Here is a 144179-nt window from a genome sequence, read left to right as displayed (position 1 = left end):
TAGGGTCTAATCGTATTAACAAGAAAATGTCGGATGACATCTAGGAGAGCGGTTAGCTGACTTTCTACTTCAAGTTCGCAGACTATAACTGCATGATGTACTCAAGACCAGAGCAACCTGCAAGAATGTGATGTCACAATAATTGGATTGCTGTAAATAATTATTAATTAGAGATGAGCGAACATACTCGCTAAGGGCAATTGCTCGAGCGAGCATTGCCCTTAGCGAGTACCTGCCCGCTCGAGAGAAAAGGTTTGGCTGCCGGCGCGGGTGGCAGGTGAGTTGCGGCAGTGAGGGGGGGGGGGGGGCGGAGGGGGAGAGAGAGGGAGAGAGAGATCTCCCCTCCGTTGCTCCCCACTCTCCCCCGCCGCCGGTAGCCGAACCTTTTCTCTCAAGCGGGCAGGTACTCGCTAAGGGCAATGCTCGCTCAAGCACTTGCCCTTAGCGAGTATGCCCGCTCATCACTATTACTAATGTTTGTATTTATAGGGGATGTTGATGATGTTACATGACATTGTAGTTGTAGCACCCATGGGATAGGTGGGGGCACCAAGAGGTCTTGGGATCGGTTAGCGGTATATGCACAGAAGTCGCCAGTATTATACCAGTCATATAAGTCTATGTTAAGTGCTAAAGGAAGCATAAATGACCACATGCTCATAGAACCAGAACAGTCACTTTACTCATATTTTCAGGTGGCATAACTTAACAGGTTGGCAGAACCAACTCAAGGAAAGACTAGGAGCAATGAGATGAAACTGAAAGGGAGGAGACACAAATTAGATATTAGGAAGAACTTTCTGACAGTGAAGGGGATCAATGAGTGGAACAGGTTGCCACGGGAGGTGGTGAGTTCTCCTTCAATGTAAGTGTTCATGCAAAGGCTGGACAAACATCTGTATGGGATGATTTAGTGATCCTGCACTGAGCAGGGGGTTGGACACGATGACCCTGGAGGTCCCTTCCAACTCTATCATTCTGGGATAACTCCCAGGCTCACTTGGTGTAGGAGCTGGACTTTCTCTCCAATTCTGCAGTAGTGCATCTTTGTCTATCTCCTTCCCAGACACAATTCCTCTGGGCAATCTGCAGATGACCTCCTTGATTCTGCTGGCACATGCGCAGAGCTATCACTGCTATACACAGCTCCAAACTCATATATATACATACACACACACAGACACACTTTTTATCAATAGGGCACAGGTATACTCACAGATTAATAATTAACCTATATTTTAATTATTCAGTGCCGTAACTAATTGAGTTTTAGGTATAACTGCGAAAAGTCCAATTCATGGTGCCAGGAACAGCCATCTACTCAAGGTCGCCATAAGGATGAATTGGAGCCAGAGACGGGTCATCGTGTGTCATCAACTCTTACAACCAATGATTGTTTACTTTCACTTTGGTTGGAACATCTTTGTGTCAGTGTTATAGATATGAGTGCTTATGGATAGTAAAGTCAGACTACTTCAAACCACATTCAATGCTGTGTGATTTGTAAGCCTCCTCGAGTTCCAGCATTATCTCTTTGAATTCGGCCTCCTAAAAACATACCAACTAGCAAATCTTGCGCTAACAACGTCACCAGCTCGTTCACTTGTGCAAACGAGAACTATGCAGTTCTCATTAAGGGCGCCCACCCACTGGCGATTTTTTTTTTCTTTGCGTTTTGCGTTTTTTCTCAAGAGCAATTAGAATTGAATGTACTCCTGTCCACTGGCGTTTTTTTTTTGCGTTGCGTTGCGTTTTTTAACATAGGAACTGTCAGTTGCATATGTGTCCTTATTTTTCTCCTAATGCACCCATGAAAGTCAATGGAAATTAATGGAAAAGCCGCGAAAACGCGGCGAAAAACGCGCGAAAACGCGGCGTTTTTCACGCACGCAAATCGCAAACGCCAGTGGGTGAGCGCCCTTAGTGTAAAAGCAGCATTACCCAGAAGCCTCTAGCTCTTTCTCAGGCCCATGGCTGAACAGCAATTGTGAATGGCACACTCACACCTATTACCAGAAACTTTAATTAGCTGAGGCACTACCACAGAGCCCTCTAGAGGCCATTTCTTGAACTGTCTCATTACCAACACACTAACACCATGACCTCTAGTGGTGATATACAGTACTTTTACACCAGTTTTATTATATACTGTACATATTTCCATTTCTATGCTGCCACCTAGTAGTCAAACTACGTTATTGACTGTTATTGCATTGTAGTACATGCAGCAGGACCTGTGGTCATGTGGCCATTCTTTGCCGATGAATACGTTTGGCAGCCGAATACGTTTAGCGGCTAGCGCTGCTAAACTTATGTCAGCTGGCTCTATTGAGCCAGTAGAAGTATTGTTGAAGATTTCTCCCGACCCGAGGAATGACACTCTGCGGCGTATATATGCTGCACCCGGCCGTGTGGATAGACATGAGAACCCTTTTTTAGGGATTTTTTTTTCCCTAAATCGCTGCATTTATAGTTCTATAACTTTTTCAATTTTCCGTGGATGGAGCTCTGTGAGGGCTTTTTTGTGTGTGATGAGCTGTAGTTTTTATGGGTACTATTTTGGGTTACATACGGCTTTTTTGATCACTTTTATTGCGTTTTCTGGGAGGCAAAATGAAAAAATAAGAATTTTGCCTCAGTTTTTTAGGGGTTTTTTACGATTTTTGCCATGCAGGATAAAAAGTCTGTTGAATTTGTTGTACGAGTCTATACGCATACGATGATACCAAATATGTGGGATTTTTATTTTTTTTATACTAATAGGGGGAAAGCAGAAATAGAGGGGGGATTTCTAACATAGCTGCTATGATCGCTATGATAAAGCATTGCAGGACTTGTATTAGCGATCATAAGCAATTGCAAAGCAGGACACCTGTAGCTGGAATCCTGTTGCCATGGCAACCAATCGGCCCACCATGATTGCATCACGGGTGTCCAATGATGTCACAGAGGGAGCGCTCCCTCTGTGAGCTCTTTAGATGCCGTGATCTACATAGATCGCGGCATGCAAGGGTCAACAGTGCCGGTCGCTGTCCTGATGCACCCCCGCTGTTGCAGTGGGAGGCCGGCTATCTGTAACAGCTGGCTGATCTTGCGCTATCCACCGGGCGTAAGTGTACGTCCTGTTGCATTAAGTACCCCGCAGCCAGGATATACACTTATGCCCTGCGGTGTTAAGGGATTAAAGAATTCTGGTTACCAGGTCATGCAACCACAGCCATGGGCATCATGAATCCTGGACAGGAATGCCTGTTGCCCCAATGAGTGTTTTATCTAAAACGCTGCGGCATATCAGAGTAAATGCACTTTGAAGTTTGCTATGTAATGGATGTGGACCATACTGGCTTACCCCCACCCGCTGCATGCAGTGATAACTCCCCTCCTTATACACAAGCAGGAACAACGGCTGTCAGTCTTCACGTTGCCGGTGGGGAAAAGTACGGTACGGCCCGCCCTTGTGACTCCAAGCTTAACTCCAAGTCAGACTTCAAAGTGTATTTACTCTGACACGCCACAGCATCTCAGAATAAAACACCCACGAGGCAACAGGCATCCCATTCTAGGGGTCTATGCTGCCCATGGTTTGGGCAAAATGAATTTAATCACAGAATCCCTTCAAGTAATAAACGATCCTCACTCCATGTTCTGCTATTTAGTCTACCTATCAACTTACTATTGTTATTTCAGTCCCAGGACTAAATATTACAGCGGCCGCGTCCTAGTAAAATAAAACCACTTATATCCCATCTAGTAAAGGACGTCTCGTCCAGCCAACCAGAATCCTACTGGACACTGATGAGGGGCAAAGCAACTGTACATACATAAATAGTCTGGTTTCTGGTATGGACTCATAAGGTAGCTACCTTTTAATAGGTGGCACTGTGGAAAATAATTCCATCACTTATTAGCATAGCTTTTCTCCAGGAAGCATTGCATGGTCTATGAAAGGGTGCTTTTCCACGGGTCAATAAATCATTCAGTGTAAATACATGCTCCAACTGAATGATGAATGAGTATTTGTTCGCTTCTTGTTCAGTTTATGCATGCAGAAGGCTAATCGGATTGAAATGTGTAATCTGATAGTCGTTCACTTATGAACGACAGCCTGTCTATTGTGAATGGAGGCGAGAGGGCCGGGACGATCTCTGGCCCACTCCGCCTCCATTCACTAGCGATGACTGTTCCTGTGTAAAAGCACCAGAAAGATTATCACTGGGATGATCTGTCGGCATCTTCATCCAACAAGCATGCACAACTGAATAGAGTCATTGTGTAGTCCCCTGTACAACCGGGTGGTCCATAAGGCTGCGATGCAGGATCACTAAATCATCTCAGACAGATGTCTGTCCAGCCTTTGTTTGAAGGCTTCCATTGAAGGAAAACTCACCACCTCCTGTGGCAACCGGTTCCACTCATTGATCACCCTCCTTTTGCAATTGAGAATAGGGCTGATCCCTCTGCACTTCTGTGACAGCCTTTAAAATATTTGTAGACAGCTATTAAGTCTCCTCTCAGCCTTTTTTTCTTGCAAGCTAAACAGTCTCAGATCCTTTAACCGTTCCTCATAGGACATGATTTGTAGATTAAGTTTGCTCTCCTCGCAGCCTTATGGTCCAGTTGGTTGTACAGGAAACTACACAATTCCTCTATTCAGTTGTGCAGTAAACAAAGTTCTAAATTAGAAGAAAATGAAATTTTTTGAGTAACTCAAAAAGCATAAAATACTTATTTCATAATTTCAGTGAGAACATGGATAAAACCCAGCAAAGATGTTTAGCACCTACATATTTCAAGCAAGAGCTCTCAGTCAAGATTATCACTGGGATGTTCTGTCGGGCATCTTCGTCCAACAAGTCGTCTGATGTAAAAGGGCCCTATGACTCCCCACACCCTTGTGATGCTCTCCACAAAGAGTAACATTACCTCCCCCCACCCAAACTATGGAACTACTAAGTGAGTGACCCTAAAATAATGAAGTTTTATTAAAATCATATATTTTCAACACTGCAAAAGTTCTCCAGTTATTCACCAAAGCGAAATAAATATATTATACGCGAAAGATAAAGTCAAGCTGCAGGGAATTGAAGTTAAGAAATAAAGTTTATGTAAAGAACTGTCACCCTTGTCAAGGTTTTATGCAAGTCAATTGAAACTCAGCAAATGGGTATCAAATGGTAATACACAGCAAATAAATAGATGGAGATGTGGATCTCCGCAAGATACAGGGAGGTATCATTCTCCAGAGGTCACATGTGAAGCAGACGTAATATAACTTGAAAGATATATTTAACAAGATGTTATGTGTTCATAAATAAAGATGAATGGCAATATTAAAATTGGAATCTTATAAACAGAAAGGAGACATTCATTCACAGTGTAATGCTCAAAAGAATATATAGAGATATTGAACTTGGTCTTATGTCTACATCTATAGAGATCTTGAAAGATAGAATCATTAAAACCTTATTTGTCCTGCGGATAACAGAAAATATGGAGAAGCAAAAATCCAATAGAAAGCGAGTAACAAACGAAAATCTTTAGAATAATGAATATAGACAATGGAAGTTTGAAAAGGGTCTGTTTGGGAAGTAATGAGATGCGGAGACGAAAAAAACAAACTTCTATGTTTCACAGACTTTTTGGCAACTTAGTCTAAACAATGTTTTTCACTTCGATTATTTTTCCAAGAATTGGACATAAAATCCATACAAATCTAGGTGTCGTTAGACTTCTGAATACTCCTTTCAGCTGCAGTTTCCTTTAAAGGGCTTATTCAAGGAGGAAAAACATCCAGCGATAGTGGAACCTTTATATGTAAACAACTCATCAACGAAAGCCGTCAGAGAAGAATGTCAAAAATTGTTTTGATAAATAGGTGGTGCACAGTTAAGGAAATTGCAGCTGAATACAACGTCGGTGCTTCAACTAACTGTCTGAATGCACAATTTGTCATTCATTAGCATGGATGGGCTAAAACAACAGATGACCAGTTCCAAAAAAGCAGGTTTCATCACCAACACAGAAGGGGGTTCTTTACTGTAAGAGCAGTGAGACTGTGGAACTCTCAGCCTGAGGATGTGGTGATGGCAAAGTCCATTGAGGATTTTAAGAGGGGACTAGACATCTTTCTTGAGCGGAAGGATATTACAAGACATAGACATTAGGTGACCAGCGGGTTTGTAGTTCTGGGTCTTGCAGTCAGGTAGGAACTATCAAAGATTGATCCAGGCATTATTCTGATTGCCATTTTGGAGTCGGGAAGGAATTTTCCCCCAAATGGGCTAATTGGGTTCTACCTCTTGGGGTTTTTGCCTTCCTCTGGATCAACTAGGAAGTTGAAATAGGCTGAACTAAATGGACATTGACTTCATTCAGCCTAACATACTATATTACTATGTATCTACTTCCAGTGTCATTGTTGTCTAAGACTCCAACGGGCCAAAGAGAGCAAAAATTGGATCACTGAAAACTGGAAAAGACATCACCTGGTCGGATGAATCCAGATTTCTGCTCCACCATACTGATGGGAGATCTGAATTTGGCACAAACAGCATGAATTGATAAAACCTTCCTGTCTGCTGTTCAGACCGTGTCCGTGCTGCGAGCAGGAGTTTGGTGGGAGTAGCTCGTGTGAGTGCGCTAACTCTGGCCATGTCATGGTGGTGGCTACTCTGCCCTAGTGGATAGTTTGTGCTGCAGGTGGGATTGCAAAGGGGTTTTTGCTCAATGAAATTGGAGTTACTTTTTCGTGACGCCAGTGCCTTAGGAAAAATGAGTTCTTTGGTGAAATAAAGAAACCAATTCAATGATGCAACAGTAAAATTGAAGGCACACAGTTGTCTTAAACTTGAGGACTGAGTACAATGTTCATACTCTTATTATAGCAAACAGTAAAGTCACCAGCAACTTCTTCAACATGTTGAATGACAAACACTGATTCCTTTACACTCTCCTTAAGAATGAGATGAGGCTGCCAGGCTAAGGAAAATGGTTGCTGGACTATGACATTATTTTTGTAGCCATGTGGGGAACAGTGCAGGCTTCTCTGCGTGTACCCTGAGTCCTAACTGAGCAAGTCACAGATGCGGTGTCCGGTCTAGTTCCGGTTGAAATAAGGATTTTCCCTGGCTCAGGTGCCTCCTGGCAGGTGTGAATGGGTGCTGGGCATTGTCCTCTTCTAGCCCTGGGCTCCTGCACTCCTCCACATGAGCATCTTCCTGTACTCTCTTCTCTGCTCTCTCTGCGGAATCACTGCCCATCCCCCACCAGCTCCAACTCCCAGGCTTTCTTGGCTTTTCCCATTTCAATCACTGGGGCTCTCATAATCTCTGCTTTACCCGATCACATGGCCAGTTTCACCCAGTAGCCTAATTCCTATCAAGAAAGGAGGCTGACTAACCAGTAATTCAGCTGCAGACAGCCAATCACAAGGGGCACTGTTGCTATAAACCTAATAAACAGGAAAAAGCAGGGTTTTTCTCCTGGGAGGTGCCTCCTATGTCCTCTGAAGGGCTCATAGCGAGGTCCCTGTGACTTATTAACCAGAAGCCTGCCCTGTAGGACCCTCCCTCATTCTGATTTGCTGCAACTACAAGAAGCTTCCTGCAGAACGATTTTAACATGTAGTGGAATCTAAGCCATGACAAATTGCTACAGTTCTGAAGGCCAAAGGAGGTTCAATATGCTACAAGATGAGAGTCTTTTAACAAAGTGGCCATTCAGTGTAGGTAGTCTTAAAGGGCTGGTCCGGCTCTTAAAAAAATCATGACTTATCCACAGGATTAGTCATTAATTTTTCAGGATCTCAGTTGATTACCTGTTCTCCAGGTCACTATCACCATATAAGGAGAAGATAGACGATAGCTCCATACATGGTGCAGTGGCCCTGCATGGTAATGCAGTCGCTGCTCCCTTTGTGTGCTGAGATCACTGTATGGAACTATGTTCTGTACAGGATGATAGCTGCACCATTCTGAAGGCAAGGTCAGATTTTTTAACAAGCAGCATGAGTCTATGAACCCTTCCTGTCAGCTGCAAGAAGCTATTCTATGTGAATGGGCCAAAATTACTGCAGAACAGGTTCAACGCCTAGTGGAATTTAGGCTGCGACAAATTGCTGCGGTTCTGAGGGCCAAAGGAGGTGCAAGACGTTATTAGGCTGAGGTCCCTAATGAAGAGGCCAATCAGTGTAAATCTCAAGTATGGAAATGTAGCGATTGGTATTGTAGTATATATACATGCGTTCATTCTTGTATTTCACGGTTGTACTCGCTTATGAAAGACAAGATGTCAGTGTGTGATCTAGAGGAAACGCTTTACGCAGTATGCTGCAACATAAAGGTGAGATCATAATGTGCCGGGCTTTTAAGAAAATTATATTTAGCACACAGCACAAGTATGAGATGAACTCGGCTTACTGTGAAAGCCAAGTGCCACACAGCCAGCAGCACAAATGACATGACCGAAGTTTCCTGCAGCTTACAAGCACAATCATATTTAAAGATGTTTTTTTTTCTAGGAAAGCGCTGACTTCTTTATTTTACATAATAATAGCATTAAGATAATCTCTTTCATATCCAGTAAACTGGAAAGCATTATCTCTGTATTTTACTTGTTGGTGCGGAAACTTCAGTTTCTTGTAATTCTTTCCCTTTTGTCAGTCTTTATTGCTGCATAATTTCTGGGAAGATGTTACCTTATTATTTCACTTGTGATCACTGCAGATTCTCTCTGGCATATCACTATCTAGTGCTGCCTACTGTAAACAGATGTGGCATACGCCTACACTATTTGTGCAGTAAGTCATCCGTGTAGAGATCGCAGCATGGCAGTGATCAAGTTGGTGCACGCTACATCTGTATGTAGAGCTTCTTCAGGCATAAACTGCACCCTCTTATGCAGAATGGGTGGTGGTGACTTTGCTAATATTGGGCTTCAGTGTCTTCAGTGCAGTAACTGGGACAAGTAGTTATGTTACATGGTGCACCATTCGCCCGGATGTGAAATAACAATGTTTTATTGACATTTGCTATGATATCTAAACAAATAACTGCTGGTTACATTATGTTGTTGTGTATGATTACAGCCGGGTCGGATTCCGCAGCAGAATCCAACCTTGTGCCCAGCTGGCATCCACGCGTACCTCACATTCTTCTTCTTTTTCTGCACTTTTTCTTCATTCTTCTTCTTTTTCTGGTCCACACGATCGCAGAAGGGCCGCCGGCCAGACAGCTTTTATTTACTTAAATAGAGCTTGCTGTGATGTTTTCCCCCACGAGTGGAAATGCTATGGGCGGTATTCGCTGCAGAATCTGGAGGCAGATGCCCGCTCTGGATTCCGCAGCGCAAATCCAGCCGTGTGTAGCTGGCCTACAGGTTCTGGCCATGGGATGCAAATGCTGGAGCGCTGAGCTGCGCGGCTTTTTTAAACTCTTAAGGAGCAGCCTTTTTTTTTTCTTTTTTTTCCTCCCTGCTTTTAAAAACAATAACTATTTTATTTATCCATCAACGTCGCTGTATGAGGCCTTCTTTTTTGCTGGATGAGGTGTATTTTTCAATGGTACTGTTTAATATACCATATAGTGTACTGAAAAACGTTTAAAAAATTCTAAGTGGAGTGAAATGGAGAAAACAATGAAATTCCACCATTTTTGGTAGGGTCTTGATTCTACGGCAAAAATGACATGATCATTTTATTCTGTGGATCAGTACGATTACTGCTATACCAAATTTATATATATATATATATATATATATATATATATATATATATATATATATACGTATATATATATATATATATATATATATATATAAATTTATATATTTTGTTTCTGCTGTACTACTTTTCTCTTTTTCCAAAGATATTTTATTTTTTCAAAATATTTTCTGCCGCAATCTTCTGACAGCCATAACTTATTTATTATTCTGTCAATATAGGCAGAAGGCCCCCAGCTGCCATGGCAACCGCACGGCATGATATCTTTGTAGGGTGCTGTTCAGGAGGACCCCCGAACATTGACCTATACATTTAAATGCCGCTGTCAGAATTCATTGTGGCATTTAAAGAGTAAACAGCTGTGATTAGCGGCGCTGCTGATCAGAGCTGCTGCGGGGAGGTGTCGGCTGTAAGAAACAACTGACACCCACATTGTATGGAGCGGGATTGACCCTTCCATCCCTCTCCATACAAACCCATATTATTGGAAAGTTTTCAATGTGTTTTGCAGTAAGCAGTTTGGATTTAAGACGGTGTCAGTACTAGCGGGATTCACTTGTGAGGTGCAGGACAGCCCATGGGCTTTATCGTATGGGCATCATTAATAGGCTGATAGCCTGCATGGTGCACCACACATATCAATGGGACTGTCACCCTTTGTATGCTTTATTTATCTGCAAGTATAGTACTAAGCAGCCGCCCACTCCAATATGTGGTAGGTGTGTGAATGGCTGTTCATCAGTAAGTTTTGCAAGCTCCTCAAATTTGGCTGTGTACATGCCGTTGGGATGGGGTGTTTATATCTGCCCTTGTATTTTTGTATCATTATACCAGTAAGTATGGCTGCTGGCAGTGATTTTTTTACTGACTTGTCTATTTTCTGTGATTTGGTTATAAGTTTGTCAGAAGTATTTGTGTATAAATATGCATGCATCTTTTCATTTAAGCCTGAAGCAGAACCCTGCGCAGGGTCAGAAGCTCGCATTAACATAATTAATTTTTTTAGCCATTAAAAGGTGTCATATCTACAAGATGTTTTTTACATCACATTTTGCTCTATTGGCTAACAGAGTACCAAACCTTTTCCATTGTTTATCCATAGAATGGTAGAGTTGGAAAAGACCTCCAGGGTCATCTGGTCCAACCCTCTGCTCAGTGCAGGATCACTAAATCATCCCAGACAGATATTTGTCCAGCCTTTGTTTGAACACTTTAATTGAAGGAGAACTCATCACCTCCTGTGGCAACCTGTTCCACTCATTGATCACCCTCCTTTTGCAATTGAGAATAGGGCTGATCACTCTGCACTGTGACAGCCCTTCAGATATTTGTAGACCGCTATTAAGTCTCCTCTCAGCCTTATTTTCTTACAAGCTAAACATTCCCAGATCCTTTAACCGTTCCTCATAGGACATGATTTGCAAACTATTATGGTTTCCTCTCCTCGCAGCCTTATGGACCACTGGGTTGTACAGAGAACTACACAATTCTTCTATTCAGTTGCGCAGTAAACAAAGTGCTGAACTAGAAGAAAATGACATTTCTAAACAACTCAAAAAGCATAAAATACTTATTTATTTCATCATTTCAGTAAGAACATGGATAAGACCCACCATAGATGTTTAACACCTACATATTTCAAGCAGGAGTTCTCAGTCATGGCATAAGTGCTCCTGCTCAAAACATGTAGGCATTTAAACCTCTGTGATGGGTTTTTATCCATGTTCTTCCTGAAATAACAAAGTATTTTATGCTGTTTGAATTGCTGAAAAACTTTCATTTTCTTCTATATTTACCAGCAATGACTCTCTGCTTCCGTGCGCTCGGTGGGGTAGAACAGCTAAGATGTCTCCAGTTCATTAAAGTACTAAACTAGTTCACTCCCTTAATTCTCGAGGCTGGTAGGGGTCCCAGAGTTTGAGTCCCTATTTATCATAAAGAGATGGCATATCCTAGAAATATGCTATCAATTTATAAAAAGGGAATATTCCTCTTAGTTGACACAACTCATTTCTTGTTGGGTTAGTTCAGTGCAAGACAAAGTCAAGAAAGTGTTCTACTAAGATCTGTAAATAAAGACAATTATTAGATGCCCAATTTTATTTTTAAGTTTTTTTTAAATTTAAGATTGTATGAAGGGTTAGAGTGAGGGGGGGGGGGGTTAGGATATAGATGTTTTATTTAACATAGTATTAATGATTAGGGTTTGTATGGTCTGTATATCTGTTCAAGATGTTACAGAGCATTATAAGAAAGAGTTATGTAAACAGCTGGTGGAATAGAAAGTGTCATTACTCTTTCAAGACCTCCTGCAGGACTACCACTTTAACACTATGTATGGCATCTGCGATTCACTTGTCAGACATGAAGAAGTGAAATAAGTGTTGGTGCAGGCCGTGGAATTACTGCTGCAAACGTGTCTAGTAAATGATGGAGCACAGTTAGAATAGCAAATGTTGCTCTGAACTGATGGTGTTACATCACTGGGACTCGGTTCTTCACTGACTTGAGATGTAGGATTGGAGGAACTTCAGTTCTTCAGAAATGTCTATAACGTTCTCTTGTAACATCTCTATTTGCCCCAGCACTGCAGGATATGTCTCTGGGGTCTCCTCTTTAGAAAGAGCCATATGCGGAGTTATGTTATCAGTATTAATAACAATCCTCTCCTATTCTTCTGAGGAATTGCCCTTCACCATGGTGGCACAGTGTTCTCTGGAGAATTCTTCTTGCTTCTGTTCAGAGATTTCTGTCAGTTTCCACACTGCAAAGTTTATTTCAGATGCCTCATCTTTTACAAGAAGTTCAGGTATCTTCATGCCATTGTATTTGTCAGTCCTGTCCTGTTCTGGTGTGAGACCGGTCTCCATCACGAAGATAGGATTCTCAATGGCATCTTCCTGCAATGGTCCAGAGATGTCCATCTGCTTCAGCTCTGCTAGACGTATTTCAGGAACCTCTTGAAAATATGAGTCTATTGTGATGGGGTTCTCATTAGGAAAAGTCCTATCTTGAGCTACTAAGGATCCAATCTCATATATACAAGGATCAACATCTGTCCTCTCTTGAGCGACTATGGGTCCGATCAAAATAACCTGTTGGAACATTCTGGCTGCACTATTTCTGTTGCTTTTTTCTGAATGGCATCATTCACGGTACGGTAAAAATGACCTGCTAACTTTATTCTGTGAGTAAGTACAATTATAATGATACCAAATGTATATATTTTTCATGCTATACTACTTAAAAAAATAGAAAATATTAGTTAAAAATTGTCCAGTTACTTTGTAGAAATATTACTAAGTGGTTATTAGACTTCTTCCATGCCAAGACATACAGTTACAAAAATAGAAGTTTTGGTTCATCTGAAGTACTTGACAGACCCCAGGTTCCCAGCATTCAGACTCTCAACTGCTTGCGTTTCCATTGTTCTAAGACAATAGACCAACATAGTGCAGTACAGGCAAAAAGGAATCGGGATCTTCAAAACATTCCTTTAATATACTCAAAAAGATAAATGGTATAGAAGCATATCAGGAAATACTGCAAGATGAAATTTTATGGCAAATAAAGAAAATGAAGATCTACTTGAGTTTCGCCATGATGACTTCTTCCGATGCATACTATACTCATTGTAAAAAAAAAAAGGTGCCTTGAAGGAGTTGTCAGAATCAAATGAAATTTTTTTGTGTATTGTAACATTGATATAAGTAAGTGATTACAATGTCAGAGCAAAAGAATAATTTATTGAGGAAAACTGAACACTTGAAGGGAGGCTCTAGTTCCCTGTTGTACCACCTCTAGCTTGGATACAAGATGTGATACAGGCAGGCATGGAGGCTCTAGTACCCGGTTGTACCACCCCTAGCTTGGATAGAAGATGTGATACAGGCATGGAGGCTCTAGTATGCTGTTGTACCACCTCTAGCTTGGATATGAGATGTGATCAGGGCAGGCATGCAAGCTCTATTACCCTGTTGTACTGCCTCTAGCTTACATACAAGATGTGATGCGGACGGGCATGAAGGCTCTAGTACCCTGTTGTACCGCCTCTAGCTTGGAGACAAGATGTAATATAGGCGTGGAGACATTCAGGTTCCATATGGTATATTGTGTCATATTGGTCCATATTTACTGTAACTGAGCCTCTAGATTGTGCAAATCCATCAGCCGTTGAAGATGGTTCCATACATGTTCTATTGGTAATAAATATGATGACTGAGCAGGGCACAGAAGTGTGACAATGTTGTGGGGGCATTCCTGGGACCCCCTTGTGTGTGCAGCCGAACATTATCCTGCTGGAAAATGCCTCTTGGAAGCCGCCATGACAGGAACACACGTGGCTGCAGGATGTCCTGAACATATCACTGAGCTGTCATTGTCCGTCGTACCACTACTAGAGGGGACCAACTGACCCCAAGACCATCACACCAGCAGGCGGCAGTGCGCCGCTCCACAGCAAAGACAGAATTGAGGCACTCGCCCCTAGGTCTCCGGACACGAGCATGGCCATCATACAAAATTAAACTAAATCTGGATACGTTGCTGAAGACAACCGATACCTCTCCATAGCATTTCAGTTTGGTCATTTACAACACCCCTGCAAACAAAAGCAACAGTGAGTAGATTTCAAAGGCAGTATACATAGGGCAAGAGAGAGAAATACTCAAGTGCAAACTTCATGAACAGGCACGAGAGAGCAAGAATCACTCAAGTGGCAACTGAAAAGGTGGATAGGAAGAGAGAATTGCTCGAATGGCAACCTTGGAGGTAGACAAGAGAGAGAAGTAAGTGCTTTAATATTTCTGTAGAGGAACTGAACATTTTCCTACTGTTTTCAGTACCTGTTGCTGATGAATACCTGCTGTATCTAATTGTTTCTTTTGTGTACTTTTTGTGTATTGCAGCATATGGTAAAAGGGTTTGAAAAAAAAAAAAGTTTTGAAAAAAATGTTTGAAAAAAAATGTTTTGAAAAAAATGAAACACCATAAAAAAATGTATATAAATAAAACTACAAAACAAAAACAAAAAACACATGAAAGGCATGGCCTTTCAAGTCTCAAAAACACAACAAAAATATTCTGTGGGAAGGAAGCCAAAAACTGACAACAAAAACTTATTTTATTGGCCTATTGAGTTATTGAATAGAAATAAATAAAAGCTGGACTTGTATTATTGTAAGATGCTGAAATGGAGAGAGGTTCAGAAAAGGGGCAATGTGTTGATCATTATCTGAACAAAGCAGATCCTCCATATTAAAGCTTCCTGTAATGTAACATAATTATATGGTTGGGTAGGCCTGCTTTATTATTGCACAATTATTGTAAAGAGATAACTAGTCATTTTACATTATGGCACCAGGCTTCTCCAGCAAGATTTTGGTTAGAAATATGTTGTTGCAGAGTATTCATATTATAAAAGGAGATGTATACATACATTGTAAATGAATATGCACATGGAAGAAGGATAGGAAATGCTGTGAAATGAAATTCTTTAAGCACAATTGTTAATAATCCTTAGAAGAAGGAAGAATGGGAAGCATTTAAAGAGACCAAGATGGGTGAACACAGAACTTGCATACATGTTAAAAAGGAAGAAAGAAATGTTTACCAAATGGAAAGAGGGGGAAATATCTAAAGAAGAATATAATGTGGTCTGCAGAAACTGTAGGGCAAGTGTCAGAAAAGCTAAAGCTAATAATGAATTGAGGCTTGTAACAGAGGCCAAAAGCAATAAAAAAGGATTTATGGGGTATGTCAAAAGCAAAATAGAAGTCAAAGATGCTATTGGAGGCTTACAAGATGAAAATGGTAAATTGTTCAAAAATGATATAGAGAAGGCCGAACTTTTACATTTTGTATCTTCTTTCTCTTGAAAAGTAGATGTAACATCAACTGATCTTCCCTGTGCAATTGGGGGAATAAAAGAATGCAGGCTATGTATAAACAGAGAGATGGTGAGGGAACACTTAGCTAACTTGGTGCTCTATACCTTTCAATGTGGGTTTATTTGAATTCCAAAAGAGCAGTTATCATACAATGTCTCCATAGTACAGAATGTCATTTAAGAAACACATAACATGGCCATGCTATACATTACACTTCGTAACTTCATGCTGAAAAAAAGAATTACATCTACATATCTAATTGTAGATGACAGAATTGTGAATAAGGGGTCTGCGGTATACTAAGCTGTCAGTTATTTCATCTAAGCTCTTGGCTATCACATCTGTGTATAAATGCCTGTTCCCTGGAGATACTCCATTTCACACCTCCATTGAAAGGCCTCTCTACTAAAATAAATGCTGACATACAGCAATGTATTAAGTCTAGTAGTGTAATCACTGAAAAATAAGGTACTTGTAGTGAGTCTACCAGGAAAAAGGACAACAAGGCAAAACTGATAGAAAATAATAATGTATGGGGTAGCTGAAACTTTAGAAAATCTATCTTGTATTGACATTAGTTTTCAGCAAATCAAAACAGTCAAAACCTGTTTCAGATCGAAGTTTGCTAAAAGTTTGGTTCCGTACGAACCCGAACTTTGGGCAGTTTGTCTTGGTAGAACTCACTAAAAATGTTTTTCTCCTTCTCCATAAATGCAGAAACTTTATAAATTAAGGTGATTATTATAAAGAAAAATACCATTACCAACACAGGGAGGACATGCGAACTCCATGTATATATTGTCCTTGATCAGATTTGTACCTAGGACCCCAGCACTGCAAGTCAACAATGCTAACCCCTGAGGTACCATGCTTCTTCTTCCTGCTACTTCTTGTCCTGAGGAAGATGAGGAAGAAGAAGGAGTAGGTGGTAGATGAAGAAGCATGATGGCTCAGTGGTTAGCACTGTTGCCTTGGGGCCCTGGTTCAAATCTGACCAAGGACAATATGTTTATGGAGTTCTCTCCGTGTTCTTCAAAATCACAATCACCTTTATTTACAAAGCAGGTCCATTTATTGCAGAGGAAGAGGAAAGAGAAGAAGGAGCAGAAGGAGGAGGATGAGGAGGAAAAAGCACGGGGTCCTAAGTTCAAATTTGATCAAGGACAAGATCTACATGTTTTGCTTGTGTGTTTCATAATAATAATCACTTTAATTGAGGAGGAGGAGACACACAGGTTCAGCCACTTAAGTAAACGGGAACAGTATCTGCAAAACCATTTCAGGCCACTGTAATGTCTACAGAGCTGTGCATTTCCAGCAACACTTCAGCTGCACAAACTAGCACAGTGGCTCGGTAATTGGCTGATTGGTGGAGGTCCCGAGAAGTAGTCCCCCACCATAAACTATTGTTAATCTGACCTAAGGATAGGTAATCAATAGCTCACCGTCCAGGAAAACCCTTTTAAACATTTACTGATAACGGAAGATAATAATAATACATAAAAACTATTATAAATATTATTACTATTATTATAGTATAAGTAGTAGTAGTGCTATTTATCATCCAGTAAAAAATATGGGGTTTTTTGCATTTTATTGACCAAACATCTTTCAATTTTTCATTTTTTAACCCTTGCTTTTGAAAAGCCATAACTTTTTTTTTCTGTTGACATAGCCATATATGGCTTGTGAATTGCAGGAGAAGTTCTATTTTTAATTGTATCAATCAATGCACCATATTATGTATAACAACTGTAACAAATTTTAAAGTAGGGTGAAATGGAGAAAAACACAATTGTGGCATTGTTTTCGGGATTTGTTTCGTTTTTATGATTTACTGCATTTAAAAAATAAAAATGTTTTGTGTCGCCATATTCTGCAACTCGTAACTTTCATGACATTTTGTTTTTCTGTGGATGGGATGGTCTGAGGGCTGTTTTTGCAGAATGAGATGAAGTTGTTATATTTTTGGGTACATATGACATTTTGATCACATTTTCTTCAATTTTTCAGACTAGCATTCAAGTTGAAGTATTTACTCTGTGATTAAGTTCTGATCTGGAAAAATAATAAGATCCTCAATATTATCTGCCAATACTTCTCTTATTTATACCAATACATCCAAAATACTAAGTGAAGAGGCACCTTTCGGAGTGTGGCCCCCTGTCCACGGGCGTTGCAGTATCCCGCGGCAGGTCTCCGCCCGGGAGCAGGAATCGGCAGACGTATCTCCATGGTCAAGCCTATCTGACAGATTGGCATGCTGTGAATTGCCGGCCGCAAGCGGAGAATCGCAATGATTCTCTGCTCATTGACTCGGGAACGGAACTTTCCAGAGCGAAATTACGGCCGTGGACAGGGGGCCTTAGTCTGCCGAACACATAAAATATGTGACTGATAAGGATACAATTAGAGTTGAGCGAACATACTCTGGCGAGCCTGATGCTCGTTCAAGTATTAGCGTACTCGATGGTGCTCGTTACTCGAACGAGCATCAAATCGCGTTCGAACCGGCCCCAGCTTTTGGCTCCTCCCCGCTGTGACGTGTCTGTTTTGGCCCCTCCCTGCCACGACGCAGCGCACGTTATTTGAGAATTTTTGGTCTGGCAGGGAGGGGAGAGAGAGAGAGAGAGAGAGAGAGAGAAACACGAACCAGGGAAAAAAAAGCTCGGCACCCAACGTCCCACATACAAAAATGCTCGAGTCTCCCATTGTAGTCAATGGGGTTTATTACTCGGGTAGAGCTCTCGAATTTTACGAAAAGCTTGACTCGAATAACGCGGACCGAGCATTTGGGTGCTCGCTCATCTCTAGATACAGTGTATGTATTTATATCATTAATATGTATTCACTATTAATATATAATATAGGAACTTATCACACTGAATCAAACCTTAATAATTATTACATCCCCACTATCCAAACTCTTCACTGCTGTAAGGCATAAAATACCTCAGTCAATTATTGAGTAAAAAGTGCTTCACTTCATTTAATTATGATATAAAAGTTTACACTATGCGTTTGACTTTTCAATTATGAAGTGTATTTTAAATGATGAACCAGACACCAAATACCTATTCATTAAGAGTTATCTTGACTGTACATCTTATGTCAAGTGCATACTAATAAATCTATCCAGTTCAGTTCATAGCTTTCATTTGAGAATTGTGAAAATGACCTGAAATATCAACTTGATTTAGAAACTGTCATAAATCAGTAAACTGGTCAACAACATTTTTAATTATGCGCAGAGATTTTATTAACCCATTAAGGATCTCGCCCCTTAATTCTATTTTGGTAAGTCTATCTCATTTTCAAAAAATCATAGTTGTCAATTTTCCATTGGTGTAGCTGTCGGAGGGCCTGTTTTTTGTGTGCAATGAGTTGTATTCTTCAGTGGTACTATTTAATGCACCATATAAAGTACTGAAAAATGTTCAAAATTGTTAAGTGGAGTAAAATGGAAGCAAAAAATGGTGGCATCTATTTTTGGGGGGAGGGAAAGGGGGTCTTCTTTTTACAGTATACACACTGCAGTAAAAATGACATAATACACTCATTGTAAAAAAAAATTAAGTACCAAGGAGTTGTCGGAATCGAATGAAACTTTCTCTGTGTGATTGTAATGTTAATATAGGTAAGTGATTACAATATCAGAGCAAATTGATCATTTAATGCAGAAGATTGACCACCTGGGCGACTATAGTGGCATACAGGTTCTGTTTGGTATCCTTCCGCATATTGGTCCACATTTGCTGTAACTGAGCCTCTATATTGTGCAAACTCATAGTCTGTCAAAGTTCGTATCCCAGATGGTCCCATACACATTTTATCAGCGATAAACCTGGTGCCCAGGCAGGAAATGGAAGTGTGACTATGCTGTGGGGACATTCCTGTGACCCCTTGTGTGTGCGGCTGAGCATTATCCTGCTGAAAAATACCTCTCGGAAGCCACCATGAGAGGAACAAATGTGTCTACTGGATGTCCTGATCATATCGCTGAGCTGTTATTGTCTGTTGTACCAATTGTGACCAATAGTCATATGCAATGGCCCCCCCCAGACTATCGCACCAGCAGTGGGGGGGCAGTGTGCCACTCTTCAGCAAAGGCAGGATTGAGGGGCTTACCTCTAGGTCTCCAGACACAAGCACGGCCATCATCAGTGCCCAAGCTAAACCTGGATTCATCACTGGAGACAACCTGGTTCCACTCCATAGAAGTCCAATTTTGTTGTTCATGACACCACTGCAAATAGAGGTGATGGTGGGTGAGTGTCAAAGGCAGTACATGTAATAATCCCGTGAGACCAAATGTCATTTGGCCAAGCACCTGTAAATGGTTCAGACAGACACAGGAGCCTTTAAGATGGTGCCATCTGTCTCTGGATGGCAGAAAAGAAAGCAGTTGGATCTGCTCATGCTTGACAGACGATAAGACAATCCTCTCTACTTGTAGTCTGTTGAGGGCATCCTGAGCCTGGTTGCTTTCTGTGCCCTCACACATCTACTGGTCCCAACATCTCCTAACAGCCTGGTTAGAACGACCCAGGTGCCAGCAATTTGTTGATACAACCATCCAGTACATCTTTGCTGTACTACTTAAAAAAAAAAAAAAAATTGGTGTTGTGTATTATTTTCTGGAAACATTCACTGTACCTACTAGATTAAACTTTTATGGACGAAGCAACACCATTTTCTTTGTATACATATGAGAAGTTTTTTTTTTGCATAATCTTTTATTCACTTATTTTTACTCCTTCTTTAAGTTCTGATAGTAAACTTGAACTTGTGTTCGCTTGATCGCTCATACCATGTACTGCAATTCTTCAATATTGCAGTGTATATGGTATTTCTGCAGGCATTGTATTAAGACAGGCCTCAGCCAGAATAGAAAGAAAGACATGGCAGCCCTGGGAGCCTTCAGAAGGGCCTCCCCCCCCCCCCCCCCCCCCCACTGCCATAAAACCCATACGGCACCTTGCAATCACATCGGTAAGGGGGAAACTGACCTTTGGGAACCCCCAAAACCCAATCAGTGCATTTCAACACTGCTGTCAGAATTGACAGTGGTATTTCAAGGATTAACAGCCGCAATTGGCATGAATTTTGATCGCTGCTGTTGACAAAGACAGCTTGGATTGGTCATATATGGAGCAGAATCAGCTACCATTCATACTTCATACAAACCCTGCACACCCAGGATGTACATATATGTCCTGGGGCACTAAAGGGTTAAAAGGGTATTCCTATCATAAGAAATATTGGCACATGGCAAGGACGATTGCTGGGATCTGACTTCTAGAATGCTGTAGACGTGCATCTTCATTTCAGTGTGGAGAGGGAAAACAGTTTCTGCATGACTCCTTGATCATGAGCAAGAGTAACAATTACCAAGAATTCTCCACCATTTAGGGGTCTCAAACATTCCACCCCCAACATGTGTGATCAAGTATAAGTCTTTGCAACCGCAATTCATCATAAACTTACCATAGAACAGCAGCTAGGGGATTACTTAGGCACCCTATACTACTTTTGCTTGGACACTGAATGACACTCATGTTTTAACAGGGTGTAAGGTTTGGGGTAACAACCTGTCCGATTGAGGAATGGGCCTTCAGGAAGCCTTCATTGGGTCCTTACCTTCCTCTCTCTCACAGAGCAGCTTCCACACCTGGTTGACTAGAGGAGTCATCCGACTTGTGGCCGGTGCTGGAGTGACCCGAGGCCGGGCTCATCCTGCTGGAACATCTGGACTGTCTATATGCCCAGAAAAAAATCACAATTGCAGGTGAATGGAAATTGACTTATTGGTGCAGAATTATAATCATGTCACTACCATATATTGTGCTTCAAAACATCTTTATTCATGACAGAACTATGGTGCAACTCACACAGGTAATGCTTAGTGCGGGTGGATCATGAGTATGACCTTGACCTTGAGTAAGACCTTGAGCCTCACCAATACCCCCATAAATTCATCAATTTATTTTTCCAGTATGCGGCTGTAGCTCTTGACTGCCTCTTCCTGCCTCCTTCACTCTTACTCCTTACAGTGGCCCAGGTTGGTAGTGCAGGAACAGCTCACATTCACGACAAAGGATGCTGTGCCTGTAATACCACACTGGACCACAGCACAATGTATGGAGCTATCTATTTCTTTCTCTGTACAGGGTGACAGTGACCTGGCAATTGGCTGGAGTTCTGAAAAATTAATGACCAAACCTGTGGACAAGTCATAAGAGCTGAAAACCCTTTAAGACTCCAATCTCCACTGAATGGCCACTTAATTAAAAGACTCCAATCTAGTAGAGCATTAGCCCTCTTCTGGCCACCAGAACCACAGCAATAGATGCTGCAAGGTGTTAAAAATCATTCTGCAGGAATATTGTCTCATGTGGACAGAAAGCTTCTTGTAGTTGTTGTAGATTGAATGGAGGTATGGACATGCTAAGAGGAATGGACCTTCGATTCTTGTTGCTTGTGCCAAATGGTGACCTCCGATCAGCACAGTGCGACAAAAACCTAAATTCATCTTACCAGGACCTGTTTTTTCATTGTTCAGTTTTGGGCTATTTTTGCTCACTGGAGTCTCGCCTATCTGATTCTATTAGCAATGGCACGGAAACTAATCATTTTCTGTTAAAGCCCATCCATGCTAAGGAGTGTTGAGTTGTGCATTTGGACACGTTAGTTGTAGCATAAGCGTTGTATTTGACTGCAATTTGTTTCACTTTTTGCTAGAACAGTTCTTGCCATCCTCCTTTGAACCCTTTCTTCAATTAATTGTTTACGTCCAAAGGATGCCCTTCGCTGGATGTTTTTTCACAATCACACCATTCTTGGTATACTCTCCACACCGTTATTTAAGAGAACCCCACAAGGTTGGCAGTGTATGAAATCCTGTCCCCAGCTAGTCTAGCACCAATGACCATGCTTGGTTAGAAGTTGCTCAATCGCTTGATTTTTTTCCCCATTCTAGTGTGGATTCACACTGAGGCCTTAGTCAGACGGGCGTTTTTTCGCCGGATTTGCGCATGCGTCCGGCGATTTTTTAAAACCATTTGCAATGGTATCGGACACATGAGCGCTTTTTATGCGCTCGTCCGATAAATTATAGAACAGAAATCGCAGATCGCACCTATCTGCGATTCCTGTTCTCTTCTCTATATGCGCTCAATGGGGCCGGCGGCAGCAGCGCCGACCCCATTGAGAACATATAGAAGACAAATCATTCTTCTCTTCCACAGCTGTAACAGCTGTGGCAGAGAAGAACGATGTTTGCCCATTGAATTCAATGGAGCCGGCAATACAGCCGGCTCCATTGAAAGCAATGGGCTTCCGGTGATCGCGGGATGAATTGTCGGGAAGGGCTTAAATATATAAGCCCTTTCCTGCAATTCATCCAGAAATGTGTAAAAATGAAAAAAATATATATACTCACCTTGTCCCGGCAGACGGAGTTCAGCGTGGCCGGCCTGCAGTGGGTGTGAAGGGGGTGTGAGTGAGAGCTGCCTCTGATTGGCTCAGCTTTGAGCCAATCAGGGGCAGGCCTGACTCACACCCCCTTCACACCCACTGCAGGCCGGCCGTGCTGAACTCTGGCTGCCGGGACAAGGTGAGTATATATATTTTTTTTATTTTAACACATTTCTGGATGAATTGCAGGGAAGGGCTTATATATTTAAGCCCTTCCCGACAATTCATCCCACACTCGTCCGCAGCGCATTGCTTTCACTGGAGCCGGCTGTATTGCCGGCTCCATTGAATGCAATGCGCTGGACAGCTCCGGCCCATTTCTAATGAAACGCGGCTAGGAGCAGATTTTCAGGCCCCGGTCACGCGATTTGCGGATGCGCATCCGTCATGCGATCCGCAAATCGCGCGAAAAAATGCCCGTCTAACTAAGGCCTGAAACTGATCCATGACAAACTTGTCACATGATTTTATGCTCTTCCCCCAGAGTGTTTGATCAACTAGGCAAATTGAGCCTCCTGTATTGGGTGGCACCCTGTGGAAGGAGGGGGGAACAACACAGGAGAAGAGAAGATCTGCAATGTAATGGAGAAGAGAATAAAGACACTGGATGAAGTCACAAGGGGGTGGCAGTGCAACTAGGATGTTTGCTGCTGGCAGTGAAGTTGAAGGACGGATGATAATATGACAAGGGGGTGGAGCTCTATTTTTTTTTATTGAACTCCTGCTCTCCCGCTCTTAAATGAAGGGTGAAATCTATGTCAAAATCTATGCTAAAAGCTGCATGTTCTACACATGGGTATAATTTTCATCAGTATTTTGTAAACTAAAACCGGGAGTGGAAAGAAAGTCTATTGGAAAGATTTGCATTTGTTCCGTATTTTGAAACCACTCCTGGTTTTGGCTCTCAAAATATTGATGAAAAATACATCTGTCGGGGCTTGTCCATTGCGACAGCATCGTAGCATGGTGGCCTCGAGGCAGGTCAAGACCTGTCGCCTGGTTAAGCGGGTCAAGGCTTAATGCACTATGTGCAGAGACTGCTGGTTGCAGTCTTGCTATGCTGCATGGTGCATGCTGACTATTGATAATTCCTGGGAGAAGGTTGTGGGTGTGGTTCTCTAATTGCTGTGCCAGTCCTCAGGTGTGGAGAGCTTTATATTCCCTTTGCTCAATGCTGCTTATTCAGTTCTATAGATGAGTTGTTGGAGTGTGGTTTTCCTCTGTACTGGGTGTCTTGTTACTTATCCAAATAAGTTCTGCGGTTTCCTTTTCAGTTGTATTTCTGCTTTTCATTTGTATTGATTGCTGTGTTGGTTCATCTCTACAGAGGCTCCTATAGGGATAATCAGAGCCCAGGAAGAAAACAGTGGAGCCACCTTTATCGAGGCGATGACTCTACTTTTAAGCAGGGACCCTCCACCTCCATGCTAAGATAGAGCCAGGCTCCCTCCCTCCTGGAGTGGTGCTACTGATCAGCACAGCATGGCGTTTTCAGATTTCTGGTGCGGTGTGCACTGTTTCACAGTGCATGGTGTTACAACTGCAGTAGTGTGAACGTCACTCTGCATCCGTGCTGAGTGTGGTGCTCATGTGCCACACAGACATGACAACAGCCATGTGAAGCAGTTCTCATAGAGGTTGTTCAATACTTTAACCCCTTAATGACGTGGCTCTTTTTTTTCAGTTTTATTTTTTCTCCCCATTTTCAAAAAATTATGACTTCTTTATTTTTCTGTTGACGGAGCTGCCTGAGGGCTTGTTTATTTTTTCTTAGGACGACTTGTAATTTTCAATGCTACTATTTAAAGTACCATAAAATGTACTGCAAAACGTTGGCAGGGGCATAGACCTAGTTTCCGTATATGGAGGCTCCAATCATGAAAGCACTTTCTTATTATACTAACAGTGTATATTCAGTGTACAATGCAACTATACAGATATATAATAAAATAAATACTTGTCACATAATATATGGTTATTAGATATTTGGATTTTATTTATTTCGCCATAGTAAGATAACCACAATGCTGTACTAGTCTTCATCTCTTGCCCAGGTAGATCTCTCGGATATCTTAGACATATGTAATGTTGTAGATACTGCAGTAAGGATCACATTCACCCATGTTTAATAATGAACAATAAATAATGAAAGTAGTCCTGAAGGTGAATACAAATTCTGCGAGAGCTTTGGTATTGAAAATGTAAAAATCCTGCATTGAGATTTCATTAAAAAAAATCCTACATTGTGCAAGATGTCATAAATCACCGTAGAGCGCTGGAGAAAGGATTCCGCTAAACTCTTACAGAGAAATTAAAAGTGATGCTCTTAGCTCTCAGATCTCCCTTGTTATCCTACCTGCGGGCAGCATAGAAGGGATGATGCTGACTTCTGGGATATAAACTGTAGTTTCTATGATTTGATTTAGTATTCTTATGTCAAAAGCTGTTTAACCTCTTTAGGATGCGGCCATTTTTTTTTTCTTTACCCCTTCAAAAAATCATAACTCTTTTATTTATCCATTGATTTAGCTTTCTGAGGGCTTGTTTTTTTGCAGGGCGAGTTTTATTCAACAGTACTATATAATGTACTAAAACTTTTTTTTCTAATTTTAACCGTTTCCAATTCAATTTTTGATTCAGGGTTTCCTACAAGGCTTTCTCTTTTTGCTGTTATACAACAGTGCAATCTGCTGGCCGTGTACGCCAGAGAGGCCCTGACAGCAGAGTGGCTGGCAATAGACGGTAAGAGTACCCTGTCGGACGTCTTTTGACATTGGAGCTGTACAAGCTTCAATCAGAATGTAGGAAGATGTCAGACAGTGGATTGGAAAGGGTTAAGGCAGTTTTTTACTCGCCCAATAAAATCATGCGAGATTTGTGGTCATACACGTGAGTGATGCATAAAACCCTCCCAGAATGTGGAGTGAACAACGAATCACCCTGGGTTGTGATCTTGGCATTCCCTGCGTCAACAGTAGTTCAAATGTAGACAACCCCTTTAAGCCTTTAACTGCTAGAAAATGTGGCTGGTGTACCTGTTCATATAGCCAAAAAAAGTTTTTTTTCTTTCCTACAGTCATAGTTATAACAGCCATAGCTTTTTTATTTTTTAACTTAGAGCAAAGTATGAGGTTTTTGTTATTTTTTAGTAATTTTATTTAAAAAAAGCTTTTATTTTTTACTTTTTTTTCTACCTATTGTGTTGGTTACAGAGATGTGTTCGTACAGACTGTTACATTATGCCTGAGAAGAAAGATATTATTGAGAAATCTTTTCCTAGACCAGAGAGCATCCTTTGGTTCACTGTTAGAATTATAGAATCTCTTGTATTACCCTACAGTCCAGAAACAGAACTACAGGTCAGAGAAGTGGAAATCTAAAATTCAAAATAACATTTCTGAGGAAAACCAAGTAATCCTGTAGATATGATACCTTTTAATGGCTAACAAAAAGACATGATGTTTTAGCGAGATTGCGAACCTCTCAGGGTTCTTCCTCAGGCATAATGCTTATTATTTTTGTAATCACTTATTTAGTAAATTATTATTAATTTGCTCCTACCAGAACTCTCAATGGGTTTTCCCATTACTTCACATTGCTTCACAACTAGGCTGTCCTTCTTTGTTGTTACTAAGCAGGACATGTGACTGATAGAGCCAATAAGTGGCTATAGAAGGTCACTGTTGTGACCAGTGATTGGCTGCTGTCGTCACATGCCCTGCTCAGCAACAAATAGGAAGAACAGACTGGTTGTGAAGTAATTTTAAGTTGTGATAAAACCCCTTTAAGATTATTTAAGAACTATAACTAAACTGTTTGGAGGAGGCTACTGAACAGGATGTCTCCGGAGAAATAGCATTTTTAGCAAATAAAGAGGTAACTAAATAATATCCGCTGGACACCAGATGGCAGAGCTTCACTTAACCTACCGCAGTCACCTTTTCTGGCTATTAACAAGGTCTCCTGGACTTACAGTAGAATTGTGTACTAACTGGACAGTTAAATAAACAAATATATAAGGCATGTATCAATTACAATAGGAAACACAAGTGCAAAATTTTGAATTGCTCCGCCCCTGATCACATGATGGTGATGTCAGCAAAGGTCCTTCATTGCCAGTGAGGAAGTTACATGCTCTGCCCCTTATCACATGACAGTCATGTTATCAAAGGTCCTGCATCCTTGTGCAGATTACAGGCGGACTACAAACCCCCTATGGCCTCAGTTGCTATGGAATACTAATGAAAACCTAGCCTGAAAGTAGCCATGTGCATACAAGACCTGTGATGATGTCACTGTCATGTGAACAGGGGCGGAGCATGTAAGTCACTCACAAACCCACCCACTCATGCATGGATGGGCAAGTCATCGTTAGTTGTTTGATAACAACAAACTAAAAACAACTGACCCTAATTCTACCTTTCCACAAGTCTTCCCATACTCTATTACTAATGCTGACCCTAACACCAGGTACTACTGTCCCTGAATATACCTAAAGACATCCAAAAATATTCCTAATGAAACCCAACCTGAAACACTGACCTTGACAAACAATAAGACAAGACAACAAAACTGAGCAGACCTGAACTATGAAACGAGACAAGGCAGATATAAACAAGGAAAGAGCAGACAAAAACCACAGGGGTATGAAATTACAGGCTGGCAATTCTTACTTCTATTGTGGGTAAAATCTTTGAAGGGTTTTTTAAGGAATGCTGTCCTGGAGGACCTCAAGGAAAATAGCTGTATAACTACATACTAGCATGGGTTTCTAAGAGATCGCTTCTGTCAAACCAACCTGATCAGCTTCTACTGGGATGTAAGCTCTAGACTGGACCGCGGAGAGTCACTGGATCTAGTATATCTGGACTTTCCAAAACGTTTGATACTGTGCTGCATCAAAGGTTGGTATATAAAATGAGAATGCTTGGTCTGGTGAGAATGTGTGTAAGTAGGTAAGTAACTGGTCAGTGATAGAAAACAGAGGGGGGTTGTAAATGGTATATAAACTGTTTGGGTCATCCTTACTAGTGGGGTACCACAGGGGTCGGTTTGGGGTCATTTTTTTTTTTTTTATATATATTTATTAATGACCCTATAGGATTGTGTAGTAAATTAGCAATATTTGCAGATGACAGAAAACTATGTAAAGATATTAACACAAGAGAGGATGCAAGGAGATTCCAAGAGGATCTGGAGAAGTTTAAGGCTTGGGCAGAAAAGTGGAAAATGAGGTATGCCACTGATAAATGTAAGGTTATGCACATGGGCAGGGAAATGCATGCCACCATTATACACTAAATGGGAAACCACTGGGAAAAACTGACATGGAAAAGAACTTGAGAATTTTAGTTACCTGTAAGCTTAACTGTAGCAGCCAGTGTCAGGCAGCTGCTGCCAAGGCAAATAGGATCAAGGAGTTCATCAAAAGAGATCTAAGGGCACATGACGAGAACATTGTTCTTCCTCTTTACAAGTCACTGCTCAGACCACACATGGAATATTGTGGACAGTTTTGGGCATCGGTACTCATGAAGGACATATTGGAGCTTGAGTAGGTACAAAGGTGGGCAACTAAAGTAATAAATGGAATGGGCGGTCTACAATGCCCAGAGAGGTTATCAAAATTCATGTTTTTCACTTTAGAAAAAATATGGCTGAAGGGCGACCTAATAACTATGTATAAATATATCAGGGAACAATACAGAGATCTCTCCCATCATCTATTAATACCCTGGACTGTGACAGTAGTGGTGATGGAAAAATAAAAGAGTTCAAGTGTTTTTTGATAAAAGAGTACAAGATGGGCCTGGAGAGAAAACACGAATGCAGGAAGAAAAAAAAAAAAAAGCTCGTCAACCTGTGGGTCCCATACAAAAATGCTCGAGTCTCCCATTGAAGTCAATGGGGTTCGTTACTCAAATAGAGCTCTTGAATTTTACGATAAGCTCGACTCGAATAACGAGGACCCGAGCATTTTGGTGCTCGCTCATCTCTAGTTACAATCATTAACAACTTCTAAAAGGTTTGTTAACCCGGGGATTCTTGTGATTGCCAGATTGAAGTCAGGAAGGAAAGTTTTTCCTTTAAATGGGGCAAATTGGCTTCTACCTCATTGTTTTTTTTTGCCCTTTTAATATGGGCCCCTTCTCTTCTATACCATTGAATGTGACTCCAAGACGTGTTCATTGGCCAATTTTCAGTATACGAAAAACTGCAATATGACAACTAAAATAAAGTTGTGCAACACTTGGCCCTGCCAGTCCTCTGGAAAATAAAGGTTAACAATATTTATAGCTGTGATGGGATATATGACGTTTGGCTATTAATTCTTCTGTCAAATTGTAGGCTCTCCAGCTCAGGAAGGCTGAACATATGTCATTTATGTTTGCTTTAACCTTTTCCATGTACAAAATGACAATCCGAAACACAACAGAATTCCAGAGTGTATTTCTCCCAGTCAGGTCATGCAAGGTGAAAGGGTTTAATAAATATCAAAGGTGAATCAGACATTTTTATAAAGTTCCCACTGGGCTGATGCATGATTAAAGTGTCTGGAAAGAAACCTCACTGCAGATGCTCATATTAACCTTAGCACAATATCTTCATCCTCTAGTGAATGTAGACCCAATACAGCAAATATATAAAGTCAGCATGACAATAAACAAACAAGGTCCTCTACATCGAGATCAAATTAAAGGGGTTGCCCAGTTTAGAAAAACTATTTTCCAATACCAGTTACATGGAGCTGTTACCATGAGCATCTCTCAGACTGGAGGATCTGTCCTGCATTACAAAGACAAGCCATTAGTATGAATGAGCACTGTATAATGCTTAATTTTCCCTGTGGTGGCGCTGCAGTAAAAGTGAACACTTACTGCCAGGTTAACCCACAGATTATAGTTGATTACTGGGGATCCTAGCAGGGGGACACTTTGAGATCAACTTATTGTCAAGGGACCCTTCTAACAAAAGGCGATTGTCTAAAGTTGAGATCCTCTTTAAAGTAGTCATTATCCCTGCAATGATGGACTTATGTATCTATAGCCATCCTTTAAACATACAAATCAGGCAAAAATATTTTTTCATAGCCATAAGTGCCTTGTCTTGTCAACAGTGAGCTAGTGGTTTAGTAGCCCATTGAGTGATCCAGTAGATTATTACCTTCCTAGTGAACCAGAGTAGGATCATAAGAAGTAGTTATGAGATTCCATAACAAAACATTGCAACAGGACCCCTCTTCACCTTGACCATCTCTTGACCCTCTTTGGCATGCTGTAAGTTCAAAGCATGAAAACTTTATGATTATTTTGGTCTCTATTCTCTTTTTCGTAAGCATTTTCCACCTTTCATTTTTGTTCCGGTGATTTGCATTCAATTTTTCATCATTCCTAGTCAGCACTAACTAGACTTCATTTCTTGTTTGTCGGCAAAACTTGAAATTACACCCATGGCCCATACAACCTTTGTAATCTGAAGTATGTTGTATGTCACAATATCGTTGCAACCTACCAAGCGCATCCCTTCATTAGGTTGTACTTCGGAGGAAAACCTACTGGAATGGGAGAGGGAGGTAAGAATGCATAAATAGAGCACCAAGGTGCAAAAACTCAAAATCTAAATGTTGTTTTAAAGAAGTTGACCCAGGAACACAACCTTATTAGGTGTCAAGTCCATTTAGTTCTCTCAGGGAAGCCAATGAATAAGTTCTGAAAGAGGGGACAGGGATAGGCTGAACAATGTGTAAAACAGAGGGAGTTAGTGGGTGGATAGACATGCAGGATGTCAACTGGTGGTGCTAGAAATGGAGGAGAGGCCTAAGAACTTTTACTGATCTTCCCCAACTGGACCTGCCTATTAGGCAGAGCACCTGCCCCGAAAAGGGCGACCCTACTTCTAGTACCTCATTAGATTCCCTATATATCCTTAGAAGTAAAATAATGTTACAGGATATGATGAGGACAGCGCCTAGTAGACTGGATGGATACACGGAAAATCTCTGGTCCTCTTATATTCCACAATGTATGGAGAGCGTCATATGCAAGTGAAAAAAACAACCCCCATTATACACGATGTTGGGGTGAAAATGTGGTTAGAAGAGATCTTGCTGTGCACTTAAAGATAAGAGAACAATAATGGTAAATTGGGGTATTCACTTTGTAAGGGGAGGTTCCCCGGTGAATTGGGGTGTTGCCTCCTCCCTTAGGGTCCCAAGATGGCCTATCAATATGTAGAGGTTATCCTCCATCAAGATGATAATTTTTCACCCAGAAGTGGAAAATTCTTCTTTATTCCATGAAAACCGCGAATCAGTCAACAAATGTTATCCCTCGCAGGAGAAGGTCTAACACTAAATACACAAATGCAATGCGTTTTGGCCACTGAATAGCCCTTGTCAAGCATAAAAAATAGTAAAATAAAGGAGAGGGAGTGAAGGACAGGGCAGAAGAGAAAAGACAAAAGAACTACACAAGATCTGAGTTCAAGAACAGTCTGAACACATGCAGTTCAAAAAATAAAGCTCCAATAAGACGGCACCAAAAGAAATGCTTGGGCCGGTCTCACACGATCGGGTATGAATTGCGTCAACCACGATCGTCACCCGCTGGGATGATCCGCAGTATTCCGCACACATTCAAACAATAGAACATTCACATGTTCGCTCGCACGTGCGGACAGCGATTGCTATTCCGCTCATGGAAATAAAATCCCAGCATGTTCTATTTTAGCACAGATTTTGCACTAACAACGGTGCGGGAAAAGAAAAAGATTAAAAAAAATCTGTACTGCGCATATCCGATAGCAGCTCGCCGCGATCATCCACAATACAGATACTTAAAAGGTACACACAGACACCAGCTGGGGACAGGGCCAGATTCTGCCGTGAGCTTCCACATGCTGAATTCGACCCGTCTGTGTGTGACCGGCGTTAGAAGCACAAGGTAAAGACCCCTAATAACTTACCATGATGACCTATATACAAATGTATTACTGGCATCCTCTGCCAAGAGGAGTCAGACTAAATACCGAAATTAACTCAATGATAGGCTGGTTGAAACGAAAGACGGAATTGAAATGTTTCCTCCTTCGCATCCAGTGCCGAATGAAACTGCACATGTGCTAGCTCGGTCTGGTGCTGATATGGTGACATCACATCGGACCCGCGTATGCATCTGTACTCCATCGGCACTGTGACTTTAGCGCATATCAACATCTAAAGGGGTGTCCACCCCTTGGGATATCCTGCTTTTATTAATGCATCAGAATGGCTGCCATGTACATTTCCAGCTGATTTTTCTTGGGGGCGCTAGTGGTTAGACTGGAATACGAAAGGCTTGTCACTTTAAATGCAATTTTAATTGGTTCTCCCCAACTTTTTAATACAATGTAGTACAGTATGCACATACATAACAGGTAGTAGACTATATATTAACGCACCATATGTCTGCCATGTGTTTGCATCTTCTCTCCTGTGAGCATGACGATGTTTCCACAATTAATTTCTTGTTTTGTATGAGATTGACACAAACAATGCGGAGAATAATATCTGTTCTCCAGCTTAATGAATGCATGTCTCTGCTTTCTCCTCTCAATGGTCCGGGTTTAACTTGTTATTGTTTTACCTCTATTATATTATTCCGACCAATATATTATTAAATACTGCCACAATATATTAACTAAATGCAAAACGAAACATTGTATCTAAATGATACTGTAAATCCACTTTAGTAAATAGGTGGCCTCTGAAAAGCTTCAAGAATATGCAATCTAATTGAATCATTATTACATGGTGCCTCAAGCACATTTTAACAAATAGATTAGGCTGCATTGTAGTCTTCAGGAGAGCTTCATACTATTTTGCTGGCTTTGAATTACAATTATACACAGAGTGAGAATCTTCTTTATTTAGAGACAAAATCCCCCTCTGCTTTGATGCTAGGCAGACTTCAAAGCCGAGAAGGAAATGTTAGAATGTTAATCAGGAGCGCCCTCTGCAGGAAAGGTTTAGTTATGGTACTGTAGAAATATTGAGGTTTACTACTGATTCCTCTTGGACTGGATTTGTGAGAAAATAAATGAAAAAGACTTTGAGGTTAAAAAATGCGGTCCATTGTAAAACACTGCGGCCCGATGAGTCACGCTGCGCCGAATGCTTTTATTATAGAGCTTAGTAAATTTGTTTTATTACTATTTAGTCTGTTTTTCTTTCTCAGAAACCGCTCTTACTAAAGTGTCAAGCGATCTTACGACAGCCAAAGCGAATGGCAACCACTCTCTACTGATCCTTCTGGATCTCTCTGCGGCGATCGATACGGTAGATCTCCAAATTCCCCCGGTACATGGCCGTCATTAACCCCTGCACAACAATATCCATCTTTAACATACTTAACCCCCACATTACCAGTGTACATATCAACCCATAACAACTAGTTACAGCCCACAAAGTCTGTCAATGTAGGCCAGCCTCACACATCTAGCAGCTCTGTATTCGGATCCAGGTTGCCGTCATCTACTTCTAAACCAAGTCCTGGCGGGAAGGTAGCTTGCCTCTTCTCCCATGCAGTCTCTTGCTTTCGGCCCATCGGTCCTCCATATTTGCCCTCTGGTCATCTGGGCCATTAGCCCAGACGACCATAGGGCAAATATGGAGGACCGGTGGGCTGAAAGCAAGAGACTCTTGTGCCGTGTGGGGACTGCACACTGGGCATTGCATTTTTTGGGCGCTGCCACTCACTCTGCGGCTTCTCCTTTGCCCCCTTTGCAGTCCTGGGGCTGTTTTTCCTCTGTCAGGCAGCACGCACCGCTGCTGACATCTGCAGCTTTAAACCACACTCTGCCCTTTAGGGTGGCTTTACATGAGCCTATATGCAAAAACGCTCGCCCTTGCGCAACATTTTTGCATGTGAACGAAGCTGTTGAAGTAGCTTTTTGCATGGGTCTGCACATAATACTGTACTTTTTGCGCACCCTTTCCCAATCATTGGGTTGCATTCGCTGTCTTTTGCTCACATAGATTTTGCGTGTGCACAAATACACGTTAGTCTGAGTTAGCCCTTAATGAGTGATTTTGGTCCAAAATATGGACAAAAATAGAACATGCTGCAAGTTGTTTTTTTTTTTTTTACTAGAATCAGTCTGCGGAAAATTAACTTGCTCATCTGAATACATCAATGCAAATCAATGGCGTTATATGCCATCCGTAGAAAATATGAGTATAATTAGAACAGAAAATATTCCAGCATAGATGGTGTGCAAGGATGGGTTAACATGGGACTTAGTTGCTTAGGCAGTTGCCTAAACGGCTATTACTTCTATGCTTTCACACAAGAGCAATAGTTGTATAGTGAATGGAGCAGGGGGGGGGGGCAGTGGAGGTCTGCTCTGCCTGCCCTCCACCATTCAGGAAGTTGCTCAATGATGAATGACTGCTTGTTCATAGAGTGAGAAGTTGCTCAACAGTTGCTTTGTTTCAGTGAGCTGAAAAGAAGAGACTAGTGACTACCGAGTGAATTCTCGCTCAGTATCCGGTCTAGTCCCATGTTTATGCAGGACAACTATTGGTCAAAATCACGTTTGTGGATTGCACTTGTGGATTTGTGGATTGCATGATAAACTGTGTTCACTGACAATGATTTCTGGAAGCATTCCTGAGCCCATGCAGTGATTTGCATTACAGAATCATGCCTGTTTTTAATGCAGCGATGCTCGGGGGCTTGCAGATCCCAAGCATCCAATATTAACTGTCAGCTTCTATTATGTTAATCCCTTAAGGACGCGGCCCTTTTTCTTTCCATTTCCGTTTCGTCCTCCCCCCTTTAAAAAAATGTAACTCTTTTAATAATCCATCGATGTAGATGTCTGAAGACTTGTTTTTCGCAGGATGAGTTGTATTTATAAATGGTACTATTTAATGTACCATATAATGTACTGGAAAACTTAAAAAAATGTGGGGTGAAAAGGAAAAAAAACCCGAAATTCTGCCATCTTTGGGTGGGTCTTGTCACAAACTGTAACAAAAATGACATGATAACTTTATTCCTGTGCCACGGTTATCCCTGTCTCTTGGTACTGCACCTTAGGTGCATGTGCCCTGTCACTCAGCGTTGTTCACTGATGAGTCCCTTCTTTCTATCCCTGCAGAAGGTCCCTGAAATGTCGTCTGTCAGAAATCCCTCAGCGTATACCCTTCTATACTCTGTGGCACATGGACTGAATAGCCAGTAGGGAGGTGATTCCCCTAGCCCACCAATTAGCCATAATGGAAGTGTATGTATTCCGAGCCCGAATCATTATGGGTGCTAATTATTTTCCTAGCTGAGGTGGGCCATCCTCATTGGGGAGATTACCTTGAGTTTAGGTAGGGTCTGCCACACCACCATTTCTGTTACTATTATTCGCCCTATCTGGAGCTCCCCATATTCTGGTGATATATGTCTGTATTGGTCCTTTGCGAACATTTATTACATCTGGTTCTGACATGCTGGTATTGTCCGCCAGGGATGCTATATTCGCACCTTGCACTAATGTAACATATATGCTGTATATATATATATATATATATATTGCACTCTGACATACACAGAATCTGATATGTATGACTTTATATGCACTTTATGATTTGTCATGTAAAGTGAGTTACTTATATTTGGGTCCATGTCAAACATATTATCTACGGGTATTATCTATCACATACTGTAGGCTGATATTGGGATTCTATCATTTTTTAACACTAGCCTTATTGTAACTTAGTATTTTAACCCCTAAAGGACATGTCACACAACCTATTTTCGTGATAACAATGCAACAATTTTGGGGGAATTTTCTTCTCCACTTTTATCTCACTGGTGCAAAGGAGGACAGACGGGGAATGGGTAATGCATGAACCAGTACGATGCTATGTGGGGAGTCCTTCCGGGAGTCTTAGAGATCTCCCTCTTTTCTCCTTGTGTCTTTCTGAGAGTTTGCAATATTTAGATTGGATAGACAGACAGATAGATAGATAGATAGATAGATAGATAGATAGATAGATAGATAGATAGATAGATAGATAGATAGATAGATAGATATGAGAGAGATAGGTAGGTAGATAGATATGAGGGAGATATGAGATAGATATGAGATAGATAGATAGATAGATAGATAGATAGATAGATAGATAGATAGATAGATAGAAGATAGATAGATAGATATAGATATGAGATAGAAAGATATGAGATAGATAGATAGATATAGATATGAGAGATAGATAAATAAATAGATAGATATGAGACAGAGATAGATAGATATGAGATAGATAAATAGATAGATATGAGATAGATAGATAGATATGAGATAGATAGATAGATAGATATGAGATAGATAGATAGATAGATATGAGATAGATAGATAGATAGATGATAGATAGATATGAGATAGATAGATAATAGATAGGTGATAGATAGATAGATAGATAGATAGATAGATAGATAGATAGATAGATAGATAGATAGATAGATAGATAGATAGATAGATATTTGTATAGTAAGATAATAAAGCCCCTTTTAAAGTATCTACTATCTGTCTATTACTTACAGAATGTATCCCATTACATACATGAAACATTTGGACGTGCCTCTGGAGTTATTTACTTGCTGTGCTGAGATGAAGTGACCTGTCTGAGTGACCTCAAATAACACATTCTATTTGGGTCAACTTTTTACTGCACTAGATCAGTGCTCTTCACATTTATTCCTTAGCAACAAAAATTGAGATTGGTTTAAAATGAAAGCCGCCTAATATGTCCGGTACAGGGATGAAAATGGGAAATAGAAGGAGTGTGACAGAATAGTGACATTCACGGATATAAAAAACGTTTCAAACGACAATTTGAAAAATTATATCTAATTTTAGATATTTCCAAGTGTTATCATGAAAAAAGCAAACACATAGAGTCCCTACTGCTTGTAGCTGTAGCATGTGAGAGAGCATGAGGACACCCAGCAGAGATATTGCATGTTTTCCCAACAATCCACCTTTTATGTAGTGTCTCAGCAATAAGAACACATAACCCAGCGTTTAAGATGAAGTCGTACGTGTCTTTACTGGCAGCAGACAGTCCAACAAGATATTATGGTCTAGAGAAGATCTACATAGCAAAAGTTATGTGCAAATGTCTCACAAACACTGCAGTAACATAGAGAAAAATATTTACTTTGTGGTTCTTAGGTTTTCAATGGAAGTTATCATCATTTTTGGAAGACGTTTGGACTTATCTTTTGCTATGTTATATATATATATAACATAGTCTAGTGTCCAGTATCCCAGTACATCATCCTGGTCTCCTCCATAAATGTCATACGTGTTTGTCTTATGTTGATGCACTGTGCAAAGCTGTCTTGTCATTTCCAGTGTGGGTGTGGCACAGCTGCAGTGCTTGGGAGGTTAACCTTTAACCCTTTGTAATCCAATTTTGGATTCAGGGCTTCCTAGGGGGCTTTCTCTTTCTGCCATTATACAATGGCACCATCTGCTGGCTAAAGCCAGTACTGCGGTATGGGACATGCTGGTGAGGACCCTGACAACAGAGTGGCCCGTAATCTACAGTAAGAATACCCTGCCGGACGTCTTCCGACATCGGAGCTGTACAGCCTTCAATTAGAATGTCTTCAGACATCAGACAGTGGATTGGAAAGGGTTAATAAAATCCAAAGCCTGCATGTAAATGTATCAGTTATGTCATGGCATGTGGTATGAGAGGAGGTCATAAATGTGAGCGATTGAGAGCAGGGAGGAGTTGTAGAATCCATCTTCTAAGGCTGCTAGAGAAAACACAGAGACACATGGGGCAACTTCAGCCCTTATGTGTTGAAGATGCAGGAAAAGGAGAGATTTCCCAATCTGGATGGGAGCTGGATGTGAGACGAGTGAGCCCCAGGAGAAAGAGAGAGATCATCTGTAAGTTCTAGTGTGTGTTTTCTTCAGTGTAGAGGTACTATCTATCTCTTCTGATTTTCCTACATGGCTGTCTGAAGTCTAGATCACCATGTAGAGATACACCCTTTAATTGTCACACCCACGCGTCTCCAAGGTTGGGTGGAGGTACTACAAGATAATAATCTCTGTTTACACATGTGCATCTTTAAAGCCTGTAAGAGCCGTGTGGAGTTATTAAGTTCTGAAGTCTATTCATTCGCCTGCACTGTGAAGTCTACAATTGAACTGCCTTGTATTGTTGATTCTTTATTCAAGTAAAGTTTATACTGGGCTCTGGCCATTCCCAGAGACCCGTAGTACCTAAGAACTGTCTGTGGCTGAATTACTTATCCGCTGAGGGTCATACTAGTGTGAATGTTGGAACGGTGGCATCACACGTACAACTACCCCTCTGCTATCCAGTTTGGTGGACATTCCCTATCCTACGGGTGTCAGAGGTGGACTACAGTGCTACTCTGGCCTTGGCTGCGTGTGTCCCTCTGGGAAGGAGCATGGTAAGTGCCACCGTGGCAAGTCAGCACTCTACCCTCCCAGCTCCCCACATATGTCAGGTGTCCGGAGCTTCCCTATGGGATGCTGCAATAGCAAAAGTTTTATATATATATAATCTCCCACCAATCAGCAATTATTTGCTGATTGGTGGGAGTTCAACCGATTGGACCCCCACCAATCCTGAAAATGGGGGTCACATGCTCTTCATCTCACAGTGGGCTTATTGCACCCCTCACCCCCTGCAGTGAGAAGGAGACTGAATGGAAGCCTAGTTGTGCAAGTGCCCTGCTTCTGCTCCATTCCTTTTCAATGGTACTACCAAAGACAGCAGAGCAGCAAGCACTCTTGAAATGAATGGAGCGGTGGCTTTGCATGCTCGGCCAGTGCTCCATTTTTTCTGACATCATTGCATAGGGTGCAGTGACAGGCAGAGTGAGACACAGGACCCCCATTTCTGGGATTGTGAGGACTGAGACCCCCACTGATCAGCAAGTTATGCCCTATGCTATGTAGTACAATCTACATGAATAGGACTGTGCACAACAAGGCATCTCAGAAATATTAATGAACTATAACACATTGGCAGGAAGGAATTGTCCAAAATTCCTCCTCAACAATGTAAGAACTTTATTTGCAGTAAACATTTGTTGGAGAGAAATCTATTGCTTATTAAATTCAATGGTTCACTTACTTTCTCTTCCTGCACTATAGTCATGAACAGAATGTTTGTGTGTTATTAGTTTAGTTATATTGTGTTTGTTTATAATAGCAACTGAGGGCAAAAAGACACAAGGCATACGCTAATACCCTCGCCGCTATGGATCGTATTAGCGCATGAACTGTTTTATTTTTTTGTACTATTTAAAGATCGCGCTATTATAACGCACGAGTTTGTCCAGCCGCTACTCTGACGCCTCTGCCCTGTGCCGGTCACTGCACTGGCTGCCCGTTAAATACAGAATTCAATTTAAACTCGCCACCTTCATCCACAAAGCCCTCCACAGTGCAGCGCCCCCCTACATCGCCTCCCTCATCTCAATCCATCAACCAGCCCGGGCTCTCCGCTCTGCTAACGAAACCAGATTGAGCGCCCCTTTAATTCGAACTTCTCATTCCCGCCTCCAAGACTTCTCCAGAGCAGTACCGGTCCTCTGGAACGCACTACCAAAGGCTACCTAAGCAATCCAGGACTCGCAGAACTTCAGACGTGCTCTAAAAACGCACCTCTTCAGGGAGGCATACCGAATTCCCTAAACAAACCCCTCTGTACTCCGCCTGATAACATGCTCCCTGACCTACTGACTGCAATCCCTGCTAGCCATCATAAACCGCTCCTGCAGTCACACCGTTTCTGCCGTCACACGGCTAAATGTCTGACTATTGTCTATGTGTATAGCATCCCTCACGCACTCCCACCTCGCCATACTGTGCACATCTCCAGCCCCTTTACCTTCTGTATCACCCCATTACTCGTAGTATGTAAGCTCGTTGGAGCAGGACCCGCACCCCTATTGTTTCCATCAATTGATTACTATGTAACCGTGGTTCTGTAATGTTTGTACTTTTGTCTTTCTGTATCCCCCTGTCTATGTAAGCGCTGCGGAATATGTTGGCACTATACAAATAAAGTTTATTATTATTATTAAGTTTATTATAATAAAGAGGGATGATAGCCCCTGCCCCATCTATCAGCGTGCTACAGAGAAAGCTGCCATAGAAGTTTACGGCAGGTTTAAATACGCACGTGAAAATCATGCATGCAAAACGCGACGAAGCAAAGCCATTGATTGTAATGACATTGTTGCCACGGCCTTGCCCTATCTTTCCCGCAAATATTTTTTATAACCTTTGATGCACACAAAAATAGAGCATGTTACGTTATTTTTTGCACGTGCAAAATGCATGCGCAAAAGTGATAGTGTGCATTGAAGACAATGGGTTCTTTTCTCTGTGCAATGTATGCGCAAATGCGCTTGTGTGAATGAGTCCTTAGATAACAATCAGTGTATATTTTATTACTAATCAATGCAGGAACGCACCTAATGCCAAAGTGTTCATTTAGGCCTCATGCCCACGGTCAGTACGGAATCCCGCTGCGACCCGTGCCCCGGCATTGACCTCATACTTACCCGTCCGTTGTCTCCTCCCTCCTCTCTGCGATGTGCCAGCTTGCGGAGCCGGTGCATCAGAGGTGACGTTTCTATGAAAGCCTCTACAAGGCCCGGACAGAAATAGGACATGCCGCAATTTAAATAATGCAATCCTATGACAGCGTGTGACAGTGGAAATTCTGCGGGAAATCCCGCCGCGGAATTTCTGTCCGTAAAACCAAATGCCCACACTTTTTTCTTGCAACTGACTGAATACAGTTTGTAGATAGATATATATTTGTATAGAGCCTTGTGTGGTGCAAGGCGTTTCGGTCGCAGAAATGCAGTCCTAAGCTCTCACTCACAACCTGAAGGTTGCAAGTTCAATCTGTGCTTGGTGCAGGTAGCTGGATCAAGATTGACTTGCATCCTTCTGGGGTCAGTAAAATGAGTACCCAGCTAGGGGTGGGGTAATAAATAAATTACTTAAAAGATTAATAAAAAGATTTATTTGTATATATATATATATATATATATATATATATATATATGTATATATATATATATATATATATATACATATATAGTATATTTTCTATATAGCTGTGTGTATGTATAGGTGTGCCTCTGCATGTGCAGTATATATGTGGACAGTATATACAGCTTGCAGCCGTTGGCTACAATGAACGCCTGGGCCTGCGAGAGGCATTGTGTGAAGCTCTGACTACATTTGTTTGCAGGGTGCGGTGTTTCCAGGCAGCGCGGCTCTCAGTACACACAGCTCTGCAGTTATGTTATTTCTATTGGATTCTTCTCATCTATTCACTGAATTAAATAACTAGCGCTCCCATCGTCTTCATACAGTGAACACGAAGAGCTACCCAAGCCCCCGATACAACTAATGGTCTGTAAGAGCATTTTCCTGATTTCTGCCGTTCTTGCATTAGTTTTGTATGTGCACAGAGAATGTAGTAATAGTCTGTAATGTGTGGGATGTGGAAGCCAGCAGCACTGTCTTATCTCTGTAGCCATTACTACAGCTGCATAGTGAGAATGATATTACATGTTACCAATGTCTAATTCTGTTACATTGTATCCTATGACACTAGGATCATGACTTTATAGTTATCTGTATACCAAGGCCACATGAGAGGTAACCCACTTCTGTCCACTCCCCTCTTCCATCAAGCAGGTGTGTGATCATGCAGTAGATTTCTCATCACTTTCCTCCCATACTCAGACACAGCTTCAGGTAATTGCACTAAAGAGATACTCCTAGTAAGGAAACCTCGTTTTTATCGCTCCTCTAGGGAGATCCTTAAAATTTGTTTCTTGATTTCTGTGATATTGTAATTATGGCTTGATTGTATTTGCATCGCTTTGGTTCATAGATGTATATAAGGAAATATGGCTTGTATTGTAGGGCGGCTTCATGCTTCCATTGTGATCTTTTACATGATGACATTTTGCTTTGTGGAAAAGATCATATAAATATGAAATATCCAAGTTGTGACAATTAGCTGTTGAAATAAATCTCCATTGTTGAAGATGCTTTAAACCATATATTGGGGTACAAGGCTGCAGGAAATGTAGGGGTGCGAGTGAGGTACAGTGATGTATATAGAAGAGAGGGGTCCCACAGCAGAGATAAAATGAGTGCCCTGGGCCGCGCTCACATGATCGGGTCAGATTCTGAATTTGGGAGGCCTGCAGCGGATTCCGGTTGTGAGCCCGGCCGGTGACCCTGCTTACGGCAGTAACACGTATTGCAGATGATTGCAGGCAGGTTGGGTTTTTTTGCTTGCATTTCCAGAGCCATTGATTAGCAATGACGTGGGTACCCACAGCCTTATGTACTGTTAATTGTGTATAAGCTGCGGGTCGGACGCCTTCATTGATATCAACTGTCCTCACAGAGTCTGCAGTAAAATAGGGGAAAAGGTAAAGTGCCCTGGTGCTTGCACTGACTCCTAGGGTAATGTCCCATCATGACGTTTTCTTGGCAGGCTGTTTTTGTGGGTTGGTTTGCCATTGCCATTGCCAGTCATCTTCTATTCCCCAGCAAGCTGGGTACTCATTTTACCGAACTCAGAAGGATAAAAGGCTGAGTCAACCTTGATTCGGCTACCTGAACCCGTTGGATTGAACCCACAACCTTAAGGTCGTGAGCGAGAGCATTCTGCTGCCTTAACACTCTACGCCACATGAGGCCTTACTGAGCAACCTCTAATTGGCTAACCTGGATGGGGGGGAGTTGGTTTCATCCAAGTCCCTCCCTGTGAAGTAAGTTCCTATTTTTACCACACCATCAGGCACTTAGGTAGCGCCGGAATTTTTTCCCTCTCACTTTGTGACCACTACATTTTTTTCCTTACTTTATTCATAGTGGTGGTCCCATTGGACTTAAAGACTTTGCAATTAGGTTTAACTCTCTGTATATTACAGACAGAGGCGTATCTAGAGGCTCTTAGACCCCTATGCAAAATTTGTAACAGGGCCCCCTACCTGTGCTGTTTATAGTACTGGTGTCTTCTTATGTGGCCTTTGGTTCCCCTTATTCTCCAGGGCCCAGTAGCACCTGCTAGCCTTGCACCCTCTATAGCTACGCCCCTGCTTACAGAGGTCTCAACACAAAATTTGAATCCATGTTCCTGGGGCCCGTATGCCATGCCATTGTGTAGCACATCCATGCCTGCCTAAGTACGCTATTGTTATTTTAATGTAGGACACCAGTGTTGAGATATAGTGCTAAATCAGTATTTTTGACCCCACCCTGTAAAAAAAAACCATTCCTATGTTCCCTGTTTGCAGAAAAGAGGTAGCAGCATACACAAACAGTTATAGCCAATGTGAGAAACGGAAATAGCTGACTGAGTTCCCAGAACGGTTTCCATATCTCTGATAGACTATAATAATGTGCATTGCCACCTCTAAGCTTTAGATTTGGGGATGTCTGACCCTGAGTGTAATTTGTGGCCTCAGATATAGTCAAAGGCTAGGCTGACCAAAACGTATCTACTAAAATTATGGAAAGTGTCATTTACTCTGTCAACTGCAGCCCAGGTCACAGACTTTCAAAGGTTAAAGTGAGATTTTCTCGTACAAGAAAGTGTGTAGAAAATTTGATAAGTACAGTACTTGTAGCATGCACTTTGATTTGGTCCATATCTAAAGAATAATTTTGGAGACAATCTCCTGTAAATGCTCTTAAAATACCAGAGCTATTTTGTTTCTGTCACCCATACACAGAGCAGTCAGCAAGCAAAAATGAAAAATGTAACTTTTGCTGATATTTATAACAGTTTCAGTGGTTACATAGTGTACTGTTCTCCCTTTGACAGACGCTGATGGAAGCCGCTGTTTTTCTGATGGCTATGTGACAGAAGTGGTAATACTGATTTCATGTCACACAGACCAGCTGGCATTTTTGCCTCTTTTTGCTTTTTGACTGCATGACCGATCGTATTGCAATGCAGAAACACTTTGTATATCTGCTGATGTTCCCTTTCATAGTCTGTATAGGATATATATATATTCTGGGGTGTTTTATACTTTCTTATCTACTACTTAATTCCATATCTGTACCTTCATAGTTTTATCTCTTCAACGTAAACCTACAATGTAGAGAATAAAAAAAAGCAAGAAAAAATATCAAATGTAAAGGTGAGTCCAAATTCCAATTGGTTGGTTCTCTTTCACTTCATCTAGATACATATTGATATATATGAGAGAGATAACCAATAGAGATGAGCGAGCATACTCGTCCGAGCTTGATCTGATTGGTCCCGCTGAGCCAATGAGAGGCAGCAATCACTCACCCATTCATAAATTCATGAATGGGTGTGTGAGTGAGATCTGCCTCTGATTGGTCAGGCTGTGACCAATCAGAGGTAGCTCATTCAGCAGGCGGGGATTTTAAATCCCCGGCTGCTGAATACTACTCACAGCTGTTCAGAGCAGTTCAGGAGGACTGCCGCCGGCCGCGCTGAACTCCCTCTGCCGGGATCAGGTGAGTATATATATTTTTTTTATTTTTACACATTTCTGGATGAATTGCAGGGAAGGGCTTATATATTTAAGCCCTTCCCAACAATTCATCCCGCGATCGCCGGCAGCCCATTGCTTTCAATGGAGCCGGCTGTATTGCCGGCTCCATTGAATTCAATGGGCTAACATCATTCTTCTCTGCAACAGCTGTTACAGCTGTGGCAGAGGAGAACGATCTTTATGCTGACAGTGCGGGGGGGGGGGTCTCACTCTTGCCACTATTGTGGCTTAATAGTGGGACCTGTGAACTTGAGATGCAGCCCAACATGTAGCCCCTCGCCTGCCCTATCCGTTTCTGTGTCATTCCCATCACTTTCTTGAATTTCCCAGGTTTTCACAAATGAGTCGCTCATTGACTTCAATGGGGTTCGTTACTCGAAACGAACTCTCGAGCATCACTGAAAGTTCGACTCGAGTAGCGAGCACCCGAGCATTTTGCTGCTCGCTCATCTCTAATAACCAACCAATCGGAATTTGGACTTAACTGTACATTTGATGTTTTTTCTTGCTTTTTTTTATTCTCTACATTGTAGGTTTACGTTGAAGAGATAGAACTATGAAGGTACAGATATGGAATTAAGTAGTAAATAAGAAAGTATAAAACACCCCAGAATATGATTTATATATTATATTCTTTATAGTACCCCCCCACCCACTTGCTTTAATAAAAGCTTTGCACCCTCTTGGAATTCTTGGTCATCTTCATGAGGTAGTCCCCTGGAATGGTTTTCAGTTAACAGGTATGCCTTGTCAAGAGTTAGACCTCATGTCCACGGGCAAAATATGATTTAAAATCTGCAGCGGATCACCCGCATGCGGATCCGCATCCCATAGGGATGCAATGACCACCCGCGGGGAGATAAATACCCGCGGATGGTTAATAAAAGTGAATTTTAAAAAATGGAGCATGAAAAAAAACGTGACATGCTCCATTTTCGTGCGGGTCTCCTGCGGGGTTGGCTCCTGCAGGCTTCTATTGAAGCCTATGGACGCCGTCTGGATCCGCGGGAGACCTAAAATAAGAATAACTTACCCACAGCGGACCGGGCAGGTCTTCTCTTCTTCGCGGCCGCATCTTCTTTCTTCGGCCCGAGTACATCTGCCGGCCGAAGAAAGAAGATCCGGCCGTGAAGAAGAGAAGACCTGCCCAGTCCGCTGCAGGTAAGTTTATTCTTCTTTTCAGCGCTCATGTCCGCGGGGCAGGTGGGACCCGCTACGGATTCTCCATGGAGAATCCGTAGTGGGCCTGATTTTCCCCGTGGACATGAGGCCTTAATTTGTGGGATTTCTTGCCTTCTTAATGTGTTTTAGACCATCAGTTGTGTTGTGCAGAGGTGAGGTTGGTACACTATTCCATACAATGTTTAGCCCTATTCAACTACTGTTCTAATTCACATTATGGCAAGAACCACTCAACTAAGTAAAGAGAAACAATAGTCCATTATTACTTTAACACACAAAGGTCAGACGGTTGGGAAAAATTCAAGAACTTAGAAGGTATCCCCAAGGGCAGTCATACCAAGTATCAAAAGCTTTCATGAAACTGGCTCTCATGAGGACAGGAAAGGAAGTCCACAGAGGAGTTACCTATGCTGCAGATGATACATTCATTAGAGATACCAGCCTCAGAAGTCACAAATTATCAGCACCTCAGATTAGCACCCACATAAATACTTCACAGAGATCAAGAATCAGACATATCCCAATATCGACAGTTCAAAGGAGGCCCTTATGGTCAAATTGTTTCAAAGAAACCACTACCGAGGAACATCAACAAGAAAAAGAGAATTGCTTGGGCCAAAAAAACACAAGGACATTAGACCACTGGAAATTTCTACTTGGTCTGAGTCAAAATTTGAGATTTTTGGTTCCAACCACCATGTGAAGCGCAGAAAAAAGTGAGCGGATGGTACCTACATGTGTGGTTCCAACCATGAAGCATGGATGAGGATGTGTGATAGTGTGGGGTGTTTTGCTGGTGACACTATTGATGATTTCTTAAAAATACAAGACACACTTAACCAGCATGCCTACCAGAAGCATTCCGCAGCGGCGTGCCATCTCATCCAGGCTACGTAAGACAAATTTGGCCAAAAAGGAGAGTGATGGAGTGCTGCTACAGATGCCATGGCCTCCACAGTCACTTGACCTAAATCCAATTGATATAGTTTAGGATGAGTTGGGCAATAGAGTTAAGGAAAAGCGGCCAACAAGCGCTCAGCACCTCTGGGAACTCCTTCAAGACAGTTGGGAAGCCATTCCAGTTGACTACCTCATGAAGCTGATTGAGAGAATGCAAGCATGTGCAAAACTGTCATCAAAGCAAACGGGGGCTACTCTGAAGAATCTAAAATATAAAACCTAGTTTGTTTAACACTTTTTTTGTTTGCTACTTACGAGTGAGTGTTCCTTATGTCTTCAATAAGAATCTACAATGCAGAAAAGAAGATTAAAAAGTTGACATAGATTTCAGTGCAGAATCTGTAAAAGAAGACTCCTTGTGAGCAGGACATTAGCCTGATTTCAGACAAGTGTATTATATGTGTATTTTTGTGCCCAGCTGTAAATCCATGCTCCCCATGATGCCGAGAGTTTGGGTCATTAGATCCACAGTCAGACTTGGAGGCTGTAACATTAGTTATCCTTATTGTGATCATCTAGAAACGGCCTAATGCACAAAAATGTATGGAAGAATAATGCCTCCCAGAAGTTGTGGTTTTCAGTATCAGCACAATTCACCTACACGACTCATATCAATTTCCATTCAAGGGTTCAGTAGCACTTGGCAGGTGAACAATGAATTTCATGTTTTACTGTTGTAGACCGCAATAATGAAAAGCAATAAATGAATGTATTTATGGTATATTCAGGCTTGCTATAAGATGTCATATATACAGCAGAGCCACATGCCGCCTTATGGATTTCTTGTACATGACTCTGTCATATAAGCAACGTTCCTATAGTTCTGTACTACAGAGATATAGGCACTTCACATGCCCACTGTATGGCAGAATATTATACAGGCACAGGGAACAATACTTCTGTAATGTGGTGACTGATAAAGGATGACACGCTTCATCTTCTCTCTGATCCCATATGGATATGCAAGAAAAATCCTCCTTATACCCCTGTATGAAGTCAGAGGTACAGTATGGATCCATAGATTTTACCCGTACAATTTGGAACATATGAAGCCATAATATGCTGGAGTAAAACATAATTTATCATTCTCTAGTAGTGCTTGGATACCCTCTACCATCAAACAGGTTGTACAGGGACTTTGTATTTCAAAAGGCGGTTCAGCTTGCAGTTCTAACATAGAAAAAAACAAATTCATCTTCCATGCTGCCCCGCCGCCCAGTGCCTGCAGAGCTTCACTTTTGGTCATGTGACGGCTGCAGCTAATCACTGATTAAAGTGAGCCAGTGATTGGCTGCAGTGGTAATAGTGAGTCAGTGATTGGCCAATAGGGATCAGATTCCATTGGAATGGGAATATCAGGGGATGGGGGTTATGAGCATGTTTGTTTTTTATGTTGGCACTATCTGATAAAAAATGCCCTGCATGCCCCCCTAAAGGGATATTCCCACCTCAGCAGCTGATCTCCTGAGAACGAAGGGGCCACAGTGCTGGTGTAGAGTTGAATCCAGTTATGTGTTTTTCCTACACAATTGTTCCCCAGCCACTCGCTGCGCAGGCATCTGCAGCCAGGCTCATTCACTTTAATAGGCTAGGCTGCAGTTCCTGACACAGCAGGTGGCAAGGGTAAATGAAATGAGCTATGAGTCACCTTCATTCTCAAGATCAGTGGGGGTCCCAAAGGTCAAACACCCACTGATCATAAAGTAATGGAATATACTATCAATGGGAAAACCCCTCATGGGATAAGCAATAGAAAGTACATTAAAGATTTTTTTTTTCATGAACAGGAACTGATAATTTTCATGTTTTCATTGTAGAAATTAGACAATGGCATCAATAAAATCAAGCCGGACTTGGGCTGACATCCAGGAAAGGTAATTGATTTGATTATATAAATCTAACATAGTTGAATGGGAATTATGTAATTTCCTGTTTTTCTTTCTGGCCAAGGAATGAAAAATGCAGCATCATTTATGTCTCCGGCTGTTATAAGGTGTCCTTTTGGATCCGATCTATTGCTAAAAGTTAGTCACTTCCACTGGCTTCTGTATCACTCCTTGTTCACTGGAAACATTGTCATTAGTTATTTGGTTTATATATTGCATTAGACTTCATCCAACTGTCTGTACTATGACCAGTGTTCAGCAAAATGGACTAGTAGAACCTTGTTTCAGGTCAAACTAGGAGGAGTTTTATGGCTGTTAGGGCTCTTTCACATGAGCGTATATCGGCCGATGCATGGGCTCCTATGGGAGCCAATGACAGCGGCCGGGAAAGGGAGGTGTGAGGGAGTTCAGCAGCGTGACTACTAAACTCCCTCCCTCTTCTCTCCTCCCCTCCGACTGACTGCAAAGGGAGGGGGTGGGTGGGGGTGGAGCTAAGCTCCTGCCCCTTGTCCGTAGCCAGCAATGGGAGAAGGTGGGACTGGACAGGGTGGTGCTTAGCTCTGCCCCATCCCACCCCCTCCCATTGCAATCAGCCAGAGGGGAGGAGAGAGGAGGTGAGCCAGCGAGGGGGAGGGAAGGGGCAACGGCATGGCGGCCTAGGTGTATATGTGCTGGGGCCCATGCCGTCTGAACGGGCGCACAAATGTTAGATTTGTGTGCTCATTCACAAGTTTTTACACCTCACATCGGACCTCATTATAAACAATGGGATCCATTCCGCACTGTTCAGTTCCATCCTAAGACGGAGCCAGTCGGTAACGGGAATTTCCTTTCCTGCTCCCCAAACAGAGCAGGAAAGTGGAACCCCTAGGGCAGCTGTTAAACCACCCTTAGACAGTTTTATACACCAGTTTTAGGGGTATTGGTGAAGTTCTGGCTCAGTTCAAACTAATTTGGACCGAACCAAACTTTTTGCTGTATTTCGCTAAACCAGTTGTACTGAACTTTTCAAGAGCTTGTTTAATACTAATTATGACTACACACCATACAAGCTACACGGTGCACAAACCCATAATAATGCATGCATAGACGTCCTTTGGGTCTTAGGCCTTAGTCAGACGGGCGTTTTTAGCCGCGATTTGCGCATGCGCATGCGTCCGGCGATTTTATAAAAACATGCTTTGCAATGGTATCGGACACATGAGCGCCTTTTATGCGCTCGTCCGATAAATTATAGAACAGAAATCGCAGATCGCACCTATCTGCGATCTGCGATTCCTGTTCTCTTCTCTATATGCGCTCAATGGGGCCGGTGGCAGCAGCGCCGACCCCATTGAGAACATATAGAAGACAAATCATTCTTCTCTGCCACAGCTGTAACAGCTGTGACAGAGAAGAACGATATTTGCCCATTGAATTCAATGGAGCCGGCAATACAGCCGACTCCATTGAAAGCAATAGGCTGCCGGCGTGCGCGGGGTGAATTGTCGGGAAGGGCTTAAATATATAAGCCCTTCCCTGCAATTCATCCTAAAATGTGTTAAAATAAAAAAAAATTGTATACTCACCTTTCCGCTGCAGCCGGAGTCCAGCCGTGGCCGCTGTCAGTTCTCCTGAACTGCTTCTCGGCACTATTCAGCCGGCGGGGCTTTAAAATCCCCGCCTGCTGAATGATCTTCCTCTGATTGGTCACAGCCCTGACCAATCAGAGGCAGGTTTCACTCACACACCCATTCATGAATTCATGAATGGGTGAGTAACTGCTGCCTCTCAGCGCTGAGCCAATCAGGGGCAGGTCTGACTCACATCCATTCATGAATTCATGAATGGGTGTGAGTCAGACTTGCCTCTAATTGGCTCAGCGCTGAGCCAATCAGGGGGCAGATCTGACTCACACCCCCTTCACACCCACTGCAGGACGGCCGCGCGGAGCTCCGGCTGCCGGGAGAAGGTGAGTATATATATATATTTTATTTTTACACATTTTAGGATGAATTGCAGGGAAGGGCTTATATATTTAAGCCCTTCCCGACAATTCGTCCCGGGCTCGCCCGCAGCGCATTGCTTTAAATGGAGCCGGCTCTATTGCCGTCTCCATTGAATGCAATGCGGTGGACAGCTCCGGCCAGTTTCTAATGAAACGCGGCTAGGAGCAGATTTCCGGGCGATTTGCGGGCGACTTGCGCGCACCGGTCACGCGATTTGCGGATGCGCATCCGTCATGCGATCCGCAAATCGCGTGAAAAAACGCCTGTGTGACTAACGCCTTACTGTACTGTAGCTCCTTTTGCTGCTAATTTTGTAGATTATTTCTATGGGATTCATCCAAAATCTTTGACAGTCGTCACTTCCAACAACAGCCACGATTCAAGATGACTCCAATTGTGGCTGTTAACTACTTAAATGCTGCTGTCAAATCTGACAGTGGCATTTAAATGCCCTAATCAGGACTGAGATGTACCAAACAGACCTCACCACAATGAGATTGTGGTGTGCCATCCTAGACCCTGGCAAGCTGGGGCCTCTTAAACTCTACCAGCACTACCATGAATGTTTGCCTATTAGGACGTGCTCGTGGTATGGCTTAATAGAGTGACAAGATACAATTAATTACAACAATATAGTATTGCACTATACTATATAAGAGATGAAACGTTTGCATGTTCAAGCCTCTGTAAGGACTAAAAAGAATGCAAAAACAAATGAAATAATTTTCTTCTTACTACAAAAAAAAACTTTTACCGCTCCTTTTCCTAGTCACTGCATCAAAAAATGGGTAATGCTGCCTCCATAAAAGTCCAGTTTATTAAAATATCACTTTATGAATCTCACATGGTGAATGCCGTCAGAGGAATAAATGTTACACCAAAATTGGTCTTTCTTAGTCACTGCATCACAAATAAAAAGTCTTGTGTCCCTCAAAATGGTACAAAAGAAAACTACAGGTTGTCCCACCAAAAATGGACCCCCCCCCCCCCCCCCATACAGCTGCATTAATGTAATAATAAAAAAAAGTTCTGGGGTCCAAAGGTGATGACAGAAAGTATTATTTTAAGTTCTTTTTATTTTAAGCAGTACTACATAAAGTTGTTTTCACCTTAATTTAAGGGCAAGGGCGTAACTATAGGGGATGCAGTTGCACCCGGGCCCAGGACCCTTAGGTGGCCAATAAGGCCTATCATCTCCATATAGGGAACCTAGTAGTATGAATCAAGCATTATAGTTGGGGGGACCTGTTACAGATTTTGTATTTGGGCCCCGAATCTTCAGGTTTACACCTCTAGATATGGGTACAGATAGAGCTGAACTTTTGCACTCGGGCCCCGGAGCCCTTAGTTACGCCCCTGCCTTAATTGTACTGACCCAGAGAATAAAGATATCATGTAGCTATAGCACCAAAAGAAATGTTTAGATTTTTTGAAAGTAATGATGGAAAAAAAAAATGAAAAAGCAAACGGCTACTGCGTGAAGGGGTTAATACACTACTGCTCATTTGCTTCAATACACCACCCAAGTCATCGATTTCTCAGAAATGAACAAAGAAGCTCCTGTAGTTTGTGACAAATATAGATTTCTTCAGGCAACTAAACATGCTTTGTACTCATACAGATTGTTTACAAATGAATGCCGCCTTCGCCCCCTTACATCTTTCTGTCATCAAAGTATCCACCCGCAAAGACGGGGCATTCTATCAGTCAACTTGTCTACAGCTGCAGCTCCAACTGCAGTCCATGTCTCGTGTAGCAACTCCCAAAGGTGATCTTAGCTTGCAACTTGCACTTCTCAAACATACCTGTCCAGATGATCCCGAAGGAATTCAGTTGGATAGCAGTCAGGTCAAACCATCCTCAGCACCTGTTGTCATTTCCTTGACAGAACATACTTCTTGCAAAGACAGGAGGTCTGTTTTGGGTTGTTATCTTACTATATCGCGAAACCTCGACCAATGCGATGGTTGTTGGAAGGGATGGATGGCACACTAGGATGTTGGGGTAGCACTTGGAGTCCGTGCTTCCTTTAATTTTAAGAAGTCACCAACTGAATCATTTCTAAAACATTTCTAGACCATAATGGAGCTTCCTTCATTCTTGACTGTGGGTTGAATGCAAGCAGGAATCCTGCGCTCATCTGTCGCACAACGAATGAACTTTTGCTTTTTGGACCCAAACACCTCAAACTTTGACACGTCACTGACAAGAACCTTCTTCCACTGACTACTGATCGAGATTCTATGCTATTAGCCAACAATAGCCTCTTCTTGTTACTATTGGAACTAAGCAATGGTGCTCAGGTTACAACGCATCCCTTCAAGCCACTGGCTATAAGGTGGCATTTGACAGTCGCGAATAATATGGTTTACCTGGATCTGATAAGCAGTTTTGAAACTGTCCTGTTTGGAACACACTTTGATAAATTTGTTCTCCTGTTTTGTGGTCACTCGATGTTGTCCAAGTCATGCTCAATCACATGAACACTTGTCTTCGGCATATCTTTTAAGAGTACACTGCAGGCTACCAATGGAAACCTTCTCTGGATGAGAGATTTCATATAAACTATGCCCTGCATTTCTCAAAGTGACTATGGCAGATTGATTTTTAATTAGACAGACATAACCACATGCATATTTGCGCACGCAAGTGAATAGAATCCACTCAATTGGCTCATTCACATGAGCATATCTTGCATGCGCATTTTCGTCCATGCAAAAAAAAATAGAACTTGCTGAATATTTCTGAGCGCTTGTGAACCATCGGTCCCCATAGAAGTCAATGGGAGGTGCAAATGTGAACGAAATGTGCAAGGAGATGCGTGAAACACTGTATAATTCCCCTGGGGAATACCTCCATTTCCCCTGCAGGAGAACCCCTCCAGCCACACGGTTGGGGAATGCCTTCATCTCCCCTGCAGAGGAACCCCTCCACCCATGCAGCTGGGAAATACCTTCATCTCTACTGCAGGGCAACCCATCCAGCCATGCGGCTGAGGAATTCCTCCATATCCCCTGCAGGGGAACCCTTCCAGCTGCACTGTTGGGAAATCTCTTCCTCTCCCCTGAAGGGGAATCCCTCCAGCTGTGCTGCAGGGGAACCCCTCTAGCCAAGCAGCTGGGGAATCCCTCCATCTACCTGCAGAAGAACCCTTTCAGTAGCACTTAGATGAAGGGAGTCCCCAGTTATGAAGGGAACCACGGGAAGATAAAGCTGTGATTTTTTTGAGCAGCTTTTAGCTTCACGATTTTCATGCCCATGTGAATGAGCCCTTCAAAGCCATTTACAAAACCACTTTACACATTTCACAAGATTACACAGCATTACAATACCAGGTAAACACCGGAGTTCTTGCACTGTGTACAGTGGTGACTTAGAAGGCTGTGCAAAAGCGAAACTGTTTAGGGGGAAACCTATCACAGCACAGCTTTCATTTCATATTCTGATCTTGAAAAATGAAAGATGCGCTGTGATTGGCTGCTAGGGGCTACAAAGCCAGTTTCTCTCTTTCACAGGTCTCGCTGCCTCGTTTCTTCAAAAACTGCAGTTTTCAAGGACATGTATATAAATGATGTAGAAATATGATGCATGCGAGTCCTGAAAGTGTTTACAACCGCAGGATGATTCATTCTGTGCAAAACACACATATCATATTCATACTTTACATAGAGATCAACGATTTGTGAGTTACATTGAAATTACTGAGCATTAGTGAATAATTACTTATGGTCTAAGGCAGGACCTGCATGGTGACATATCACAGTATTGCACTGTATCGTGGCATCTACTGGTTGTCAATGGAGTCACGTGGTGACTTAAAGGGGTTGTCCCGCGAAAGCAAGTGGGGTTATACACTTCTGTATGGCCATATTAATGCACTTTGTAATATACATCATGCATTAATTATGAGCCATACAGAAGTTATTCACTTACCTGTTCCGTTGCTAGCGTCCTCGTCTCTATGGTGCCGTCTAATTTCAGCGTCTAATCGCCCGATTAGACGCGCTTGCGCAGTCCGGTCTTCTCCCTGGTGAATGGGGCCGCTCGTGCCGGAGAGCTGGTCCTCGTAGCTCCGCCCCGTCACGTGTTCCGATTCCAGCCAATCAGGAGGCTGGAATCGGCAATGGACCGCACAGAGCTCACAGTGCACCATGGGAGAAGACCCGCAGTGCATCGTGGGTGAAGATCCCGGCGGCCATCTTAGTAAGGTAAGTAAGAAGTCGCCGCAGCGCGGGGATTCAGGTAAGTACTAAACACATGCATTGGGTTTGTCTTGCGCCGAACGGGGGGCCTATTGAATAAAAAAAAAACCCGTTTCGGCGCGGGACAACCCCTTTAACCTGACTGCAACACAACAGATGCAGGAAATCCATCCTTGTTGGATTCGAGCTGCAGGTCACACATGACTTTTCCAGCATAGACATAAAGGTAAGTTGCATGTGACTGCAAATGCCTGTGACCTGTCTGCAATTTGGTTGTTGTTTAGCCCCAGCTTTAGGCTGGCTTCACACGGACGTATTTGCATTGCACAATACACAGGGAATAGCACCCATTGATTTCAATGGGTTCGTTTGCGCAAAAAAAAAATGCAGCATGGTCTAGTTTTCTGAGCCTTCGCAAATGAAACTAGCACATGTTGAACTAATTAACTTAATTGTCCATTTCACTGAATGGGAGCGTGGTTGCGTGTTTTTTTGCGTACACAAGTGTGCACAATCTGCACGCACAAAAATTACATTAAAGGCGGACTCACATGGGGGTAAGCGCAAAAACGCAAGCGGTAGCTCGACTTTTTGTGCAATGTATGTCTGCACTTTTTTAACGTTCACATTGGTGAGGGACACCCATGCTGTGATTTAGAGGGCTGTGCAAACACGCACGTGTGAAGAAGCCCTTAAACACGCACTTGAACTCGCTAATACACAATGACTATTGCGCAAATGCGCTTCCACCCATGTGACACCAGCCTTAAGGCTTAAACACATGAACATGTTTTAGTCCCATTATGCGGCTGTGAAAGCAATCGCATAACGGGACAATGTGAAACTATTAATTTCAATGGTTTCGGTCTCACTATCGGGATTCTTGACTGTTAATTGTACGGTGCAAGAAAAGGTTCGAGCTGCCCTGTCTTCCTGCAGTTTTTTTTCAAACTCCTGCACTATAGCGCGGAGTTTAACCCTTTCCAATCCACTGTCTGACGTCTGAAGACATTATGATTTAAGGCTGTACAGCTCCAATGTTGGAAGTCGTCCATCGGGGTTCTCTTACTGCATATTGCCAGCCTCTCTGCTGTTGGAGTCTATCCAACGTGTCACCTCATGCAGGACTGGCTTTAGCCAGCAGATAGCGCCGTTGTATAACAGCAGAAAAAGAGTAAGCCCCCTAGGAAAACCAGGATACAAATTGGATTGGAAAGGGTTAAAAGCTCAAGAAGGCAAAAAAAAGCCATTCATGCGCAACTATGCTCCATAGCTGTGAGCGTAGTTGTGCAAATGCTTGTCTGAAACCTATAAATGTTGTAAGCCAGGAATTCTTAAACTTCTTCCATTAGAGCCTCAGAATCTAGAAGATGGGGATGCCTGGATCTCAACTATTGGTTGTAGTCCTTGCCAACATTTTTAAAAAATTACCATGATTTATCTTACAAGTAATCTCCTGCAATTAGTAAAATATTAAAAAAGCACAAAGAAGTCATTCATTCTGCTAAAAAGGAGAAATTGGTGCAATCATTGAATGAATAGGCTGAGCGGTTAGATGACTGCTGCAGTAGCTTCTGAGACAGGAGCATCGGGGATTGGGACGGCTGCGCTGAATCGAGGGGGCCACTTCATAGGCCAGTATTGCTTATTTTTATTTCATTTCCACCATCCCCTTTAAGTAGTACTGATATAAGCAGCTAATGCATACATACCGGTATGTTTTACTTTTCCACGTATTATCTACATTTTTTAATATAGTCTTTATAATACACCCACAATTCAGGTCCTAAGGCAGAAATCCTACCACAGTTTTTTACTTCAGATTGAAGTATTGTATAAAACACACTTTAACTCTTTTGTACTTTGCAGCTTAAATCGTGTACGGCAACACTATGGTCTCTTACCTCGAGCGGAGTGGGATGAACTCATTGCCATGGCCTCGTATGAAAAAACTAAACCCAAGATCAAGAATCTGCCAAGACCGTTCCTTCCAAGGTAGGGCTAAATTACTAATATCTTAACACCTCCTCCGTTAAGATCCTAGTTGTACTAAAGTAAATCGTTCTTCCAAGGAAAGCATTTCTTATAGGAATCCTGAATAATTGCGGAATCAGGAATTATAGAATGAGTGGAATTAGGGGTAATGCTGCTTCATTCATCTCTATGGGACTGTCAAAGAGAACAGCACTGAGCAATCTCTGGCAATCCCATAGAGATGAATGTGGTGGCAACGCACATGCTCAGTGTCCACTCCATTCATATGGTGGGAGACAAGAACTCAAGTAGGGTCCCACTGGTAGAATCCCATTGATCGGACATGTTTTATTAAAAAGGGTACTTTCATCTTCTAATCAAGGGCTTGCATACCATAGAGCAGACCAGGCAGTTTACCTTGGATCCCCAGAGGTAGGGTATTTTTGTTAATGGGGGAAAGACCCTAAAATTAGATTCACTATAAGGAACCACAATGTATCAAGCAAAAGAATAGGGAATAGACGCAAATGTCATAGAACTGCACAGAGAAGGTATCAAACACCAAGCCCTTGTGTGGAGGATGACAAGACAGTATGTCATTACTTCTACTTTCTGTATAGTGAGCATGGACTTACCACCGTGGGCGGATTGTGCCCACAACTGGACCCTATCATGCACAACCCACTTTAAACGTTCTTCTTTTACTCTTGTATTTAATTAATACTGCCAACTATTATATTATTCAAGCCCTGAACAATAGTATTATATCGCACTGCTACAGTATGTGATCAGTATATAGTACTATTGTGTAGGTATGATATAGCTGTATTTTACAGGCAATCACCATAAACACAGCAGGATAAATACAATACGGATCCAAAGTTAATGGACAGTGCATCCCATTTATTTGAAGATCCAAAGGAAAAACACTGGTGAATAGGTGTGACTCTCCGATAAAAGTAGTAGGACATAACAGTAGGCTCCCCAGACCACCTTAGAGAGAACTGAGAGTTACAAATACAGCCTGCAGAGGGGGAAATTGGTGATAAATGCTGCATAAAAGTCCTAAAATGGCCAGATATAGTGGTATTCCTAATCTACACATGGAAGCCTATTCTAAAAAGTCAGTTACGCATTACGAATAGAGATGAGCGAGTATACTCGCTAAAGGCAATTGCTCGAGCGAGCATTGCCTTTAGCAAGTATCTCCCCGCTCGTGACTGAAGATTTGGGTGCCGGCGGCGGGCAGGGAGCTGTGGGGCGGAACGGAGGGGAGATCTCTCTCTCTCCATCTCTCGCCCCCGCTCCCTCCTCCTGACTGCCGCTACTCACCGCTCCCCCGCGCCGGCAGCCGAACCTGCAGTCTCGAGCGGGGAGATACTCGCTAAAGGCAATGCTCGCTCGAGCAATTGCCTTTAGCGAGTATACTCGCTCATCTCTAATTACGAACTAAAACTCAATATTTTTTGTATAGGAGCTCAAAATCAAGTCTCCATATACATTGGATATTTTCTTTATACAGAGAAAACTGCAGATTCTGCTCCCTCTCTGTAGCACACACAGGCATAATGTCAGATACTGAGCAGTCGGAATGTAATTTCAATAGCTAAAACAAAGTAAGCAACACTTACTACAAAGCCATGTTCACACCAGCGCTAGGATGTACCATTTTTTGGCTCCATCCTGGGAGCCTTCAGTGCAGATGTGAACATTCCCTTGGCTGCAGGCACATCCATGTGAGTCTCTACTTTTCTCTTCCTCTCCCTCCCCTCTGATCTCTATACACTTCAGTGAGCAGGATGACTCCTCACCCCACTTCCTATTCTCCCATCTTGCCAACTCTAGATAACATCACTTGAGAATAGGAAAAGAAACCCTTAGTTGCCGACACTTTTAAGGCATTTTTCAGCACAGAAATGCCATTTCGGGTAAATAAGTGATTTTCACTTTTTCTAGTTATGACATTGCCTATTACATGAGCACAAAAAGTTTGAAAAGTTAGAGACCATTTGTCAGTATTTGAAAGTGTGTGGTATACTCAGTAGCTATGTGAACAGGTGTCTTTACAGCGCCTGAATGAAGCAGCCCTATCACAGCAGTAAGTCCCAGCACCATCTGAAGTACAAAACTGCATTACAACTCCATCCTGCAAATCAAGTACATGTTACTACAGCCACGTCTATGTCTGTTTGTAAAGCGGTGGATGCTAGTTCATTATACTGTGGTCCCTCAAGTTACAATGGCTTCCTGTTAGAATATTTTAACTCTTCAATGGTCTTTCCTAGGACACTGTCACTTTAACTCCTTACAGATGTGGCCCTTTTTTGTTATTTTTTTGATTTCTCCTCCCTACTTTCATAAAAATAAGAATTCTTTTATTTTTCCATCAACGCAGTTGTCTGAGGACTTGAGTCGTGTTTTTCAGTGGTAGTATTTAACACACCAGATAATGTACTGGAAAAGTTTTAATAATTTCTAAGTGAAATGAAATGGAAAGAAAAAGGCAATTCTGCCATCTTTGGGGGCAGGGAGGGGGTGTCTTCAGAGCGTACACACTGCAGCAATAATGACAATAACTTACTCTGTGGGTCATTACAATCAAGATACCAAATTTATGTAGTTTTTTTGCATTACTACTTTTAAACAATAAATTAGTTTTGGATAAAAAATATTTTCTGCCGCCATCCTCTGACTGCCATAACTTCCGTCGGCATAGTTTAGTGAGGTCTTGTTTTTTGCAGGATGTCCTGTAGTTTCTATTGTCACAATTCTAGAGTGCATACGACTCTTTGATCGCTTTTTATTTTATTTTTTTCATGGGGATGGAGTGATAAAAAAAAAAAGCGCAATTCCGGCATTATAGTTTTTTTTTCTGACAATGCTCACTATGTGCAATAAATATGTATTACTTTGATAGATCAGACTTTTATGGACGCAGAAATACCAAATATGTTTTTTTCTGTTTTGATTTTTTATAATAAATACAGGAAACATTTTTTATATCCTTTATCATTCACAATAACAACAAAAATGTGTTCACTTATTTTTACTTTTCTTTGGCCCCTAAGGGGATTTGAACATGCAATCATTTTATTACTCATACGGTATAATGCAATACTTTAGTATTGCATTGTGCTGTATTCTGACAGGCGGTCTATTAATATGTGCAACAGGCACATCTCATCAAGTGATCATGGCCTGAGGGTTTAGAGAAGGCCGTTGGCTGCCATGACAATCAAACAGCACCTTGCAAACTCATAACGAGGTTTGAGACCGTTGGTCCTGCAATGCTGATCGCAGCTGTAATCAGCTGTCAAAAACAGCCGGCACCCACTATGTATGGCATAGAATCAGCTTCTGATCACACTCTATACAAACCCTGCGCTTCCATGACATAAATATACATCCTAGACCACTAAGGAGTTATATATATTCCATTCAACAAACAGTGTTACAGACACTGCAAATGTGCGGCACACCTGATTGCCTCGAAGATCCAACCAATCAGCATGGGCATTTTACAGGTAAAAGCCTTGTATTACTGAGGTCCATGCATTAATCAGCTGTCTAGTAGCGCCTCCCTACAATGTAGTGCGGTACTACCCCAAGTTATTTTCTGCTACTCTGTGTACAATACGACCCCTGAAGAAGCTCCTGTCCTCATATAGAAAGTCAATTCCATCTTTCAGCAGCTCTTTCTGACTGTTCTATGTCAGGACTTGCTTTATCTGCTACATTTTATCTAATCTTCATTTTGTGTAACTTTTGGGTTGACACGTTGGAGGCATTGCTACCAATTACCAGTTATCCATGGAGTAGTTGTCTCAAGTTACAATAGTTTCAACTTAAAATGGTCAATTAATATTGTAACTGGAGGAAAAGCTTTCTCCGTTTTGCTATTTTTGATGTAAAACCTTTTAAACACTTATCATAGAGTCGGGATGGCGCATAAACATTGGTTTGAGACTGAGTTTATCCTTCCAATCTGTATCTGGGCTTGATATTTCACAAAGTTTTACCCCTGCTGCTTTTCTATGCAGTAGTGAACTTTGAAGAGAAAATGTATTTTATTTGTATTGCTAAGCCGTCTGAGTACTTCTTGTCTGCACATTGACATCTGTGGAGAAGCACCCTCCCTCCTTCGTCTGACATTTTCATTATAGGGGCTTTCATATTGTGTAATTCTTTTACACAGCTACTTGTTGTTCTACCTTTTGTTAACTTCTTGCGAACTATATTTATTTCCTTCAGATTATATATATAACACCATTGAAAACATTAAAGAAACATACAATAAATGGGGCACACCCGCGTAGCAAATATGTCTAATAAAGACAGATTGCTATTTACTTTGTCCTTAGGTGTTTGCATATAACAATGAAGATTGTCTCCAACCATGTTACAAATGTTACGCTTCTTTCACATAAGTATTGTTGTCTGGACACAAAAGATGCAGATTTGCTCATTTTCAATCATTTAGGACGTGAACAGGTTTGCAAGAATTGGGAGAGTTTATCGGAAAGCTGCCCTTCCTTAAATCTAATATATTTGCTATATTGGCTTAAAGGGGTTGTCCCACGAAAGCAAGTGGGGTTATACACTTCTGTATGGCCATATTAATGCACTTTGTAATGTACATCGTGCATTAATTATGAGCCATACAGAAGTTATTCACTTACCTGTTCCGTTGCTAGCGTCCCCGTCGCCATGGTGCCGTCTAATTTCAGCGTCTAATCGCCCGATTAGACGCGCTCGCGTAGTCCGGTCTTCTCCCTGGTGAATGGGGCCGCTCGTGCCGGAGAGCTGGTCCTCGTAGCTCCGCCCTGTCACATGTGCCGATTCCAGCCAATCAGGAGGCTGGAATCGGCAATGGACCGCACAGAGCCCACGGTACACCATGGGAGAAGACCCGCAGTGCATCGTGGGTGAAGATCCCGGCGGCCATCTTGCTAAGGTAAGGAAGAAGTCGCCGCAGCGCGGGGATTCGGGTAAGTACTAAACGTTTGTTTTTTTTAACACATGCATTGGGTTTGTCTCGCGCCGAACGGGGGGCCTATTGAAAAAAAAACAAAAAACGTTTATGCGCGGGACAACCCCTTTAATGTTTATCTGCTTGTAGTATGGAGGCTCATAAATTAACTCCATATTTCTATAGGATGTGTCAGTACTGGCTGATGGTTGAATGTCCCACCTCTGGGATTCTGACCTATCAGGAAAATGGGGGCCTTGAAAGGAGCAGATACACACAGAAAAATAATGAATTTACCAACAATGAATGGCTGAACACTGTCTGTGATTGGCTGAGCGCTGTGACCAATCACAGGCAGCGCTCAGATGTCATTCAATGACAACTGGGCGCTGCGTCGGATTGGTCACAGCGCTCAGCCATTCAGAGGCAGCGCTTTCTGGAGGCAGGGATTTTTCAATCCCCAGCCTTCAGAAGACAGAAGACAACTGCCGGGGACGGAAAGAAGAGCCGGACAGCTTGTCTAGGTGAGTTAATTTTTTTTTTTTACTTAAAAGGAAGGGTATTAACAAGGCCTTCCCCAAAAATGATCGCTGCGGAGGTTGCCTGCAACCCACTGCTTTCAATGGGGCGGAAGCAGCGCTGGCCCCATTGAAAGCAATGGGATAGCATCGCGGACCTCCGCCACAGCTGTGACAGCTGTGGCAGAGGATTTCTTCATCCCTGCGGGGATGCAGGAATCCCCTGCCATAGCTATCACAGGTGTCACTGTTCTGTCAGGGGAGCGTGATGAACTCCCTATGTTTTCAATGGGGCTGGCACTATTGCCACCTTCCCCCATTGAAAAAAAAATGGGCAATAGCACAATTTTTTTTAAGTGCTGCGAGGGTTGAGTGAAGACATCACAAATGAGAATGAAACAGTTGAAAATCATTGGTTTCATAATCATGAGTTTTCATTCACTCTCGCATGGCAAGAAAGCCTATCACCAGTATGAAGCCGGCCTTAGTCTGACATTACTGCAGATGGGAGAAGCAACTCCCCATTGATAAGAAGAGGGAAACATGAGCCCCTATTTTTAGGCTCGGTGGGGTCTCAGCAATCATAAAGTTATCCCCTATTCTGTAGATAGAGGATAGTGTTAGATTTTGGGGTAACCCCTTTAACTGGTTTTGATTTTTTTTTTTTGGTGCATAGATGGGCAGAGATTCTCCTAAAGTATTAAGAGGCGTGTGCCACTTAATAGATTGGGCACATCTTAGAGTCTGTTCACATCTGCATTCTTAGTAATGTTGCGGATTGCCATCTTTCATCTTCCAACATAAACCTGAGTGCTGAGGGATACTACCAGAACACTGATAATCCATCACTATATGGGTACTTTTATACAGACCGATAGTCACCCAAGTTATGGCTCAAAAGAGTGATTATGGGCGACTATTGTCCCGTGTAAAAACTGGACTCAACAGGGCAAGTGAGCAAGAATCGATGACTTGTTGGATTAGCTCATGTAAGAACCAAAAAACACAAAAGAACAACTTCCATTAGGAGTATCCATTGTATTTTATAGAAATGCTTTATAAGCGCATCATCCATGAATTTACAGATTATTTAATTTTTTGATTCTGTGTTAATGTTCCAGCCTTACGTCCAAATCTACCTGGGATCTTGGCAGCTGGGAACATGTAGACACGAAGAGACATAAACAGCATGAGAGGTAAGTCTCGTAATAAATATTACAAGCTGGTTACCACTGGGCTAGCAGGGCTCATGCGTGGAATTCCTTGATAGCCCTGTTTGGTAGAACCAGAACAAAGGTATTACTCGAAGCTCCCAGACTCCAATGCTAAATCTCACAAGGTGCCCTATCTTTGTATGCAGTTTATAGTACTGGTATTCTTGTATGTGTCAGAGGAACCACTGGACGATTCAGGCATCAACTCAAGGGGTAACTGGAACCTTCATACTCCTGAAAATATAAGCAGTGATGTCACTGTGCAGGAACGTGCCTTACAGTGATGTCACAGACCATTGATAATGCACACCATGGGGATAATAAACATTGCCAACTCATAGAACAGGTGTAATACACACAATGATGTGACAATTTAGCCATAAAGATGTGATAGCAAAGGAATAATATTCATTGTGATGCCATAGTCCTGGGATGATGCACACAGTGATTATGACCACTATGCATAATGTGACAAAACGCATACAACAAGAATAACCAACACCGCAATATCACATATCATGGATAATGAAGTCATAGAAAAGGGTTATTGCCCATAGCGATGTCACAGAATAGGAATAACGGGGGTGAATCGGGAATATAAACGTACAGTAGTGATGCCACAGGAATAATGTCATAGCTAATGGCTAAAGTGTAAAGTAGTAGAAAAAAGACAGTGGAGCGACCCAGAAGAGAATGAAAATGTGAATCTGAAATGTATCCTGTTATTCAAGGAGCAGCTCACCCCAAATACCATTATACCTGGCTGTGTAAATGTTTTTTGTCAAGTGAAGAACAAATAAACAATATTTTGGGGTATGTTGCGCGACCTCCAAGCGTAATAAGATTACTTAAGATTAGTTATTGCCAAGCGTCTCTACTTTTTACTTAAAACCAGTATGTACACACGTTATGGGGTGAAAGAACCCCTTCTTCAGTACTCGCTGTAGAGAAGGTTAGGATACAAAGTCAGCATCCAGACATGCATCCCCAGCAAGTACTGAGGAAGGGGTTCTTTTACCCCGTAACTAGAGATGAGCGAACGTACTCGGTAAGGGCGATTTCGCAATCGAGCACCGCGATTTTCGAGTACTTCACTACTCGGGTGAAAAGTACTCGGGTGCGCTGTGGGGCGGGGGGTTGCAGAGGGGAGTGGGGGGTAGCAGCGGGGAACAGGGGGGAGCCCTCTCTCTCTCCCTCTCCCCCCCACTCCCCGCTGCAACCCCCCGCTCACCCACAGTGCACCCGAGTACTTTTCACCCGAGTAGTGAAGTACTTGAAAATCGCGGTGCTCGATTGCGAAATCGCCCTTACCGAGTACGTTCGCTCATCTCTACCCGTAACATGTATACATGCGGGTTTTAGGTAATAAATAGACAAGTTTGGCAATAACTAATCTCATGTGTTTTTATTACGCCTGAAGGTGGCGCCATATACTCTAAATAATTGTTTATTTCTTCTTCACATAGCTAATGGCAATGGACCACAGTGATGTCACAGCTCCCGGTCTAATAAACACAGCATCATAATACAATAATAATGCACACAGTGATTTTGTAGCATGTAGTTAATGAATGTAGAGGGGTGGTGGATTGTTATGTGTTTATTTGTTGTTATCCATTTATCTGATGCGGTGTTCCCAGTGAGAATGTAATAGGAGAAATGTGTTCAATACCTGTATATGCATATGATAGTCCTTTAGTGCCATCTACTGGCTAGTACATGTAATAGCAAGTACTGTGTAGTTTGCTATGATTAATCTTCCTATTGGCTGCGGTGGTCATGTCCTGCTGGTGTGCGGACCAACAAGCAAGCTGGAGCAGCCCCTTATCCCCGGGGAAGTTGCAGGAGTAGCGGGCAATTCAGGCCCTGTCTGAGTCATAGCGTGCCACATGATGTGAGTCATGGTTTCTTTATCTGCGGTTTGTGGTAGAAGATCAGATAAGGCCTCATGGCCTGCTTCAGGGCATTCCAAGTTAGAGCCCAGTTGATACTTCTCCAGGACTTCCCGCCCGCTCACTCCAATAGCTTTATATTGTCTGGAATACTCAGTATATCTATCATCACCCGACATCTTAGATGCTGAGAACTTTTATTCTGACAGGATAACAATGCAAAAAGTAAAATGACCAATACAGCCGTATTAGTAATGGCACAGCTCATTAAGGTCTTTAATTGCTGGAAACCAAGTATCTTTAACGATGAGGTGGTGAACCGGCCATACAACAGTATGCAGGACACGAACTGCGTACTGCTAACAATATGTTTGAAGTCCTCAGCATCGATCGCCTTTAGATTAGGGGTAGCGTATCTTCCTTAGCTGCCCGTTGACTTTCGCTTCGCGGCTTATGCAGAGTTCTTCCCCAGAAACTGTGTCTTTCTCTCATCACTTTATTTCAAGTGTGCCGCGGCTCTAGTCTGTACGATGGGGGTTCGTGATTTACAATCCTTAAGACTTCCGGGTTACGGAACAAGCCCTGTTTCCACTTTGGCTGCTCGCAGCTGCTTGTAGGCAATAAGCCTCACTTTTTTCACCTGTAGGGCATTTGGGCAGGTTACCCGATGTGTCCCGTCCGCAGTACCCACATGTGCAGGAGATATCCCTCCTAGCAGCTCACAGTACTTCTCACTCACTAACTAACCAGTGAGAGAGAAAAAGAAATTAAAGGGGTTGTCTAGGGAGGACACTATTGATCGGCTGGGGTTCGTCACTCAGGACCATGACCGATCAGCTGAGCGGGCACATGCTGTCAGCGCCACAATAACACAGAGGTCGGAGTGGTAGCAGCAGAAGTCTCCTCACCAAACTCTGTATAGTGGCTGGCACTTGTAACTGCAGGCACGGCTCTCACTGAAATCAATCTTAGGATAGGTCATCAATAGTATTCTCCCTGGAAACACCTTCAAGGAAAGCCTTCCATGCATTAAAATAACAAGTCAGCAGTTACTCACCTCTTCCCACTCCACCACTGGCTCTAGTCTCTCTGTGATGTCACTTTACAGGCCTAGCCCATCTACAAACAAGCTGTAGCAGCCAAAGAGACCACATTTAGTGATCATGGCTGAGCGCTGTCATTAGCTGCTACAGTAGATTTACAGGATGTCCCAGCTGCCTGTTACCAGACAATGGAGACTGGAGTCTGCTAACAGATGAACACAAGTAGTGAAGCTATCCTGAACCCAGCGCTGCCATGTGTCTACTGCTGCCTGATTGCTGAGATCCTCGGATCAAGGATAAGCACTTTACTGCACAAGCTACCATACAAGTGTGAGTACCAGCGTGGGGTAGGCACACGCTGATTTTCCCCAGACTCTGGTGTTAAAGAGAAATTCTTGCCCTAATTTTCTGGTTTCTGAAGCTGAAAGAACTGAACTGTTATATTGTTACCAGGATGGTTAACGCAACGTTTGAAGTATTAATGACCTTTGGTCTCCGGATGACTTGTTTTTCAATACATCTAATTCTCCTGTTTATTGCAACATGACTGCCGAATTCACTAGCTCAATGATGCTGCCGATTATGATGCTTAAGTCAGGATACAGCCAAATGCCCCCGGCCTCTGTTCTAGGAGGAAAGGAGCCCCTCACCCCCGCTGCCAGCACCTGGTAGTCTTCCGGACCCTAATGGTAGGGCCCCTATTTCCTGCTATCTCGGAGAACCCCTTTTCCTCGGGGGGGAACCCCAAAACCTGGAGCCTTCCCATATGAACATAGTAATATCACAGCACAAGGTCAATAAGTGAAGTGTTGTCACAGCACATGAGTAGTAAATACGCTAATATATAAGACCAAAACATAATGGTCCCCATTTATCATAGCCTTTACGCGTAAAATTTTTCACAACTTGCAGCAATTGACCAGACCAAAAGTCAAAATTGACGAGAAAACTATATTTTTACACATGTCTTGATCCTTGAGTGGAGCTGCAACAACTGTCGGACAAATGATCGTTCATACAAAAACTGTTTCCAGCAGCCCCCACATACACATGAACCTTCAGCTCGGCCGGGGCATCATGTGTTTAGCGTGTTAAGCCAAGGGCGTAACTATAGGGGATGCAGGGGATGCAGTTGCACCCGGGCCCAGGAGCCTTAGGGGGCCCAGAAGGCCTCTCTTCTCCATATAGGGAGCCAAGTACTATGAGTAAAGCATTATAGTTGGGGGCCCTGTTACAGGTTTTGCATGGGGGCCAGGGAGCTTCAAGTTACACCTCTGCGTTAAGCCACAGCCACACAGCTCTAGCGTTGGCTCCTCTCTCGAGAAGCAAAAGAATCGGGTATTGAAATTCAACATCCCCGATCTTCCTTTCCCCCAACATCATATGTCAGGGAAAAATTGCGCCACCCCCATACATTAGAGAATCATGTGAACCTGCTGCTATCAGGGGGTTCAGATGACTAAATTCTAATGTATGCAGGGGTTTTAGGATGCCAAGAGCCCTGGTACAATGATAACCTCTGTGCCCCATATGGTTACATACAGTATGCTCCCTCAGTGTATGGGAGTAGATCTGATTCTAACATTGTATTAGGGAAATTTAAAGGCAATTTGTAAAAAATAGACTTTCATGGCTTATTAACTGAATATGCCATAAAAGTTTGAGTTACGTGATCTGCTACTTCTGGGTGAGAAATGATCATTCTCCATTATAGGTGATCAGAACAGCGCCGCAGTGCCTTAATAGAAATGTGTGATTAGAGTGGGTAATTCCCACCTGGGGAGCCCACCTGCACCTTTTGTCCAAGTTGGCTTGTATAGCTGTTCTTTTCCCGTCCGGTGCCCAGGGGTACTGGTGGTGCATCCAGGAGGGTGCAAGATCTCTGTGGTGCCAGGGGTCTTGATAAATGTAATCCAAATAAAAGAAAAAGTTCTCCGCGCTCCTCGGATACAGGATTATGTTATAATCAATGACCAGCCCGTATTATCAACCTAATTTTAATTCGGCTTATGCCATACAACGCCTTTTGGTCAGATCACAATAGCACACTTATATAGAGCCATAGTGTACTTACATTCCGTCCTACACCAATTTGATGGGAGGAGGATTCTCCTCTGTGTATAAATTCAGAAGTGTCTTGCCATGGTTATAAAGTGGGATAAATCAAACCAACGAGGTTTTGAGATGATTTTATTTAAAAAGAGACTATATATCTATGTATAGTGTCTCTTTTTAGATATATATACCCTTTTTAAATGAAATCATCTCAAAACCTCTGACAAATGGATGTTTTCACTCGCATGCTTTTCTGATCTGTTGTCTGTATCCCAATCTGTATGTAGAATGATATAATGTATCCCAATCTGTGTATATAGTGATAGAGTGTATCCCAATCTGTGTATATAGTGATACAGTGTATCCCAATCTGTGTATATAGTGATATAGTGTATCCCAATCTGTGTATATAGTGATATAGTGTATCCCAATCCGTGTATATAGTGATACAGTGTATCCCAATCTGTGTATATAGTGATATAGTGTATCCCAATCCGTGTATATAGTGATACAGTGTATCCCAATCTGAATGTAGAGTGATATAATGTATCCCAATCTGTGTATATAGTGATACAGTGTATCCCAATCTGTGTATATAGTGATACAGTGTATCCCAATCCGTGTATATAGTGATACAGTGTATCCCAATCTGTGTATATAGTGATACAGTGTATCCCAATCCGTGTATATAGTGATACAGTGTATCCCAATCGGTATATAGAGTGATATAATGTATCCCAATCTGTGTATATAGTGATACAGTGTATCCCAATCTGTGTATATAGTGATACAGTGTATCTCAATCTGTGTATATAGTGATACAGTGTATCCCAATCTGTGTATATAGTGATACAGTGTATCCCAATCCGTGTATATAGTGATACAGTGTATCCCAATCGGTATATAGAGTGATATAATGTATCCCAATCTGTGTATATAGTGATACAGTGTATCTCAATCTGTGTATATAGTGATACAGTGTATCCCAATCTGTATGTAGAGTGATATAAGGTTTCCCAATCTGTATGTAGAGTGATATAATGTATCCCAATCTGTGTATATAGTGATACAGTGTATCTCAATCTGTGTATATAGTGATACAGTGTATCCCAATCTGTATGTAGAGTGATATAAGGTTTCCCAATCTGTATGTAGAGTGATATAATGTATCCCAATCGATGTATATAGTGATACAGTGTATCCCAATCTGTGTATATAGTGATACAGTGTATCCCAATCTGTGTATATAGTGATACAGTGTATCCCAATCTGTGTATATAGTGATGCAGTGTATCCCAATCTGTATGTAGAGTGATATAATGTATCCCAATCGATGTATATAGTGATACAGTGTATCCCAATCTGTGTATATAGTGATACAGTGTATCCCAATCTGTGTATATAGTGATACAGTGTATCCCAATCTGTGTATATAGTGATGCAGTGTATCCCAATCTGTATGTAGAGTGATATAATGTATCCCAATCTGTGTATATAGTGATACAGTGTATCCCAATCTGTGTATATAGTGATACAGTGTATCCCAATCTGTGTATATAGTGATGCAGTGTATCCCAATCTGTATGTAGAGTGATATAATGTATCCCAATCTGTGTATATAGTGATACAGTGTATCCCAATCTGTGTATATAGTGATATAATGTATTCCAATCCGTATGTAGAGTGATATAAGCTTTCCCAATCCGTGTATATAGTGATATAGTGTATCCCAATCCGTATGTAGAGTGATATAAGCTTTCCCAATCTGTGTATATAGTGATACAGTGTATCCCAATCTGTGTATATAGTGATACAGTGTATCCCAATCTGTGTATATAGTGATACAGTGTATCCCAATCTGTGTATATAGTGATACAGTGTATCCCAATCTGTATGTAGAGTGATATAAGGTTTCCCAATCTGTATGTAGAGTGATATAATGTATCCCAATCGATGTATATAGTGATACAGTGTATCCCAATCTGTGTATATAGTGATACAGTGTATCCCAATCTGTGTATATAGTGATACAGTGTATCCCAATCTGTGTATATAGTGATACAGTGTATCCCAATCTGTGTATATAGTGATACAGTGTATCCCAATCTGTATGTAGAGTGATATAATGTATCCCAATCTGTGTATATAGTGATACAGTGTATCCCAATCTGTGTATATAGTGATACAGTGTATCCCAATCTGTGTATATAGTGATATAATGTATCCCAATCCGTATGTAGAGTGATATAAGCTTTCCCAATCCGTGTATATAGTGATATAGGGTATCCCAATCTGTATGTAGAGTGATATAATGTATCCCAATCTGTGTATATAGTGATACAGTGCATCCCAATCTGTGTATATAGTGATATAATGTATCCCAATCTGTGTATATAGTGATACAGTGCATCCCAATCTGTGTATATAGTGATACAGTGTATCCCAATCTGTGTATATAGTGATACAGTGTATCCCAATCTGTATGTAGAGTGATATAATGTATCCCAATCTGTGACATCAGAATCTAATCATTATGACATTTTTCGCCACTTACAATTAGAATAGCGCCTGATTTGGTAGATATCATCTCATCATATTCAGTGCGGTGGACTTGCAGCAGCTGTTGTACCCTTTGCCTGTATTACTTTTTTCAGCAATATGTACTGTAATAGAAACACATCTCATGCCTCTTGAACTGATTACAGGCACTGCAATTTCAGAAAATGGAGTCAACCTAGGGCACAGTCTCCAAATAGAATGTAACATCTTTTGTTTAGAGTGCAGAGCCAAAAGCATACATAATACTGCATAATTCTGAGATCAGTATAAGCCGCCACAACATCTGCTCAGACAAGATGCTGGAAAGCCTACTGGAGCAGCAAAGAACCATTATCCGCTATACTGTACGAAGGACAAAGCTCAGTCCTATATTATCTCGGTAGAGGTGTATGTATAATGTAGTTTCTTCCATCAAGCTACTAAAAAGAACAGAGTCAGCTACTGCGGAAAATAGCAAGAAAAATACATCAATTAGCCAGAATACTAAAACCACCTACATAATATTGTGTAGGTTGCCCTCTCTGGCCCATTGAGGCGTGGACTTCACGAGACCTCTGAAGTGCCCTGTGGTATCCGGGACCAAGACCTTAGCAGGCGATCCTTTCAGTCCTTGGATGGCCTCCATAGATCAGACTCATTTTCCAGCCCATCCTACAGATGCCCCATTGGAATGAGATCTATAGAACTCTTTATCATGTTCATCAGACCATTCCTAAACAATTTTTGCAATATGATAGAACACATTTTCCTGCTGAAAGAGGGCACTGCCATTAGTGAATACCACTGCCATGAAGGGATGAAGGGGGGGGACTCATTCTATATGATGTTTCGGTAAGTAGTATGTGTCACATCCACATGAATGCCAGGACCTAAGTTTCCCAGCAGAAGGTTATCCCAAACATCACACTGCCTCCACGGCTTGACTTTTTCTCATAGTGCATGCTAGTGCCATCTCTTCCCCAGGTACTGACACACGTACCCAGCCATTCATATGTCAAAGGAAACATAATTCAAAAGACCAGGCTAGCCTTCACTCCCCATATGTCTTAAAGAACCATCAACACCTGTGACCTTGTCAATGGTTCCTCAGTTGTCCTTCCTCAGACCACCTGTGGTTGGTACTAATCCCTACATATAGGGAATACCCTACAAGACCTGCCATTTTAGAGGTGCTCTGACCCAGTACTCTCGATATCACGATTTGGCCTTTGTTATAGTCATTCAGATCCTTACACGTGCACATTTTTCCTGCTTCCAACCCATCAACCTCAAGAGCTGGTAGGTCATTTGCTGCCTAGGTGCAGCTTACAAAATTTGTAGTGCTAAGGTCATGAGGGATTATGTCCACGTCCAATGACAGAGCTTATCTGCATCACTCTCTCAGAGAAGTCGGTGCTTGTTTAAAGCAAATTTTTGAAACTGCTATTGAAAAAACACTGACAAGATGGCTGACCCCATACTTACGTTAAGAGAATAATATATAAAAATATATAGTACATTCCAAAAATAAACACTGGTAAGTATTTTCTACCTTAAAATTTGTGATTTTAACTGTAACTCCAAAGTGGGAAAATATCATGTAATTTTTTTCTGTTTCACCTTCTAGAAGAAGTGCTAAATATGATTCTTACTTCTATAAACCCACGTTAGTGAAGAATAAGGAGCAAGACCAAATGAAGCCAACTTTAGTAAGTAAATGTCAAGAGCCCCATTAACTACAACTATAGTAATTCCCAGTGAGCCCTCTACATTTAGGTTAATACCTGTAGGTCTGAGCTGCAAAATCAGACGCAGGTCGTGGATAAGAGTGGCACTATTTAAAGAAAAGAAGAGCATTGCCTCTAATCCCATAAATAAAGCAGTTAAAGGACAAATACACCATGGGACAGATAACTACCGCAACGTTTTTAGAGCCAAGGTAAACTTTGCTACAATTATATATATAAAACTAGCTTACCCGTCGCGCGTTGCTGCGAAGACAGACATACATACATACATTCGTTTTTATATATCTAGTGTAGTAATGCATAAACGACAGACAGACAGACATACATTCATTTTTATATATATAGATGACATCAGGAAGTGAGAGAATTAGATTCCGTACGTAAAATTTGGACGCTAATGCTTTGGTGCTTAGAATTGTATAATCGAGTTGGGACCCATTAGCTTTTCCTATTTATGACATAGTCCATGCTCGTACCAAATTTCAAGTTTCTATGACATTGGGAAGTGAGAAAATTAGATTCCGTACGTAAAATTTGGACGCTAATTCTTTGGCGCTTAGAATTGAATAATTGAGTTGGGACTAGAGATGAGCGAGCACCAAAATGCTCGAGTGCTCGTTACTCGAGTCTAACTTTCAGTGATGCTCGAGAGTTCGTTTCGAGTAACGAACCCCATTGAAGTCAATGGGCGACTCGAGCATTTTTGTATATGACTGGTGCTCCGCTAAGGTTTTCATTTGTGAAAATCTTAGCAAATCACCAAAGTCATGTAAAAAACACAGAAATGGATAGGGCAGGCGAGGAGCAACATGCAGGGCTGCATTTCGGGCTCCGAGGTCTCACTTTTAAGCCACAATAGTGGCAACAGTGAGACCCCCCCCCCCCAATGTCAGCATAACGATCATTCTCCTCTGCCAGAGCTGTAACAGCTGTGGCAGAGAAGAACGATGTTAGCCCATTGAATTCAATGGAGCCAGCAATACAGCCGGCTCCATTGAAAGCAATGGGCTGCCGGCGAGCGCGGGATGAATTTTCGGGAAGGGCTTAAAAATATAAGCCCTTACCTGAAAATCTTCCTAAAATGTGTAAAAATAAAAAAATAAAAATTATGTCAGCATTAAGATCGTTCTCCTCTGCCATAGCTGTAACAGCTGTGGCAGAGAAGAATGATATTAGCCAATTGAATTCAATGGAGCCGGCAATACAGCTGGCTCCATTGAATTTTCGCAGGATGAATTTTCGGGATTGGGATTCAGAATTTTCGACATTGGGAAGCGAGAAAATTAGATTCCGTACGTAAAATTTGGACGCTAATTCTTTGGCGCTTAGAATTGAATAATCGAGTTGGGACCCATTAGCTTTTCCTATTTATGACATAATCAATGCTCGTGCCAAATGTCATGTTCTACGACATCGGGAAGTGAGAAAATTAGTGGCAATGATGGAAATCGAACGATCTACGTGGGGGGGGGGGCGTAACTGTCGACGACGCTCGCACGCGCGCCATTTATCGTAGCATAAATGTACTGTGCCTATAATCTTTCCAGGAGTGTACTCAACAACTTCCCAAAGTTTCATGGCGATCGGATGAATGGTGTAGTAGCGCATAAAGGACAAACAGACACACAGACACACAGACATATATTCAATTTTATATATATAGATTACAAGCTCTCGTTGTGGAGAGTATACTGAGAATGGCGTGATTGAGAAAAAATCCAGTGAAAGCAAATCCTGTGGACATAATTGATGAGATGGGTCTGAGGAGGATGTCAATAATTGTTCTGAAGAAAATGTGGTGCACAGTTAGCAGATTGCAGCAGAATGCAAGGCCAGTGCTCCAACTAATGTGGCTGAAGTACTAGTGTATCTTGACGCCACCAGAAGCTAGGGGTGTGAAAGCTGTCAGCAGGAGTGAAGGCCCCTGTCACACCCCTAGGTTACGATTGGCTGTCAAGATACAGCAGTAAGGGGCAGTGATCAGGTGGCGCTGCACGGGAAGGGCATACAGGGGGTCCGTGAAGCGCACACAGCACCTGAAAGAGGCCATCTCCAGTGATCTGCGCCGCACCTCCGCTGAATGGACTCACCAGCGCTGGCCACAGAGCTGCTCTGACACTCCGCTACTCCGTTGGCGGCTGCTATGCTACCTCCCTTGCTGTGACTGCCACTGTGTACAGCAGCAGAGCTGCTAAGACCGCTGGGGTCAGGATGCCAGCGTGAGGAGCTGCCAAACCAGCGGCATGCTGCTAAGCTGGGAGACTGGCGGCAGGTAGAGCCAAAGCGGGTAGAGCCATTCTTACGGGGGCGTCAAGCTACACCAGTACCTATGGTTGAATGCACAACTAGTCATTCCTCAGCACGGATGGCTATAAGAGCAGATGACAAGTTCCAGTACCTTTGCTGTCAAGGAGAAACAGAAATACAGGACTTCAGGGGGCAAAAGAGCAAAAGTTAGATGATTGAGCAGTGAAAGAGCATCACCTGGTCAGATGAATCCAGATTTCTGTTGCATCGGGCTGATGGGAGGTCAAATTGCATGAATCGATGACCCCTTCCTGTCAGGTATCAATGGTTCATGCTTGTGGGGTAATGTTGTAGGGAATGTGGCACACCCTGTCGATTAGATTGCTACATTTGTAAGAGAAGATCTTTTTGTTTAAAGTTAGGCACAGGGTATACAGCACTATAATTGTCAACTAGTGAGTGAAAGGAACATTTAACTAGTGTGACGTTATTACAAGAGATGAGCGAGCACCAAAATGCTCGAGTGCTCGTTACTCGAGTCGAACTTTCAGTGATGCTCGAGAGTTCGTTTCGAGTAACGAACCCCATTGAAATCAATGGGCGACTCGAGCATTTTTGTGTATGACTGGTGCTCCGCTAAGGTTTTCATTTGTGAAAATCTTAGCAAATCACCAAAGTCATGTAAAAAACACAGAAATGGATAGGGCAGGCGAGGAGCAACATGCAGGGCTGCATTTTGGGCTCCGAAGTCTCACTATTAAGCCACAATAGTGGCAAGAGTGAGACCCCCCCCCCCCCAATGTCAGCATAACAATCGCTCTCCTCTGCCACAGCTGTAACAGCTGTGGCAGAGAAGAACGATGTTAGCCCATTGAATTCAATGGAGCTGGCAATACAGCCGGCTCCATTGAAAGTAATGGGCTGCCGGCGAGCGCGGGATGAATTTTCGGGAAGGGCTTAAAAATATAAGCCCTTACCTGAAAAAGAAAGATTTTAGTGTAAAAAAGAATAAAAATGCAGGCATTCTCTTCAATGGAGCCGCTGCTGCTGCCGGCGACTCCATTGAAGACAATGGTCCGCTGGCACACCTGAATTATTTTTCAGGGAAGGGCTTTACATATAAGCCATTCCCTGGAAATGAATTAAAAGTGATTTAAAAAACAAAAAAAATAGATACTCACCTCCCTTCAGCTGCCGGGACACAGCCGCGTCTTCTCCTGCTGTCCCCTGCACTGTGGTGCTGAACTGCTGTCATTCAGCTGAGAGCTGCGCTGAGCCAATCAGAGGCAACACTCACTCACCCATTCATGAATTCATGAATGGGTGTGAGTGAGATCTGCCTCTGATTGGCTCAGCGCTGAGCCAATCAGGGGCATGTCTGACTCACACCCCCTTCACACCCACTGCAGGCCAGCTGCGAAAGATTTTAGTGTAAAAAAGAATAAAAATGCAGGCATTCTCTTCAATGGAGCCGCTGCTGCTGCCGGCGACTCCATTGAAGACAATGGTCCGCTGGCACACCTGAATTATTTTTCAGGGAAGGGCTTTACATATAAGCCATTCCCTGGAAATGAATTAAAAGTGATTTAAAAAACAAAAAAAATAGATACTCACCTCCCTTCAGCTGCGGGGGCACAGCAGCGTCTTCTCCTGCTGTCCCCTGCACTGTGGTGCTGAACTGCTGTCATTCAGCTGAGAGCTGCGCTGAGCCAATCAGAATCAACACTCACTCACCCATCATGAATTCATGAATGGGTGTGAGTGAGATCTGCCTCTGATTGGCTCAGCGCTGAGCCAATCAGGGGCATGTCTGACTCACACCCCCTTCACACCCACTGCAGGCCAGCTGAGCTGAACTCCGGCTGCCGGGACCAGGTGAGTATATATATATTTTTTATTTTTACACATTTCTGGATGAATTGCAGGGAAGGGCTTATATATTTAAGCCCTTCCCGACAATTCATCCCACGATCGCCGGCAGCCCATTGCTTTCAATGGAGCCGGCTGTATTGCCAGCTCCATTGAATTCAATGGTCAGTGCTCGTTTAATCGAGACGAATACCACGTGGTGCTCGTCTCCAGTAACGAGCATCTCGAGCACCCTAATACTCGAACGAGCATCAAGCTCGGACAAGTATGCTCGCTCATCTCTAGTTATTACCAATTTCTGAGAAGCTTTGCTGTACATTCACATTTTTGCATTCCAGTTGCTGAGAGTAGGGTGGGGGGCTTGGGACAGAAGTGGTAAGGACTCGTTCACATCAGCATCGGAGCAGGAAATTGGAAGCCAAAGGCACTGATGTGAGTGAGCAATTAGTTTGTAATCACATTTGTAATCACATGGTGAAAATATTTTGACTCTATATTGTAAAATTATATATTGTTTAACTTGCACAGTAAAATATCAATATTTACAGATGAAACTAAACTGTGTAAAGTAATTAACACAAGAGAAGCCAGAATGTAGTTGCAAGACGAGCTACATATGTTGGGGGCAGAAAAGTGACTAATGAGGTTTTACACTGATAACTGTAAGTTTATGGACATGGGCAGGAAATACATGTCACCATTACACACTAAATGGGAAACCACTGGGAAACACTGACATGGAAAAGGACTTGGGGGTTTTAGTTAACTGTAAGCTTAACTTTAGCAAGGAGTGTGAGGCAGCTGCTGCCAAGGCCAATAGTACCATGGGGTGCATCAGAAGAGGTCTAGGGGCACATGACGAGAGCATTCTTCTTCCTCTTTAGAAATCACTGGTCAGACCACTCATGGAATATTGTGGACAGTTTGGGGCACCAATGCTCAAGAAAGACATTTTCAGAGCTTGACCGGGTACAAAGGCGGGCAACTAAAGTAATAAATGCAATGGGCGGTCTACAAGACCCAAAGAGGTTATCAAAATTGGGGTTATTTCGTTTAGAAAAAAAACCAGCTGAGGGGTGACCTAATAACTATGTACAAATATATCAGGGGACAATACAGAGATCTCTTCCATTATCTATTTATACCCAGGACTGTGACTGGAACAAGGGAGCATACTCTATGTCTAGAGGAAAGAATGTTTCTACACCAACATAGAAGGGTTTTTTTTTACTGTAAGAGCAGTGAGACTATGGAACTCCCTGCCTGAGGATGTGGTGATGGTGAATTTGAAAAGAGTTTAAGAGCGGCCTGGATATCTTTCTTGAGCATTACGATATTATATGTTATATTCACTAATTACCTCAGAACAGTTGGTGATCCAGAGATTATTCTGATTGCCAGATTGGAGTCGGGAAGGATTTTTTTCCCCTTAAATGGCGAAAATTGACTTCTACCTCATTGGGTTTTTTTGCCTTTCTCTGGATCAACATTGGGGGGTAATAGGCTGAAATGGATGGCATGTGACTTTTTTTGTCCTCGCATACTATGTTTGGCATTATAATAATGTAACTTTACTCATACCTTGTTTAAATGACGGAATTAACACTTACACATTCCGAAAAGAATCGTGTTATATACTACTGAGGAACGACAGAGCCTACTAAGCCGCAGCATTTGCACGATAACCTCCTCACAAGCCTGTGACCTTTCCAGATCAATGGACATGAAATATTTAAAACTTAGAAAATTGCTCAATTAATAAGTAATGTTCGATCTTATCTCCACATCGTAAGCTCAAAGTTTTAGCTGTTTTTCTCCCTTTTCTAGGAGCACAGTGCATATAGATATTTCACAGAAAATAAACATTTTGCCTGGGACTTTGTGGACTCCTTTGTAGCTGAGATATTGATCAATGAGATTGTCCCTGATGTTCTTATAGAGGCTCTAACTACTGATACACAGGTAAGAGCTGCTGGGTTATTTTTGGTGTCTGGTGTTGCAATCAATAGGTTTTAAGAAGAGGCAGACTGAGAATCGTCTGACCTTTGTCAGTAAGGGTCATGAGCTCCTTACCATTTACAATGCACTTCCTTATTCTTGCCGGTCTCCCAGTATGTTGTGATAGCCATTCTGCAATTTATGATATCCACATTGATGTCTTATCACACTATAGAAACTATATATATATATATATATATATATATATATATATATATATATATACAGTGAAATCCGCCAGTGCTGGTTGCAGGCAGTCAGAGTTTCATCATGTAACTCAGAAAGCAAAATATTCATACCTACATACAGAAATAAAACAGCAATTTTAAACCCCCTAACAAGAGAGTGAAATTTCAAGATGGTGGGCTTAAGGCCCATTTAGACCCAACGATCCTTGCTCAAAAATCGCTGAAAGACGTCTTTTGAGCAAGAATCGTTGGGTCTAAATGCAAGGACATCGTGCAGTTTTCGTGCACGATTCGTTCCTCGCTCAATTCTACTTTTCTAGAATTAAGCGATGAACTCTTATCAGTGGTGCAGGCTGTTATCACAGTCGGCAGCGCTGATAAGATTATTTCGGCTCCTGTCCCACTGGTAGTTCACAATGGGATGCGAGATGTAATCACGGAGAACAATACAGCTGTTTGCTTATGCAGAACAGCTGTATTGTTCGCCAAGCGATAGCAGCGATGTCCCGCTCCGCCTGCATATCTCCTTAGTAGCTACTATAGACTATGCAAAGATGATTACTCAAAACTGTCACTCAAAGTGTCATTTGAGCGACTTTTGAGCGATCATCTGTCAGTGTAAATGGGGTCTTAGGATCCCCCTTGAGCGGTGCCTGATTACTGGAGCAGTCAGAATAGGATTACATTTTAAAGGGTTTTGCCATTACAAAGTGTTCTGATCTTTGTGCCAATGTACTGTAAGCTATTAGGTCTCCTTCTTTGCAGACCTTTTTATTTCACTTGAATGCAAGTATTTGGGGCTGAAAATAATTTTAGCTATAGGATTTAATTCAAAAATGTTCACCCTTTGTCTTCTGCAGCTTTTACTAATCACTGTATATAGAAATTGCAGACTGAAACACAATAGCAAAACCCATCAGTGAGGCTGTAATGACAGCTTGGTTCCTCTCTCCTCACACTCCTCTCCTAAATATAGTCTCAACTAATTTATGATCACAACAAAGTCTTTGTTGTAGTTATAAATCAGCTGATAAGAACTAAGAAAGTGCAGGAGGGGGAAGAGATAAACTCTGAAAACCAAGCTATCAGTCCAGCTTCACTGACAAATCTCCTATTGAAAGTAAGTCTGCTGTCTATATACACTGTGATAGGTAGAAGCTGCAGAAGAAAAAGGACCAAGCATGGTAAATTTATGACACTTGGTCCCTGGCTGCTTTAATTGTGGTCAATAGCATCAGTATAGCATCAGATTAAAGGAGATGTCCCGCGCCGAAACGGGTTTTTTTTTTTTTTAAACCCCCCCCCCCGTTCGGCGCGAGACAACCCCGATGCAGGGGTTAAAAAACCCACCCGCACAGCGCTTACCTGAATCCCGGCGGTCCGGCGTCTTCATACTCACCTGCTGAAGATGGCCGCCGGGATCCTCTGTCTTCATGGACCGCAGGGCTTCTGTGCGGTTCATTGCCGATTCCAGCCTCCTGATTGGCTGGAATCGGCACGTGACGGGGCGGAGCTACACGGAGCTACACGGAGCCCCATAGAGAAGAGGAGAAGACCCGGACTGCGCAAGCGCGGCTAATTTGGCCATCGGAGGGCGCGGCTAATTTGGCCATCGGAGGGCGAAAATTAGTCGGCACCATGGAGACGAGGACGCCAGCAACGGAGCAGGTAAGTATAAAACTTTTTATAACTTCTGTATGGCTCATAATTAATGCACAATGTACATTACAAAGTGCATTATTATGGCCATATAGAAGTGTATAGACCCACTTGCTGCCTCGGGACAACCCCTTTAAAGCTTCTACTCCTGCAATCAAACAGGTGCAGGTCGGGTCCTCAGCTGTTGGTCACAGTTAAGGACCTGGAGGAGAAGCAGTTTTTAAGTGCTTCTGCCTTCTCCCTTCCAGGCTACATAGTGCTCAATTAGCACTATGTACTAAAGTGTTACTTCTGCTATTCGACCCAGCGATCACATGACTGACGGGTGCCGCTTGGCACAGCAGAGCTGCAGGTTCCTAGCAGACCCTGATTAGCTCTATTAGTGACTAATGTCACTACATAGAAATGTTTTCCCTTGTAACTGGGGCTCCAAAGGATGTCACATCTACAGTTGAAAAGTATGAAATAAAAAAGAAGACAGACAATGTGACTGACACCCAGAGGTCTTGTATGATGTCATGGGGGTCATAGATGGTAAAAAAAATAGTTACAAAAATAAGTTAAAAAAAACTGGAATAAAATAAAAATATATATACATAAAACAGGAAATGACCCAAAGCTGATGCCAACCAAAACTGTCACTATATGTACCCTGTTATCCAAAACTATGCAAATTATATATAAAAACATGCAAAGCAAAATGAGGAACCCATTCCTGTACTTTATTTTAGTGTAAATATACTAATTTTAAAAATAAACAACTATAACTGTAAAAAAAATCCTATTTTTCCCTTTTTAGCCCTAATAAAACTAAAAACGAAAAAAGTCAGTTAAAAAAATTATTAAAAAGTAGCCTTGTATGTCACGGGAAATAAAATGAAACAAAAATAGTTTTTTTCCTTGGTCGAAGCTATGGGCGAAACATGCGCATCGGGGCGCAGGGATTTCCAGATCCTCGGTCACGTGGTAACATTTTACTATATGCATGACATTGAGATAGGTTCCGCCTACTGTAGGTTTATATAAGCATGGCTTTCTTTGGGAACTTCTTACATGTGTGACCTGAGGTGATGGATTTCCCTTGTATTTATGCTGCACTTCCTTTATGCTCTGTTTTTGTAATTCTCAATAAAAGTCCAGTCTTGGATATTTATTTTTTGGGTCTGTTATACCGGTTGATGTCTGGGACTGACACTTTTGGTGGGACTATAGTTGTCTTCATATAGGAGTTACAAAAATAATTTTGGTAGCTGAAGAAAAAAAAAATAGGGCAGTAAAACCACCACATGGGTAAAATGCCTAAAAAGTATCTGGTCCTTTAAGACCGAAACACCCTTGTCCTAAAGGGGTTAATTATACCCTATTGCAAGAATATTGTCAGCCCAAATTACATGCATTCAAAGGGAACTTTCCCGCTTCTGTCGTGATCCTTGTCAATCAGCTGATCATCCGATCCGCTGTCAGTGCAGTATTGCCAGCTGTCATCATCTGGGTACAGGAGAGGAAGTGGGAACACTGACTTCACGCCTATGGAAATCAATGGGAGCGGCACTCTTCTATTGCCCTTCCTGCTCCTCATTATGGGCAGTATAGGTCCTCCGGTCTTGTCTGTGACAGAACAGGAAATACAATAGAAGCACTCCACTTCCTCCCCTGTCCACTGATGATGACAGCGGGCCGGACAATCAGCTGATGAACACGGATCCCTGTCCATCAGCTTCTGATGACCTATCCAGAGGGATAGCTGCATAGGACATCTAGTGACACCTGCACAGGAGTTGTTCAAAAAAGTCAAAAATAAATTTGCTGTAAAATTTAAATCAAGTAGCTCAAGAAAGTTGATGTTTCTTTCTCATTTCTACTTTTGAAAACTTATTTATAGTGATTTTTTTGCCTCATTTTGAAACACACAGATGCCAAAGAAGAAAACTTATGACAAGAAATCAAGGCATTGGAAATCAGAGTATGTATCTACTAAGTAATGTTTCTTCTTCGCCGTTAATGTAGCGCGCCTATGCAATATGCATAGCTCCACCTTAATTATATGTCAATAGCTACGCAAATGTAAGCAGACGTAGCACATCAGACATTAGTTTGGCACATGCTACATCTGTATCTTCTAAAAGGGGTTGTGCATTTGTATCCTTTCGATAGACCATTAATAGTAGGTTGACAGGAGTCCACCTCCTGGGACCCCCGCTGATTATTTCTTTACCAGGCAGGTGCCCTCATGCACTGAGTTGATTTCCAGAGGATGCAGACAGCTCCATTCCTGCTGCAGTGAACAAGCTTGGTATTATAAGCAAAGTTCTCATTTACTTCAATGAGAACTTTGCCTGTAATACCATGTATGGCCACTGCAGTGGGAATGGAGCTGTCTGCATTCTATAGAAATCATCTCAGTGCACAAGCTTGCAACTGGACAACCCTTTTAAGTCTCGCAAGACTCTTTCAGGGAAGTGTCTGTTACTCACCTCACCCTGTTCTGGCTGCTAGTCCATGATGAGTGCCACAGCTGCAAGTACTAGCTTTGTCAGGTTGCCTTTCCTTGATTCAGTGATGCCTTTCTGCTGTAGTTCTGGATATTTTTCTAGTTCTCCTACATTTTTGGCCATGCCCAGATGCCGTTTCAACCATACAGTTCTTGATGATTTTGGCCCTATTTAAAGGGGACTCTTACCTGACCACTTTGCCTGTGTATGAAGATACAGTACATTCTTTGCTTGACTCTTGTTCTTGATTGCTATTGATACTCTTATCCTGACTTTGATTTTGTTTTTTTTTGCTTCTATGTTGCCTCTTGATTTGTCACCTGGTAGCTGTTATTCTATTCCTCCTTATGTCTCTGTCTCATCTTTTGGTTTTTCACATCCTGACTACTTTCCTGGTGATGACCCCTGGCTACATTTCTGAATACACTACAGTTCCTTCAGCACTACTGCCTCTAATCAGTGGCTATTGTGGGCACCGTGATCTGGAAAAGTCTACACATTCTTGGGAGTTAAGGGAGAAGAACAGAGATTCATTAGATTCCTAAATAAGCCAGCACCAAAGTAACTGCAGCTTGGAGGGTTCATGTCACGGCTTCTCAGCCATGTGGGATCAGGTCTGGGGTGACTACACACCATCAGACCTGGCTCACATTATCCACATGCTAGCGTATCATTTCGGCACAGGACGCTGACATGAATACTTCTCAGCGGCAAGTGGATTAATTGATCAGCTGAGCGGTGCCAATCCGCGCCTGTCTGTACACACTTATTCCATCTCCTCGTTATGGAGGGCGCTGGTTATACTTCTAGTCTGCTGGTGTTTCTGGTGATATTGACGGATCCTGTCCAGGTCCACTGTCAGATGAGTCTGTTTAAGGTAAATCATATTCTGGGATGCTGTGACATCCAATCCCTGACTACAGTGCTCTTGTATTTCATTTGATTCAGTGTGTGCAATCTTCCATCTAAGCTATATTCTATGTTATTTCCTGTAGCTTATATATCCCTGTATTAAAACATGGAAGAGTTGCCCCAGGTTCCTGACATGTTGTCACCCTTATCAGGGCGACTGCTCCACTTTTAAGTAGGGTCTCGTTGCATTAGTAGTTAGGGTCAGATTTTGTGTTCCTCCACTTTTTTGGTTTTGTTGTTCATATTTTATGTACTCTACTTTATTATGTTGTGTGTATATCCATCTTTTTTGGACAACTAATTATGTCAGATTCAGATAAAGTGTTTGGTTTCCAGGTTGGATGCAAAAGTCCACGTCTCCAGTGAGAAACCTGAAACAGGGATTCTGAGTTAATAAAGGCAATCCCTCATTTCAGAAAGTTATCCTTCAATGAGAGCTACATAGAGCACTTCCTTTCCTCTCAGCAGGTTCATGTGACGCTCTGCTGGGATCCCGTTTGCATCAACTCCTTTTAGAAGACAATGATACAAAATTCAAAATGATAATTGGCTGGAGGAGTAAAGGGGCACAGCAAACACAAAATTGAATTTTCCAAATTGGACATTCAATATATAGTACAATAATTAACCCATTTAGGACCAGCCACAGTAAATATACGGCGGCTGGTCCTCGGCTTAGAGCACCGCCGATAGTAAAAATACGGCGGTGCTCTAAGTCTCCTGCCTCTGCAATCAGTCAGAGACAGGAACGGGTTATCAGCTGTTAGTGACAGCTGATAACCCGGAGCAGAAGGCAGGAGGGGTTTTTAACCCTTCCTGCCTTCTGCTTCCCCGATATAAAGTGCTCAATGAGCACTGTATGGGCAAAGTGAAAGTAAGATGTTCTTTCACTACGGGAGCCTCGGGGGGTCATGTGACCTCCCAGGATTCCCTGCTACTGCAGAGCTGGAGGGTCAGACTTAGACCCTGGCAGCTCTGCAAGTGACTAATGTCACCACAGGGGTTGCTTTCCCCTGTAACTAGGGCTCCTATGGACGCCCCAGCTACAGTGGGAAAGTGTCAAATAAAGGAAAAAAAAATGTGACTGTCCCCCAGAGGTCTTATATGATGTCATGGGGGAAACAGATAGTAAAAAACACAATTACATACAGAAGAGTAAAACAAAATAACAAAATAAAACAACAATACATACATAAAAAAGAGAATAACACAAAGCAGACGCCAACAAAAACCGTCGCCGTATGCGCCCTGTAAACCAAAACCATACATACCATATATCAAAACGTCCGAAATAAATAGAGGAACCCATTTCCATACTTTATTTTAGTGTAAATATAAAAATAATTTTAAAAAAAACTATAAATGTTAAAAAAAATCATTTTTTTTAGCATTTTACCCCCAATAAAACTAAAAAACGGGGGAAAAAAGTCAGTGAAAAAGATATTAAAAGAATAGTCCTATATGTCACGGGAAAAAAAAACGCAGCAAAAATAATTTTGATAGCTAAAGGAAAAAAAATGGAGTAGTAAAACCGCCACATGGGTAAAATCCCTAAAAAGTGTCTGGTCCTTAAGGTACAAAAAAACCTGGTCCTTAAGGGGTTGAGGAAATTACATAGTGGTGTGTGTAATATATATATAGACAATGTAACGCTATTTTAATGATATACTTAGGGTATTTGCATTTTTAGAAGTGATTGTAGCAAACTATTTAATATTTCAGCAACAAATTGATGTTACATAATCTGCATGTCGATCAAATCCATAGAGTATTGAGTTTTTTTTGTTTTTACCACAGTAACTACAGAGGATCAGCAGGCTCTCACTCGGTGTCTCTTCTGGATGAATTGATAATTGAAGTCTTGAGAGATCTATCTGCTCATGTACTCAGGAGGATGGTTAGAGATTTTGTTGATGACCATCTGGTAAGGGCCGCACTGCATGATTGTATCGATGAAATGCTCACCAGCATCATCCAAACAGAACTATCATCAATGGTGAGTAACTAAATGGTACATAGAAATCGAGCTTCATATTTTATGGATTTCAGGCATGAGTATTGAGAGTCTTAACTACAAATGAACTATTCTACATGCAGAAGCAACACAGTACGTAACACCAGGGGACAATAACACAAGTACAAATTAACGTTCCCGTTCTGCTTAAGTAAAAACACAAATTACTTAGAGATCCCAGAATTACATAAAGCGATATCTCACATACAGTACTGTGTAAAAGGTTTAGACAAGTGTGGAAAAAAATGCTGCAAAGTAAGAATTTGTTCAAACCTAAAAAGTGTCTGACTCCAAAAAATAATCTGTAGTAGGCCAAAGCCCACAAAAATAAATCTAACTGTCTATAGTGTAAAGAAGAACAAGGAGTCCTGGAAGTGATTATATGGACGCACAGATCCCTGATCTCAACATCATCCAGTCTGTCTGGAATTACATGAAGAGAAATAAGGATTTGAGCAAGCCACATCCACAGAAGAAGATCTGTGGTTAGTTCTCCAAGATGTTTGGACCAACCTCCCTTTTACACAGTACTGTATATCATCACAATTAGGAGACAACCTCTTTCTAAAAGAAAGCGGGTACAGAGATCAACAGATTGCCATGGGTCCAATTACTCTAACCCCCAGCGATCAGCTGTTATCAATAGGGAACAGCTACTACTGACCATATATTTCCTCTACCGCCAGGGGCATACCTGGAATTCAAGGAGCCCTAGAGTAGTAAAACAATGATCAGATACCAGCTCTACACAGTGATAGTGATTACAGTGCAGTTACCTCCAGTGCTCACAGGTCACATTGTCTCTGATTTGAAGTCGTCAGTTTTTTTCATCTCCATCCAGACCAAGACTTCTTTCAGTCAGGACTCAAATCTTCACATTCTCCCCATCCTGCCTCTACCCCCATTGCACTAGTTTCCCCTCTGTGGCCCACAAAGTATTAATGCTTTTTGGGGGGGTCGACAGATTAATAGTGCTTCTTTTTGGCTCCACAAAGTAATAATTATCATTCTCCATACTGTGATCAGAGGACAGAGAGGACTTAAGCTATATACTGCACAGAGCCTTGCAATGTCTAGCAGTCTTGTGAGTTAAGGGGATGCAGCAAGTCATCAAGTAGTACGGGGGTTTGCAGTCATAGGTCCCGTAGCAAGCACATGGTTTTCCTCCATTAATGGTATGCCACTGCTTGCAGCAGCCAATGAAATGAAGGGTCATTGATATGTTGTAATACATGAACAAGCCATAGAAGCACTAAAATCAGTTTAGGCTGGATACATGCCAAAGGATACTCATACTAAATCCTGTTGGCTAATAAAATCTATAGTCATGCTGCAATTGCAACAGGATTATAGATGAGCGAGTATACTCGCTAAAGGCGATTGCTCGAGCGAGCATTGCCTTTAGCGAGTATCTCCCCCGCTCGAGACTGCAGGTTCGGGTGCCAGCAGCGGGCACGGAGCTGCGGGGGACAGCAGGGAGGAACGGAGGGGAGATCTCTCTCTCCCCCCCCCCCCCCCCCCGCTCCCTCCTGCTGACAGCCGCTACTCACCGCTCCCCCGCGCCGGCACCCGAACCTGCAGTCTCGAGCGGGGGAGATACTCGCTAAAGGCAATGCTCGCTCGAGCAATTGCCTTTAGCGAGTATACTCGCTCATCTCTAAACAGGATATTTAATACACCAACCATGCACCAAAGATGTCATGTGAATTGTGCTTAATGCATTCATTGGATGACATTGGGCTAGTTAAAATTTCCCACAGTTCTGCATTGCAAATACTGTATATTAATTAACTGCTTCCAAGGAGGATTGTAGCAATCAAAACTCCACAACCTAATTATGCAGATCTTGACTTCACAAGTGTTAATACATTTGGTCTCTAAAGACAAGAGAAGAGAAGAAGTTTTGGTTTAGTCGAGGCGTGAGTGTCACCTGTACAGGCCCTTACCTCCCAACTAGACTGCTGCAACATCTTTCTCTGTGGACTCTCATCCAACATTCTTGTATTTCTCCAATCAATCCTCAACTCGTTAGCCCAGCTAATCCACTGCTTCCCCTGTCTCTCCCCTTTGCAATACCTTCATTGCCCAGAGAATCAGTTTCATGTTAGCAATGAAATAGGAGGCTGTTCACAGCCTGTCTCCTGCATATATCTGAGGTAATATTCTGATACCTCTCCACATGTAATCTCTGGTTCCCAACCTGTCCCCTCCCTATATCTCTTTTCTAATATCCTGATGCCTCCCAACACATACTCTCCAGTCCATAACATGTGCCCTCTATACACCTGTAACTTAATATCCTGATATCTCCTCACATGTAATCTCTAGACCTCATAAGACCTCCTTCTCTGCTCTACCCTACTCTGGAACTCGCTATCCCAACATATCAGACTATCCACCACCTTGGAAGGCTTCACAATTTGCCAGAAAATCTACTTCTTTAGAAAAGTCTACAATCTGCAGTAACCCTGCTGCCACCACACATGAGCAGCTTCTACCTTCACCTACTGTCTCCTGATATTAGTGTACCATGACGCCACCGGAAGCTAGGGGTTTGACAGGGGTAACGCCCCTCTCACACCCCCACCAACGATTAGGCCAAGGAAGAAAGGTCCTAAAAGCAGAGTGCACCTGTAACTTAATATCCTGATATCTCCTCACATGTAATCTCTAGACCTCATAAGACCTCCTTCTCTGCTCTACCCTACTCTGGAACTCGCTATCCCAACATATCAGACTATCCACCACCTTGGAAGGCTTCACAATTTGCCAGAAAATCTACTTCTTTAGAAAAGTCTACAATCTGCAGTAACCCTGCTGCCACCACACATGAGCAGCTTCTACCTTCACCTACTGTCTCCTGATATTAGTGTACCATGACGCCACCGGAAGCTAGGGGTTTGACAGGGGTAACGCCCCTCTCACACCCCCACCAACGATTAGGCCAAGGAAGAAAGGTCCTAAAAGCAGAGTGCACATAAATTGCTCCCAGCACTTCAGGGTTACTATACTTCTTAGCCTGACATTATAACCTGTAAATGCTGGTATGTTACCGCTGCCGGCCGGAATCTCACTTGCTGCTGGGGCTGCGCAGTGGCCACTGCATGCCTTTTGTATCATACTTTTCTAGCAGGTGCCGCTGCCGCCAGGGGATGGGGGACTTGCTCCAGATGCTGGTTAGCGGCGCCGCCGCTGACGGCCGTATCTAAGGAACTTTAGTGAGCTTGCATGACCTCAAGGCGAACACTGTCTGCAGCTAATCTGGTACAGGGGGCGTCACCCCCTGTCAATCTTGACTCCACCAGTAATTCCTGGTGGCGTCAAGATACACTAATACCCTGTCTCTTTCCCCCTGTTTTGTAAATTGTAAGCCCTCGTGGGCAGGTCCTCTCCTCTGCTGTATCAGTTTGTTACTCATTTTGTTATGTTTATTATTCCTGTTACTTTCTATATGTGCAATGCCCTGGAATTAGTGAAACTTTAAAACAAATAATAATACCTCAGTCCTCCACATAACTACACCCCTCTAGACAGTCCATCTTTGTAACCTTATATTCGCATGTACAGGTGCAATCAAAATTATTCAGTCCCCTTTGCAAGTTAGCTTTATTTGACATATATGCAAACTTTCAACAAAAAAAACAGTCAAACAAGAACAATTTCCTAGGATTTCTTTATATTTGATCGAATCCAATAATCCTCTCCACACATTGTAGGTTTCCAGAGCAAGAGGAAGGCAAGCAGCCCCAGAACATCACTGAGCCACCGCCATGCTTCACTGTAGGCAGGGGGTTCTTTTCAGCATATGCTTCATTCTTCCTCCTCCACAGATACCACTGGTCCATAGGACCGAAAAGTTCCAGTTTTATTTCACCTCTCCATGGAACAGCCACTTGAGGGTTTTTACCAGGTGTCTCCTTAGGAATCCGATGGTAAACGGTGATAGCTTCCTCTTTCTACCATGTCCATGTAGTATAGCCAGTGTTCCTTTAACCTTAAAGTTAAGGACTATGCTTCCAACTGTATCTCTAGGAAGATTCAGCGTCTTTGTTATATTTTTGGATCCTCTTATTTGTTTGTGCCAGGCAATGATCTTTTCTTTCAACTTTTTGGACTACTCTCTTGACTTAGCCATATTTTTAACATGTAATCAAATGTCACAGTCAGTAAAGCCCAAGTCAGTCCAGCTGCTTGATGTGTTTTATCTCAAGCACACCTGTTGCAACTGTTAAAGTCCTTGATTAGTTGCTTCAGGTGTGCTTGAGACAACATCTGATTTATAAATATGGCTGTTAGGAGGGATTTTATTCAAGGAGTTGAGACTATTCATTAATAGTGGCATTTTGTGTTGAATTTGAAGAAACCCCTTTAGAGAAACATCTTGGTTGTGTTGAGCTAGTTAAATTCTTCTTGACTGGATTTTTGTAAACAACTGAAAGTTAGTAAATTTGGCAAACAAACCTATTTTGCAATGGGGGTTGACTAATTTTAATTGCAACCGTGTGATGTCAATTCATACTACCAGAATGTTGAGAACTTTAGTACAAGACATTTTCGAAAGGATAAAAATAAGAGAGTGTTAAATGTGTTGCGTATTAGGAAGTTTCTAATCTATTATTAATGAAGTGAAGCTGGAGCTCAGAGGAAACAGAAGAGGGTCAGAGATCATTAATCAAAACTAAAGTTTATGGATGTTATTCATGGAAATACATTATCGATCTATTACATAAAATATTACAGAGATTAAATGTAGCAAAATGTTATAAACTGTAAAAGTGGAAGCTTTTTAATTTTGAATAAGACGATGGTTTATGTGATTGTCAAACATAATAACGGCAGTAATTACGAATCACAGGACAGCGATAACCTGAATTAGCTGCAAGGAAAATATTCATCTACTAATATAGCCTAAGTGTATGTGTTTGTGCAGTGGTCACTTTCCGTAATGAGTCCATTCCACTTGATTTCTTCTTTAAAATGCTTAAAGTAAGGACAAAGTGATATGCATTACATTTACCAGTTCCGTAATAAGGCCTTCCTTTGCCCTGAAGAGAGCTTCAGTCTTGTAAATCTAAATAGGCTGGTCAAGGCGAAGTAGTTTGTTGGCACCCCGTGGCACTTAGCACCCAGGACATAAGCCTTTATAGCCCCCCCCCCCTCCTTTACCCCCAAGCTTTATCCTTGCCTAGTATAGCCTGTTCATTCATCCTACTAAACATGTGCACAACATGGAAATGGAAGCAAACAGGTGTCAATAGGAAATTATTACCTCCATTTTTCAGGCGGATCTATTGAAAATATACATATAATTTGGAAATGCTAAATGGTTCTTATTAGTGTTACAGCATGGTACAAAATCAAAAAACACAAAAGCAGCAGTTGCACCTGAGCTGATGTCTGAGGGGGGCTACCTTGACACATAGGAGAATACTAGTAACATAGTATGAAAGGCCGAAAGAAGACATATGGCCATCCAGTTAAGACTATTACCCCCCAATGTTGATCCAGAAGAAGACAAAAAAAACACTGAGGTAAAGGCCAATTTCACCCATTTAAGGGGGGAAAAAAAATCCTTCCCGGTGCCAATCTGGTAATCAGAATAATCCCTGCATCACCGACCCTTCTGAAGTAATCAGTAACTGTAACATATTATACTGTAAGACTCAAGAAAGACGTCCAGGCTCCTCTTGAACTCTTTTATCGAGTTCGCCATCACCACATCCTCAGGCAGAAATTTCCATAGTCTCACTGCTCTTACAGTAGAGAACCCCTTCCATGCTGATGTATTCTTTCCTATAGACATAGAGGATGCCCCCTTGTTACAGTCACAGTCCTGGGTATAAACAGATGATAGAAGAGATCTCTGTATTGACCCCTGATATATAGTATCCATGCTCAATAATGACAACATTGATGATATATTATTGATTATAATGTTCTATTGATTCTTGTTTTGTGACATTACTTAATTTATTGACCCTGTTCTATGGCATTACTGATACCACTGTGTGGATTATCCTATTTTGATGCCTGGTTTACCCTTGTGCTGTGACATCATTGAGGTTCCTAGCCCTTAGTTGTCACATCTTTACATTTATTCCCCTGTTCTATGATATCAGTGACATCACTATATGCAAGAATACATTCTTATGACTTCACCGTGATTATAATGCATTTACTGTGTCATCACTGTGACTGTTATTGTGTTTTATGATATCACTTGTGCATTTTCCCTTTATCACGGTGTGCATCATCCCTGAGTTGTGATATTACAGAGGCTACTATTACTGTGTAGGGATTTTTCCTTATTATGCATGTTCTGTGACATCACAGTTTATTATCCCAGTTGTGACTGTATATTATCTGTGTGCCTCTGTATTGTCTGATCCATGGTATCTCGCGTTCAGTGGTTGCCTTTAGCCTTTTTTAGCTACCCGAGGCAAAATGTGAAAAGTAGCTATAAATCTTCATCCAATAGCTGCAGTATGGGAAGTGCAGAAATGAATTGTGTATAAAACAGAATGCCGCCTAACATAAAGCTATCACCTCAACTAATGAATGGTGCACTTCTGCTTCTGTTGCTGATTATTTTCTGCCATGGTTTGCCAAAGAAAGACATTTTTCTGAACTTCAGAAATCTGCTAAAAATCATATTGGCCAGAATCTGCCAGCGAGGATCAATATCAATCAGTAAATGGGCCAATCCCATCCATAGTAGCGCCCATCACTATGGACCCCCATTCTTTGTTACTGATATATAATGTATGTAAATGAGGCGATACTAAGGAGCATTACTTAATCACCTATTTGCATAGCCTTTTCCAAGGAAGCATTGCATGACCTATAACACTCCCTACACCCTTATGGTGCTCTCCACAAGCCAAAATGTTACTTCCCTCGGACTGATATAAAGTGTTACCCCTCCAAGTGAAAATAAAAGCCAGCATCAAATGTGAAGCTTTGGAAGGTGATGCTGCTCCTTGGCCTCTAGGGGGACATCAGACAAGTTGCCCACCTGTGTGGGCTTTTTCTTCTAGGTATATTGGGGAGTTGTTGAGAAACATGTTATAATGTTGCAGTTGTTTGTTCATTTTATGGTTTTTTTTTAAATGCATTTTTACAATTATTACCAATCCTTTTTCAGATAGATGAACTAAACTCTGAAACTGAACATGACAGACTACTTGACAGTCTTATTAAAAGCGTAATTGATAAGGAAATGAAAGACGCTGTCATCTCTGTTCTCAGTGAATGCGATGATCAACTCTCTGAATTGCACAAAAATCAGGTAATTATTTGTTATAAACTTTTTGTAATGCTGTCAGCAATGAATTATTTGTTTCAATACCTTTACATGAGGAGTTATAGTGGTTAATACAGGATTCTATCATGCAGGGGATAAGGGTGTAAGTGAAGTCTGACTGCTGGGACCCACACAGAACACAAGAATGGGAATGTAGTGCCCCCTTGTATGAATTAAGTGGTGCCATGTGCATGGCTGCTTCATTCACCTCTATGGGACTGCCAGAGAGTAGCCAAGTACAGTGCTCAGCAATCTCCCACAGTTCTATAGAGATGAATGGAATGGCAGATCAATCCATAAGGGAAGGGTTATCTCATGTCCCCCCATATGAATGGAGTGGCAGCTCAATCCATAAGAGAAAGGTTATCCCATGTCTCCCCATATGAATGGAGTGGTAGTCGAACATGCATGCTGTTGCTTTGTTCATCCCTATGTGACTGCTACAAAGTAGCTAAGTACAGCACTGGGTAATCTCTGCCAATTCCATAGAGATGAATGGAGTGGTGGCTCAATCCATAAGAGAAGGGTTATCTCATGTCCCCCATATGAATGGAGTGGCAGCTCAATCCATAAGAGAATGGTTATCTCATGTCCCCCCCATATGAATGGAGTGGTAGTCAAGCATGCATGCTGTTGCTTTGTTCATTCATCCCTATGGGACTGCTACAAAGTAGCCAAGTACAGCACTAGGTAATCTTTGCCAATTCCATAGAGATGAATGGAGTGGCAATGTGCATGCATGGCCGGAGCTTCATTCATGCAGGGGAAGGGACACTAGACCCCTTTTTGTGATGATTGTTGGGGGTCCTAGCAGTTATGCCCTACAAAACAGATACCTATCCTGTGGATAGGGAATACATGAAAATCTTGAGTCAAGCCCTTACATGCATGGGCTTGACCATAATTTCACAGTTTAAAAAAAGCTATACGATCCATAATAAGTGCATTAAGGATATAAATGCAGATATAGGAAGGTTAAACATGACTCTTATGTTATTAAAAAGCAATTGAAAGGGCAAATAAACTGCAGCAAGTTACAGCAGTCAAGTTACATTTTTCTACATTTGTGCATTGCATTAATTGTACTGATACCGACTATAGAGATGATCAGCTTTATGGAAAAAGCCAAGCACACCTGTGCTATGCTCTTTACTTAAATCCCATAGAAGTGAATGGGAGTCACAAAAGCAGCTTAGCACAGAGCGCAACCCTGTTTCTTCATCTCAGGACTAACAGAAGTAGCATAACTCTGATTCACTCCTATGGGAGTTTCTGAAACAATGTAGCACAGGGAGCTCGGCTATCTCTTGGAGCCTGGATGCAACTGACTTTGGGCCAAGGTCAGGTGGGATGGGCTTTCAGATGAGAATACCCTTTCAATATATTTGTATGTGAAACCAGGTGTAACTTCCAAGTCAGGCCTTCAGCGATCCGCTGGTAGTTAGGCTGTTTTGTCATGCCTAGTCAGTTGTTTAAAGGGAACCTGTCAGCAACAGAAATACAGTCCATTCTGCAGGCATCATGTTATAGAGCAGGAGGAGCTGAGCAGATTGTATATAGCTTTGTGGGAAAAGATTCAGTAGAACTGGTATTCTTTTTTCATTTTATTCTCTCCCCTTTAATAAGCTTAAGTCAATAGAAGCCATCCGTCCTGTGGCCATTCTGCAATCATCATTGCAGAATGGTCGCAGGAGCCGCATCATCGCCATAGTGGTGGCGCTGCGTCCTTTGTACTGCGCGTGTGCTGGCCGGCGCTCTGGCTGGCACATTCGCAGCAGAGGAGGTAAGCTGGGGTCATCGGCTGGGAACCTGGTCGAACTCTGCTGGGAGAATCCCGCATTTGGGGTCCGACCCACCTGTGTGCAGATGACCTAATGGTCCTATCAGTTTCTGTATGCACAGTCATATACATAGATAGCTTGCAGTCCCTGATAGGACCTCCTACTGGACTCCTGAGCTCTGAAAGAGCAGAGATTAAAATTAATAATAGTTCTGCTGAATCTTTCTTCATGAAACTATATATCAATGCAGAATGGACTGCATGTTCATGCTGACAGGTGCCCTTTAACAAGAATTTTTAGACTGTAATTTTTGGACAAAACACAGTTCTCAGAAGTCATATGACTATGTTAAAGTATTTGAAATTACTATAATTGAGTAACATAATTCAATAAATCTGGGTTTCTTATTGTTGTCAGATTACAGTAACAGCAAACAAACATGTTGTAGACATGTTTATTTTGGAGCACTTACTTGACATGATTGGAACACATGAACCTTTGATATTTGGGAAGGATACAATGCAATGCCTGCTGGACAGTAAGTTATCAAAGACACTGAATGACTCTCACCCCATCACTTGTCTCTTTATTGGGACCCTCAACCATCAGTCTTACGGCCTGTTCACGTCTCATCATTCTCTCCCGGGTTCCATTGGACTATATGTTTAAAATCATTAAAAAAAACAGAACCCGCTGGAGAGAATCTATATCTGCCATTTATGAAACCTGCTAAAATAAAGACCAACAAGTCTCTGTTTCGGCAGGGTTGTGTTTGTTTCATTCCGCGGTCTACCAAGTTTTTCTTTCAGGTGCAAATTGCCAGAAATGAATCAAAAAAGAGAGAATTATTGGTCTCCACTTCAGCAGGCTTTATAAATGGCATGGAGGTTTTGTCCAGGGGATCCGTTTTGGGGATTTTAAACATAAAACCCAAGTGAACTTCAGGATGGAATCAGTAATGAGATGTGAACAGGCGCTTATTTCTCACTTTTTTCTTCTCTTGGTCTGATGTATGTATTTGCCTATTATTTGTTTATAGTTTTAGTATTTATTTAATTGTTTATTGTTATTTTGCTAAATTCATCTGACACTAAAAGGCCCAATGTCCACGGGTGGATTTGATTTGTGGAATCCGCACGGGAGATCCGCAAATCAAGCCACCCATAGGGAAACATGGGCGTCCACAAATGAAATAAAGCATGCAGATTTGATTTGTGAACCATTTGGTCCGGAGAAAAAAAAAAAGCAGCGTGCTCCATTTCAGTGTGGACCCCGCACGGACGGCTTCCATTGAAGTCAATGGAAGCCGTTCGATCCTTGTCCTATCCGCAATTCAATTGCGGATTCTGCAGGAAAGCAGGAGATTTATAAAACCACCCACAGTACAGAAAACCCAGAAGTCTCTATTGGTTGTCTCAGTGTATGTATGTGGCATGTTGTGTGTGTTTGGGATGGAGATGTCTATGATGGATGGGGACTTGTTATTTTTGCCAATGAGTGTGATGTCTGGTCTGTTGTGGTGGATTGTTTTGTCTGTGTCGTAGTACATTTTGTGCATGTTGTTTTCTAGGAGGTCTGTGTAGTGTATGTGTAGTATGGGATAGGAGTGTCTGATAGTTGGTGCTTGTCTACAAGCTCTTGTTGGATTCAGGCTGGTTTACATGGGTCCAATGAGCTTCTCAGCTCCTTAAATACCAATTAAATGTGCAAATGAAGCCTTCCCTGAATGCAGTTACTAGCCTGAGGCTATTACCTGCGCTCAGATCCTTTGTTCTTCACGGGGAAATAATGCTATCAGCACACCCAGTGGAGAACTTCTGATAAAACTGAAGGACGATTTTTAGGTTAGCTTGAATTTAACGATCAGCTAACAGTGCCCGAAAAGCGCACGATGGGCGAACATTACTGCTAAAACGATCGCCAATTAGCTTATGTCTGTGTATATAATCTGTCTGTGCCAAGAGCAACAAAAGGGGATGTGTTGTATTGTTTCTGCCACCATGTGGTATTTTCTGCACGCGTCATCAAAAAGCGGGGTGTCTTTTAGGGCCTAAACAGACAAACATGTTTGCACACGCGAAACTCTTGCCTGTGAAATGTGACAAAGCGAACCCATTGACTTCAATAGGTTCGTTCTCATCAGCGTGTTTCTCACGTGTAATTCCTGCACACGACGATAAGATATTTCCTGCCCTATCTTTCTGCGTTTTTTATGCAGCAAACTGCCATGGAAGTCTATGGCAGGTTAAAAAAACAAGAAGGGTGTGATTGGTGGCCAACAGAGGGAAAAGAAGACAGGCTGCCTTTATTAGGCTTTAACCCTGTCCAATACAATTTTGGATTCAGGGTTTCCTAAAAGGCTTTCTCTCTTTGCCGTTATAAAACAATGCCATCTGCTGGCTAAAGCCAGTGTGTGTGCCCCAGTGGAGTGGCTGGCAATAGACGGTAATAATACCCTGTTGGATGTCTTCTGACATTGGAGCTGTACAAGCTTCAATAAGAATGGTGGAAGATATCAGACAGTGGATTGGAAAGGGTTAATTGCCATTCCATTTCACGGAAAGAGGGTGTCACACGCGTGTGAACTGGCATTGCAACCCCAAAATGACACTACCTTGCATTGACACGTGCATATCAGCCTGATTATTGCCATATCCAAACTTTGTTCATGTGCAAATATGCTCCGTTGAGGGGACAGTATTTGCACATTGTCTGTCGAAGCCCTAAGGCTGCATTCCCATGAACGTATATCGGCTTGGTTTTCACGCCGAGCCGATATACGTTGTCCTCGTGTGCAGGGGGGGGAGGATGGAAGAGCCAGGAGCAGGAACTGAGCTCCCGCCCCCTCTCTGCCTCCTCTCCGCCCCTCTGCACTATTTGCAATGGGGAGAGGCGGGCCGGGGCGGGGCTAATTCTCGTGACTTAGCCCCAACCCGTCCTGCCTCCTTTCATTGCAAATAGTGCAGAGGGGTGGAGAGGAGGCAGAGAGGGGGTGGGAGCTCAGTTCTTGCTCCTGGCTCTTCCATCCTCCCCCCCCCCCCCTGCACACGAGGACAACGTATATCGGCTCGGCGTGAAAACCGAGCTGATATACGTTCGTCTGAATGCAGCCTAAGGTTGTGTTTTCTGTAGATTTTTGTATTTATAACTTGACCCTGTATGGCAATCATGAACCCCTCTGTTTCTCCAAGGAGGTTACCCCGAGCCAGCAGTTTGATGCAGTTTTGTCAACATGATTCTGACTGAGGTCAATGGCATGTCTACCATGGAGCTCCTTCTTGGCCCCTGATTGCTTAATGGTGTTGGTGTGTTGTGCAATGTGTGGATTAGGTTTAGTGTTGTGTTATTTCTGTCTGTTAGAGCTACTAAATGACTAACAGATTGATACAAAGGAAGGGAGGACCCTGCCCATGAGGCTTTACAGTCTATAAGGGAAGGGAGAGGGAGATGATAGGTGAGGGTGGAAGCTGCCATATAGTGGTGGCAGAAGGGTTATAGGCTTCTGTAGGCTTTTCTGAACAGGTTTTCAAGGCAGTGGAGAGTTTGTTGGGGTAGCGAGTTCCAGGTTGAAGATGATGGCCAGGAGAAATCTTGGAGATGATTGTGTGAGGAGGTGACAGAGGAGAGTAGAGAAGGACATCTTATGAGGATTGGAGATTACATGTGGGATAATGGATCAGAGATGGACATTGGGATATTAGGTTAGAGATGTACAGTATGGTGGACACAGGTTGTTGGCAGTCTTGTATGTCATTGATAATATCTTGAACTGGATTCTCTGGATGACGAGTAGCCAGTGAAGTGGTTGGCAGAAGGGAGAAGCAGGTGAGTCATGGATAGAGAGGTGGATTACCCATAACACCAATGTCCTTACTAATGAGCCAACATGCTACCATGTTTTGTTTATAAAGTCTATATCTATATGTGCATAACACTGAAGTTATTTATACGTTGTCTCCTACTGAAGGTATCGTGCTTGATGTACTCCTGAGAGATCAAGGCAACATTCAACAGGTGCAACAAAACACCTTTGAAAACTATCCAGCCATGCTTTTCCACCAAAATACAGTTAGTAAAGTGGTATGTGAACTACAGTACTTCCAATTTTAAGCTGTAAGTTTAATTTCCACAACATATGGGTTGCAGTCATGACGTGGTTTGCTGTGAGTTTGTGAGAAACATAACATAGAATGAATGTAAATACCCTGTTCATATTATATGCATATCATATGCACGCTGCATTAGAACCATTGGGCGACACATTCATACGACTGTCACATGACCAGTGAAACTGATGAGCCACTCACAGCTTTACTGTTGTCTGCTGGGTTTACTATAGGTGACCTGCTCATATGCAATGTTAATTGCTTGTGGGAAGCAGAACACGTGCATCCATTGGCTTCAATGGAGGCCATCTATGCTATAATACAGCACGCTGCGATTTTTCTTCCGCCCGCTCAATTTGCAATTCGTACCCACAAGTGTGAACGAAAATACATGCCTTTCACTGCCCAAGGTTTACCGCATATTTTGTGCCGAATCCACAATTCAAGTCCATTTGTGTAAGAACTTGCCTAAACTGCAAGAAACTCTGCAGCAGAAATATCTACCAGTTTTGGTGCAGATTTGACAGTGTGGATTTCACCGTAGACTTCGTCAGACTTGCTGCAGAATATTTCAGCAGCAAATCTGACCCCTGTGCACTTAACCTTGTAAAGACACTTGCTGTGGTTGCTAATATTAAGAAGGCAAAGAAGAGGGGGAACCTGCTGATCGGAGTGCTTTTTTTAATCTGCTGCACTCAGCCAAGTGTGCATGTGCGAAGAGAAAAAACTGGGCTGTCCAGAGTCAGGAGATCACTTGAATAAACGTTATTGAAAAATAAAAATCACCATAAGGGCCTATTCACACAAGTGTATATCGGCTGGCCGTGAAAACAGCCGGACGATATATGCTACCGTGTGATGCATGGGGCGGTGTATACGCCATCGAGCTGTCTCTCCCCACCCTGCCTCGACAGCTCTCTGCAAGGGAAGGAGTCGGGACAGGGCAGGAGCTAGTGTCCCTAGCTCCCGCTCCTTGCCGCTGTTGTCAATGGGAGGATGGGACAGGGGTGGGGTTTAGCCCCGCCTCTCCCATTGCAAACAGCAGCAAGGGGCGGAGAGGAGAAGAGAAGAGGGACGGAGTTTAGCAGTCACGCTCCCAAACTCCCTCCCACCTCCCTTTTCCTGCAGGTGTCGTTGGCTCCTATAGGTGTCAATACAGCTGCTGGCTTCGACGTAGCATTGCCCGACCAGGCGCTTGTACACCGTGGAGATACGCGCCTGTGCACTGATGCATTGTAAACCAATGCATCAGATGCGCAGCGTATATCGGCCGGAGTGTAAACACACAGATGATATACGCCTGTGGGAATAAGCCCTAAAAACTGGCTTGCACAATATAAAAATGCTTACATAGATCAACATGCGTCCTTAGTCATAGTCAGACCAGCTAGAGCACTTACAGTGGCTAGTAATGTTAAACAGTGGATATAAAAAGTTTACACACCCTTGTTAAAATGCCATGTTTTGTCATGTTCAGATTTCTTTCCACCTTCAGTCTGACCCGTTATCTATACAATGCCATTGAAAAACAAACTGAAATACTTTAGGGTAGAAAAAACTAAACTAATGTGGTTACATAAATATGCACAGCCAATAACTAATACTTTGCTGATGCACCCTCTGACTTTATGACAGCATTCAGTCGTTTGGGTTGGTATCTATCAGCATGGCACAGCTTGACTTGGCAATCTTTGCCAACTCTTCCTTGCAAAAGTGCTCCAAATCTGTCAGATTGCGAGGGCATCTCAGGCGTAGCACCCTCTTCAGGCCAACCCCCAGATCTTCAATGGGATTCAGGTCTGGGCTCTGGCTGGGCCATTCCAAAACTTTTCTGGTGAAGCCATTCTTTTGTTGATTTGGAGCATGGGAGTAAGTAAGGGGGATGCGGAGGGTGTGGTTGCACATGGGCCTAGGAGCCCTAGGGGGCTCATAATGTCTCTCTTCCCCATATTGCAAACCAATACTATCAATGAAGCTTTACAGTTGGGGTCCCAATCAGACAATAACACGGTCTTGGTAATGCCACTGTTGTGCCAAATTTAATCCACCTCTTGCTGACCGTCTTCACTGTGTTCTCTGGTATATGCAATGCCTTGGAGATGTTTTGGTCCCCTTCTCCTGATCAACAATCTGATCCCTTTGATGTGCTAGAGCTAAACTTTATATGGGGTAAATCAGAATCCCTGTAAATAATGGCAGCGGAGAGCTGATACTATCTATCATGAGTTTAAATGGCATTGACTACTTCTGTACACAACCACATCCCCAAATATAAGAGGGTGTGAACACTTATACAACCACATTATTTTTGTTTTGTTAAGTTTACTTTTCCACCTTAGATGATTTCAGTTTGTTCTTCATTGGAATTGTAGAGATAACGGGTCACATTAAAGAGGGAAATAAATCTGAAAGGATTCATCTTTGTCAGATTGTTTAATATGACAAAAACCTGGCATTTTAACAAGGGGGGGTGTATCCACTGTAAGAACACTAGCAATGGATGGCGGTGGTATAAAGAGATTGACTATGATAAGCGTACTGGATGGGACTGATATATATGTGTGCTTGGTGGTCTGGCACCTCTTCTCAAAGCTCTATTTTCAATATTATATGATCTGTTTTGTCTTTCAGGCACTAGAAGTTATGTTAACAGAACTACATATGATACTAACGGAGGATATGGAAGACATCTGTGAATATGAAAGAGATATAGAATTTGGATGACAAGCATGAATTGATTATTGTCCCTGAGTTTTTTTTTTTTCTTTTAAGTAACTTAAAGGGGTTTTATCATCAGAAGAAAACATTTCTGTACTTACCTATTCCTCCCAAGGCAGTCTTCTAACCAGATCTTTACCTCACCGATCTTCTCCTGTCTCCTAAAGTCCCCCGGGTCACATCACCCCCAACCGGTTGGATCCTCCTCTTCCTGTGATGTAGCGTCTATTCTCAGCAGTCTCCTTCCTGCACGGTATGCTGCATCACTAGTGATGTAGTGTTCACTGCCTAGCAGAGAATGCCTAATCCTCATCAGCCTGCTTTAGCGAGCAAGCCCAGGCTATTGCCGCAACTGTGGTGTCTCGCTGTGAGTGTCCATACAGTATATGAACACTAGCGGTGAGACACTGCACTTGCGCAGTTGCGGCAATAGCCTGCTCACTAAAGCAGGCTGCCGAGGATACAGCATTCTCTGCTAGGCAGTGAATGCTACGTCACTAGCAATGTAGCGTACGCTGACCTGCAGGAAGCAGAATGCCAATAATGTATGCTACATCACAGGAAATAGAAGAACCTGCCAACTTGCGATGACGTGACCTGGGGAACTGGAGGAGGCAGGAGAAGATCGGTGAGGAGAAGATCTGGTAAGAAGACTGACGGGGGAGGAATAGTATCAATTTTTTTTCTTCTGAATAACCCCTTTTAATTACAATTCACCTACACTAAACCTTGTTTTATACAGTGGCTAAGTAAAAGCAAGCATCCAAGCCCAAATCCACAGCTCCATAGGGCAATGGTACTAATGATGGCCAGTGGTCAAGGTCCAATTTGTTGTCAGCAAATACAACTGGCCACCATTAGTACCATCCCGCTATGGAGCAGTAGATTTATGTTTTCATCTATGTTTTGGGGATGTTGTGATTTAAAGGGGTTGTCCCGTGGCAGAAATCAAATTTTTTTCTCCTCCCAGTCCCCCTGCTAAAGCAAACATAGTACACTACCCTTGGAAAGCGTTATAAAAGAGCGTTTCTACTTACCAGTACCTCGTTTCGTGAACTTTTAAAATTTCTTCTTTAAAGATGGCCGCTGGTCCTTTCCCAATGATGCACCACAGTTTTCTCCCATGGTGCACCGCGGGTCTTCTCCCATGGTGCACTGTGGATGTCTTGCGTTCCACTGCCGATTACAGCCACCTAATTGGCTGATCGGCACCACGTGACGGGGCGGAGCTACGATGACGACGCGCAGACCAGCTCTCCAGCGCGAGCACACAGCAGAAGACCGGAATGCGCAAGCGCGTCTAAAGAAGCAAGAAGACACCGAAATTAGACGGCTCCATGGAGACGGGGACGCCAGCAACGGAGTGGGTAAGTGAATAACTTCTGTATGGCTCATATTTAATGCACGATGTACATTACAAAGTGCATTAATATGGCCATACAGAAGTGTATAACCCCACTTGCTTTCGCGAGACAACCCCTTTAAGAGTTGTGAACACTTTAATTAACTGTTAAAATGTCACTATCGCATTGATGTAAATAATGCGTTTACCAATATTTATCATTGGACTCTTCACTTTCACCTATAGATTACGCCGGAGCCTTAGGGGCCATTTAGTCCGGCCGATTTCTCGTTCAAATGATCGAACGGTGTCAGAGTTCACAAGTGCAGCCCGTTTATACAGGCAGATACATCCATGACTTGTTCAATGAGAAACTGTTCAGTCATTCACAATCGCTGTGTAATTGAATGAGAATGACTGAACGATCAGGATTTAAAAAGAACGATTAGTGAATGAGCCAACAGTGATTGTTATGCCTGTTTATAAAGAAATGATAGTTTGTTTTTACTTAGCCACTGTATATTCATGGGCATCACCTCTACTACTATGTCGCTGCTGTTTTAGTACTTTCCTCAGTTCTCCTCGCACAGTGCCTGTCTTATCTCTCTACTACAACCTTGTTTTATACTAGTGGTCTACAGCTGTTGTGAAAGTGGCAACCTTCAGTTGTCAGGGTATGTGGGAGTTGTAGTTTTACGAAGAAATAGTAGGCATGTACAGCAAAGGGAAAACAGGATCTTCAAAACTCATCCAGAACGTCAGCATATTCAAGTATGCTGATAGGCGAAACATGGGTCAGGCGTAGATATGAGGCATGCCACTGGTTGTTTGATTGTATATGTGCCTTATTAAACATTCTTGTTACAATAGCCAACAAGTTTTTCCTGCATTGAAGTGAGATGCACTATATCGTCTTTGCCATGTCTATTTTCTCTATAGGCCAGGAAGGGTATTGTTTCTCCTTAGGGAGAGAATCTAGAAGGTGTGAGGAGACTTATAAGGCCATGCATGCTCCTCTGGGAAATATGCAAATAGAAAGATGGAACAATACCTCTACAGTGCCACCTACTGAAAGACAGAAATGATATCCTTCCTGACCCACGTCTATAGGACTTTCACAACCCTTCCTGACCTATGTCTTTAGGCCTCTCACTAGCCAAGCCAGAAACCTGCTACACACTGATGACAGCCAACACCCCGAAACAGCTGTCTGTGCATGATTATTCTGGCTTTGGCTCACAATTCCCAGTCTGACTTTGACTCGCAGGAATGCTGTCTTTTAATAGGTGACGCTGTAGAGGTATTTTTCCATCTTTCCATTTCCTTTCTCTATAGTTATATCAATTTGGGTCTGGATAGACCAAGATAGGAAAACAGAGCAGCGGTGACCTTAAAAACTGGAAATAGCAAGATGGTTGCATAGTGTGATATTGCAGCATGTGAACTGGAAGAAAATACAACTTCTCTGGATGAGTACTGATGATCTTCTTTCTATTTCGCATACTATTGTACTGGCCATCGTTACACAATGTGTAGCAGTGGACTTTGTGCGCTTTACGGAGTTTCATAAGAGCTTGAGAGTTACATTTGCAGGCCCCTAATTGCAGACACTGCCCAAAGAAATGATCGATAAGTCGCGCCCGGCCACCTAAACAAACTGTAATTATATGAATACTTAAAGGGGTTGTCCCGAGGCAGCAAGTGGGTCTATACACTTCTGTATGGCCATAATAATGCACTTTGTAATATACATTGTGCATTAATTATGAGCCATACAGAAGTTATAAAAAGTTTTTTACTTACCTGCTCCGTTGTTAGCGTCCTCGTTCCCATGGAGCCCGACTAATTTTCGCCCTCCGATGGCCAAATTAGCCGCGCTTGCGCAGTCCGGGTCTTCTGTAGTCTTCTATGGAGCCGCTCGTGCCAGAGAGCGGCTCCGTGTAGCTCCGCCCCGTCACGTGCCGATTCCAGCCAATCAGGAGGCTGGAATCGGCAGTGGACCGCACAGAAGAGCTGCGGTCCACGAAGCAAGAGGTTCCCGGCGGCCATCTTCACAGGTAAGTATAGAAGTCACCGGAGCGCGGGGATCAAGGTAAGCGCTCCGGTAAGCTGTCTGTACGTCCCTGCATCGGGGTTGTCTCGCGCCGAACGGGGGGGGGGTTGAAAAAAAAAAAAACCCGTTTCGGCGCGGGACAACCCCTTTAAAATAATTTGTGCTTGTTTATGGCATTTTTCCTTATGGCTTAACATTTTTGATAAGGCTGTAACCCCCAACCTCCTGCTAGTTGCTACCTGTTGTGCATGTTAATTTGGTTGTTAGCTGTGCCCCAAGCTGTGAATGTTAATATGATTGGTGGTGTTACAGCTGTACTTGTGATAACACACATCATGCTACTAGAGAAAGGAGCAGGAGGAATACAGGCAAGAATTTAGAAACATTCATTATCTGCCCAATGAATTCACAAATTACAAGGGAATTAAAAAGTTTATTACATTTCATTTCTAAGATTCATCCCTTAAAGGGCTATACCTATCTCATCAAGTGATGGCATGAACGGTAGCTAGATATGCCATAATTTTATAATAGGTGAACCCAGGGGCGTAACTAAAGGCTCAGGGCCCCTGATGCAAAACGTGAGCTGGGGCCCCCCCTCTATCTGTATCTGTACCCGTACCCATACCTAAACCATGCAGAGGCATAACTTGAAGCTTCTGGGCCCCAATGCAAAACCTGTAACAGGGCCCCAACTATAATGCTTTATTCATAGTACTGGGCTCTCTATATGGAGTAGAGAGGCCTTATGGGCCCCCTAAGGCTCCTGGGCCCGGGTGCAACCACATCCTCTGCATCCTCTATAGTTACGCCCCTGGGTGAATGTATAACTACCTGTACCACACAGATCCTGAAATCACAGTAGTAGTAGCACTGGTTTAGTGCTAATTCCCATTCACAGTCATTCCTTGCACAGCGGCCACTGCTGTACAAGTCCATGGAGCAGAGCTGCAGTCTCTGCATAGTTAGTGGCCGGGAGAACAGCTGTGCAAGAATCTTCCCATAGTGCATCCCTGTCCAATCTCTTTTTATGGTAAGCAATGTATACAGGCGTGGGATACAAATCTGTGTAAAGTACCCTCATGTGGTACCATGGGGTGTTTCTAACCTCAGCCTTGTTCATTGCAGTCCTGTACTTTGAAACCAGTATCGAATGAGGGTTAAAGTGCCCCTTTGGGTCGGAGTACCAAAGTGACCGCTGTATTACGGAATTGATGGTAACTGAAAACTGCATTAATAGAATATGTATTTAAGGGTCAAGCCTCTCAGTATTCTTTTTTAGGATTAGTTCCTAATATCTGACCATAAAGTAGCCAAATAAACCATTTGCAGATATTTGTATGACCATTTAGCTCTGTGTTAAAAAATAGTTGGATATTTTGTACAATTTGATATATTTATAATCCAAAATATGACTGTATAACTTGTATTTATGAACGTTATTTCCCTACTTTACTAATGGCAGTGGTAGAGTCATACTGATTGTTAGAGAAATAAAAACTAGAAATTCTGGTTTCTCCATATCTGTCTCATATTCCTTGGCCTGCTGTCCTCGTACTACACTCACATCTGCCCATTTTTCCTGCTTCCAGCACATCAACTTCAAGAACTGGCTGTTCAGTTGTTGCCTGATATATCTCAACCCTCAGGCTAATTTCACATTGGCAAGTGTGATATCACGCCGTGAAACTCGGCCTCATATTGCACTCACCAGTGTGCGATTTCCCCCAAAACGCCTCGCATCCCTCCAGGGAAGTAGTGATTGTCTTAATTGTAAATCTTGCATCGCACTCACGTGCACCTTGCATGCCATGTGATGCTTTACCGGCCCCATTGAAAACAATGAGTGATGCGTTCCGAGGGAACTCCCAAAGATGGCACATGCCACAATTTTCCCCTGTGCCATGATGGGATATGGGAAAAAATAGCTAATGTCTTCAAATGCACAAATCTTGCATGTTCTTCTCGGCCGTGTGAAAGCGGCCTCACAGGTACAGTAACATTGTCTCCAGATCATCAGGGTTATTCACTTCACCTGTGAGTAGTTTTAATGTTCTAGCTGAGCAATGAATACCACTCTAATCTGGATATACAAGTTCTGTCTTCCGGATACCAGATGACACATCATTAAAGCGGGTTGTCCAAGTTATAGGTTTTAAATAAAATGGCTTTCCCATGGAGTAAAATAACTAACAGGTATATACTCGCCTCTCCCAGTTCCGGCGGAGAGAGATGAGTATATGTTAATGTGTTATTTTATGGCACAGGAAATCCATTTTATTTAAAACCCAAAACTCCGATACACTTTTAAAGGGAACCTGTCACCTCAGAACAGGGCCATAAAATAAGTTGTGTAGCTATTCCAGGAGGTGACAGAGAGCCGGTGAATGTAATTTTTATATTCCACTGTTCCCAGTGTCTGCCGGTGAAGGTCATGCAATATCTGAAAATCTGACTCTTTTCAGACCACTGTGCACGCACTCCCATAGACCTCTATAAGAAAGTATGTACACACCAGTCTGAAAAGAGTCCGATTTTCAAACCACGTGTGATCTTCACCAGGGGACACCGTGGGAACTGGGGTACAAATGAGTATAAAAATACATCCCCTGACTCCCATCAACTCCCAGAACAGCTACATAACTCAGTTCCAAGGTGACAAGTTCCCTTTAAGTATGTAGACACATTTTTCACCACTAAGGGTGTCATAATGAGGACCAAAGCATGAAGAGCCCCTGAGCTTTCTACACTGCAGAACACCAAATAAATAAGTCTTTGGGGTCACCAGATATCTTTTACAGCATTTTGGACACTGCCAGGAGACTCCTTTAGTCTTTTCCAATCTGATTTCCCTGCCACCCACAAACTCTCCAGCATTTATTTTGTTTTTGGGTGGGAAAGAGGTTGTTTATTTCTTGGAATTATCCTACAATTTTAAAAGAGAAATGTTACGGTATACTTGTCACTGAAGGGACAAAAGATTTCAATAATGACTTGTGAAAGACCCTATGAACCCTCCATGTAGCTGGCAAATCAAGTTCAGAAGCAAGCAGATTTACTACCCGCGTGATGACAAAGGGACCCACGTAACGTGGTGCCAGTTTCAAAGATGGAACCTTCAATTTGAGATTTCTAGAAGACAAATATACCTTCTGTCCCATCCTGTAAGGTTCAGATACTGACAGATTCCTCCCACTACGCAACTGCATATGAGCGCCCGTTGCTTCCAGATTCTTCTGTACTTCTTTCCATATTCCCTGCAGCGCATCTGTGGCGACATCAGCTGCAGGACAGGCCGACGGAGTAAAAAATAGCTGTACGAAGCAAGGATGCTGACCATATACGCAACGGAATGGCGACATCCCAGTGGAGGAACAAGTATGGTTATTTAGTGCAAACTCTGCCAGCAGAAGGAATTCTGCCCACTGATGAGCCTTTTCGCTAGCAAACAACTGTAAATATGGCACTAAATCCTGGTTCTTCCGCTCAGTCTGACCATTAGTTTGCTGGTGGAATGCTGACGAGAACGAAAGCGACATTCCCAGGTTCCTACAGAAGGCTTGCCAGAATTGAGCAACAAACTGAGCCCCGCGATCAGATACAATGTTCTCGGGAACCCCATGTAGATGAATGATTTCATTTACAAAAATCTTGGCAAACTCTATAGCAGAAGGTAGCTTCTTTAGTACGACGAAATGTGCCATTTTTGGGAAGCGGTCCACAACAACCAGGATCGTGGTGAATTTCTGAGACTCAGGCAGATCGATGATAAAATCTACCGATAAATGCGACCACGGACGAGATGGCACCAGTAACGGTCTCAGGGGACCCTCCGGACGACGACTTTTACTACGTGCACAGACAGAGCATCCCTTAACAAAGTCGCGGATCTCCCGAGACATGCCTGGCCACCAGTAGTGTCTAGAACAAAGATTCAGAGTCCCCTGAACCCCCGGATGACCTGCGAGAATAGATGAGACTCTTCAATGACCCTGAGACGCAAGGTCTCTGGCACAAACCATCTGCCCTCCGGCACCCCGAGGGAGCGTCCTGCTTACAGCTCCGTAGACGAGGAATGAGATCAGATTCTACAGCTGCCACCACCACCCCAGGTGCCAAGATATTCTCGGGAGCCACTGTCTCACTTTCCGGCAAACCGAAACTCTGTGAGAGGGCATCCGCCTTCACGTTCTTCTCTCCTGGAATATAAGTAACGATGACGTTAAGCCTGCCGAAAAACAATGTCCACCTGGCTTGACGTGCTGTGAGTCTCTTAGCATTGGCGAGATATACTACGTTTTTTTGATCAGTATAACGGTAATGGGATGCCTCGCCGCTTCAAGATTGTGACGCCAGTCTTCTAGAGCCCACTTAATCGTCAATAACTCACGATTACCACGTCGTAGTTACGTTCCGCCGAACTGAACTTCCGCGAGAAGAACGCACATGGGCTATACCCAGATCTCCCGCTGATTTTCTGAAACAGTACAGCCCGCGCCCCTACCTCAGAAGCATCGACCTCAATGAAGAACAGTCGCCGCGTGTCAGGCTGTACTAGTACTGGGGCGGTAGTAAACACCCTCTTGAGACGACTAAAAGCCTCTAGGGCCTCAGGCGACCATCTTACCAAGGCAGCACCCTTCTTGGTCAGATCAGTCAGGGGCTGCACAATAACGGAATAATTCTTATAGAATTTACGGTAAAAATTTGCGAAACCTAAAAACCGCTGGAGAGCTTTCAGGTTATCTGGTCTGACCCATTGGGAGATTGCTGCTACTTTATCAGACTCCATTTGAATCTCCGCGGTTGAAATCACATAACCAAGGAAGGTCACTTGTTTAGTGCCAAAATTGCATTTCTCCAACTTGACAAAAAGATGGTACTCACGCAAACGGGTCAGAAACAGCCTCAGTTGCCGCACATGAGAATCCCAGTCTGGGGAGTACACCAGAATGTCATTGAGATATATGACCAAGAATACCCCCAGGAAGTCGTGGAAGACTGCATTCATAAATCCCTAAAACACAGCAGGGGCATTACAAAGTCCGAAGGGCATGACCACACTTTCAAAATGTCCTAACAGGGTGTTGAACGTGGTCTTCCACTCATCTCCCTCTCGGACGTGAATTAAATTGTAAACCCCTCTTAAGTCCAATTTGGAAAACCAGTGGGCCCCTACCACCTGATTCAATATCTCAGGAATCAGGGGCAAGGAGCACTGCTTCTTCACTGTAATTTTATTCAAACCCCGATAATCCACACAAGGCCTCAATGTGCCATTCTTCTTCTCTACAAAGAAGAGACCTGCCCCGGCAGGGGACCTGGACGGCCACATATGTTGTTTGGCCAGAGACTCTGAGATATAGGACTTAAGGTCCTCGTGCTCATGCCCCGACAAATTGAAAATAAATTTCCTTAGGGATGGGACTGTTGGGGATCAAATCAATACCACAGTCCCACTCCCTATGGGGAGGCAAAGTCTCAGACAGGTTCTTGGAAAATACATGATGAAAATCAAACAAATACTCCGGACTAAGTACGGCATCTGCTGAACACATGGATATAGTAGCTAAGTGACTATGACAGGACAACCCCCAATGTGTCATTTCCCGAGTGGACCAATCAAATCGGGGATTGTGCAGTGCCAACCAGGGCATACCAAGCACTACATCAACAGACATCCTTTCCATTACGAGGAACGAATGATTCTCTGAATTGAAAACACCCACAGTGAACTGTAAAATGGGAGTCCTCCATTGTACAACACCTGCAGACAGAGAAGTAGAAGCGTATGGGGATTTTTAACGCTGAGAATTCAGTTATCAGAGGTCTGAGAAAATTTAAATTAATCAAATTGGCGGCAGCTCCCGAATCAATAAAAGCCTGACCGGACCGAGTGAAATTCCGGAAGCCAATCTGACAAGGCATCAACAACTTAGGGAGTACCTGTGATCCTAGGCGACCCTCCCGACAGTTGCCTAGGATCTGAAGTTCTTCCGTCGGTTCTGGCTGATGTTGCATCTGCTTCTGAGGACAGGTTGCTACACGATGTCCGGCTTTCCCACAATAGAAACAGAAATGGTGAGCCATCTGGAACCGTCACCGTTCCTCTGGAGTTAGCTGGTCCACTTCCATAGGCTCGGCACCAGAAGGTGGCATGGGAGAAGTGGGAGCAGGTCTGCTGGGTTCCCTAGCTTTGTGCGCCTGACATTTCTTTTTTCTAGATCTCAGCCTGCTGTCAGCTTTGACTGCCAATTCCATTGCATCATTGAGTGTTACGGGTGCGGGATGGGAAATGAGCAGATCCTTGACAGCGTCACACAGCCCCAACAAAAACACGTCTCTAAGGGCGCCATCGTTCCAAGAAGCTTCACCTGCATACTGTCTAAATTTAGAGCGATAGTCCTGTACCCACTGCTGCCACTGATGTAGGGACATGAGATGAGAGACGACCAACCCCGCACGGTCCGGCTCATCAAAAATACCTCCAAGTTCCTGAAAAAACAAGTCAACTGACTGCAGGCAAGTCGAACTCTCGGGCAAGGAGTAGGCCCATGTCTGGGGGAAACGCCAAAGTAAGGACATAATCAATCCCACTTTCTGGGACTCTGAGCCAGATGAGCGGGGCCGCATCTGAAAGTACAATCTACATGCATGCTGGAAAACAAAAAACTTGCTCTTCTCCCCTGAAAACACCTCAGGAAGAGGACACTTGAGCTCAGGAATAGAAGGGTCGGCAGAAACATGCACACACTCCCGCTGCTCCTGGGCCACCATACGACCAGACAGGTCCTGGAGCACGCCCACTAAACCCTGCAACCGATTTGCAAGGGTACTCATGGCCTACATTGGAGAGCAAAAAAAACCAAAACATGCTGGGCAATTTTAAAGGGCAGTTATTATGTTACGGTATACTGCACTAGATATGCCAGCCCGGGTTGCCCTGATCTCACCCGCAATCCCTGTCCCTGCCTACTCGCCTCCACTCCTGGCTAACCCCAGGCGGGCAACTGGGTGGCGGTCCCTACTCTCACTAGGGACCGAGAAGGAACGCTGGAGTACCTGATGGAAAGGGGGTAATAACGACAGAAAAAGCAGATGTAATAAACCAACACGAAAATACAAAGCAGACTTGAAGCAGATGGCATAACCTGGCAGAAATAGCAAACAAGCTGACAAGAGCAGGAGACCAACAGAGGCAGGCTAGCTAGCTCACTGAGGGAAACCAATAACTGGCAGTGATTGCCAGTCACTGCCAGACTTATAAACAAAAGCCTCCGCCCAGGGGCGGAGAGAGGGAGAAGCCAACTCCCAACAGACAATATAAAAAGGAAGCAAGTGGACAGAAGTTGCACTCACTGATGCGCACGCACATGGTGTCACGCGAGCCACCAGCACACCGCTGCCCAGTCTCCCGGCAGCCAGACCAAAAGCCGGGGGAATGCGCCCCGACTGCAGGACCCAGCACCCCGCCGCCCCGGGAGGAGCCGCAACAGCCGCATGGTAACAAGAAAAACATAAATGTGAACTCTGATGATTCTATTATCTATTTTAGGTTTATTAAAGTGTTTTTGTTTGTCATTTTGCTTGATTGTGATACTTCTTGAATCGCCAGGCTTCCTATTGTATGTCTCACAGTAGAAACTGGTTTCTCTCCGTTCCCCTTTCTCATTTCGTCTGCTGGAAACTACACAATCCTTTGTAGATTTTTTCCATTTTGCATTATGAAATGCATCTTCCAATTTAGCCTTTCCTGAAGGTCAAAAGACAGGGGCGTAGCTATAGGGTATGAGGGGGTACCGGTCACTACAGGGCCCTTGAGCCTTAGGAGGCCCAAAGGCCCCTCTATCACATAGGAAAACACCAGTATTATAAATAGCACGTAGTAGGTAGGGGCCCTGTTTCAGATTTTGCATTGGGGCCCAAAAGTTTATGAAGATGATGAAGGTCAAAAGATGATGGTCTTCTCCTCTTTCTTGAATTTCTGTTCCTCACATTGCAGAAAGGGATGTCTACAATTTTTCTCCACTCTCCTCCTTATCCAATCAGTAAAGGATGTAGCTGTTCGCAACTGAAACTTCCATCAGCCAGAAGAAGAATTTTTTCTACCATTTGTGGGACCTCCTTGTAAACCCGTAACCTCCACCGTACTGACCAGCTCTGTGCACTCCTCCCAGAAACTTTGTGTATTCTAAAATTACTGTTGGTTTTTCAATTAGAACAGGCTGCTTCTTCCAATAACCAGTGATCAACTCTGTTTGAGGGTCTAAGAGTGTACTTAGTATTGTCACTAAGCTCCTGTCATGGAATGAGAGGCACATCATTTATGGTATATAATTGACATTCATGAAACTTCTTCTTTTGCAGATCACCTGGAATATTCCTGCTAGAATCCAAAACTATTCCTGTTATATGTATTTTCATTTCATGCAATTCCCGAACAAGTTGAAGGCTTGGCTAGAACCTGTCAGTGTAGATGTGATAGCCTGAACCACTTGTACGTGCTTGCAAAACCTGTGCCAAAATGAATCACTATTCAAGACGTAAATGGCAAATCAGTACGAATGAGACTTTCTGTTGTTATCTTCCCATAATAGGCAATGTGAGAAAAGAGATAACAATTTTCTGAATCACACAAACATAAAATTCATAGGCCCCACTTTGTTGGCGTCTTTGGATTGTAGCACTTGAATTGAATCTTAACTGAGAAACCTACTATGCTCCCATCTGTAGCCACACTTCTTCACAGTACATAAAGTTCTTTGCATTTATTATCAATACACTTGCTAACATTCTTCACCTTTCTCTCTCTCGGGTACGCACACTCACTTGAGCTACAACAGGAGAAACTAAAGGCAGCATCCAAATACTTGGAGAAAACAAAGACGAGAGAAAATATCCTTGAAGAATTGGGTTCGGTCTAGCCATTCTTTTGTAAAATAGACAACTATTTGCGACTTCAAATTCAGAGTCATGTTGAGTATTACACCAAAGAACAACCTGCGCTATAGAATCATAGAAGGGTAGAGTTGGAAGGGACCTCCAGGGTGGTTGACTTCAACCCTCTGCTCAGTGCAGGATTTACTAAATCATCCCAGACAGATGTCTGTCCAGCTTCTGTTTGAACACTTCCATTGAAGGAGAATTCCCCACCTCCCGTGGTAACCTGTTCCACTCATTGATCACCCTCACTGTCAAAAAGTCCTTCTAATATCTAATCTGTGTCTCCTCCCTTTCAGTTTCATCCATTGCTTCTAGTCTTTCCTTGTACAAATGAGAATAGGGCTGATCCCTCTGCACTGTGACAGCTCTTCAGATATTTGTAGACCGCTATTAAGTCTTCTCTCAGCTTTCTTTTTTGCAAGCTAAACATTCCCAGATCCTTTAACCGTTCTTCATAGGACATGATTTGTAGACCGCTTAACATCCTGGTAGCTCTTCTCCGGACTTGCTCCAGTTTGCCTTTTTTTAAAGTGGAATGTCCAGAACTGGACCCAGTATTCCAGATGAGGTCTGACTAAGGAAGAGTAGAGGGGAATAATGACCTCCCGTGATCTAGACTTCATGCTTCTCTTAATATATCTTAGAAATAGCAAAAATCAGTACTACTTGAGGAAAAGCATCGGACAGACTCCGACAGCCGAGCTGGTAATCATCAGAGTGGTACAGAAAAATCATATTGTCAGACGAAGTCCAACGTTGCATTGGAAATGGTTAAAACAATCCTAGTTTTTATACTTGACATGGAAACTCACTCTAACCAGGAGAGGGCACTTACAAGGAGGCTCTCAAATCTATTTAGTCTTACTTAGCAACAATTAAGTAATTATTAATGCCAGATGTCTCACTATGATATGCTTCAGCGAACTGTTAAGGTTGTTTCCAGGTTGCATTATATAGAAATTAAAATGTTATTGTCAGGAGTCAGCATTTCCCTTATTAATGTCACTTATGCTTTGCTGTTCATGGTATAGGTTTAATAGAATGTACTGTATTACAACTGGAATGACCCCAGTCACACTTCTAAGACTTTGGCCATTTTGTTGAGCGAGTTTTGTGCGTTGCAAGATGCACAAAACTCACATGGAAATAGAACCCACTATTTGCGGGGGCTCTATTTATATAGGCGATTTCTCACGACAAATCGTAGCAGGTCCTTATTTTGTGTCTTCATTTATTATTCCATAAACTAAGTACAAATTAGAAAATTGCAGCTCAGTCCCAGGCACAGATGTTACAGAGCTGTGCCTAATAGACAAAGAGGTGGAGTGCTCACCCTGAGTGCCGAAGCCCTTTAATTTAGCTGGGTGGGGTTCTGAGAGTCGGACCCCGACCGATGCTAAGTATAGCCCATAGATGTCAAAATCCTGAAAAACCTCTTTATCTTTCCCCTTGTCCAATATGGACAAGGGATGCGTAAAGATACTATTGTCATGACTGTGGCACTGCCGGTGGACCTGAGTCCCTTCAGGACAAGACATTTTTCACTTTTTTGTATTCTTTTTTTTTGTCTTCACCTTTCAACAGCCATAACTTTTTTATTTTTCCACCGACTTATGAGGAGTTATTTTTTGCATTTTTTTCATGTCTTAGGCCGCCTGCACACGGGGGGAAATCCCACGGCGGGATTTCCCGCAGGATTTCCGCCGCTCAAAGCCTGCATGGGATTGCATTAACAAATGCAATCCTATGCAGACGGTCGCGGTTTGGCAGCATGTCCTATTTCTGTGCACAGAAACGTCACTCACCCGGCTGCCGACTCCGGTCTGCGCATGCGCCGGCTGCCCGGCAGCCGGCACATGAAAGAGCCGGGGCCAGCGGGCGCGGGTGAGTACGCACTCATCCCTGCAGGAGCTCGGGTCGGGTCCCGCAGCGAGAATCCTCGCCACCGGATCCGACCCGCTCGTCTGCAGGCGGCCCTAATGGTACAAATTAATGTAATATTCAATGTACTGAAAAGTTTAAGTGGGGAAAAATGAAAAAAAATCCAATCACACCATTTTTTTGTGAGCTTCAGTTTTTACAGCGTTCACAGTGCAGTGATTGGCTCATCGAGTGCCGGCTGTGATTGGCTGCCAACGCTCGATAGCCAATCACAGTGCTCGCTTCTGCTGGAGGCGGGGAATTCAAAGCCCCGTCGCCAGCAGAAGACATCTGTGAGACAAGGAGGATGCCGCGGGACACCAGGACACCATTGGGACGCTGCGGACCAGGTAAGTACAAGCCCCTTCCCCCCGAAAATAAGACACTGTGCCCCTTTTTGGGGGAAAAAATATAAGACAGCATCTTATTTTCGGGGAAACACGGTAGTTCTGCAGGTCAGTACATTTACAATAATACCAAATGTAGATAGTTTTTATGTTTTTCTGGTTTTAAAAAGTTAATTCCCATTTTATTTTTAAGACAAAAATTGCTTTCCGTCGCCATATTCCAAGACCCTTAAACATAAAAACACTTAAAACTGCATGAACCAATACACAAGGTAGGGTCAATATGGACAACTACCCCTTAAAGCCATCTATACAAAATACAAACATGCATGTCCATAGTCCAAATGTCTTGAATACAATGTAACAGCAGCAATACATCAAAGTAGCAGAGTGTCAGGCCAGCTAATAATACCTAAGTAAGACAGAAGAAATCTAGTCAACCCCTAGGTTAAATGTACCTGCGAAAATAAAGGAAAATCCCCCAGCGCCAGGTGATGTCTAAAGCATAAAGAAACCAAGGCTGTGATGCATCCATGACAAGATCTCACCGGGGAGACTAGAGAAGCATGCTTGTAACAAAGGGTGGAAAAAACTCCATGCGTATTACCACTCCGAAAGCCATGGGTCAAAGTAGTTGGTCATGTTAAATAGTGTTCTGATAAGGAATTAAACACACCTGCCTACCTGGATGTTACTGTTGAAAAAACCTTAGTAAACTTTTTTTACGCTTTTATTTAGTATCCATGTGGGACTTGAATTTGCGATCATTTGATCACTTGTACTATTTATTGCAATACTTAGGTATTCATAGGCAACAGTCAAAATAACTGTACACTTCAATACTGAAGTATTGCAGTCTATAGTGAGAAGGATATATGTATATATGTATATATATATATATATATATATATATATATATATATATATGTGTGTGTGTATATATATATATATATATACCCTTGTAGGTAGAAAAGAAAACACTGGAATATATACATTTACATAGATATAGTTATATGCCTTTCTTTTTATGTATACTAACGTTATTCTCATTTGTACTAACTCTATGAAAAAACTTAATACGTCGCCTTATACCAGATATGCCAAAGACCTTGCCAGGCGAAGACAAAATGTATCTTAAAACCCAGCAAAAGAAGAATCGGACGAAGGACGCGTACTTGGCTGTTTTCCCGGAGGCGCCAGTATTAAGATAACAACTGTTCAACTATGTACATAATTTTCACTGTCTCAGGCCGGAAATCCGGACTTCCCATATATGGTTATAAGCCCATCACCCATTCCTGGTGATGAGACAAAGGGTATAAGATCTCATGTAATCTGTAATAAAGGGCGAAGCGCAGTCATGTCCCGTGTGAGGAACGATACCAGACCTCCGTGTGGTGTTTCTTTCTTTACGGCCAGCAGCGGGGCAAGTAGGGTGGGCCTGATTGGTGCTGTACTTAGAATTACCCTGACAATTTGGCGCCCAACGTGGGGCGACAAAGCCAGAGCCTACAACGCATTCCACCCGGATCCACGCCACGGAGAAGCCGTCCTGCTGCAAACCGAGCCTGATCAACTCACAGAACTCCAGGTAAGACCAGCATATATTTATGTTGTGTTTTACGCTGAGAGTCTTGCAGCGGGACTGACTATCTGTGGTTTGTGACCGGACGGGTTGGGTTAAGAGTTCTACACGGTAACTCGTGTGGGCTCCGGGTTTGCCGTCATGGACCACTGACCATGATATGCGCACCAATAGGTCACCCAGAAACTAGTCTGTAGTCTATTTGTACTTTGAAGTCCGTAGCGTTTTAGCAATAGTGAAGGTTGTTTGTTGTATCTGCAGAAGTTTTTTTTTCTCTTTCTTTTCATTTAGTCTCACAAGAGAAGGGACCCTCGGTTGTTTTTCCAGTATATAAGGGGCTAACAATTTGAAAATTAAGAGGGATGCATTTTGTGAGACAGGCTTCATAGGAGAAGGGACTCTCGGTTGTTTTGCCTTATACATGGGGCTAATGATTTGATTTCAGAGAGATGCATTTTATGAGGCTGGTTCTATAGGAGAAGGGACCCTCGGTTGTTTTGCTGGTATATAAGGGGCTGACAATTTGAAAATTAAGAGGGATGCATTCTATGGAGCGTGTTATTATTATTGTTGTTGTTGTTCCAATATGCGTAAGACCTTATTAAAGAAGACAGAGCCCCTCAAGGGCTGCCGCCGTGTGGATGAATTTGTAGAATGTAAGAAAACTTATGAAAATGTGTGACATCGACCCGCACGGTAGATTACAAAAATGGTGTCTGGGAGGAGGTCTTTAGGACCAAGAGGCGCCTTGAAAGACCAAGGTTTGCTAGAAGCAGAGAGACAGTCAGAGAAAGTTAAGTATGTACACGTATTAAGAAAGTATCCGTAAGTGAAATGTGGAAAAGTACAGTAAGTGATCAAGAGGGCGTCAGGAGAGTGTCTATTGAAGGTTATATTGGCAGTTAGGTAGGGGAGAGAAATAAGGGGTACAAGCAAAGTTGAGAAGAAGGTTACAATACATGTGATTTGTTGGCAGAGAGAAAGAAGAAAAGGTGTATAATACAAGATAGATAATAGAGATATATATGTGTGTATATATGTATATACTGTATGTGCAAATAGTTAACTGAGCTTGCTTTTAGAAGAGAAGGTTTTGTTGACATGTAGCTGCGAGCTTGTGTTTAGTTTTCAAGGTCAAGAGATAACAAAGCGAGAAAATGCAATAATAACCCTGGATAATATCTCTGCTTGCTGTAAAGGAATGAAGGCTTGAAATGAATTTAATTAATTATACTGTCTTAGTAGGCAGGAAATATAGCAATTTCTAAGGTATATTCTTACTTATACAGGGGTTGAAAATGAATGTTGCAAGGTCCCAGCATATGTGTTAATTATGAGTTCAAATGCAGGGAATAGTTAAGCTAAAACAATTCAGTCTGTGTTTCATATTCGTAGAGAGATAAGACATGTTTTGAAAAGGTGGGGGCTTTCAGACTTCACTTTTTGTTCAGGGTCAAATACAGAGAAAGAAAGACAAGGGGGGCTGAAAAATACCCACGTATTCTAAAATACTTCAGCGTTTAATACAGCATATAATAGCTTCAGTAAATAAGAAATATAGAATGTCTCAGTCACTCAGCAAATTTTTTTCACATAATTTGTCAAAGATAGCACTCACCTCAATGTTTTTCAACTGATGTATGTATGTTTGTCAAACTTTTTTGTCTGTGCATCTGTATGTACTGGTACACCTTCAATAGGGGGTGACGGGGCAGACTTGAGAGCATGGATGGATGAGAGTTAGTGACCCGTGTTCGGGCTGTGGGGAATGTGTGATGCAGGTAATGACTGGGGATAAAAGTCCTCCCCATGCATGGGACTTTGCTTGGTTGAGATGTGGACGTGTAGACTGTTAAGCTGAAATGAGCTGAGAAGAAAGACGCAAGGAGCGAATATCGAAGGGGTGGAGCTAGATGATGTAATAGTACGTAATATGTTTCATCCCTCTTCTCGCCAAGGGAGGGGGTGAGGATTTTGAGCAGCTAGTAAAAGTTTTTGTTTTGTTTTTTCTCCTGTCTCAAATTTGATAAGGCATTGCAGGCAGGATCAGACTAATAATGAATTTGCTTAAAGGAATATCACATTTCCAATATTAATAGGTGTTTGTAGATTATTCTTCCCCGATGTAACTTATGTCTCTGCTATTGGTGCTAACATTTTACAGGCCTTATCTGCATCCATCAAATCTTTTTACAATGTTATACTACCTTGAAACCGGGTACTATTGTTCCAATTAAGTACCCTAGTTCAAAGGGGGGGAGGAGAAGGCATAGGTGATCTAGGTATTGCAAATCAGCCATTTCTAATTTTTTTTGCAAGTCAGCCATTTTTTAAATTTTTTTGCAAGCCATTTTTAAATTTTTTGCAACAAGATTCTGATCTATTTGAAATAGAATATCAGCCTGATTGTCTAGCAGTGATGCAACAAGAAAATTTAAGTTTTAAAAGTTACTGAAAGCCCTTGTTAATAATGTATATTTTGAGTTGTTTTTTATAGATGGTACCAAGGTGATTGACGACTCCACACTGGATATGCAATGGTTACACAACAAGATGTCCTAAAAGCAGAATGCCTCCGCATGTTGCAGTACAAGAAGCGGAACTAAAAAAGGCACTCACGGAGGCGTGTAGAGTGGCCACAGGTAAGACGGCAAACATTTACACTGACTCCCGGTATGCATTTGGCATAGCTCATGATTACGGCCCAAAATGGAAGGCCAGACAGTTTTTTTACCTCAGCAGGACAGCCAATTAAAAATGATGCAGTGATGCAGCGGTCTCACGGAGACCCTATTTCTACCTGACAAGGTGGAAAGCTCACACCAATTCCTACACCAGAGAAGCAAGAGGCAATGCCATCACAGGCCACACAGCAAAGGCAGCGGCCCTCAAGCCGTGGAAGAAAGAAGAAAAGAAGAATTTGATAAAGACTTTGGACTTTTGACAAAAACTTGGACTTTGATAAAAACTTGGACTTTGATAAAAATGTGGACTTTGATAAAAATTTGGACTTTGATAAAAACTTGGACTTTGATAATAACTTTGGACTTTGATATGCTAAAGACTTTACAGTTACAAGCCAGCAAGGAAGAAAAGGAAAAATGGACTAAAAAGGGACGGCATATGGCAAACAGTCAACAGCACTTGCCTACCACAGTCCCTGTGCCCAATGATGGCCCAGCTGACGCACGAAAAGACGCACCTCGATGCTTGAACAAGGACGGGTGGCTCCTGGGTTTTCTGTAGCTGCTGCATCATTTGTCCAATTTTGCATGATCTTTGCCGTAAAGCAACAGGGCAGAAGTAAATTTGCCTCATAACACTTGCCAGGGCCACTCTACCCATTTCAGGGATTGCAAATTGGCTACACTCAGCTCCTACTTGTTGGGAAGCATGAATATGTGCTTGTTGTTGTTGATGTTTTTCAGGTTGGAGACCTACTCTGTTACCAAAGTAAATAAGCAGGTAACCGCACAGAAGCTCATGAATGAGGTAATCCGCAGATATGGGGTACTGGAAGTAATTGAATCAAATAAAGGTACGCACTTCACAGGTGAAATAATGCAACACATCATGTCTGCTTTAAGTATATTCCAGGCTTTTCACACACCCTACCATCTGCGGAGTAGTGGGAAAGTAGATACAAAAGGCAATAGAGGAAATGGGCAAATCATGAATTGAGTGTCTTCCATTAGTTTTTCTTTTTCCCCAGGAGGGTACATGCCACAGTAGCTGAGTTTGGGGAATGATTTTCTTGTTAATTTTGTCATAGGCCTCTCTAAGGAATTGTTAGTAATCCATTCTGCAGTCTCTGCTTTTCTCCCAGGTCCTACAGATGAGTGTCACAATCTGAAACCAGGTGACAGGGTCTATGTGAAAAAGTTTGAGCAAGAAACCTGGTTTAAAGGTCCTTACCAGATGTTGCTCACCACCCCAACTGCAGTCAAGCTCAAAGGAAAGCCCACTTGGATCCACACTTCGCACTGAAAGAACTCATGATCCTGCATATCCTTTACATGCTATAATGTGGTACAATTCCTCTAACACACACCTTTTGACTACTGTACACTAGCCCCCTGTTTCAGAACAAATTAATACAATCAAATGTGCAATACGAAGACTACACTGAGGGTGAGAATCCAACACCGCATCCTGCTAAGAGAGACGTTGACACTCCAGGTGGTAACTTTGATCCACATGTATACATAGATACAATAGGAGTGCCAGGGGGGGTGCCAGATTAATTTAATTCCAGAGATCAGGTTAAAGCAGGTTTTGAGTCCTTATTTGCTATTGTCACTGTTAATAATAATGTAGATTGGATGAATTATATCTATTACAATCAGCAGAGGTTTGTAAACTACACTAGGGATGCTTTGAAAGGGTTAGCTGACCAGTTAGGGCCCACTGCATCCATGGCGTTCCAAAATAGAGTGGCCCTGGATATGATTTTAGCAGAAAGAGGTGGGGTATGTAATTTCCTGTATGTGTATTATCCCTTTGATCAAAAAGAGTATGAGTGAGGGACTGGATAATGTGACCAAAATTTCCCTTGTTTGAAAAAGATGAAGAGCCAGTTCCGATAATGCCAACCAGATACGTTACCAGAAGAATGGAGAAATGTACTAGTACTATGCCTACCCCGGTCTCCTAAGATGGACTGTCAGTGGACTTCCCATTTGCCTAGGGAAAGTGCAGAAGACCTTAGGTTCCGGCGAGGGCACACCCTGCGGGGTGTTAACTCGTACAGATAGAGGGTATGGATGCCCGGAAATAAGCCCAGGGAATCCATGGCCTCCTTCTGAGGTGAGGTAGGGATCCCCCCCTTTAGGAGTAGGGACTTACGGGCAGTGGAGAAACCCTGACGCAAGGGAGAGACGACCGAGGAAGAGTGCAAGGTCTGGTACTTGATCTCCATATTAAGTTTTTTAGGGGGGTTTGAGAAGGATATATGTGTGTATATATATATATATATATATATATATATATATATATATATATATACCCTTGTAGGTAGAAAAGAAAACACTGCAATATATACATTTACATAGATATAGTTATATGCCTTTCTTTTTATGTATACTAACTTTATTCTCATTTGTACTAACTCTATGAAAAAACTTAATACGTCGCCTTATACCAGATATGCCAAAGGCCTTGCCAGGCGAAGACAAAATGTATCTTAAAACCCAGCAAAAGAAGAATCGGACGAAGGACGCGTACTTGGCTGTTTTCCCGGAGGCGCCAGTATTAAGATAACAACTGTTCAACTATGTACATAATTTTCACTGTTTCAGGCCGGAAATCCGGACTTCCCATATATGGTTATAAGCCCATCACCCATTCCTGGTGATGAGACAAAGGGTATAAGATCTCATGTAATCTGTAATAAAGGGCGAAGCGCAGTCATGTCCCGTGTGAGGAACGATACCAGACCTCCGTGTGGTGTTTCTTTCTTTACGGCCGGCAGCGGGGCAAGTAGGGTGGGCCTGATTGGTGCTGTACTTAGAATTACCCTGACAATAGTTATTTTGAACGTTGCCGATGAAGCCCTGCCACAGACAGGGCTTGATAGGCATCTATGTATTGGAGCCCTGGAGGCCTTCAGTAGGCTCCGAGCATGGCAGTTAGCCCATCAGAACGCCCCGAACACATTGCTGACTGTTTAGCGTGGTCAGCTTTTATCGCAGCATCTGAAAAGTAAACTATGACATTTGGCACTAACCGTGCACAAAGGTATACGCAATATTCTATGTGTATACTGACTGCAGTCTGAGTGTGCGCTACAATGAGTGGTTTTACATCCCAGTGGAGTTCGCATCAACAAAATATCTAAGGGCTTGTTCACATCACCACTAGGCCGCGGTCAGACGAGCGATTTTTTAGTGCACGCTAAAAAAAGTCTCTATTAGGACTAGAGATGAGCGAACGTACTCGTCCGAGCTTGATACTCGTTCGAGTATTAGCGTGTTCGAGATGCTCATTACTAGAGGCGAGCACCACGCGATGTTCGAGTTACTTTCACTTTCATCTCTGAGACGTTAGCGCGCTTTTCTGGCCAATAGAAAGACAGGGAAGGCATTACAACTTCCCCCTGCGACGTTCAAGCACTATACCACCCCCTGCAGTGAGTGGCTGGCGAGATCAGGTGTCACCCGAGTATATAAATCGGCCCCTCCCGCGGCTCACCACAGATGCATTCTGACATAGTTCAGGGAAAGTGCTGTCTTGCTGGAGTTGCTGTAGGGAGAGTGTTAGGAGTTATTTTAGGCTTCAAGAACCCCAACGGTCCTTCTTAGGGCCATATCTGACCGTGTGCAGTACTGTTGAGGCTGCTTTTTGCAGTTTTGCACTTTTTTTTTTTGTATATCGGCCGTGCAGAGCATTGCGTCCTCAGTCTGCAGTAATTTTACATAGTATAGGGCCAGCAGTGCTGAGGCAGGGACAGTGAAAAAAGGTGAAAGACATATACTGTCTATATAGGCAGTGGGCTTTTCCAAAAAAATTTGGGAAAAAACATTCTATTTGGGCTGCCTGTGACCGTCCTGAGTGTACTGTGTCTCTGCTGGGGGTAGTAGTCCTAATTAATACGCAGCCAGCTAAGTGTTACAGCAGGCTTGCGCAAAATTCTTTCCTGGCTCTGCGTTGCCCGTTACATCACCGCTGTCATCCTGTCCAGAGGGAAACAGTCTGTAGTAATTTTACATAGTATAGGGCCAGTAGTGCTGAGGCAGGGACAGTGAAAAAGGTGAAAGACGTATACTGTCTATATAGGCAGTGGGCTTTTCCAAAAAAATTTGGGAAAAAACATTCTATTTGGGCTGCCTGTGACCGTCCTGAGTGTACTGCGTCTCTGCTGGGGGTAGTAGTCCTAATTAATACGCAGCCAGCTAAGTGTTACAGCAGGCTTGCGCAAAATACTTTCCTGGCTCTGCGTTGCCCGTTACATCACCGCTCTCATCCTGTCCAGAGGGAAACAGTCTGCAGTAATTTTACATAGTATAGGGCCAGTAGTGCTGAGGCAGGGACAGTGAAAAAGGTGAAAGACGTATACTGTCTATATAGGCAGTGGGCTTTTCCAAAAAAATTTGGGAAAAAACTTTCTATTTCGGCTGCCTGTGACCGTCCTGAGTGTACTGCGTCTGTGCTGGGGGTAGTAGTCCTAATTAATACGCAGCCAGCTAAGTGTTACAGCAGGCTTGCGCAAAATTCTTTCCAGGCTCTGCTGTGCGTTCCGTAAGCGAAGTCAGCCTCCAACCACGGGCCAATAAGCGGCACATTTAATTACAGCGTTCTGTTTCTGCACTACTGGTAATACACCATGCTGAGGGGTAGGGGTAGGCCTAGAGGACGTGGACGTGGACGCGGGCGAGGGCGCGGAGGCCCAATCAGGGTGTGGGCACAGGCCGAGCTCCTGATCTAGGTGTATCGCAGCCGACTGCTGCGGGATTAGGAGAGAGGCACGTTTCTGGCGTCCCCACATTCATCTCACAATTAATGGGTCCACGCGGTAGACCTTTATTAGAAAATGAGCAGTGTGAGCAGGTCCTGTCGTGGATGGCAGAAAGTGCATCCAGCAATCTATCGACCACCCAGAGTTCTGCGCCGTCCACTGCTGTAACTCTGAATCCTCTGTCTGCTGCTCCTCCTTCCTCCCAGCCTCCTCACTCCATTACAATGACACATTCTGAGGAGCAGGCAGACTCCCAGGAGCTGTTCTCAGGCCCCTGCCCAGAATGGGCAGCAATGGTTCCGAATCCTCTCCCACTGGAGGAGTTTGTCGTGACCGATGCCCAACCTTTGGAAAGTTCCCGGGGTCCGGGGGATGAGGCTGGGGACTTCCGGCAACTGTCTCAAGAGCTTTCAGTGGGTGAGGAGGACGATGACGATGAGACACAGTTGTCTATCACTCAGGTAGTAGTAATTGGAGTAAGTCCGAGGCAGGAGGGCACAGAGTATTAGGAGGAAGAGCAGCAGGACGATGAGGTGACTGACCCCACCTGGTTTGCTACGCCTACTGAGGACAGGTTTTCAGAGGGGGAGGCAAGTGCAGCGGCACGGCAGGTTGGAAGAGGCAGTGCGGTGGCCAGGGGTAGAGGCAGGGCCAGACCGAATAATCCACCAACTGTTTCCCAAAGCGCCCCCTCGCGCCATGCCACCCTGCAGAGGCCGAGGTGCTCAAAGGTCTGGCAGTTTTTCACTGAGAGTGCAGACGACCGACGAACAGTGGTGTGCAACCTTTGTGGGAGCCACCACCACCAGCCTCACCACCACCAGCATGCGCAGACATATGATGGCCAAGCACCCCACAAGGTGGGACGAAGGCTGTTCACCGCCTCCGGTTTGCACCGCTGCCTCTCCCCCTGTGCCCCAACCTGCCACTGAGATCCAACCCCCCTCTCAGGACACAGGCACTACCGTCTCCTGGCCTGCACCCACACCCTCACCTCCGCTGTCCTCGGCCCCATCCACCAATGTCTCTCAGCGCACCGTCCAGCCATCGCTAGCGCAAGTGTTGGAGCGCAAGCGCAAGTACGCCGCCACGCACCCGCACGCTCAAGCGTTAAACGTGCACATAGCCAAATTTATCAGCCTGGAGATGCTGCCGTATAGGGTTGTGGAAACGGAGGCTTTCAAAGGTATGATGGCGGCGGCGGCCCCGCGCTACTCAGTTCCCAGTCACCACTACTTATCCCGATGTGCCGTCCCAGCCCTGCATGACCACGTCTCCCGCAACATTGTACGCGCCCTCACCAACGCGGTTACTGCCAAGGTCCACTTAACAACGGACACGTGGACAAGCACAGGCGGGCAGGGCCACTATATCTCCCTGACGGCACATTGGGTGAATTTAGTGGAGGCCGGGACAGAGTCAGAGCCTGGGACCGCTAACGTCCTACCCATCCCCAGAATTGCGGGCCCCAGCTCGGTGGTGGTATCTGCGGCGGTGTATGCTTCCTCCACTAAACCACCCTCCTCCTCCTCCTCCTACGCAACCTCTGTCTCGCAATCAAGATGTGTCAGCAGCAGCACGTCGCCAGCAGTCGGTGTCGCGCGGCACGGCAGCACAGCGGTGGGCAAGCGTCAGCAGGCCGTGCTGAAACTACTCAGCTTAGGAGATAAGAGGCACACGGCCCACGAACTGCTGCAGGGTCTGACAGAGCAGACCGACCGCTGGCCTGCGCCGCTGAGCCTCCAACCGGGCATGGTCGTGTGTGACAACGGCCGTAACCTGGTGGCGGCTCTGCAGCTCGGCAGCCTCACGCACGTGCCATGCCTGGCCCACGTCTTTAATTTGGTGGTTCAGCACTTTCTGAAAAGCTACCCACGCTTGTCAGACCTGCTCGGAAAGGTGCGCCGGCTCTGCGCACATTTCCGCAAGTCCCACACGGACGCTGCCACCCTGCGGACCCTGCAACATCGGTTTAATCTGCCAGTGCACCGACTGCTGTGCGACGTGCCCACACGGTGGAACTCTACGCTCCACATGTTGGCCAGGCTCTAAGAGCAGCGAAGAGCTATAGTGGAATACCAACTCCAACATGGGCGGCGCAGTGGGAGTCAGCCTCCTCAATTCTTTACAGAAGAGTGGGCCTGGTTGGCAGACATCTGCCAGGTCCTTGGAAACTTTGAGGAGTCTACCCAGTTGGTGAGCGGCGATGCTGCAATCATTAGCGTCACCATTCCTCTGCTATACCTCTTGAGAAGTTCCCTGCAAAGCATAAAGGCAGACGCTTTGCGCTCGGAAATGGAGGTGGGGAAGACAGTATGTCGCTGGATAGTCAGAGCACCCTCCTGTCTATATCTCAGCGCGTTGAGGAGGAGGAGCATGAGGAGGATGAGGAGGAGGGGGAAGAGACAGCTTGGCCCACTGCTGAGGGTACCCATGCTGCTTGCCTGTCATCTTTTCAGCGTGTATGGGCTGAGGAGGAGGAGGAGGAGGATCCTGAAAGTGATCTTCCTAGTGAGGACAGCCATGTGTTGCGTACAGGTACCCTGGCACACATGGCTGACTTCATGTTAGAATGCCTTTCTCGTGACCCTCGCGTTACACGCATTCTGGCCACTACAGATTACTGGGTGTACACACTGCTCGACCCACGGTATAAGGAGAACCTTTCCACTCTCATACCCGAAGAGGAAAGGGTTCCAGAGTGATGCTATACCACAGGACCCCGGTGGACAAACTGATGGTAAAATTCCCATCCAACAGAGCTAGTGGCCGAAGGCGCAGTTCTGAGGGCCAGGTAGCAGGAGAGGCGCGGAGATCAGGCAGCATGTACAGCACAGGCAGGGAAACACTCTCTAAGGCCTTTGACAGCTTTCTGGCTCCCCAGCAAGACTGTGTCACCGCTCCCCAGTCAAGGCTGGGTCGGCGGGAGCACTGTAAAAGGATGGTGAGGGAGTACATAGCCGATCGCACGACCGTCCTCCGTGATGCCTCTGCCCCCTACAACTACTGGGTGTCGAAGCTGGACACGTGGCCTGAACTCGCGCTCTATGCCCTGGAGGTGCTTGCTTGTCCTGCGGCTAGCGTCTTGTCAGAGAGGGTGTTTAGTGCGGCTGGGGGAATCATCACGGATAAGCGTACCCGCCTGTCAACCGACAGTGCCGACAGGCTTACACTCATCAAGATGAACATAGCCTGGATTTCCCCAGACTTCTCTTCTCCACCAGCGGACAGCAGCGATACCTAAACAATACGTAGGCTGCACCCGCGGATGGAAGCATCGTTCTCTATCACCATCAAAAACGGGGACCTTTTAGCTTCATCAATCTGTGTATTCTATTCATCCTCCTCCTCCTGCTCCTCCTCCTGAAACCTCACGTAATCACGCCAAACGGGCAATCTTTCTTAGGCCCCACGTTACCTCAGCTGTGATGGGCAATGCAATGGGATATATTTATGTACCGCCGGTGGCTTCCTGGGACCCACCCATGCTGTCGGTCCACACGGAGTTGTAACTGCATGTGTCCACTTCTAAAGAACCCCAGTCTGACTGCGGCATGCAGTGTGGGCCGAAGCCCACCTGCATTTAACATGACATTACCTCAGCTGTGATGGGCACTGCAATGGGATACATTTATGTACAGCCGGTGGGTTCCAGGGAGCCACCCATGCTGTGGGTGCACACGGAATTCCCATTGCGGAGTTGTACCTGCCTGTGACTATTTATAAAAAAACGCGGTCTGACTGGGGCATGCAGACACCTTGACAGAATGAATAGTGTGTGGCACATAGGTTCCCCATTGCTATGCCCACATGGGCAGCTCCTGATGGAGGTGGCACAGGATTGGATTTCTCATTGCTTCTGTACAGCATTGTGGGCTATCGCCCCGCCCCTTTTAAAGAGGGTTGCTGCCTAGCCATGCCAACCCTCTGCAGTGTGTGCCTGCGGTTCCTCCTCATGGCAGACGCACTTATAAATAGACATGAGGGTGGTGTGGCATGAGGGCAGCTGAAGGCTGCGCAGGGACACTTTGGTGTGTGCTGTGGACACTGGGTCGTGCGGGGGGGGGGGTTGGGCAGCATGTAACCCAGGAGAAGTGGCAGCGGAGTGTCATGCAGGCAGTGATTGTGCTTTGTTGGAGGTAGTGTGGTGCTTAGCTAAGGTATGCATTGCTAATGAGGGCTTTTCAGAAGTAAAAATTGTTGGGAGGGGGGGGGGCCCACTCTTGCCGCTATTGTGGCTTAATAGTGGGACCTGGGAACTTCAGATGCAGCCCAACATGTAGCCCCTCGCCTGCCCTATCCGTTGCTGTGTCGTTCCCATCACTTTCTTGAATTGCCCAGATTTTCACAAATGGAAACCTTAGCGAGCATCGGCGATATACAAAAATACTCGGGTCGCCCATTGACTTCAATGGGGTTCGTTATTCGAAACGAACCCTCGAGCATCGCGAAATTTTCGTCCCGAGTAACGAGCACCCGAGCATTTTGGTGCTCGCTCATCTCTAATTAGGACCAATGCTTTCCAATGTAATGGGATGGAAATCTGCAACAAAACCTCTAAACGGAACCTCTACCACAGATGTGAAGACGTCCTATAAGGTAGAAGGGGAAATGATGTTGGAGACTTTTCAATACACCATATTACTGCAGGCTACTGTGTCACATGTCCTGAGATGTACTGTATGTACCAGCTTTGCTTCTATCTGTGTTGTGTTGTTCAGCAGATTTTACTGTCATATTCAGTGTTTTGGTAGGAAATGGGAATCCTGATGCATCTGATTTGAGTCGTTACATGTTTGTGCCGGATTTTCCGGATTTCGCACTCTGCAATCATTGTTACACTTTAGATTGATTTTCCGGGATTCGTACACAAATAAAATGCACTAAACTAATTAGAAAATCCGTATGTATAATTGACATTCACATAAAGTCCCTCGACTCCATTTCCTGTTGTTCTGCATGCAGAGTGAATAAAGCCGCCGCATGAATTTGTGTCACTTTGGATATGTTACTTTTGGCTTCTTTAGATGACCGTATGGAATCGCGCACGCTTTAGCACAACACATTTGCACAGTGAACGAGGTTGATTTGCGCACGTACCGGTGCATAGTGCTGTACTTTTGCACACGCAGGGCCTGTTCACATGCGGGGCAAAACACCCTCGCCCTGATTTAACAGGCTATTTAGCCCAATGAGGTCCTGATGTGTTCTTTTTGTCATGGAATTGCGCAGCGTATTGCACTTTTGCACACACATATGCGCACCTCCTGTGGATGTCTATGAGGGGCTTTGCTGCACAATACGCAGAAATATAGAGCAGGTCCTGTTTTTTGCAGGTGCACGAAATGCGTGCGCATTGGGCTCTTTTAGACAAGTGTATGCGCCAATTTGCATGTTTCTGCGCAACAGTGAGGATGGCTTCAGACGCGTACGCACAAATACGCTCGCCAGAGTGCATTATATTTGCACAGTGAACGAGGTTGATTTAAAAGTGTGTCGATGCACTGTATTGTACTTTTTGCGCACACAGGGTCTGTTCATATGCGTGCACACCACCCCTCCTCCCATTTAGCCTAATGAGATACGGTTGTGTTCTCTTCTTCACGGAATTGCGCAGTGTATTGCGTATTTGTGCATGTATTGGGTGTGTATTTGGGACCTTCTATAGGACCTCCCATTGACAGCTGTGGGTTCTATTCTCTGTATATTGCTTGTGTATATTTTGTGTGTGCAAAAACGTGCACAATTACGTCCATCTGAAGAAAGCGTTATTAATAGAGATGAGCGAGCGTACTCGGAAAAGCACTACTCGCTCGAGTAATTTGCTTTATCTGAGTATCGCAGTGCTCGTCCCTGAAGATTCGGGTGCCGGCACGGAGCGGGGAGCTGCAGGGGAGAGCGGGGAGGAACGGAGGGGAGATCTTTCTCTCCCTCTCTCCCGCCCGCTCTCCCCTGCTCCCTGCTGCGACTCACCTGTCAGCCGCAGCGGCACCCGAATCTTCATGGACGAGCACAGCGATACTCGGATAAAGCAAATTACTTGAGCGAGTAGTGCTTTTCCGAGTACGCTCGCTCATCTCTAGTTATTAACCATTTCCATCAGAATTTCGAGCCATTTGCAGCAATGCACGTCCGTTTGTAAAAGTGAAGGGAAAAGTGCCACGACTTGGTGCTCGGCCCGGTCTACACGCCTTCAAGAAATGTGACTTTTTAAAAAGTTGCTACACTTTTGTATAGTTTCACTCCAGTAGGCGGTGAGTGTATATATTGTAGAAACATCTTTAGAAACATTTCTGCAACTAATTTATCAACATCTAGCAACAGTTGGATACAAGTGTCACAAATAACGGCAGCGATGCCTCCAACAAAACTGACTTCATAAATATCAAACATGATAAATTTCATTCTTGCTTTTTAGTTTTGTGTAAGTTTAGGATATTTGGGGGAAATGTCTGAGTAGGGGACAAACTCGTTTTACATGTATAACCCTGATAGAACCAATGTTTCATCTTAGAGCGCGGCGCCAGTTCAGAGTTTGCCTCAGGCAGTAGCAAGTCTAGGTTCACCCCCCCTGGTCCCTATGGCCCTCTTACAAGGGTCCGACAGGCTCGGACTCACCCACAGGAGAACAAGTGAACCCCCCGGTGAGTGGTGAACCAGTAGTGGCCCCTGAGCCAGGAGTGAGCCTTCAGCCCCCCACCTGCCGCATCCATTGTGCAGTACATCCACTGAGCTACATAAGGATAGGCAGTATACAGTATAGCAGACAGGTGATATTTGCATATACTATATATGGTTAGCGGGTCCCTTAAATTAATTTTACTACCGCGTTTCCCCAAAAATAAGACAGTGTCTTATATTAATTTTTGTTCAAAAAGGTTTAACTTTTTTACATGTATAGCTGCCTGGACACTATTTATATTGACTTTTTTAATTAACTGTTAGCAGGGCTTAATTTTGGAGTAGAGCTTATATTTCAAGCATCCTCAAAAAGCCTGAAAAATCATTTTGCATCCTCAAAAATTCTGGAAAATCATGTTATGTCTTATTTTCAGGGAAATAGGGTAGTGAAATCTAGGCACCATAGTCTGCCAAATGCGGGCTGACAACTGAACACAGACATTCATCTAAAAGCCTGTGTAAAGCTGCACCCAATGAACAAGCAAATACTCTCACCATCCAATCATATCTCTTGTCCAGTCAAAAAAAAATCATCATTGTTGGCTGCACATCCCTCCACGTGAAGGGGTGATGTGCTGCCGACAGTGACGATTCTCTATGTCAGACCATCACATGGATGATTCCTCGTCCTGCATAGATTTTGATTCTACCTATTTAAAGGGAAAACAAAAGAGCCTCCATCACTGTAATTGGCACTTGCTTGACACCTTGATTAGTCTATGTAAAAGGGCCCTTCGGGCTCCTTCAGACAAGCGTAGGTACAGAAATGCTCACTATTATGCAACCTTTTCTGCTGTGAAGTGGAAAATAACACATCTGGACCTCATTAGGCTAAATAGCCTCTTAATCCATGGAAGTGGTGGGCTGCGCAATGTGTGACCTAGCCCTGTGTGTGCAAAAACGACAGTACTATGCACCGATATGTGCGCAAATCTGTGACATCCAACCTAGTTCACTGCGCAAATACATGCACTGAAGCATGAGCAATTACGCATGCAGTCATCTGAATCCGCCCTTACGCAGCACGCATGTACGCAGAGGCCCTTCTCCCTGCTCATACTGTATTTGGCTTCTCTTATTGTTTGGAAGGACCAAATCCATAATAATAGCAGCGATCTTATCGGCAATGAGAGATGCGTTGACTAGCCTGGATTTCACTTTTCATCAGGTCTGTAAAGAATAATCTCGGTGTGAATATTAAGGCTTATCTGAAATGAAGCTGCGGTGTAAATCACCCTTGATGAGATATGCAGCGCTATGCCTCAAACACTCGCTTTTCTTCCGGTACTTTATCAATATCTCCTGGCTCTACATATTTTATATATCAATCGTTCTGTTACTTCTGACAGCAAAAATAAGGTCAAAGTGTAAAATGTAACATAAATATAAAATCATCAAAAATGCCAAAAATACAGAAAAGGAGTGGAAATATTGAATTGTCCAGAATGTGGGAGTTATAGATGACAACGGGCGCTCTCGCACGTAATACGCAACAAAATCGAACATGCCGTGTTTTTTTTTTGCACTTGCGTAATATGGAATGCATACACAGAAGTGTGAGCGAAACAGAGTAAGTCAATGAATTAGATAGCCCTCAAATTACCGCGAAAAATATGCACATACATGTTGCGCATAATACGCCATTCAAATCTGCCCATACGAGCCCGGCCGGAGGCGGATTTCACATCTGCACTTGGGCTTCCGTTTTCCTGCTTTTTCAGGGAATAGAAAAGGGGAATCCCCTAATGGAACAGGATCCGTCTTAGGGCTTATTCAGATGACCGTATATCGGCTGGGTTTTCACGCTGAGCCGATATACGGTGTCTCTCTCTGCAGGGGGAGGAGGCTGGAAGAGCCAGGAGCAGTCCTCTGAGCTCCCGCCCCCTCTCTGCCTCCTCTCCACCCCCTCTCCGCCCCTCTGCACTATTTGGAGAGGAGGCAGAGAGGGGGCGGGAGCTCAGAGCACTGCTCCCGGCTCTTCCAGCCTCCTCCCCCTGCAGACAGAGACGCCGTATATCGGCCATCTGAATAAGCCCTTATGATGAAACCAAACAGCACTGAACGGACTTATTGACCATAATGGGGTCCGTTCGGTTTCTGCTCGGCTGTCCGGCAGCGCTTTTTCTTCCGGTATTTTGTGCTGGATCTGCGTAGATGTGAAAGCAGCCTAAGATGAGCAATTTTCATTGTATTTATTTATATTGCAGTTTAATTATGGATTTCACGTTTATTTATGGTTAATTATATTGTACATAATGTGAAAAGGTTCCACACAGAAAAAAAGAAAACGAGGGAAATCTGGGCTAAAATACAAAAAAATGGTTGCATAAATCAAGTATGTTAACTTGCAAATTAGCATTATTAAATGCAAGCAAAAGAAAAAAATCTTCTCTTCTTAGGCTAGGTGCACTTAGATATATTTTCGGGCTGTGCGCCCTCAGTATCCCCATGGACAGCACATGACCCCATTGTAGCCTATGAGATGAAGCACATGGACTGTGGTGCGCGTGTAAAATGGGACGTTCAATGCTCCTGAATGGGCATCACCTGTGCACAGTAGGCAGTCATACAGCTGTCCATGTGCTGTCCAATGCCAGTTGTTTGGAAGTTGCTTCCTTCAAGCACAATCTGCAGTTACGGCCATGAACACTTCTATAAGATGTTGTGTGATACATGGACATTTATCACCTATTTTACCCACAGGACTTGTTATAAATGTCTGATCGCTGGCAGCCCCACTCAGTGCCGAGCATGCGCCCTGCTGCTCCATTTAATGTCTATGGGGCTGATAGAACAGCCAACCTGTAGACTTGGTTGTTTTCGTTAGCCCTGTAGACACTGAATGGAGAGGCAATGCACTTGCTTACCCACCTCTCTATTCAAACTGTATGACTACAGGGAGGAGGAATAACTGGAGCGAGACAACTATTCTACTGACTGTGGGGTTCCAGCGATGGGGCCTGCATTGGCCAGACAACTTCTTTAACCCCTTAGGTTTACGTCCTGTGAATGGCGCGGGATTGAAGGTGAGCCCGGTCCATCCTGCTCTTAACCCCTTTACATGATCTGATCAATGGACATCACAGCATATAAAGAGTTCACAGAGGGAGCCGGCTGAGGTGTGATCTGGACTCCGCAGTATTATCGCAGAGTGTAGGCGTCCGGCCTGCCATGGCCCGGGATCACTATTGTGAATAATACCGCATTGCAGAGCAGAAGTCCTGCAATGTATTATCATAGCAATCATAGCTTTTATGGTTCAAGTACCCTACAGGGACATAAAAAGTGTAGAAAAGATAAAGAACTAATGTAAAAAAAATTACAAAAAAACCTTTTTTGCACACCTTTCCGTTTGTATATTTATATATGTAACAAACAAAAGTTTCCAGAAAAAACTTCTGTGGAAGTGCAAAAACCTAAAAGAATAAAATAATAATCTTGGTATTGTCATAATCCTACCAGCCTGCAGCAAAAAATGATCGTGTCATTTATCCTGCATGATTATCGCTTAAAAAAGAAAAAAAAACAATGGCAGAATTAATGTTTTCTCACCGTGTCCTCCAATAGAAAATGTGTTAATGTTTTACAATACATTTTCTGTACCCAAAATGGTACCAATAAAAACTACAGATTGTCAAAAAACAATGCCTTATACGGCCGTGTCAAAAGAAAAAAAAAGTTATGCCTTTTCAAAAGTGGAGATGACAATTCCTTATGGCCAAAATAGACCATGGTGATATACGCTTCCAGCTGAGCAGTTCCCAGGTTCCCTCCCCCTCACTGGCTCTCTGCATTTCTCCTCCCCTCCAAGCGGTTTGCAGTGGGAGTAGGCGGGATGGGGGTGGAGCACTGTCCCACCCACTCACATTGCTGACTATGGACAAGGGGTGGGGAGAGACTGGAGCTTAGCTCCACCCCCCATCCCACCCCCTCCCATTGCAAACGCTGGAGTGGAGGAGAGAAGCAGAGAGCCGGTGAGGGGGAGGGAAGGGGGGACTGCTCAGATGGTAGCGTATATCGGCCAGCCGTGAGAACACCAGCCAATATACGCTCGTGTAAAGAAGCCCTTCGGCTGATAAGCGGTAACGTAATCATGTTGGCTTCCATTATTTCACAGCCAAAGTCGCCATGTAGCCCTAACCTAAGGCGGCTTTTGCACAGACTGCTTTGAGACAGTTTTTGGGTTGCAGCATTTTAAACCAAAACTACAGAAGTGGATTTAGAAAAAAATGAGAAAGAGAATCTTTGATGTAAATTGTACAACATCTCCGGGACTATTACAATAGGATACGAGATCTTTAGCAATCACTTTCAAGTCTTATGGTATATATGTCTGGTTCCGAGAATTCAATTTCAGTTTATAACAAACATTTATGACATATCTTGTATTTTGCAACTTTTTACAAAGCCTCATGTCATAAATATCTCTAAATGATGGCCAAGCACCATTTTCAAAAAACTTTTGAAAAGTGGAGAGAAGCGTAACATCTGTTCTTTTTGGTGCAAATCAATAATAAATCTGTCAAAATTGATTCGCACCAAAAAAAAGTTACAAATTCTAGCACAGCGTCAGTAATACATGTGCGCCACTCTCTATACAATAAAGTCACATCCTTATTTCATGTTTAAACAATAAAAAAATGAGAATCCCTTCATATTGATTATATTCACATGCTGTGCTGCCCTCTGGTGGTCATGGACTATATTTACTGCAGTAATAGTTCCCATAGTTCTGGCCAACGCTGCAATTATTTCCTGTGAGTGAACGGATTTTGCTCTTTATTAAAGGATCCGCAGTAAAACTGTTTTATTTGACTATTGGTGAATTTGGTTTTCTTTTTTTACTTCATTGGAACAAGATATAAAAGAGTCAGAGAAGTGTAAGCCTGTGACTAATAGAAATTCTGTTTGGCATGGGTGAGACTATTTAGAAAAAAATAAAACAGGGGAGCTGTTCATGGACAGGAATGTTGTAATGTGGTACATAACGAGTGCCAGAAAAGCTTTGGCTGATGCATTCACTTTCTGCAGTTGTATGGAGGTACTAATATTCGTGCCCACCCTGTGTCCCCACTTTGGTATAGTGCCCCTACTGACCCCATTTATAGTGCCCCCTTTGTGGCCCTAGTTAGTTATAGTGCTTCCATTGTAGCCCCACTTAATTATAGTACCCCTGTTGTAGCCCCATGTAGTTAGAATGCCCCTTCCGTGGCCCCACTTAGTTGGAGTGCCCCCTCTGTGGTCCCTTTAATGTACCATATACTGTAATGTATTAGAAGACTTTTAGAAATCTCTAAATGCAGAGAAATGGGAAAAAACACAATTGCGCCATTTGTATAGGTGGGGGGTTACACTGTTAACAGTGCAGTAACAATAACAGGTTATCTTTATTCTGTGGGTCAGTATGATTACATCAATATCAAATAAATATTTTTTTATGCAGCACTACTTTAAAAATATCTTTTAAAAAATTGCTTTGTCATCATCTTTTGACCCCCATCGCCTTTCATTTTTCCATCGATGAGGCTGTGTAAAGGGTCATTTTTTGTGTGATGCCTGTAGTTTTTATTGGCACCATTTGGCACATGGCAGAGAAAATCGGGTGAGATTTGTGCATTGTAAGACACACAAATCTCAACCGAATGTGAACCCCATTCTTTTTAAAGGCGTCATACACATGAGCAATTTATTTTTCTGGCTTCATATTGTGGCCCGGGAAAAATCGCACTATGTCCTATCTTTGGGCGTTCCTCCTCGCCTACTGTTTTCAATGGAACAGATAGAGAATCCGCGGGACATTGCGCATTGGCGAGCGCGATATCAGAACGAGTTTCACAACTTGATATTGCACTCACCTGTATGGAATTAGCCTCCATCATTGATTTTACAGGTATGCGAAGACCTGCAGGGTTTTATAGGTGTAAAAATGGTGACAGGTTTCCTTTAACCCTTTCCAATCCACTGTCTGACGTCTAAAGACATTCTGATTGAAGGTTATGCAGCTCCGATGACGGAAGACGTCTGGCAGGGTATTCTTACTGTAGATTACTGGCCTCTCTGTTGTTGGGGGGCCTCTGCAGCATGTCACATACTGCAGTACTGGCTCTAGCCAGCAGATGGACCCATTGTATAATGGCAGAAAGAGAAAGACCCCTAGTAGAGATGAGCGAGCATACTCGTCCGAGCTTGATGCTCGTTCGAGTATTAGGGTGCTCGAGATGCTCGTTACTCGAGACGAGCACCACGCGGTACTCGTCTCGATTAAACGAGCACTGACCATTGAATTTAATGGAGCTGGCAATGCAGCCGGCTCCATTGAAAGCAATGGGCTGCCGGCTAGCGCGGGATAAATTTTCGGGAAGGGCTTAAAAATATAAGCCCTTACCTGAAAATCATCCTAAAATGTGTAAAAAGTAAAAAAAAAAATATACTCACCTTGTCCCGGCAGAACGATGTTAGCCAATTGAATTCAATGGAGCCTGCAATACAGCCGGCTCCATTGAAAGCAATGGGATGCCGGCGAGTGCGGGATGAATTTTCGGGAAGGGCTTAAAAATATAAGCCCTTCCCTGCAATTCATCCAGAAATGTGTAAAAATAAAAAATATATATATACTCACCTTGTCCCTGCAGATGGAGTTCAGCTATGGCCGGCTGGCAGTTCTCCTGAACTGCTCTCTGTAGTATTCAGCAGCCGGGGATTTAAAATCCCCGCATGCTGAATGAGCTGCCTCCGATTGGCTGACCAATCAGAGGCAGATCTCACTCACACCCATTCATGAATTCATGAATAAGTGAATGCTGCCTCTGATTGGCTCAGCGCAGCTCTCAGCTGAATGACAGCAGTTCAGCACCACAGTGCAGGGGACAGCAGGAGAACATGCGGCTGTGCCCCGGCAGCTAAAGGGAGGTGAGTATCTATTTTTCTGTTTTTTAAATCACTTTTAATTCATTTCCAGGGAATGGCTTATATGTAAAGCCCTTCCCTGAAAAAGAATTAAGGTGTGCCAGCAGACCATTGTCTTCAATGGAGTCGCCGGCAGCAGCAGCGGCTCCATTGAAGAGAATGCCTGCATTTTTATTCTTTTTTACACTAAAATCTTTCTTTTTCAGGTAAGGGCTTATATTTTTAAGCCCTTCCCGAAAATTCATCCCGCGCTGGCCGGCAGCCCATTGCTTTCAATGGAGCCGGCTGTATTGCCGGCTCCATTGAATTCAATGGGCTAACATCGTTCTTCTCTGACACAGCTGTTACAGCTGTGGCAGAGGAGAACGATCTTAATGCTGACATAATTTTTTTTTTACTTTTACACATTTTAGGATGATTTTCAGGTAAGGGCTTATATTTTTAAGCCCTTCCCGAAAATTCATCCTGCGCTCGCTGGCAGCCCATTGCTTTCAATGGAGCCGGCTGTATTGCCGGCTCCATTGAATTCAATGGGCTAACATCGTTCTTCTCTGCCACAGCTGTTACAGCTATGGCAGAGGAGAACGATCTTAATGCTGACATAATTTTTCTTTTTTTCTTTTTACATATTTTAGGATGATTTTCAGGTAAGGGCTTATATTTTTAAGCCCTTCCCGAAAATTCATCCTGCGCTCGCAGGCAGCCCATTGCTTTCAATGGAGCCGGCTGTATTGCCGGTCCCATTGAATTCAATGGGCTAACATCGTTCTTCTCTGCCACAGCTGTTACAGCTGTGGCAGAGCAGAACGATCGTTATGCTGACAGTGTGGGGGGGTCTCACTCTTGCCACTATTGTGGCTTAATAGTGAGACCTCGGAGCCCGAAATGCAGCCCTGCATGTTGCTCCTCGCCTGCCCTATCCATTTCTGTGTTTTTTACATGACTTTGGTGATTTGCTAAGATTTTCACAAATGAAAACCTTAGCGGAGCACCAGTCATATACAAAAATGATCGAGTCGCCCATTGACTTCAATGGGGTTCGTTACTCGAAACGAACTCTCGAGCATCACTGAAAGTTCGACTCGAGTAACGAGCACTCGAGCATTTTGGTGCTCGCTCATCTCTAACCCCTAGGAAACCCTGAATCCAAAATTGGATTGCAAAGGGTTAATGTACTGTATAATCTGCTGAAAAAAATAAAAAGATAAATTAACTGGGTTGAAATGGGAAGAAAATTAAAAATGGTAGGTTTTGAGAAGGTTGCGATGTATATAACGTGTTATCAAAGTTCTGTGGCTCAGCATAATTACAGTGATACCAAATTTACATAGTTCGTATATGTTGGACTACCTAATTAAAAGAAAACATTAAAAAATATATATATGTATATATAACAGTCTATATATATATATATATATGTAAATTGCTTTCAGCCCCATATTTTGAACCCCATAACTTTTTTTATTTTTCAGTCAATTAGGCTGGTGTGAAGGTACAATATTCAACTACAGTGTGTAGGAATTTTAGATCATTTTTTTAAAGTCATTTTCCGCGTAGTCAAAGCGGCATAAAAATACGATTCATAAATGATGCAACATTTTTTTAGCTCAGCGTTTTATGGACATGGTGATACCAGCAGCTGGAATATATTAATGTTATTTGACGTGGAGTGTGACTTGGCGTGATTAGGCGTGGGATTGGGTGTCGTCCGGGGCGGAGCTTAGAAATAACATGCTTTACACACCGCCATCCTTGTCACTCTTTGCATTCCAGTAAAGTTGGAAGGTTTGACTATATATGTCCTAACTGCACAGGACATAGGCAATTAGGAATGATATCGTTGTATGTAGGTCGGGGAGGGGTTAACTAGGACCATGTTCGCCATCACAAGGACAGCGTGTTCACCATGACAAAGTAAGGCTGCTTTCACATCTGCATTTTCCGTTTCTCTGCTTCGTTTTCGGAGGATAGAAGCTAAAAGAAAATGGATTCCGTTTCTTTCCCCGTTGATTTCAATGGGGTTTCAAAGAAGAAAATGGAAAACAGATGGAAAGGCTTCAGTTTGCTTCCATTCCGTTAGGTTTCCAATTTTTTGGATGGGAAAATTGCACAAAATTTTAAAAAATGGAAACCTGATGGAATAGAAAGAACATCCTTTTTTATGACTGCAGGCAGAGTTGATGAAAACTGTGCAGAATTTATGCATAAAGCACAACACCTTCAAGAAATTTGGAATTAACCCTTAGGGCACCTTCACACTGGCGAGAAAAGCGTGAGAGATTTGTGCGTTGCGAGATACACCAATCTTGCACAGATATGAAATCCATTCTTTTGAATGCGTTCATTCACATTTGTGATGTTTTCACGGCATGTTCTATCGTTCTGCGATATCACCCATTGTTTTCAATAAGACCGGCAGCAGTAGCACCGACCCAATTGAATAACTCTGCGATCCTCTGTGACAGCTGGGGCGGGGGATTCCTTGATCCCTGCAGTGATGCCAGGCTGTTTTCACGTGAAAACACTTTGCATCCACGGGTTTCACATGTATGGCAAGAGCGATATCGGGCTATGATTCACAGCCCAATAACGCCGTCGCCTGTGTGAAGAAGCCCTTAAATGGTGAAGAACCCCCCAGAGATGTTCCTGAGTAGTGATTTTCTGTTTAAAACATGGGGGTGACAAACGGCTGGAGATTTCTATATATTTGAAAGTTGCTCAACTTTCTCTTATACAATGCACTTTTAGCAGTTGCAACACAAGAGGGAGCTGCTGCACCACGGATTGTTCATCCGCTGTAAAACTGAGAATGAGAAGAACCTTATAAAGTACAGCAAACTTATATATAATACACTCATTGTCAAAAATAAATGACCATATATACTCGGGTATAAGCCTAGTTTTTCAGCACATTTTTAATGCTAGAAAAGCCCCCCCCCCCCCCCCCCCTTGGCTTATACTCAAGTGAGGTAAAAAAAAAAAAACAACAACAAAAAACACCCACAATACTCACCTCCCAGCCTGCATCTGTGTCCCTGCTGCGATGGTCTCCCCAGCGGTGCGGCAAGCTGTTTGAGAATTCTCCACTCTGTCATCTCCCTGCTCAGCTTTGAATTCCCCCGCCGTCAGCGCTGTGTAGGTAAGTGCTGTGATTGGATCGAGCGTCAGCCAATCACAGCTGGCGCTCGATCATTCAGAGCCATTCAGTAAATTACATCACAGAATGGCTGTGATTAGTTTATCGAGCCCCAGCTGTGATTGGCTGGCGCTCAATCCAATCACAGTGCTTACTTATACAGTGCTGACGGCGAGGGAATTTAAAACCAAGCAGGGAGATGAAAGCGGGGAAAAGTCCAAAGCAGCTTGCCGCACCGCCGGGGAGACTGGGGCACAGAGGCCGGCTGGGAGGTGAGTATTGCATTTTTTCTTTACCTAGTATATACTCTAGTATAGCTTGGCCTATACTCGAGTCAATATGTTTTACCAGCTTTTTGTGGTAAAACTTATTGTCTCAGCTTTTACTCATAGTAACATAGTATGTAAGGCTGAATGAAGACATTGTCCATCTAGTTCAGCCTGTCTATCCTCCTGTGTTGATCCAGAGGAAGGCAAAAAGCCCCAAGGGCAGAAGCCAATTAGCCCTTTTGGGGAAAAAATTCCTTCCTGACTCCCTAATGGCAATCAGACTGTTCCCTGGATCAACCCCTAATAGTTCCTACCTGCCTGTATACCCGGATTGACAATTAACCTAAGATTTATATCCTATAATGTCCTTCCTCTCCAGAAAGACATCAAGTCCCCTTTTAAACTCCTCTATGGATTTTGCCATCACCACTTCCTCTGGCAGAGAGTTCCACAGTCTAACTGCTCTTACAGTAAAGAATCCCCTTCTATGTTGGTGATGAAACCTACTTTCCTCTAATCGTAGCGGATGTCCTCTTCTTACCGTCGCGGTCCTGGGTGTAAACTCGGGTCAGCTAATACTCGAGTATATACGGTATGGCCGCCTGCACACGGGCGGAAATTCCGCGGCGGGATTTCCCGCGGGATTTCCACCGCTCAAAGCCTGCATAGGAGTGCATTACAATACGCACTCCCATGCAGACGGCCGCGGTTTGGCCACGCGAAATGTTGCGCGGCAAACAAACCGCGGCATATCCTATTTTTGTGCGGGGCTCGCAGAGCCTCGCAGATACGTCACTCACCCGGCCGCCGGCTCCGGCCTGCGCATGCGCCGGCTGCCCGGCAGCCGGCACATGAAAGAGCCGGGGCCGCCGGGCATGTGAGTACACGCTCATCCCTGCAGGCGCTCGGGTCAGGTCCCGCGGCGAGAATTCTCGCCGCCGGATCCGACCCGCTCGTCTGCAGGCGGCCTATATCCCCGAGAAAGAATTGTCAGAATGGAATGGAACTTTCTCTGTGTGATTGTAACATTGATATAAGTGATTACAATATCAGAGCAAAAGGATAATGTTTTGCGAACAGCTGACCCCTTGAAGGGAGGATCTAGTACCCTCTTGTACCACCTCTAGCTTGGATACAAGATGTGATACGGGCGGGCGTGGAGGCTGTAGCACCCTGTTGTACCACCTCTAGCTTGGATACAAGATGTGATACAGGCGGGCATGGAGGCTCTAGTACCCTGTTGTACCACCTCTAGCTTGGATACAAGATGTGATACAGGGGGCATGGAGGCTCTAGTACCCTATTGTACCACCTCTAGCTTGGATACAAGATGTGATACAGGCGGGCATGGAGGCTCTAGTACCCTGTTGTACCACCACTAGCTTGGATACAAGATGTGATACA

The 144179-nt window shown here is 43.3% G+C and overlaps 1 protein-coding gene across 3 annotated transcripts; it reads left to right on the top strand.

Annotated features, from left to right (window-relative positions):
* Positions 1 to 41465: 41465 nt before the first annotated feature.
* LOC136631344 (uncharacterized) lies at positions 41466 to 102297 on the top strand. Of its 3 annotated transcripts, none has more exons than XM_066605606.1 (12): positions 41466 to 41541; positions 48644 to 48700; positions 56772 to 56897; positions 63485 to 63559; positions 72733 to 72814; positions 78797 to 78931; positions 82728 to 82777; positions 86016 to 86214; positions 93377 to 93520; positions 95734 to 95854; positions 99284 to 99384; positions 102054 to 102297. In XM_066605606.1, exons 2-12 carry the CDS (start codon positions 48654 to 48656, stop codon positions 102144 to 102146), a joined length of 1173 nt encoding a protein of 390 aa, XP_066461703.1. In that variant the 5' UTR covers positions 41466 to 41541; positions 48644 to 48653; the 3' UTR covers positions 102147 to 102297. The 3 variants fall into 3 exon arrangements, with proteins under 3 accessions (XP_066461703.1, XP_066461701.1, XP_066461702.1); XM_066605604.1 differs by having other exon boundaries at positions 99284 to 99396; XM_066605605.1 differs by lacking the exon at positions 41466 to 41541 and adding an exon at positions 41836 to 41889 and having other exon boundaries at positions 99284 to 99396.
* Positions 102298 to 144179: the final 41882 nt, after the last annotated feature.

Source organism: Eleutherodactylus coqui, chromosome 6 (genome assembly GCF_035609145.1).
Source record: "Eleutherodactylus coqui strain aEleCoq1 chromosome 6, aEleCoq1.hap1, whole genome shotgun sequence".
NCBI lineage: Eukaryota > Metazoa > Chordata > Amphibia > Anura > Eleutherodactylidae > Eleutherodactylus > Eleutherodactylus coqui.
Note: the sequence above shows the minus strand (reverse complement) of the source record. Positions and strands in the feature narration are given on the sequence as shown.

What these genes read in the sequence shown, in the direction of transcription:
- LOC136631344 (XM_066605604.1), top strand. Translation starts at nt 48,654, where the DNA reads ATGGCATCAATAAAATCAAGCCGGACTTGGGCTGACATCCAGGAAAG. An exon ending in ACCAAATGAAGCCAACTTTA is followed by an intron (nt 72,815 to 78,796) that starts GTAAGTAAATGT and finishes TCCCTTTTCTAG; the next exon opens with GAGCACAGTGCATATAGATA. An exon ending in AAACAGAACTATCATCAATG is followed by an intron (nt 86,215 to 93,376) that starts GTGAGTAACTAA and finishes ATCCTTTTTCAG; the next exon opens with ATAGATGAACTAAACTCTGA.